Below are 128599 nucleotides of genomic sequence, written 5' to 3'. Positions count from 1 at the left end.
CAATCATTGACGGCCTTTCAAGCAAAATCCACCAATCATAGACAAGAAAATAGAGCGTAAGTACTTACATTCACTTAGCGAGTTTTGAAAGTATGACCCCAGTACATAACGTAGATACGTACGTTACTTACACCAATGATGGCCGCCTTCTGTACGTTCCTGGCTACATGGAGAAGCTTTAATGATTGTCGTTCAAAAATTTCGGAAATGTTAGCATTTGTAAATTGACGAATGCAAATGGTTTGGTTTATCTTGGACCCTAAAGTAAATTGGTTTATTTGAGGCTGTAAAAGGCAGAGCCTGTAATAAATAGCAGCACATCAGATAATTTGCTTCACTTTTTCCAAGTAAATAGGTCTTCATGTTTTTGAAGAATCAAGAAATGTAATCAAAACCATGAGATATGTGTAGATAAGTCGGAAATGGAGCTAGCAAAGTTTAATTTCATTCTAGTTAGCATTAATGAACGCCTTCGAATCTTTTGAGGTTAGTTTTTTCATAGATTTATACATAATGCTATTGTTTTACATAAAATCGAACCAAAACACAGCTCGATCTGTTTAGAAGAATGAAGACTTTGGAGTGCATAAGGTTTTCAAGAGTTGTATGTTCTATGCATATGTGCTATACTTGATGGAGATGTGTAATTGTTCTGAACACGCATTAGCATTCGGGGAAAAGTATATCTAAAAATAGTTTTAAAAAGAATGAATATTTCACACAAGCTCACAGTGCATGATGAAAACAGAACTCATCTCTTTGTGAATTTAAATAAAAGTACAATGTAAAGTCAAAGTTCGTACAACAAATTATTTTTTCTCTCGATAATCACAAAAATTCACCCAGAAGGAAGTTTTATTTCGAAGAAAAGTGGATCAGATCTTGTACCGTCTGTTGTTTTTTTACTATGAATTTTACTATACCATGTCGTCAATTAAAATTATTCAATGTCGTCATTTATCTATTGTCGTCAATTATCCAATGTCGTCATTTATCTATTGTCGTCAATTATCCAATGTCGTCAATTGTACAATGTCGTCAATTATCCAATGTCGTCCAACTATCCAACGTCGTCATTTATCCAATGTCGTCAATTATCCAATGTCGTCAATTGTACAATGTCGTCAATTGTACAATGTCGTCAATTGTACAATGTCGTCAATTGTACAATGTCGTCAATTGTACAATGTCATCAATTATCCAATGTCGTCAATTGTACAATGTCATCAATTGTGCAATGTCGTCAATTGTACAATGTCGTTAATAGAACAATGTCGTCAATTGTACAATGTCGTCAATTGTACAATGTCGTAAATTGTACAATGTCGTCAATTGTACAATGTCGTCAATTGTACAATGTCGTCAATTGTACAATGTCGTCATTTATCCAATGTCGTCAATTGTACAATGTCGTCCAACTATCCAATGTCGTCAATTGTACAATGTCGTCAATTATCCAATGTCGTCAATTGTACAATGTCGTCAATTGTACAATTTCTTCAATTATCCAATATCGTCAATTATCCAATGTCGTCAATTATCCAATGTCGTCAACTATCCAAAGTCGTCAATTGTACAATGTCGTCAATTATCCAATGTCGCCAATCATTCAATGTCGTCAACTATCCAATGTCGTCAATTGTACAATGTCGTCAATTAAACGTTTCTTGATAACAAACGCCAATGTTCATCTTCAAGAAAGTTCGGAGCCCCTACAGAATGTTGAGACGATTTGAAGAAATTGCCTGACTGCCCATGCATTATTTCCAAGAGATATTACGCAATATCGAGCTCAACATGTTATTTCCAAACTTTATTTACAATTGAGTGAAGGCAAGGCCTTCCACGTGTACAAGGTGTTATCGCATAAGGTTTGTATGACTACTAATTAGTTTACTAATTACTAATTAGTTTACGTGTAAGATGATAATGGGCTTGTGTCAAACTACAATTGCGCGTGCGGCCCCGGATTTCATCAAAAGTTAAATAAATTTTGTCTAAAAAATCTGTACTCAATGTTGTATAATGAACTTCGAGATGAAATTTAAATGGTTTTTAGGAGAATCTTCATACAAAGAAACTGTAAAAATAAATTTTTGTATAATAAATGCAATCGAATCGTGTTCTTTTTCCTGTGCCAACATCTTGATGAACGTTTTAAAATTCAAGCTCTGATGCAGTTCATATAATAAAATAACATACTCAACCCAGTTTCAGATTCAATAACTAAGCTTGATTCCATTAACAAAACGACAGTGTAAATGTTTTATACAACAGTAATGTAACAAAGAATATGTCAGTTTAAATGCTTTATACAACAGTATTGTGACATCGTTCTCTCCACCAGAAAATTTGAACACGACAGAAATAAGTAATATATAATGCTGCAGATTCTTGTATGACACACAAGGGTGTTGAAAAATATTTGTCAGTTTTTCTTGCAAGTTTATTTTTTTTCATTTACTTTGAAAAAAAAATTTTTTCGAGCCGCGGTGAGCATTGCTACACGAATAATGATAGGAAAATTCAGCCTCTGAAGAAAACCTATGCCTCCTATTCTACTTTGAAGAAAACCTATACCTCCTATTCTACTCTGAAGAAAACCTATACCTTCTATTCTACTCTGAAGAAAACCTATACCTCCTATTCTACTCTGAAGAAAACCTATACCTCCTATTCTACTCTGAAGAAAACCTATACCNATCAGGGAGGCTATGCAAATCAACGCAAATTCCATTGTAAATTGAACTGGCTCGGCCTTAATCAAACCAAAGGTTAGATTAAAAATGTCAGCGTTTGATTTTTCTGAATTGGTAGCGTTCCTTTGTATAATTTTCAGCCGCTTTTATGAGGGACTAGCGCGTCGTTTCCCGTTAATAATAATTAGATGGATACATATATAAATCCGCTGTATTTCACATTCTTATTAACCCCGTAGTTTCACAACTTCTTCTGACCGTCCTGGAACTTAAATTTCTACATACATATATGTGATTAAACATCACCGTTAGACATTAGGTCATTTTCTTCCTATCTACTTGTTCTAAAAAAAATAATACTTTAGAATTTCAACAAGTCATATGCGACGTGATTTTCTGAGATTTATTGTATCTTAAAATTATTCCGCACTACACAATGCTCCCTAGCCCAATAAAAATTTATGGTATTGTAATAACGTAGTCACCGAGTTCACCAATTCTGATTTAAAATTAAGTATAGCATGGGAGCAAAAGTTAGAATAGATAAGTGGGTGCTTCCGTAAAATTTTGTTCTCCACAAATTGCGGTACTCAAGATTTTCTTGAGTATCGCAAATACTTCATTCACTTCTTTTCTTTTCTTCGCCTTAAAAAAGTCTTAGGGAGGGAAGAAAATTAAATTCCAAGTTCGATGAGTAATTCATGTGTTTAGAAAATTAAATTCCAAGTTCGATGAGTAATTCATGTGTTTAAGGCTGAAAATTTGCACTGAATCCGCTCCAAGTTCGATGTTTTTAAATTAATTAAATTCATTATTTGGAATTAAATTGCAAATTCATGTGTTTAAAGGTGAAAATTTGCACTGAATCCGCTGAAACTAGTAACCTTATAGGCTGAAAAGCATCTTGTATCGATCGTTCTTTCTGACGTCTGACTTTTGAGTGGAATGTTGGGCAGGGCCTATACTTTCAAAACTCGCTAAGTGAACGTAAGTACTTACGCTATATTTTCTTGTCTTTGATTGGTTGATTTTGCTTGAAAGGTCGTCAATGATTGGCTGATGAACTTACGATCTCTTAACTTTGTTTGAAAGTACCGACACAGATATCTTCGGTATCACGGCATCTCCAGCCGTGCATTTTCTCCTTCAACCACCGCACGTTTACTGATCCTGCAATCGCTGATGTGGTTGTTATTAAGGAATTAAACGCTAGAAATTCACATTCTTTACCGCTTAATCATTCGTGCAGTACTTATAGCCTTTGTTGCCAGGCATTTATAAATATAAATATATATTATAAGGTTAATCATTCGTGCAGTACTTATAGCCTTTGTTGCCAGGCATTTATAATAAAATTGAAAATTATACTGACGATTGATGTATCAATATATAAACACCTAATGTAGAATTAATTATCAAAATACTTGACATTAAATTTTCTGATCCATCATTCTAAGTGTTATTTTAAAAGTTGTACTCCATCAATGGTTTCTGACGATGCTAATTCCGAGAATTTATTATCTTATCTGTCATATTACGATCGATTCTCTTCAATATATAAATCTGCGTACGGTAATTCCATTTTCTTTATAAGAATGGAATTACTTATAGACGAGACAATTTAGAGGCACCAGATTATGGCGATATCGATAGGAAAAGTTATGAGGGAAACCCGTAGAGTAACCGGGTTTCTTTGAGGTTTTTTGTCAGACCCACAGCGGGTGCACTCATATTGAATTCTTCATCCATTGACTGAGGTTCAAAGTATAGTAATAATATTAGTTTTATTTGAGTTCTTCCACGATTGAAATACATGTTGGGTGCTGCTAAAAGTGTGTTTATTTTGTCTTGAATTGTAGAAGCGGTTAGACTTGAGCTCTTCGGTTATTAATTCCCATTTCATTATCATCTTGCAGTTTTTGCATATATTAAGGAAGGAATTGATCTTCGAATGAAAAATGTTCCTATGGTAATAGTATTTATTCCTTTGTGGCCTACATTCTTGTGGCCTACATTACATTACTTTGTGGCCTACATTATCTGTGGCCTACATTCTTGAAATAAGTTATTAACAAATTGAAAATATTTAAACATAATTTGTAGTTACCGATACGTATACGATGATATCCACGCATTTTAGCAAAATTTGAGCACCGAATAAACCCATAGCCATTAAATTATTGTGAAACTTTCTGACGATGAATAATTATATACAAAAGAATTTCGGGCTCCCAAGTACGTAAAAAATATGGTCTTCCTAGTATATACCTAATCATATCAGAGGTAATTCAGAATTTTATTACTAGCGGACCTCTCCTCGACGTTAGCTTGAGAACGCATACACCTAACATTTTGAATTAGTGAAAGCCCACAACTATTATCTAAACCAATCAAAAATTACTTATATTACATAATACTAGCTTACCTAACCCGAACAGGTTTCTGCAAGATTATTGGGTTACCTTGAGGCTAATTGGGGTAGATGGACTCAATTTGGCCTATCTGCATGAGGACTAACGGCAGAGAAGGAGTTATACGTATGATGTTGTCGAGTAGTAAGTAGTAAAAGATGATCGTGTCTATCTATAAGTGTTTATTTATTTTTTTTTATTTTCACAAATTCTATTGCGTATGCCGGATAATCAATCAGTTGCCGAAATCTATCAATTGGTTGTTTATAAGATTTAGATATTAATCATTATAACTGTTCCTTCCAGAAGAACACATATTAGTAATAATTTTTCAGTAAAGATTACAGTTGAATGATCAGGCAGCATCATCACGCTAGCAATTAGTTAATGGTTGTCGGACAGAGAAAATAAATCGACCGCAAGCCGCAGAGTGAAGCGATAACTAACGCTGACCAAAATAGAAGGCGCAGCAAAAAAAAAAAGAAAAAAAACATTTTTTCTACGTGTGGACGAAAACCGTACGCGAGTGAAGTCCATGATGTGGTGAACCATGGTTGCACAAAGTTTTTGCCGTTCTGCGCATGTCTCGAGTGACGTCACTTTGGGCACAAATGTAAACAGTGCAGATCAACACGATGGTTTTGTGTCATCTTCGAAAGTATTTTTTAAAAATTGACCTCCTGTAAACGGCTCAAACTTAAACTCAACTTTATTTACTGCAACTAGTCTTATTTTAAGCTAAACCGGTGTTACAAAAATTGACCTCCTTAAAAATTGACCTCCTGTAAACGGCTCAAACTTAAACTCAACTTTATTTACTGCAACTAGTCTTATTTTAAGCTAAAGCTTTAGCTTAAGCTTATTTTAAGCTAAACAGTTTTGTCGAGTGGAAAAGAAATAAACGGGAAACATGATGGGCCGGAGGACACTGTCTGGTAATGGCTGCCACTCAGCTAATGGTCGATGTAATTAAGGGCAATTACAACGAATTGATCTTTTGTAAGCTTACCCAGCATATCCTTGCGTCTTTGTTATACAATTGTTTAAAGTTGTAATTTGGTTGATGGCTTACTTGTCATGTTTTCCTGAAAATGGTATTACGGACTTTCAATCTTGCTGTATTCAGCGGGAAAAAGTGAGTTCTATCGTGAAATAATGTATGTCAAATGAGCTTTTAAGCTGCAAAGATGGAATATTTACCGTATTTTGGGTTTTAACCCTCTATCGCCTTATGTCACTCTCCGGAAACATAACTTCGATAGGTAGGTGCTAGGCCACTATATATAACAACGCGTGGAAGGAAAACATTTTTACTCACAGTTATGACCGGACCCTACGTCACAAATAACTTGGGCACTAAGTCACAAGGCCGCGATGACATGAGTGAATGTTCGATTTATTGCGGTTGGACAGTGGCATAGGTTGCTATTTTGGATCAGATTTTGACTATTCGGCCAGTCGAAGTATTTGAAGAGCCTTATATTACAATTTATGCCTCGCCTGGTCTTTCCAATATATCTTTCTGAGTGTTATGACGCTAGAAATAGTTTCAGCAGGACGCCTGTTGTAAAATTTCTCTATATTTTTTAAAATTTTTTGAAATCTAGTAGAGCGAATTCAATAACGTCGAACCACTATGCATGCACATAACACACCCTTCCTGTACGATAAACATGCCAGCAAATTTTACCTCTCTGAACAGTTGACAGCAATTAGATTCATAGTGATGATATTACTATACTCAAAATTTCATATAAATTAATTGTGTTATTTAACATCTTGCGATAAAGTTGCATCTTGCTGGCCTAGACCCTAGAGGTACGATTCTTCTCAAATTGCACACGTACACAATGGGAGAGGAAGCTTATTTGAGGCCGTCATGCAAGTTGAATCTCCCAAACCATAAATTGGCTGACAGCTGTACAATTCTTCTGAAATTTAAATTGTTATCTTCTCTCTAACTGCATTCTTTATATTAATAAAATTAGCAAACAAAGATAGTTTTGATTAAAGACATGAAATAATAATATGAGAAATAAAATGCTGCTTGCACTAGATCTTCGAGATACTATTACTTAATTTTCATTTTCTCACATGCTATCCGCGTTGATGAATACAATCTTCGAGGATTCTCATTACCACACTAAAAATATAAAAATTTGAGATCAGAAATTAATGTCTCAATATCATGTCTGTACGTCAGTTCACTGGGACTACCTTACAGTAAAATATATTCACTCGCGCATGTGCTGGGCGTGATTTTTAGCGCATTTTCTCATTTATGAAAAAATGCACTATTGTGCTCGCCATGTCCGTCTGTCCGTCTGTCTGTCCGTCCGTGACTTCATGTTTCCGTCGACGAGAAACTGCGCTTTCTGTCACTCACTGCAGTGAGTACTGAGTTATATTTTTACTCTATTGGTCCGGCTTCGAATATAGATGACCGAATGCTTCGGAAGCGAGTTGTTCGAACAGCATCCTTGATATCGTGACGAATTCTTTGCGTGCGAAAAACACGAATAGCACAAATGCGTGCGTACAACATTTTCGTGATGAGGTCGTGATAAACGGACGCCGCGAGTTTCCGTTGTCTCGTCTGCACGTGAATCGTTCGACAGGACGTGACCTGATCAATCGAAGCCATAGATGTCGACGTGACGCGGTAGACAGAATGCATAACAAAAGTAGTTGTTTAATGGGGCGCAAATTAGAAGAAAAAACTACTTCTGCAAGTTTATTTTTATTCGCATGAATCTATGTTCATAAATATACATTCATGAATACATGCAGCATTCACACATGAATTAACATGAACGTTCACAAATATCATGCAACAATACAAAATTTATGAGCCCGTGAATTAATTATTGAATGGCCCGTGTGTGAGTTGCAAAGCAAAGAGAAAACGGTCATAAATTCTGGGATATTTTCCCTACATTATCATTAACAATTACATTTGTTACTATATTAACAAAATTTAATAAAAATTTACTAATAAACAGGATTTAATAATACTAATAAATTAACTACATTAACAATTTGTTGTATTATCAACAGGACCTATATGAGCAATCTTATAGCACCAGCCAGACAAAAAGGGGCAACTGCTGGCGCATAGTCTGCGTCCAGCTATTAATTCACTCCCGTAAAGACGCGTAATCTCCGAATTTCAGCAGAAATATGACTCAAGCTTTACCTACGTTCTAATATTAATATTCACGTCACGTAATTAGGAAGTGAACATTTAGCTGGGCGCATTCGTACGTGGCGCCGGAAATAGCCTACGTATACGCAACGGCTCCGACTCACGAGAAGACGTTTTTCTCAAACTGTTCCTAAAACTGCTAAGTGAAAAGCCATCTGTCAACACAAAAATTGTTTAGAGTGCTAAATTGTTACATTGGTTTCCATAATAATCAAGAATAAAGCAGAAAACAATCTATGATATCAATTCTATATCATATTTATGATACCAGAACTTTTTTGTTCAGCTTGTCTGCATAGGCGTAGGTACCCTTCTAACCTGTTCATCAATGCGACACATGTATCAAGTTGAGCTAATTTATTGTTAATAGTCTCAATAACTCGTCTCGTAATAGTCTCGCTCTGATGTCACAATAGCGAGGTAAAAACTGAAAAATTTAATTCCATCCTAAAAGATTGCAAAAATATAAATCAAGTAATTGTTATACTATAGAGTAGGAATGCTTTGCGTAGGTTGGTTCACCGGGTGTTCAAGAAAAGCTCGCTCATCGATCCTAAGTTTAAAAGTAAACACTTTGGGTAGCGCTGCGATTTTGTGCATTAGAACCATTAGTTTGTCTGCGCGTTGATTAATTTTTTTGTTAACTTAATTAAAATTTTGCTCCATACTTTAAATTGTTAATCTGTACATTAAATTGCTATATATAAAGCTTAATACTGTGCTTGTGTTGCTTCAACTTCATTGCGTTTTCGGTCCGTGATACTTATTGTACAACTCGAGTTACCTGTGTTCCTATATAGATACAGTATACGTATAAGCATGCATAGTAGTATACAGTATACGTATAGGCATGACGCTAATAGACTACTAGTGGACCAAACTTCGGTGTCGAGCTTATAGGGTCGTCTCATAAATAACTAATAAAATCTCTATAAACGAATAGCAAAAGTAAAACCTTTAGTATAAGTAAACATTATTAAATTATCTTATCATTATTACTTGCGTTAAAGCGGTGTTATACATTCCATGTCTAAGATGCCATTCATGATTCAGCCAAACGGGTTGGTAACATGCATGCTTTACCAATTTGCCGTTATTTTTTCCACTAATGCTCATCATTGTTTCAGGATTAATTAACATGGGTTTAATATCATTAACTGGTCAGAGTGTTCTATGGCCTTGAGCGCGTCATTCCATCGGTTCTCTTTTATTCCAAGGCCACTTTGACAGTTATCAGCCCATACGTAAAGACGTAATTGGACGTAATTAAAGTAAAAGTAAATAATAAAGAGACGTAATTTGAGCTTTAATATTAAATAATTAATCCGCTCATTCTCCGTGTCACGAATTATCTTGCCAGTTATCAATAGTTTTCTATCACCCATGTCATTTTCATTTTACTTTGACTCCGTTTGATTGCTAATTTTTTAAGTGAAATCTAAACCTACCGTCAATGACACATAAGTCGCCACTTAGCAGACACTGCACATATCTCGCCGCTAGTCACTAAAAATCATAATAGTGGTAAGAATGTTATGAGCGCGATGTGGTTTAGTTGAGTTAATAAAATATAGATCGTTTTTATAAATTGAGTTTATAGTTGAAGGCCGTCGACTTAATAATTCTAGGGTACTGAGGTAACCTCTCGGTCCTAGGCCTTTATGTACGAGTAGCATTGACACCGATTATTGTACACGTAGACAAAGAGTGAAGTACTGTTGCGACGTTATCTGCATTGATGGTCATTTGACCTTGCCTGAATTCCCTGGCGCGGCAGCAGCGAAAAGCAGCACGCGATTGCAATAGGATTACTAAGAGTCATTGGCCGAGAACGGTTTTCTTGATTACAAATTGAGAACGTGAACAATTGCTCTCAAACTCTCACGATATAGTACCTTATATTGTTTAAATGTCTTGTTTTAAATTGTATTTCAAACGATTGCTTTTTTGGAAAAGGTTTAAATGTAAATTCATTTTGAAATTGAAAAGTTAATATCACTAACATTTTTTTCGTGGTTAAATGAGCCCGCGCTTTCCAGTATTTGAAATTTTCCTTGAAGCATCTAGAGCTACATTAATCACTAGTGAGAAAGAGATGCATATAAGGGTCAGGGTAAAGCAACATCTGATGCCTACAGAAATCAATAAGTTCGTCCGACCAGGTCAACTGCCGGCAGTCAGTCGCGGGAGGTTGTCGTGAAGCGACGCGCCGACTCCGTGCTGCTGGCGACTAGTAACGAGCCGCATGATTTGGGTCTTCATTTCTTGTTTAAATTTCGCGGGCGAAATAAATTTTTTTTATTGGACTAAATACACTTTTATGATATTATTTATTGTGGAAACTTTATTTTATCGCGTGAGTTTTCCCGACCGTGAATAATCACCGATTATTTCTTGAATAAAAAAAATTTATTTATTTCTTTTGGAACATTTTCATACAGAATTATTGGACTTGAGAATTCGGTCAGATGTTTGGGAATGAAAAGCAACGGCGAAAGCTGCTGTTCGCTGCTCCAATCTGTCTCTTGGTAGTTTTCACATTGAAGCAAAGCCAGTTACTTGACTCCAATTCAGCCACTTTCAATTATTATTGGAACAATGAAAGAGCGTCTCGCCGAATGCTATTTAGAGCAAAAAAAGATGGTCTCATTGCTCCTCCAATATATGACGACGTTGAGCTGCCGTGGTGGGAGCGAACAAACATTACCAGCTGCAGTGAGCTCACAGACAACGTAAAGCACCCCAGTCATGCAGTAGAACATCGTGTCGCCCCTTACAATGGCAGCAATTTTGTTCCTCTGAGCGGAAGCTGTGGACGACGAGCGTCGCTGCTCGGGAACAAGCAGAAAGTTGTATCTTTCTCCGTGTATGGAAAAAATCAAAAGTATTACAAAGGATTAGTGTTTATAATTAGAGATATTCAGAAATTGTATCCGGGTTGGAATATCCGCATTCACACACTCCCTAAAGAACACTACTCCTTTTTCTGTCCTCTGTTGATGAAGTATCCCAACTTGGCCTTGTGTGATGCCGAGAACCTGCCTGAGCCTCTGGGTGACGTGTCGATGTTGAACCCAATGCTGTGGCGCTCGTCACCCATGGGGGACCCGCAGGTCGAGCGTTTCATCGTCAGGGACTCAGATGCCCAGGTGAGTGTGGGTTGTAGAATTATAAAGATTGTAGTTTAATAGATAATGAATTCCGGAGTTTGTGATTAGGATAATTCAAGTCAAGTTACTCTATAGTCTATTCGATACCCCACTCAACTAGTCGTCACCCATGGGGGACCCGCAGGTCGAGCGGTTCATCGTCAGGGATTCAGACGCCCAGGTGACGACGCTAGTTAAGGAATTATTAATGTGTTAACTTGTATTCCTTGCTGTTATTAGGTATAAACCGTGCATTTATAAGCATAGTGAGAGGTATGTATGCTTGCACTACTTCCCATTCCTGTGCTACTTAAATTTGAATGTAACTTGAAAAATTTTTTTAATTTACCGAGTGTAATTATCCACTATATATTTATTTATATCGCTTTGTAAGTGGAAATTTTGGGTACGGGTCATTGTTCAAGTACTAATAAATTTATCGGCCAGATGCTGATGATAGGACCCGTGAGCGTGACCCTGGACTATATATGCATGCTGCCTCGCAGGTATAATTACACGTTGACCTTCCAACATGCATGCAATATGAATATTGAGGTATGAACCTCATATTATCGTTCATTAATAAAATGAGATGATAATCAAGAACTGATGTACGCAACCAATTTATTGTTGCCTGTCCAAGAGACTATAGTTGCTCTGATATTCAAAAACCGCTCATAACATCGCCTAAGTTTCATTTATTAAACACAAAGCCACATACTGTATTTTCACGTGCCTATACGGTTAAAGTAAAACACTATAAACATTTGCCCTGTGTTGAAATATCCCCAGTTTTACTTGCATGCAAAAAATCTCAATAGACACGTGCTCCAGCTGTGCATTGCATATATATGATCGTGTCTCGCGTACCCCAGCTCTCGTAATTCAATCCATCGTTATTGAATTGCCTAACATAATTTCTAGCTCATATTGTATTACAAATAATTACTCATGCAACATATAATGACCTTTGTCGGGTGATCACTTCCACATCAGCATTACTTCCACATCACCATCACTTCCACATCAGCATTACTTCCACATCAGCATCACTTCCACATCAGCATCACTTCCACATCAGCATCACTTCTACATCACCATCACTTCTACATCACCATCCAAGTCACCACTGCACCATCACTTCCACATCACCATCACTTCCACATCAGCATCACTTCCACATCACCATCACTTCCACATCACCATCACTTCCACATCACCATCCAAATCACCACTGCACCATAACTCTGTTGTTGTTGCAAGAGAACAACGCAACATGTTTGTCCACAAGCACGTATTGTTAATAACATTAACAAGTTGTCGGGCTTCCGGAGTTCTCCCTACGAACCCTAACACATCACTAAAATGGTGGCGTATTGACAACACTTGTTCGGCAAATAAATACATAAAATATTGCCAACAACCCAGACAGAGACATAACAATAATTATATGAGTTAACAATTAGTTCGAGGTGTAGAGTTTTGTCTGAAAGGGTATTCATTTCCTGTGAACAATCCCTTTGCAACCGGTACAAAACATCCAATATATATTTATACGTGTATGTATTAGTTTGATGCTAAGGAGATATCAAACATCGGATTATTTATAGTAAATTTACAAGTGATATCGGAACTAGAGTAATTTGTCGCTCTAGCTCGTCCATCGTCTGGTCCGTGAGATTTTAATGTGTTTTATTTCTTCTTCTTTGTTATGGGTTAGTTTTAAAGCAGTGCGCCGAAATTGAAACTTAATATCATTAATTCGCGTCAACGACATGGTGATTGGTTGGTATTTCGCAGCGGTACAAATATAGCTTGAGTTGAATGGCTAACTATCTTCTAATGTCTAGATAATTCTGAATAAAGTGCTTTGACAACGGATAAATTTTTTGCTGTATCCTCTAGAACAATTTATTCAATTGATAAATCGTGATTTCGTCATCACATAATGCGTAGACTTTTCAATTTGCAATTACATCTAAATCATTTTCCACATTATAGCGCATATATTTCAGGTAACATGAATTTAGGTCTAAATTATTATAATTATATATCAAAGAACAGTATTCTTCGTGGATCGTTTCCACTTCTACGATAAAAATTCCAACACACATATTTATTTCCACATGAATATGAAAAGAAAGACTAATTAACGACGTATTTATTATCCATTTCTATGTCTGTATTTAACATTATATGGCCGTTATTTTTTCGTAAAACAATCACGCCGATTTTTTGCAAATAAAATGTACTCGATAGTACTTTAAAATCGTGCACTTTTTTTAACGTATACGGAACATTTTGTGAATCGAGTCACCTCGCGGTCTCGGCTTAGTGTTAATAACTTGTTCTCATCTTATATAGCCTATATATTCCAAGAAAAATGTAGCATAATTTTTAGAATAGGTATATGTAGGATATATGTAACCAACTATACATTGCTGAATCAGTTTATAAAGTCACTAGATAAACTGCAAATAATTCTATTTGCAAATCACTCAGTGGTGTGGACCCCTGTACCAATAAACTTAATCGGTAAGTATATAGGAGGTATACATGGGAATCGGCAACAATGCCCGAAGATAATTTCCGTTTCTCTTTTTATTTCTAGAAAAATCATTAAAAATATTCATGATGTATATTAAATTTTGTTCAATTGTTTCGTCACTTTAATAATTGTTTACCTAGGTTTTTAACTAACTTTGAATAATTGATGCAAATTTATTAATTTTACTTTAATTACAAATAATTGAACTTAAATTTTTTGGAAGAAAATTGTTTGGTCTCTTGTTTACCTAGGTTTTAACTAAATTTGAATTGTTGATGCAAAGTTATTAATTTTACTTTAATTACAAATAATTGAACTTAATTTTTTTTGGAAGAAACTTGTTTGGCCTCTTTCGGGCTGCTCTATTGTTTCCTTCTAGTTCCGCCACAAAATGCTTTCGATATCTCGCATATTGCACGGGCGATATCCTGAGCGCAACACATTGCTTTCATTTAAATCCCGATCTCATCTCTTTACAATAAAAACACCTATTTTGAATCTCTGTGATGCGAAACTTCCTAACATATTTTCTATTATTACATATTTTAACATATAACATATTACATGTAGCATCTTATTCGTTACGAAGGATTTGAAAAACGCGACTTTTCGTACTTTCTTATTAAAATCGGTTTCTGCGAAACAAACAAAACAATGGGGAACATTAGTAAAAATTAGTATTGCACATGTGGTAACTAAGCTAAGTAAAACACTTTATATCGACTATGAACACATTGATCTTAAAATCGCAGGTAAGTATTCAGTGCACGATTCCTAATTAAAATACGTACCAAATATTTCCCCCAACCTGGTAAGTCGAGAGCCAGCATCGAACTGAACCATAACCGTTAATTAAAATCGACTAAAGCTATGCTGCGCATGACACACACGCGCCAGGCGGACAATATATTTGACGAAGTACCGTAAGAACTTAAAACTTAACATTACATACTAACATATTTCATACTAACATATTACAAACTAACACATCTTAACATATAACATTACATACTAACATATTTTCTCTCGTAGACTTTATTTATGCCCGATGACCTGCATCGGCTGGAGTCAGGCGAAATGATACCCTCGCTACGCAGCCATTCGATGTATGAGCTCTTATCATGTTCCCTAGTGGTCTATAATCCAACAAGATTACCAAGGAATTTAAAAGGAAAGAAAACGCCAAGCAAATTCGCCATATTGACATTGAAAACGTTTCGGAGTCCAGCTCCATCATCAGTTCGACAATCTAAAAATGATCATTTTTAGATTGTCGAACTGATTCTTATGTCTAATATGATGGAGCTAGACTCTGAAATGTTTTCAATATCGATATGGTGAATTTGCTTGTCGTTTTCTTTGCTTTTAAATTCCTTGTGAACTTGCGATATAAGCAGACTGATAATATAGAAACAAGATTAACATCTCACTAACTATATTACTAATGGTCCCCTTAATCGGGCTCGCCAAGCTCCCGCGTTTCCAAGTAATCCGCGTTGCTCCGCCGCCATCTTTGTAGACCATTCTTTCGTTCTTGCTCGTTTCAGTCGGTTGGATGTTTTGGTGAATGGTGACAATGGAGAAAGAAAGAGCAAAGCAGAAAGGATTAAGCTATTGTGAAAAACTACTTCCTTCAGCTAGAGACCGTTATTTAAGAAAATTGCTAGACATTAACGATGTTGATCCATATGAAGTGCCGGCAAAGCAGTGGTGTAAAGATTTTGCAAGCCTGCCCCCCATTTCACACGGTGATTTACTGAATTGTTTCCTTCTAGTTCCGCCACAAAATGCTTTCGATATCTCGCATATTGCATGGGCGATATCCTGAGGGCAAGACATTGCTTTCATTTAAATCCCGATCTCATCTCTTTACAATAAAAACACATATTTTGAATCCCTGTGATACGAAACTTCCTAACTTATTTTCTATTATTACATATTTTAACATACAACATTTTACATCTAACATATTTTAACGTATAATATTACATACTAACATATTTGTCAGTACATATTTTCTCTCGTATACTTTATTTATGCCCGATGACCTGCCAGGGCCTATACTTTCAAAAAAAGTTAAGAGATCGTAAGTTCATCAGCCAATCATTGACAGCCTTTCAAGCCAAATACACCAATCATAGACAAGAAAATAGAGCGTAAGTACTTACGTTCACTTAGCGAGTTTTGAAAGTATAGGCCCGGGGTCAGGCGAAATGATACCCTCGCTACGCAGCCATTCGATGTATTAGCTCCTATCATGTTCCCGCAGAAGCTTCTTTTGAAGACGTACAAAGGCTGCTGCATCGGCGGCCTCGGCAAGCAATATTATGAGCACAATGATTGCCATATTCGGGCGTTGGCGTGTGGTCTATAATCCAACAAGATTACCAAGGACTTTAAAAGCAAAGAAAACGCCAAGCAAATTCGCCATATTGACATTGAAAACGTTTCGGAATCCAGCTCCATCATCAGTTCGACAATCTAAAAATGATCATTTTTAGATTGTCGAACTGATTCTTATGTCTGATATGATGGAGCCAGACTCTGAAATGTTTTCAATATCGTAATGGTGAATTTGCTTGGCGTTTTCTTTGCTTTTAAATTCCTTGTGAACTTGCGATATAAGCAGACTGATAATATAAAAACAAGATTAACATCTCACTAACTATATTACTAATGGTCCCCTTAATTGCTGACTCCTTACGTTAATAGCTATACTGACCATAGGCAGTGAGTAGTGGTGTGACACTGAACTGCTGGAAGGATCAACTGCACCATATGAATCATTGTCGAATTAGACTCTGATTATCATTATAGGCCATAATATTTTTTTGCATTTCGAAACAATATACTTAGGAGAAGATGTCAACACGTAAAATGATATAATTTTATTTTAAAATGTTTATCCTTCTTACGTAATATTGTGATAAATAGGAACATTATTTTTTATAATTTTGTATAATTATCGGACAAATTATTGGAAGACCCGAGCGATGTACATCAACGCTGGTATGCTGAAAATTAATGCTACGTTGATCGACAGGTGCAGCTGGTCACAGCATGGTTCAACCATGGGTCACAGGTTCACATGGCAGCATGTCGTTGCCATGTGAACCTGTGACGAACAATACACAGGTGTTTGAGCTATGAATGCTATAGCACCTACCAAGGAATGTTCAGGCGTCGCAAAAAGTATTCATAAGATATCAGCGAGTATATTGAAGATATGGCGATGCATTTCAAGGAATGTTCAATCGTAGCAAAAGGTATCAAGATATTAGCGAGTATATTGAAGATATCGCGATGTATTTCAAGGAATGTTCAGGCGTCGCAAAAGGTATTCACAAGATATTAGCGAGTATAGTGAAGATATCGCGATGCATTTCAAGGAATGTTCAGGCGTCGCAAAAGGTATCAAGATATTAGCGAATGAATTGAAGATATCGCGATGTATTTCAAGGAATGTTCAATCGTCGCAAAAGGTATACACAAGATATTAGCGAATATATTGAAGATATCGCAATGCATTTCAAGGAATGTTCAATCGTAGCAAAAAGGTATTCATAAGATATCAGCGAATCTATTGAATATATCGCGATGCATTTCAAGGAATGTTCAAATGATACATGATTGATTGTTATTGATTTTGAAATCAATGATACATGATTGATTGTTATTGATTTTGAAATTAATGATACATGTTTGATTGATATGTATTTTGAAATCATTGATAAATGTTTTCATTAGAATAAGTCATTGAAGCATTACTTTTCGTGTATCGAGATTTCCGGTTTAAGGTTGCACTATTGTATAAATTATTCATGTACTGTTCAAACATAGTTGTTGTCTGATTAATTAGCTTTCAATTTAAATTTTGTCTATATACCTTACCTGAAACTTCATTTCACAATAATTATTGGAAAATAATGAAGAAGTAGAAACAACAATGGTCTAAGGAAACTAATCTATGCTGATTGATTAAATAATTTGTCCGATGAAACATTTTAAGTTTCTAAAATACACCAAAAATGAAGAAAACCAATTAAACTTATAGCGCGTGGCCTTTCGTCAGCGGATTGTGGGAATTTTTTCAGGGTATAAATAAACGCGTGTGTGTGAATTTTTTCAGGGTATAAATAAACGTGGTTGTGGGAATTTTTTCATGGTATAAATAAACGTGTGTGTGGGAATTTTTCATGGTATAAATAAACGTGTGTGTGGGAATTTTTTCATGGTATAAATAAACGTGTGTGTGGGAATTTTTTCAGGGTATAAATAAACGTGGGAGTGGGGGGTTTATTTATACAGCCTGACTTGATGACGTGCCACCAACGGCAGCCGTGTATGAAGGAATAATACAGCCCCTGAATACCTTAAACTTTTTGAAATATATAAATAATTATAAATATTTGAGTGCGTTACTTCTAAGGTAGAAATGGATGATTTTAAAGTAGCTGAATAATTATCAAGATTTGAGTTCCTTCTAATGCAGGAATAGGTGATGTGAAAATAATTGCCGTTATATACACTGAATTGAGATTACTGTGTAAAACCATCTACAAATCGTGGCATCGCTAAAACATTTCGACTATTTTACATTTCACAGAAAAAAAAATTCAAAGCACACGGCCGAGTACTTACAACATTGGTTCAGACATAAAAACTTCGTTGTCGTGAAAATGTAAAGTCAATCTTAAAATCTTAATCAATATCAAATTTGACCATTTTCGAATTTCCCGGTGCACGAATGACGTTATAATAATATCACGAAAGTAAAAAAAGAAGTTCTGCACAGGGATGGGTAAAAATAGTGGACAATTGAAGGTATATGGTTGAACAACTTAGTCCCTCAATGCTGCCGGTGCAATATTATATTGAGGATTTGTATACTGATATTAAAGGAGTGTACCGAAAATTAGTACCGTATTCAAGTGATTATGATCTTACAATTATCAGCTCTTTATTAACTATTTCAAGGTTTGCAATGGTCTATAAAAACTTATCATTATCTCTCACGCAGCATGTCAGTTCATCAGTTGGACACTATCATCCATGTTAGAAGTAAGTGGACGCTACTTCAGCGAAATAAAACTCAGAGGTGTTACACAGTCAGTGAACAGACACTATATATATATGTATATATTATTATATATTAGTATAGGTTGGCAGAATTTCTTCTTTCAAGCAGGTTTCATTGAAGACCAGAGAATTTGTTTTATTCGCAAGTTCAAACTAAAAATATTGTTCGATATATTGAAAAAAACTATTAAGAAATAAACTAATAAAACAAATTCTCTGGTCTTCAATGAAACCTGCTTGAAATTATTATATATATGTATATATTATTATTACACATCGCTGCCCATATACTCGTTATTTCGGCTTTCTAAAGCTTACCACCCGCCACCTGGCCACTCGAGCGCTTTGTGTTCTACGTTAGCCTATAAATGACGACGTGATGAGAGGATTGATTGCGGTGTCGGTTTCCAGTTTGGTTATGTTATGCCTACTATAAACGTCCTTATATGTTAATTCGGATACTTATTTACAATATTATGCAACTTTAACTGAAGACCAGAGCATGCTTTTTATTAAACTTATTTGTTTTTTTCGATGAGTCTAACTAAATTTCTTACTGGCGTCCAGAGATCAAAAACAAATTACCATATGACATTTTTATGGAATGCGACGTTTCGAATACACAATATTCATTATCAAGCAGGTGAAGGGCTTTGCAACACTTGAGATCGAACTTTTGAAAATGATAGTGCAAATCGATGGTATTGTGGATACAGTTTATACCGAAACTTGAAATTACTTTGAAAATAATTTCAGCGTGCATTAGTGAACAAACTGGTGCGAAGCTAGTAGTCCAGCGAAGATAGTAGACCAGAAGAGTGCGAGGTACCGAGAATTTCTAAGAAGTCATTTCTATATTTCAGAGAGCATTTCTTTGGGATATATGGTTTAATTACAGCGTCCAGTTCTTTAAAGTTTTGTATACTAGAGAAGTAACGTGCGAAATTATATGCCTTATAGGCCTATACTATATTATAGGTCTTTAGGTGTCTTATAGGTCTTCTTTGTGAGTTTTAACGTTTTCATAGAGGTAGCCTGGAGGGGTCGCCTGCCGAAGACCACCACTGCCCTGGATGTAATGGACTATCATGATACCTGCCTTCCGGAACGTAGCCTTCAACACTTCAAGCCGTCCGTATCTAGGCCGTGGGTCGAACCAGCCCTCGGTCGAACGGCCACTTGTCGAAGGACGATAAATTTTTGAACAGAACTATGCTATCTGAAACCTAACCTCAGGTGCGGTGAACGTAAAATTACGTAATTTAACGATGCCCGGAAGTCAGATTCGATCCGCGGCCTGGTGGTGCACGGCAGGTTCTATGCGAGGCCGGAGGAAGGCAAAGCCGAGTGGTTCACGGCTGATTGGTGGATGTCCGGAGAGATCCAAGGCGTTCGATTCAGGGCTTATTGGTGCACAAAATTGGTGGTGCACGGCTGCGCTCCCAGCCTGGAGAATAGATTCCAAAAATTGGGGTGAGTTTTTTAGATCCTATTGCAGAGTTTGCTGTGTTGATTAATTTATTTCCTTCCCTCTGAAGTTGTTCTGTTGAATTTCTTGCAACATGACTGAATTTGGACTCGTCCGATATAAATGCATTAATTTTTTAGAGATAATAAGTTTTATCCATAATTACAAAAATATTGCTTTGTCTGCTGGCCGTATAACAATTTGGTCGTTGTCTCTGAGTTGAGCTGCTTGACGTAGAACCGGAGTTAAAACTGCTGATGTCGATGAACTTCGTTTTTTGGTAGCTTCAGCTCGTCTTAAATAATTACAAAAATATTGCTTTCGTCTGCTTGCCGTGGAACAATTTGATCGTTATCTCCGAGTTGCTTGGTTGCTTGACGTAGAACAGGAGTTAAGACTGCTGATGACTCGTTTTTTGGTAGCTTCAGCTCGCCTTAACGAGTCGGGCGAATTCCTTGTTATCGGACGAGTCCAAATTCTGTCATGTCGCAAGAAATCCAATAAAACAACTTCAGAGGTGAGCAAATAAATTAATAAACACAGCGAACTCTGCGATAGGATCTTAAAAAACTTATCACGATTCTTGGAAGCTATTTTCTGCATGGGCTATGTATTTCTGCATACATGGAAACATTAAAACTCACAAAGAAGACAACAAACTAAGGCCTATCTATAACTGACGACCAGAGCATGCTTTTATGAATAATTTTCTTATATGTTTTTTTTTTCAATGAAACGAACAAAATTCCTTGCAGGCGCTGGGAGATCAAAAAGCAGGTTACCAAAATAGCATTTTAATGGAATGCGACGCTTCGAATATAGAATTTTCATTATCAAGCAGGTGAAGGATTTTGCAACATTTGAGATTGAACTTTTGGAAATGACAGTAGTTCAAATCAAAGGTATTGTGGATACGGTTTGCAATCTAAGCTTAAAATTACTCTGAAAATATTTTCAGCGTCCGGACGAATCCTGTAGTTTGTAAGTTAATAGCTGGTGGAGTTTTTTTTAGTAGTTTTAGTTTATTAACGACGTTTCGAATGCAGCACACATTCATTTTTAAGTTACAAGAAATATTAAAATTGAAATTTTGTTGTAAATAAATAATATACGTAAATAGGATACAACAGCAAAATTTACTTGATTCACAAGGGATCCGGCCTTTGGAACCCGATCTTTCCATAGCTGACGATTGATTGAGATAGCTGCTGGACTTATTGCCTGGTCCGTAATTAAGTTGAACATTTCGATCTTTTGTTGCAGGTTGGCCTGTTTTACTGAAAAGAACTTCAAAACTGATTACTATTTTCATGTTGCCGATGAGTAGACTGAAATTTATTAGATGAAACATGGGACTGACGGAATTGTTTTATTGTAGATGAGCGAGCGGGAGGTGGCGGCCGTGAACGAGTGGATGGCGTCAGGTAAAGCGGTGCATCTCATGAGGGATCACCCAGCTCACGACGCCCCTGTCATGGGGGGTATGTTCGGGGTGTACCAGCCCCCCGACATGCTTCATGTCTTCGAGGACATCCTGGACAAGCTTTTCGTCTTGCATCCAGCGAATGATCAGGATAATTTAGCGGTAAATTAACAATCAACGCTTGAAACCTTGAAGTTTAAATGATTAAAATTGTAGGAGATATATATTCTTTAAGTAGGAAACAATGGTTTAAAATGCTTATTTGCAAGTGCATGACCAAATTTGCATGCAGAATATTTTGAAACCCATCTTGTTATCTCGACAGTGATAAGAAGTATTTCGCTTAATTTGTTAGCGCATTTTCTCATTTATGGAAAAAATGCACTATTGTGCTCGCCATGTCCGTCTGTCTGTCTGTCAGTCTGTCCGTCCGTCCGTGACCTCAAGTTTTCATCGACGAGAAAATGCGCTCTCTGTCACTCACTGCAGTGAGTACTGAGTTATATTTTTTCAATTTTCGTTTGCATATTCGCATACCTATTTTATCAATTAGCATCAACTATTTAATGATATTTCTTATTAGATAAGAAAATACCAAATACACTGCGTCTTGCATCACAGAGAGTGATGCCGAGAAGCTAATCGCATACATATTTTATCAATAAGCATCAACTATTTAATGATATTTCTTATTAGATAAATAAATACCAAATACACTGCGTCTTGCATTGCAGAGAGTGATGCCGAGAAGCTTTTCGCATACATATTTTATCAATAAGCATCAACTATTTAATGATATTTCTTATTAGATAAATAAATATCATATACACTGCGTCTTGCATCGCAGAGAGTGATGCCGAGAAGCTTTTCGCATACATATTTTATCAATAAGCATCAACTATTTAACGATATTTCTTATTAGATAAGAAAATGTCAGATAAACTGCGTCTTGCATCGCAGAGAGTGATGACGAGAAGCTTCCTAGACGAGCACGCTCTGCAGCACAGCAGCTTCCACTGCACGAGTAGGCGTCTGGGACCCAGTCTGCCCTTCCCGACTCAGAGAGAAGGCGGCTTTTTTGTCGGCAACCCTTGGTGAGTAAATAAGCGAGGCGAGGTTATTGTTATTGAAATGAATTTATTAGTGTTAAGTCAGATTTTAAATGTCTAGCACCATATCGAACCCGGTGGAAGTCGAGTAGCTATTTCAAACTATCGTCAGTCATGAAAAGACCCGGTCAAATGACACGATTTTAGATCTTATGTGAACAGGGCACGAAAAGGAAAAGAATCGGCGACAGGCCACATCAGGCCCACTCTTCAGCGCCGAGATCACTATGATATGTTATGTTATATTGAAAGCTAAAATTTAATTGAATATCTTACAAAATAGCATAATGCTTGAGCTCTTTTAGCAAGAAATTAATGGCACTTTTAATTTAAAGGATCGCGGTTGAAAATGTTCTGCTCGGTTAAAAAATAATAACGTGAAATCAAACCCAAATCCGAGACCCCGGCTTATTTTCCTCAAAGTATTTTAAAACTTAAAGTTTAATTTCCGAATTTTAAATATACCATGTTTATTATTTTCGCGTCTATTTAATTATTTATTGCGCTCGTGTCTCGACAGGTATCGACCAGAGTACTGCTGCGAGCCTCTGGACAAGAAGTGCCCTAAACCATGCCGGCCCCCACAGCATCCAGATTGGCTGTACTGCTAGATACAATCGCACATTACGAGAGTGCCTTCATACTTTTTCGCCGTAAATCTCCACTGGGCGGAAAAATCACGATAAGGGGCAACTTACTGCATGGACACGTCTGAAGGACATTTTTTACCGGACTCTCGAAACAGACGCACTAATACTTAACATCGGAGCTTCTACGAGTAATTGAATGCGACATATAATTCTACTCAACTTTTTTATGACTACCCAAGTTATTGCACATAATAGCTATAAATGTTAAATAACGTTCTTATTACATTGCAAGTGAATTTAGATTGTTACGTATTATTCAAATTTTCTTTCCTACATGCAATTATGAAATGAAAAATCGAGAACAATAGCCTAAGAAGGGTACATAGCGGCGGCTATTAGCTACAACTTAACTTTATTCATTTTTATCGAACATTAAATTATTTAGTACGTTTCTTTGTTATCAATCTGACCAATCACGCTTTTAACCAATGTATAGGGAATGTAGATATGTTGCAAATGAATTCTTAACATTTTCAAAACGCATCAGATCGGTTGGTACATTTTCATATTTCATCAGCAATTTTCACATGTTTTTGTCGCAGCAGAAATCTGTACATTCACATATCGTATTTTCCGTTCTTTTTATTTTCATGTCATGCCAGCTATCTCAACATTCATATTTCACGTCCGCAGTCGTTGCCTTTTAACTAATTCAATTCCAAATATATTTTGTATTATTCCGGCTAATATACAGTATTTACTCACCACAGTAGCTAAAACAATCACTCCAATCCAATTGTCCACCGAACGAAATACCTAAATTTATCAAAAAATAATCAGAAACCTATTGATATCATCCAACGAGACCCTAACTACTTATAATACCAGAAAAAAAAATAAATTCAATGACCGATTTGAACATAGCTGTGTAAAACTCCACTCAAATAAGCTTTAAACATATGACGACTTTTTTCCCATCTACTGAATCGCGATAAAAACATTTGAACTGCCGCTGTACAATTATATCAATACTTAAGTAAAATTGGCAAACTCGAAACTATATATGGCCAGCAATTTTTATCTGGGTAAGAAACTTTTCAAACGCAAACAACATTAAGAGAAACAGTATTAGATGTCATTTTAAAATAGTTCGAAGACACAGAACGAAGTGACGTCGTGCAATTATGTAAATTTAATTATGTGTTGATAAATATTTTCTTATAAACATGATAGTGTGTTTTATCTTTTAATGAACCCTTTTCTGGTAAAGATATTAATTTAACTATATAGAAATAATCAATATTACTGACGATAAAATTGGCAGAGACAGTTAAAATTTTGTTCTTGACATATTAATGATCTACGTACTAGATTACTTTAGTATACGGTGTATTAAATTTCAAATTATATTCACGAGTGAAATTGTGTTTTCAGTGTTAAGCTCTCCCGAGTTCGTTAATAGGAAAGCTTTGCTTCAAAATAAGTTACTTCATAATAAAATTCTGCAACCTAGCACACTGTAAATTCTGCAACCTAGCACTTATCATTCCTCAGTAAACTACTGCCTTCGGGCACTACGACCGGTAGATGAAATTGCTGGTCTGAAAAACTCGTTCTTCATCACGATTTTTACATTCTACTGCAGCATCTACAGCGGTTCGTGCGTGTGTTCGAAACTAGCCACCGCCAGCGCTTGAGGGTTCTGAAGCCAGAATATTTTGACGTATTGAGTTATAAACAAGCGGGATATCAAAATGATTAAGAATTTTGAACATTACTGCGGAATAAAGAGACCTTGATTTAGCTTTTATCGAAAAAATTCAATTATAACACAATTTTCAATTATATTAAATTGAATTTTAATCCCAAAAATTATTTTTTTTTTCAAAATCGGAACGGAAAATAAATGAATGTTCTTTGTTCAATGGAGTTGGAACGTATCTGTTGTCAATTAATTGTAAGTTAGCGCATTAAGGACGTTTATATTGTTTATGGAAATTGTTAAAAAACTAAGGATTAATATTGATAAACAAACTGATGGTTGAACGAATGTCAGACTGAACAATAGTTAACCGTTCATGTTAAACGGTTTAAATTAGATCCTACAGTTCTACTTTTATATCAACTACTCTTTCGAAAAATCATCGTACATAAATAATGGTCAGATCAATGTTTTTGTAGCTGGCCGGAAAACAAAGAACTATAATATCGTCTCCCGCCATTTTAGTGATGGGTAGAAAATAGTAAATTAGTAAAATCTGCGTTGTGATTTTAATGCTTTAACTTAGAATAAATTACGCTTTCATTTTGTCCACGGAATTGCAAGCTACTACAATATACACAACGTAAAAACTTCGCAGTTTTTCTCGACAAAACTTTTCGTCAGGCCTCAGTCGTTCACAACGCAAGTCAACGACCTCTCTCGTACCAACGGCAGATAAAAGCATTTATTAAATCAAATAATTGAGCTATAAGTTAATAAATAATCCATCAATCATAAAATGATCTTTTAACGCAAATGGCGACCTCGTTGACCTAATTGAATGAAGCAAATACAGTCATGGTATATATAAGATAAGTAGATAACAGAATAACTACAAAAATAAACACCAAGGAAAACAGTTATAGACTGAAAACAAACTGTAGTTCAATTTTAAACGAGGTGATATTTCCTATAGTTCACCTATGTTACCTACATGTTGAGTAGACTACCTGATAAACTTGTTGACACCCACCTCGACTATGAACGCATAGAATAGAATAGAATAGAAGTGTCGGCACTGAAGAAATAGGCTCATGGCCTGTTGCCGATTCTTGAACTTTTCGTGACTTGATTCACAAGGGATCCGGCCTTTGGAACCCGATCTTTCGGTAACCCGGCCTTTCGCATGCGTGAACCGACTTGTCTGTTGTCTCGTTAGGCATCGACACACGTACTCATAGTACGCTGCCTTACCCATGGTTGAATTAATTCATTAATTCAACCATGGCCTTACCCATCTATCGGCTCGCCGTAAAATTCCAGTTGTGTTTCAACTACCAAAGCAGTTTCACCGAAAATTTAAAAACATAGAAAACGCCAAATCGGTCGTTGATAGATCTGGTCAAAAGACCAAGTTTTGAAGTTTTGAAAGTTAAAGAGGGGAAAGTGAGCTGAGAGAGCCAGACATTGGCTTCATGAAAGCTTTGAGTCAAGGCAGCGTGAATAGGTTTGGCCAAAAGATGCTAGGCAGGAGTATAGGTGAGGCCGAATGCTGAAATGCTTGCATTTGAGCGAGCAAGCTATAAAAAAAACTATCTTCAGGCAGTGTGTTACTGGTCTAGATTACGGTGTTTCAGCGTAGTATGCGGCTTCTAGCTCTATGACAAAGTAAAGTTATTGCATGCTGAGGCAGGGCGTTTGCTCCGGGGCTTACATATTACCAGAGGTGTGCAGTAGCGCGCTACATGTAGCGGCCGCTACTAGCGGCCGCTACATTTTCAGTAGCGGTAGCGCCCGCTACATTTGGAGCATGTAGCGGTAGCGGTAGCGACCGCTACATTTCAAAGTAGCGCTGCCCAGCTATGCATATTACGAGTTAAATTTGTGGACTGCGGCTGCTCTCCCCTATAAGTTCTTGCCTTCGTACAGCAACGTTGTGCTCAAGCAACAATGCAAGTGGTACCCTTGTGAATCAAGTCACGAAAAGTTCAAGAATCGGCAACAGGCCATGGGCCTATTTCTTCAGCGCCGACACTTCTATTCTATTCTATTCTAGGAGTATAGGTGAGGCCGAATGCTGAAATGCTTGCATATGAGCGAGCAAGCTATAAAAAGACCTATAGGCAGTGTGTTACTGGTCTAGATTACGGTGTTTCAGCGTAGTCTGCGGCTTTTAGCTCTATGACAAAGTAAAGTTATTGCATGCTGAGGCAGGGCGTTGGCTCCGGGACTTATATATTACGAGTTAAATTTGTGGACTGCGGCTGCTCTCCCCTATAAGTTCTTGCCTTCGTACAGCAAAGTTGTGCTCACGCAACAACGCAAGTGGTCAATTGAGATGGTATTCATGCTGTGACTTTTTATAGCATAGTTTGGTTTTATTTTCGACTAAGTAATTTATTGAATTTTTTCTGTGTACATTATATTCTATTTTTTTACATTTCATAAAATGTCAAGTGGACCTGACACGAGAAACGTAGCTCCGAATGAGAAACGTCGATTACCAATATAGCCGAATTCCGAATCCAAGAGCAAAGAAAAAAACGAATAATGTGCAAAAAGAGCACTGAGCCTGAATACGTTCCCAAGTATTCAGGCTCACTGGTAGTACTAACACACACACTGGTAGTACTAACACTGGTAGTACACACACTGCCACTGGTAGTACTAATGGTACTACCAGTGGCAGTGGATGAGCTGCGTGTTAATGAGAGTCGCTTGGGTCGACCTCTGATTACTCGTACATCGAGATGTGGTACCGTTGACTCCTTCAGTTTCAATAAATTTTTTAATTAACGCCACGCCACTTCAGATGTATTCGGCGCCCTCCGTTGATGAAAAGACTTGCATGGCCCAATCGAGTCGTGGTACCGTTGACTCCTTCGGTTTCAATAATTTTTTTAATTAACGCCACGCCAATTCAGATGTATTCTTAGTTCTCCGGAGAAAAGATTCACATAGCCCCATATACCTCAGAATAACGCTCACTGTGGTCATTCATACGCTGTAACATCTCCCTTTCCATCAGCAATGAATTTCTGCACTTGAGGTAAAAAATTTCTAAGTAATTTATTACGCCATCATTTCTGAGGCCATCATCTATAAAGAGTATTTATTGAGCTGAAAATTTGAATTCCGTACTATCTTACATTCAGTTCAAGTTTAAATTTAGTCTCCGGATAAAGACATGCGTAAATGGGTCAAAAAATAGTGCATATTAAAACTAAATTGCAGGCATTGAAAATGTTCAAAAGAGTAAAAAATCAGGAAGGTTAAAAAATTAGTGCAATACCCCTTCTAATATAAATATTACCTATATATTACCTATCAATAGGAAGAGAGATTAAACTCCATAGATGAATTCTATGGATGAATTCTCTTTAAATCGCAAGACTCAACGACATCGGTTAATTAATGTTTTCGGATTTACCAATCTTTAATCTTCTAACAGGTTTAACCGGCATCGCTTGGAAGGTTATGTCTGGCGATAATCAAGCTAGTAACATAGGATCCCTGAGTTATGAATCAGTTGAAAATGCTATGAAAATGTGCAGCAGAATTAAGGGAATAGAGAACATGTGCGTCATTGTAATGAAGTCCTATGAGGAAAGATTAAAGATTATGAAGCTTCCAAGCCTCCGTTATCGACGTCTGCGTGGGGACCTCATTGAAGTATACATGAAAGTATACTCATGGCTTATACAAGGTCCCAGAAGGATTACTAGAATTTGAAACAAGAACTAACACCAGGGGCCACAGCTATAAACTAAAGAAAAGATTCACATAGCCCCATATACCTCAGAATAACGCTCACTGTGGTCATTCATACGCTGTAACATCTCCCTTTCCATCAGCAATGAATTTCAGCACATTCAGTTATTTATAAATATTATTATTATTTTATTATTATTTGTTTTTTCTTTTTTCCGTGTGTGTGTTTTCTCTCTGTTTCAGGTTTTTGTTTTCAGAGCTGTTAAAGCAGTTAGGTACAAATTAAACCCAGTTTAGGCAAGGGGCTTCATGGACTAGTTTCCAGTGCTCCTATAAGAATAAATAAGAAAGAAAGAATTTCAGCACTTGAGGTAAAAAATTTCTAAATAATTGATTACGCCATCATTTCTGAGGCCATCATCTATTTACGTAAAGTGTATATACTTATTGAGCTGAAAATTTGAATGCCGTACTATCTTGCATTCAGTTCAAGTTTAAATTTAGTCTCAGAATACAGACATGCGTAAATGGGTCAAAAAATAGTGCATATTAAAACTAAATTGCAGGCATTGAAGATGTTCAAAAAATTAAAAAATCAGGAAGGTTAAAAAATTAGTGCAATACCCCTTCTAATATAAATATTACCTATATATTACCTATCAATAGGAAGAGAGATTAAAATCCATAGATAAATTCTCCAACGCTCTTTAAATCGCAAGACTCAACGATATCGGTTAATTAATGTTTTCGGATTTACCAATCTTTAATCTTCTAACAGGTTAAACCGGCATCGCTTGGAAGGTTCTCTCTGGCGATAAGCAAGCTAGTAACTTAGGATCCCTGAGTTTTGAATCAGTTGAAAATGCTATGAAAATGTGCAGCAGAATTAAGGGAATAGAGAACATGTGCGCCATTTTAATGTGTAAGGCGTACGCAAATTGCAACAATGGAATTCATTGTACAAGGGAGGTTTCTACGACACAAAGTCATATAGTAAATGTCCTCAATATTGTTTGCGGGCAAGTTACAATATACTTAAAATTTGTTACCTAAACGAGTCACCACCTCTCTTGCTTTGTGTTAGCAACTACGTTATCGTGCCTTCATCAATCATCTGTCCATCGTAACGTATATCATCACTCCTTGTCATTAGCAAAACTTGCTTAAAGCATTCAAAAGAAGACTGTGACTCGGCACAAAAATTAACGCTCCACTCGCAATTTCTTCGCTAAATTCCCTCAATTTCTTCAATAAATTCAGTAACACAATGATATGTGAATTTATTACCGTTTGATAGTTCTCTTCTAGAATTAGGTGTGAAACTTCACACATTGCATAACAATTTGATCGTCAGGACTGTGTTTTATGAAATCCTCCATTACGGTTGACTCAAATATTAAAAATTTTGAATACTCAGGACCCGACCTATTTCCTATATGCTATCACATTTACTTGTAATTGCCTCAGGAATGCGAATTTTTGCTTTTTTTTCGCCCGTTACAGGTTCACGAATGCTGAAGGTTTGTTTGAGGCTGGGCCGTATAGTAACAAGTAGCAAAGAGTTGGGATACCTTTACCTGTACCGTACCAAGCTATCAGTAAAATTTCAATTCAACAAAATTTCAAAATTGAGATTTAGATATCATTGTAAGAATAAATGTGTTAAATACTCGTAAGCAAGAAAATCTGAAAATCAATTTTCTTACTGACACGTACCGTATCGAGCTATTAGCAAAATTTAAAATATGAGATTTAGATATCACTCGAAAGAATAAATGTGTTGAATACGCATCAAAAACCTCAAATAAATTTGTATATTATGATCGCTTCTCCAGTTTATTTGTGAGCAAATTTTATAGAAGAGAATCTCAGACACAGGATAACTTGAAAGTAATCTTTCCCGAGAACCAAAGGACTCGTCTACTATCAAAGGCTGGAAGAAACACACACTCGTTGACTAGTCAATATAATAGGCTATCTATGTGACGCATACAAATACATGAGAACAGATGCGGGTAAATATTTAAGAAAACCATTTATTGCGCATATGCCTAAGATGAAACAACAGTTAACAGCCACGAGATTCATGGCAGTTAAACGATTGCTTCAAGTGGCCGTTTTGAAATATCGACATAAAAATATGAGCTCGTTAGCTAGAATAATGGTCCATACATATAGCTGCTTCACAATGGATTAAGTTAGTGAGATGCAAACATGGATTAAGTTAGTGGGATAGTGATCTCTCTTCTCTACACAAAATAAGCGAAAAACACTACGATCGCTCGTAGCGAATTCCTCTGTACAACGTAATTATCGTCACTTATCGGTCAACACATTAAAATGCCCGTAATATTACAAAGAAAATGCAAGTTTACAGCGCCTTCTCGCAGTTGAATTATTCCCCACCAACCACCAGGATTTCGACGCCCCGTCATACAAGAAGTATTAACTCCCTTCTTTCCATTGAATGACCACAGTTGGTCCACGTGCAGAGGCATTAAGATTAAGTCGATTAAACTGGAGTCTCTTTAGCCTCGATTCGTGCTAACATTAAAGCAAGATTTTGTATGGTTATTGATTTCAATAAATGTCTCAACAAACTGAAATTTAATTAGCAGAAAGTGAAAGACAATTTATTCAAAATCATCAGCTAATGTTATTCAATTATAATAGTTGAACCGCCTTCTCTATTTCGTTATCAGTAACAACTGACACGATAGAAATAAATCAGTCTTCAAACACGGTCGAAATTGAATTGACCTTCGTCGAGGCAATGGTTGCGTAAAAGCAAACAAGTTTCGTGAATTTTAGAAAACAAAAAAAAAAATCAATCTAGCAGAGAAGACGATGTTTGAAAGAAATTGCGTGTAGAAACGTGATACAAATCCTTAAAAAATAATAATACCACGAGAAATAACTATACTACAGGGTTGTTTAAATAAGTTGAGTGCCCTATTTCAATCAGAATAAAATTACAAATGCCCATAAATAAATCAATCAATAAAATGTAATTTCAATGCTGAACAAAAGTAGTTCAAGGATGAGCATCTCAGATTCTTATGCAAGTATCCGGGGGAAACCTCACTAGAACCTCGTAACGCCTTCTCTTCATATGAATTCAACGGCGTTGTCTGTAGACTATCAATAAGAACAGAACAAATGAAAATGGAAACCAGTAGGCGCAGAATTAGCGCTTGAAAAATTATCAAAAGTGTTCAAAGAGAACGTGACGAAAGGCAAAATCACTTAGATAGAAAGGAAAATTGTTGAACACGCCAATTACGAGAATCATCAGTTGACAATTATCATTTCTAAGATTATCTCAGTTGGAGTAAATCCTTTGAAATTTACACTCCAACAAATCATTGAGGTGATGGCAAAAGAGACTGAAAGTATTGGATCAAACTTAGCTATAGTACTCAACCAATGATGAATGCTTTCTCAACTCAGTCGAGATATTAATATTTAGTTCGTATTCGAGTGATAAGATTAATCTATGTACACTTTTAGGCGTTATAACCAAAATATTAGAAACTAAAATATTTAAAATATAAGAACAACGATAGAACATCAAGACAAGCAATTGCAGAAAAAAATGACATTCGCTACTTCTGAACGACAAGATGTTCATGTGAATACCGCGTTATGTGACGTTACAACATGGACCTGTCAGGCCAGCGCTCCAGTAAATCTGACTCTAGTAAAAAATTAAGATGCATTTAAATCACAGTCAATGTCAGATCCATCGCAGTGGGATGAGAGCTTCGCTTATTAAATGTTATTGTTCACAAGTCATACAGTGAGAGAAAACCAACATTTGTTGCAAACGTCACAGCTCACACAACATAAAAACGTTTGATTGCTTGATATGCGTTGATTAACGGTGAAAACATTCGACCTTCGCTGTGTGATTATCTATCATTGTTACAATTGATGCTTTTCAGGGAAGGTTTTGCCCAATAACTATTTTCCTATTCGTACTGGGAAGTGAGACAGAAATCAGGGATCAAAAATAAAGACATTATTCAAAAATTTCTATCTTCGCATTAAACTCGGTTCACTATAAGTAAATGATTTGTATGTTATTAGATGATGTTTCACTCAGAGAATTCTTCGTCAGAAATATAGACGAAGTCTCCAGTAGGGGTCCCTTGTTCAGAGAGGGCGGCCTCTTTGGCTTGATGAGCGGCATGAGCATGACGATTCGGCCGGCGCCTTACCCGACGTTCAGAAGCTCTTTCAGGGGCGTCGGGTCCAGAGTATTCGTCACTGAGTTCTTCATAGCCTCGCTGGTTATCGGATGTTTGTGCTGCCTGTGCGACCTGATTCATATTGTTCACGACCGACATGAGCATAGATTGTCCCAGAGACGAGAACAAAGCACCCGCGCTCTCGCTCCCCACCTGGGAAAACTGCATTAATGAACTCTTGAAACCTTGTATCGCGGACTCAGACGCGCTGTTCACATCAGTGACGTACGGCGCTGGATTATGAAGGGAAGAGTCGGTGTAGTCTGGTGCCCTACGATGAGACGGAGGAGGATACGAGGCGTGTAGTGGAGGAGCGGCTTGTCTTCCATCAAATACGAGTCCTTCCATGAACTCCTGCTCGTCCTCGTCGCTCGAGTCTGACACGCCGGGGATTTGAGAATGGGTGGGGATGTGTGGGGCCAGAGAGCCGTACGGAGAGTCTTGGCTCAGCATAGGAGCTTCAGATGGTGCGCGCAAATGAGGATCGTTGGAATCTGGAAGAGCACAAGTCAAAGTATCAACAAAATTTTCAGATGATGTAACCAATCTCTACAATTATAATGATATAATTTTATTATGAATTACGAAGTCTTCATCAACACGATACCAGCAGTAAAAAAACAGATGAAAAGCGCAGTAAAAAACGTACAAATCGATTTTATCATGAAAAATCTTAGACTGCAATCCTAAATGTCACAGATTATGACTAATGCCCTCACCATCGTCATAATGAGCACGAGTAACAGCAACATGTCTGTGTGTGCTCACAGCCGCTGCCTCAGGAGGATCATCTTTAGTGAGCGGCACCGCGAGCGCCGCCTCGGCCTCTGCGCTGCCAAGCTCCGGCAGAAACTCTGACAGCTCGTCTGGGCTGCTCTCGCGACTCCCTGCCACACAGCAACTTTTTGGTCTCGCACACAGATACTATTTAATTATTTTGGCTGAAATTATGCACGCCTTGCACACAGATAATATTTAATTATCCTTAACTAAAATTATTCACGCGGTTTCCGTAGTTTTAGTTCATCATAAAGTTTTAAGGTAGTCATTATTTCCTTGTAAATTATGCTAAAATTCTTCACAGGACATAAACTTGCTGATTGATCAATTATCTTGCACTGATTACGTAATAAAAATATCCATGCAACATTTACAACTCTATACTAAAACATTAAGCAATGGATAAAACTTCAATAATATTATAATTTTATTATTTATAATGTATTATTTTTACAAATCATACTACCATGGCTGCTAGTTCCAATTGCAAGCTTGTCCCAATATTTGTGACGGAACCATTCCAATAAATTCCTGGAACGGCATTTAATAACTGGAAAAACGTAAATCTTGGTCCCTGGGAGAAGAATGAGCGCAGTAAGGCAGGAGTAGAGCAGCGCAGTGCCTGAGAGGAGCTGTCCCGTGAACAGTAGTGCAGTGAACACACCGCATGAGCAAACACAGAACTGCGAACAATAGGTAAATAAAATCATTGCAAAGTTTTTTGTCAGTATATAGACAGTTAAATTAAAATTGGGATGGGCGGGAGGTTAGTGTGATTTTTTTAAAGCCGAATTAGCATTACTTTCTATTATGTACCTTAAATTTAGAATAGGCTCCACCATACAATGCATCCTCATTTGGCATTACAGACCATGCAATACACATCTATTTTCAAACCAATGTCTCTGCTATCACAAGGCCTATATACAATTTCCTAAAGAATGTTGTCCTAAAGGATGTCGAGACAAACTTTAAGCCGTTGTTCCCATTCTCTTCTCTGCCTCTCGTAGGGCCTGGCATCATCAGCACTTGTTACATAGGCAACGTGTTGGGCATAGTATCATCAGCAGTATGGCGTTATTATCTGTTTTGGGTCTCATTGTGCATGAGACTACAAAACTCAGTTATTACCGTTTCATTTTGGGCCTTATTGTTGGTAAAATATATAGCATGAGCATGTGAAAAAAACTTCCTTGGCACTATTTTCATTCCTCCTCAAAGCAAAGAGGTTTCAAATTTTAGTTGAACATCTATTCTCAAACTTTGTATTAAAACCTTTGCACATAACCAGAAGTTTCCAAGTTCCCAAAAACTTTTACCACATTGTTTAGCATTTACCAGTTTAACCATAATACATGGTCTTGATAGGAACAGAGTTCAGCTTACACATAAGACTGAATAGTGAGTCATGATATCTATCCAATTACCTTATAGCAGAATTCTTCACCTTAATGTAAGATATGAGAAAATTCTATTTAAAATATTAACTGTATTCTTAATGATCTCAGCAGATTTACCATGCAAATTTAAAAGAAATTTTTAAATAAATGATATAAATAACTGCAAAAAATATGAACCAATACTATTTTATTATTTTTCAATGTTACTTTAGTTGGTAAATGAACAGACCAGAGTGGGCTTGTGACGTCGAGTTTGAATACAGGTATGGAAGGCACTGCGAGCTGAGCTGCACCACTGGTCGAGGAGGAGACCAACCTCTGGTGCCGACAAAACACTGCACAATAACGACAGATTAGTCTAATGATCATGATCTATTTGAGTAATAAATTTTATTACTGCAAAAGTCATTAATTAAAAAAAAGCCAGTAATCTCTGTAAAAGCCATTCCATATGAGATGCAATTAGCAAAATGTAATTCCATTATGACATTCAAGTAGCGAAATGTACCCATATTTTACTTAGAGTGATCAAATGGTCAGTAGTTAAGACCTAGGGTTTAAATAGAGCCATTCATCCGTGTAATGAGCAGGTCGTTCTCCAGGTTTGAGAGGCACACGTATCTCAGGCCAGATGGTGTGCACCCACTGCTGGTGCAGGAACACTGCGAGACCCACAGAGCTGAGCACAAAGTATGGCTTTGGCTCACTCCATATGCAAAACCTGGAACAATAAAGTTATCCAGAATTATAACCTATAACACTTCTACAGTGAATACTTCAATATTGACTCAGATGCAAAATCCTAACAGACAATGGAGCTCTGAAGCAACACATACACAACAAATAAATCTATAAAATAAATCTAAAGAAAAATATAAAATAAATCTAAAGAAAAGGCAATGAACATTAGAATGAATGGCATGTCCAATCATATTGCCTTGTAATGATACTAACTCTCAGGCATAGAAATGGTTATATAGGTAAATGAAAATCAATATTCATTGTAATCAAATCATTTTGAAAGAATACACACAGCTTTGAATAGAAATTATCCTGGTGCAATCTTAGCTTAGTTTACAAGTTTGAATTCTCTAATCTTGATTGTGGAATACTAAGCATTTTCAAAAATTTAATTTCTTCAAAATCAAGCCAGCCAGATCCTCAACTTGGACCAAAAATGACAGCAGAGAGACATAGAAACACATATAGATAAAGACACAGAGTCAACACTTATACCTACCTACCTCAGGCTCAACCCAATAGATGAGAAATAAGTAACATCATTCATAAACTTTTAACCTAGATGCCTCCATACAAAATACTAAAAGGTCAGCCTGACATTGCTTCAGCTTGATACTTCCTGAAGTGTCAGAAACCTGTAATATGAAATCCTGTCATTATCACAATACCTAATCCCATAAATAATAAGAAAGCTTACCGGGCATGTACCGTATTCTAATTAAATAAAGACTATTTTAAATCCAGATTTTACACAAATGATAGAACTCCTATTTTACCCTTTTTTGAAAATATGGAATAAAATATTCATGATATTCTACAGTATATTAATATTTGTTATATATACCGTACCTACTAAATGGAAAATTATACTTAGATTTTTTATCCAAACCTTCTTCCAATCCTTTCCCACTCTCTCTCAAGGAATGCAATTTAAGGTTTCAATAAAATTCCTAAATAATAGCAATGGTTCATATGCACCCATGCAGCATTTATATACTATAGTACATTTGTGGTGCCATATTCCAATTCACAAACCCACATGTACAATGACTTGGATGGCTTTTGTGTCTCGTGACTGAATTTTGTAGATTAAAAAGCAGGTTTAAAAAAACATATAAATATGTTAATGGCCTGTCAAATGTAAAAAATTTATTTTTCAGGCTATTTTACAATATGAGAGTTTGATCAAGACTAGTAAAAAAATACCGTCAAATGGGGTGGGTGATAAGGGATGGTTTTGAGCATTTTTTGTTAATAACTTCTTACCATGAAACATTCCATAATTGATTTTGGGGAAACATGCTTACTACCTCACCCGCACATGAGACTCATACCCGGCAAGGACGTAGCATCAGCCACTGTCTCTCAGGGCCAGTCCTAGTAGTGGTGCTTGTAGTGACCAATTTGACTGTGGTAATGCTACACTCTATGGGCTTCCAACCACAGCAGTAAATAAACTGCAATTTATAATGAATGGTGCTGCATGACTTGTGTGCAATAAGCAAAAATTTGCCCATGTGATGCCAATATTGTGCAATCTATACTAGTTGCGCAGGCAACTAGTATACAGTACGTAACATCTTGCCAACACACTGGGATTAAAATTATTGCATTTCAGACATTCACCAGTCTTGGGCCAACTATTTAGAAAATACTATTTATTTAGAGAATACTATTTTATACACTATTTAGAAAATAGTTGGGGCAACTATTTAGAAAATAGTTGAAAATCTGAAAGGCCATAAACAGCAGATGCAGTGAATAACAAGAATTATAATAATTCTAGTACTAAGCAACCGTTACTAGGTAATAGGGTTCATGATAGCTTTGTTGATATGAGCACAGAGCCATCTCTTGGCGGTCTGGGCGGCAGAATTGTGTCAAGCCTCACTCTACTTTGCCGCTCTCTCAGTAGATGGCACCACATATCTGGCTGCCAGATAGCTGCTGAGTTATACATGTTGAGTTATATGTGTTGCAGTGCATGGAGAATAAGGAAATATTATCACAGTTGTTAGCAGCTCTTTCTTATTAAAAATTATCCAGCAACATCTTGAAAATGGCTGGCAATGCTTAGGGGTAAAACTTCACATATTGGTGATGCTGCTTGCACTAGGATTAGAATTTTTCTACTTGTTTCTGGAATCTTGCTGCTTCAATGAGATAAATTTTTGATACATTTGGAATCTTGCTGCCCCATCAGGCATTTTTGTTAACAATTATATAAGAGGTTTTTCATCTGGCAGAAACTCGTGGTTCCAAAAATGGCTGGAAAAGATATAGTCGCAGCTCTATGGTTAGAAGTTTTCCATGCTTGGCTTGCACCCTGGCTTATAGATGATAATGCTGGTATCCAATGCAATATTTGATAGGATAATTGGAAGCCAGCATAGAAAAGATCTAGCTATCTTTAGGGCTGCAACTATAACTTTCCCACCATTTGTGGAACTGCAAGATTTCTGTCAGATGAATTACCTCCTAGCTTCTACCTTACTACCTAATTGTTAACAAAAGTGCACAATTGGGATGCGAGATTCCAATTGTATTAAAATTTTGTTATGTTGGAGATGGAGCCACAAGATTTTTAGAAACAAATAGAAAAATTCCAGTCCTGAATTTGGAAGTGCAGCAGTTTCTCAGTTTCTGATTAGCTCAGTATAACAATTGTCATTTGTCACTAACTCACTATCAATGGTCAATTGGACTGAAAGGTGTAACATAGTATGCTTCTTGATCTATCTTCTTGTAAAGATGTGAGAAAATATCACCAATCCAGGATTTCTCACTCACACTGCAGTAGGCATAGTAGCTTAAGCTAGTTTCCACACTCAGGATGATGTATGTTTTCGGTGAATTTTCCCGCGCATTTTCACTTTTTTTAAGCTATTGCTATGCACAGTTGGCGCAATGTAATGAAAATTGATTATCTTCGCGCACGTGTTTGCGCAATCCCGGCCATCAATTCTACGTCGTGCTGCCGCGCACGAGCAGTTTGTGGAGGAACAGACGTAATACTCACATTACTCAGTACCATAGTGGCAAAGCAGAGAGTTTTTTAGACTCTCCCTGAAGATCATTTTTGAGTCCTATAAGTAGACAAGTAAAGTATCATGGATACCAGCATTATCATACATACAAATTGGTTCAAATCTTGATTAAATGAGGAAATTAAGAATGAACTGATTCTGAAAAAATCTCTGGTTTGTCACTATGCTCAGTACAGTATGCCTTTAATTATCTTTCAATAATATATGATTTTTCTTGATATGGAAATTTGGTGAATGAGAAATCTAGAACTTTATTTTAGAAGAAATTTTCTCCAAAGTCATATGGCAACACTGAACACCGTCTGTTTACATTTCGTATGTAATATGTATAACAGCCGCAGTTTACGATTACCGTACGTTCTGTATCCGACAAGGCGGACAAGCGGAAGAGTCAGAAGTAACCCGGACATGTTTTACATTTTATTATTGTCAGTTCGACTCACGTAGTCAATATACTCGCGTATATTGTCGACTAAAATAGTAGAACTATTTTAGCTTATAAAGTACGGCGCACGGCGCATTTTTTTACCAGCATAGTACGGCGCACTGCGCAAAATGATAAAATAAATTCCCGCGCACCTGGCACATCTTCCTGACCATGGGAGCCCATAGTGACAAACCAGAGATTTTTTAGAATCAGTTCATTTTTAATTTCCTCATTTACTCAAGATTTAAATCACTTTCTTATGTATGATAATACTGGTATCCAGGATACTTTGCTGGTCTACTTATAGGACTCAAAAATGAACTTGAGGGAGAGTCTAAAAAACTCTCTGCTTTGCCACTATGCTTTACTTGTCTACTTATAGGACTCAAAAATGAACTTGAGGGAGAGTCTAAAAAACTCTCTGCTTTGCCACTATGTGGGAGCCTAGTTTTAAATATCATATCACAATCATGATATCATCCAGATTCCAGAAAATATCACCTTCCATTAAATTTTACATTAGACAGGAAAATTATTTGCAATCGGTAAAAATCCAAAAAATATTTAAACATATGTAAAATCTTACCAAAAAAGAATATTGAAGAATGCGAGGGCAAAAAGGCTTCTGAGCGGCTTCTCCCAAATCAGAAGTGATTGCAAGGTAACCATGTAAGATTCCCACGGCGCCAAAACAGCGGTAAATTGATATCCAGGCTTCTTTTCGCCCGCTATTTCAGCTGATTCTTCCACGGCAAGACCTAGCTGTCTTAGCGGCCATGAATTTTTAAAACTTTCGTACCAATTACTCATTTTGATTTAACGATTAAAATTGACAATAAACGTGCGACGCCACTCAGCTGTTATGCTGCGAATGTTTACATTTGATATTTAGTGCAACTTCACTGAAATTACCCTGACGAAATATTTACCTTAAAGTTGGGGTAATTGAGAAACTACAATAAACTCAATTCAGACATAGATTCGTCAAGATAGACATTATTAGGAGATATCCACACTGCTTCCGAAGCACATGTAGAGAACATGCGTATGAAAGTTTAATAACTAGTGATTGTTGTGAATCCACATTTAATTAAAGCACTCTTTTTAAATAAAAAACGGCGCAAATAACAAAAAGTGTAATGTTTTGCCTTTTTCTGCGACCATCGTTATATAACGCATCAGAGCATGGAAGCTTCGATTGCAATTACCGTAGTTATTCCACTCCAATTGCGTCAGACAGCCGTCAGTCCACTGCAGTGGCCAGGCATAGTAGTAGTAGTCGAGTTATTTCGCATCAGAGGTCAAAAGATAACATCGCCAGCGAGGCTGAAGGTTTCAATTATTTAAAATATCAAATTAATCATCACCCACAACTTCACAAGGAGAGGGACGTCTCAATTGTCCGGCCCGCTGCAGCTGGTTCGGAAGAAGCAGCGTTAGCATCTCAAAGAGACGAAGTGACGAGGGACAGGTGAATCGCAAAAGAAACTAAGACACTCGAACATGAGGTTGCTCCAAGAGGACGTCGGCCGCCCGCACTAGAGAGACAGAAAAGAGAAATAAAAGGAATCCTGCCAACATAATAACTTGACCCCATAACTGAGACCCGCATTCAGACACCGCGAGCTCAGCGGTGCGGCGCTCAGGAACAATGCTCCTAGGAGCGCAAAGTCCCATATGTATTCTGACGAGCACAGACACGCGTCAGGAGTCACCCTTGAGGGGCTACAGTGGCCATGCAAAGCCGCAGCTTTCAATAGAAAAATGTTTGGAAATCTTTACCAGACAAAAGAAATTGGTTCATTGATCAGAAACCAAGAAGGGGTCGCCCGCCGAAGACCACCACTGCCCTGGATGTAATGGACCATCATGATTCCTGCCTTCCGGAACGTAGCCTTCAACATTTCAAGCCGTCCGTATCTAGGCCGTGGGTCGAACCAGCCCTCGGTCGAACGGCCACTTGTCGAAGGACGATAAATTTTGGAACAGAACTATGCTATCTGAAACCTAACCTCAGATGCGGTGAACGTAAAATTACTAATTTAACGATGCCCGGAAGTCAGATTAGATCGGCGGCCTGGTGGTGCACGGCTGGTGGTGGTCAAAGCCGGAAGAGGACAAAGCCGAGTGGTCCACGGCTGATTGGTGTAGGTCCGGAGAGATCCAAGGCGTTCGACTCAGGGCTTATTGGTGTACAAAATTGGTGGTGCACGGCTGCGCTCCCACCAAGAAGAGACCTCAATGAAACGAGGTATCTCGACTGACAACCGGAAATTTACATAAGTAGTGGCCATTTACGGCCAAGGTCACAAATTCAAGGTTACTTGGCTTCGAGAATATGCGATAATACACGAAGAAAAAGAAAATTGACATGTATCCAACACTTTATTACGAATCAAATACATGTTAATAATTTATTATAAGCTGTACATCCTAGATCCAATGAGCGGAAAATATGATAACATAACTACTACCACTGCAGCCACCACAAAAATCCCGCAACTAAGTAATAAGAACATAAGATGTACATAGTTGTACATGAATTACATTAATTTCTCACACTCGGCTGAATGTGTCAAACGGCGATCTTGAAGAGTTACCGTAGCTGTTCTATGGTTATTCCCAACTAGTCGACAAAATAAATCATTTGTCCAAAATTTGTTGGCTTATATACCACTTTACAAGCTGACGTATCAATATAATCTAAAAAAATAAACCAAGACCGGAAAATACACACGGAAACAATCGTCATGCGATAAATGACAGAATATATCCTGTATTAACCTGCTTAATGCCGGAGCAATTTTGTCCGAGCTCACGCCCGCCATCCATACCTTCAAAATTTTAGAAAAGTAAGTCTAAATTATTAAACTCATTCATGTCTGACCACATTTTTATGCCCCGAAATCGAGAATTCAATCATCAGTCATTTAGCACGATTTACTTTGCTTAAGAATAATATAAACTTTGGTATAACAAACATTTTCACTTCATTACGCTCCAACTTAGCATTCCTAGTTATCTAGGACAAAGTTTTATAAATTGACATTAACACTAAACATAACCAAACTAGATGACCATGCAACAAAGTGTACACACTGGTTAATGTGAATTTTTACAAGTTCAGGCCTATATTCTTTAGTTACTTAATCTGTATCACAAAAAGTTATTTCCAACAACTAAAACTAGAAAGAAAACTTAAAACTCATCCTCAAAGAAATCACCTACATGAGAAATATTGTTTTCGATCTCACCATCTGAAGAATAATCATCAAGATCAACACTGGAAATGAGAACTTCGGTATCTTCACTCTCATTACCTTCACATTTTATTGCTGCGGAACTCAGAGAATATCTAGGCGTAATGTCCGAGCTCAACCGAGGTCGTCCTCTTTTCTTCCCAGGGACAGGCAAGCCGCACCTCTTGACATGTTTTTGCAAATACTGATTAGTCTTGAAGCTTTTAGAACAAGTTCTGCAGGGAAAGGGCTTAACTCGTGTGTGGAGACGCTCATGACTTACTAAATCTCTCTTGGAACGAAAAGCACCCGAACATGATGTACATTTGAATGGCCGCTCACCGGTGTGGATGAGCAAATGTGTTTGCAAAGTGCTATTGTGAAGAAAGCTGGAGGAGCATAAATGGCAAGTGAATGGCTTTTCGCCAGTATGCTTACGCATGTGGTTGCGCAAGTGTGTGCTAGTTGAGAAGCTTGTGTTACACAAGCCACACATGTATGGTTTTTCTCCAGTATGAGTTCTCTTGTGCCCTGTTAAATGAGAAGACCTAGAAAATGCCTGCCCACACTCTGTGCACACAAACGGTCGCTCCCCAGTGTGAATTCGGCGATGTGATTTCAAATTAGAGCTCTGCACAAAGGCAGCATTGCACACCTCACACACATAGGGACGTTCTCCGGTGTGAGTCCTCATATGCGATTTCAAATTGGAAGAGTTGTTGAAAATGGCAGTGCATTTCACACACTGGTATTCTTTAGTGTTGGTTGATTTTTTGTCAGCAGATGTGGTAGTGTACACGACTGTTGATAGGTCATCTGAGGTTGTGAAGGTGGCAGAGTCAGTAATGGAAGTTTCATCATGGGACAAGATGCTACTAAGTGGCATCAATGAGGAACCTTGAGCAGCAGTGAACTTTATCCAGGTGTTGCCCTCGCTGTCAATCTCTCTCTCGTTCTGATCTTGTTCATCAACTGCAGCTGCTTGCAGCTCCTGCACGTACATGGTCTCCATTACAGCTCCTGGAAAAAATAAATTCTTATTAACTTGGTCGAAAAAGTTCACATGACAGAACCAAAATAACATTGAAAAAATAACATTCAAGAAAAAATTCAACACCTAGTCTAATTTGCAAATCTTCAACAATGATTTTTTATTTTGATTGTTCAAAATGCTTCAGAATAACACTAATTATCTAAAAAAAATGACATTATAATTGATAACCTAGGCTATCAAGATGATGCTATACAATGCAGTAATGTGACGATTTCATGTTTGGTTAAAAAGCTTGCAGCAAGTTGCAACATTTTATGTCCAGCTAGGATTATGAATCAAGCCAGTTAAGCATGTATATTCATCCAAAATCAAGTAAATGTATTCATTTTAATTACTTCCTTTGGTTAGTTTCATTTGCCAGTCAAAATAATAGAAGTACACCAATAGAGGTGATATTTAGTCACATATTTTTATACAACTTTTATCTATTGAAATATTTTGACATCTGATTCTACTGTGATAAATGCTAACTTTCTTTTTCTTTCCATTTCTTGATCAAAATCTAAGTTAGTGATCTGTAATGCATTGCATTTCATTTCATTGACATATTTCCTTTGCCTCAAGTTAACAGAACAAAAACAAATTTCATAAATGAAATAACTTGACCAAGACATTCTAATAAAAATAAAGTGCAATGTTTTCACAAGCCAGGTAAGTTTTGAAAGACTACCAAATCATCTTTTTCTACAGATATCTTCTCACTTGAGAAGTAAAACCCCAATTGCATAGTATAACCGACCTTTACCGCCAAGATACAGGCAAATTTTCAAGATTTTCATTGGTCAGCACATCAATTGGTATACATGTAGAATAGCCAGTCAATTTCACTTTTGATTTGTAAGCTAAATGAGATTTCATGTCTATTTTAACCCTAAACTGAAATCAGTGTCAATCCCAAACTGTTAGTTTTTTTTATTGTTAGCAATGGTGCATGATTGGGTGGCAAGAATTTAAATGTACTGAAAATCTGTCACATTGGAGTTGCAAGATCTTGTTGATGAGAAGGAAATGTCAATCCTGTGTACTGTGTATGTATGAGTAGTCCAGTAAGTATAGTGCAGGATTAAAATTTTCCTATTTAATACGTAAATCTCACAACACCAGTTTCAAATTTTCAATAGATTTAAAATTTTGTGGCTGAATTGTACATGTCTGTCAACTTAAAAGAAGTAATTTATCTACCAGGAATCTCTTGGCTCCCAAAAATGATGGGAGAGTTATATTCACAGCTCATAAGGTAGATAAATTCCACACCGGTTGTCATGGAGACCAGCATCAACATGCATAAGATATTAATGAAATCTTTAGGATATTAGAAATTAAATGGTTTCTATAGAATCTCATCTTTGCCACTATGGTCACACTTATAATTGGTACTCTCCTACTTATAAATAAAATCTAGTGGCACCATGAGACAAATTTTGTGTACCACTGGAATCTGATAGCTTGATTGGGCACTTCTCTTAACAATTAGATAGGAGATAATTCATCCAGTGGGACCTCAAGACTCCAAAAATTGCAAGGAAGCTCTGTTAGTAGCTCAAAAGGTAGAGATATATTCCTGCTTATTCCAAGCCTGGTCACATTGGCACATGGTACAAATTTAGGGATGGAGAACTTTTAGAACTGAAATCTACCTTTCAGTTCAAAAAAATGGCATGCAAATCATCAGGGTAGTACGGGGCCAGTTATGAACAAAGGCAGAAATTTCCTAAAATTGTGGGTGAAAACGATTGTTTCATGGTATAATTTTTAAAATTGCAGGAGAAAATAGGTAACTTTTCATACTTTTTACTAAAAAATAGTATAGAAAGTCCATTGGAATGGGAGAAATTGGCCTGATTCCCAGGCACCTTTGTCCAATTTAAGAGTGACATCTGCCCAATTTTCCACTTGGGCTATGGCTGAGAGAAGTAGTTCCGAGAGACAGGACTTCCAGAGATACCATCATACTGCAAGTAACAATACTACTAACATATTCATTCCTGTAAAAACATATACATAATCATGTAAAAACATATACATAATCATGTTAAAACTTGACTACAAAAAAATGTTGCTCTCTTCCATATCTTTTGAAGAATTGCACTTAGGACTGTGAAATTTATAACAATCCTATTGTTGTTTTTGTTATTTTTCTATGAAGCAGTTATTGTGGCACTGTGTTTAAACAAACTTCAAGGGCATGTTGCACAAAAGTTTAATAGCAAGACATAAGAAAGGATGAGAATTGATGACAAAACACTGGATTCATCGGCTCAACAAAATAGTTATGTGACAACATCATCACTAGTAAAGTTATATTTCATCCTAAATCTTAAATTAAAAAATAATCAAATTTTATCTTATTTCTCAGAAGTTAACTATACATTGAATGAGAATTTTAGGTGACTGTTTGTCTATGATCTAAAATTAAATCTTGTTGAATTCCTAAATAGGGTTGGTCAGAAGTCCAGTCTCTGGGTGCCAGAATCACTACCCCCCTCCCCTGGTGGGGAGGGGGTAGTGAAGGGGGATGCTTGGTGGGGTGCCAAGAATTTCACCACATACTTTGCTATTCCTTGTGCAAAAAAATAATGCGCAGATCATAATAAGGCTTCCAAAAAATGGTGGACAGGCAGTTATAGCTTCAGCAAGTGGGAGGCATCTAGTATTAAATGTACTGTCCAACTGGCAGCTTAATTTGATTGCCTTCTCCTAGGTAACTAATAAAAAAATGAATTATAACAACACCCATCTTGTTTTTTCATAAATTTCTGTTGTCTACTTGCTTGGCTAGGATTTGCAAAGGGTGCCACATAGTGCTCTGAATAAACTTTGATATTGTATTGGGCCATTAACGAAAGATAATTGAAAATCAATCCAACAGTTTTTAGACCTAGAGCATGCTCTCTAAATTTCAGAGATCTACAGCTAATCGCACAGTAATGGTAGAAGTTGCAAAAAAGAATATTTATGAGTACAATGTCCATGATACGTGTTGATTTTTACTAGCTGTAGCTAAATTAAAGTTGAATTGAAACATGCAAAATACAGGTCTATACTCTAAGTTCCCTCACCATAAATTGCTGGCTCCTGCCTCTCATAGTTTTTATGTTATTTCAAAAAAAGTAATGGTCTTTGTTACCCCAGCTCTTGGGTATCTTAGACTGGGTGGTTAAATCTATTATATTTTTTGGTAAAATAACTCCAGGTTTTGGTGCATTCTAGTAGAACTTTTCTAGTTACATATGCAAATGACAGACTTGAGGAAAGTGTCATAGTTTGCAGACGGGGGGTGCCGCCCCATAATGGGGGAAATGTGACTACCTAATGGCAGCCCTGATGGGGTAATATTGACTGGCTTGGAAATCAAGTTAAAATTACCATATATAAGACTCTGTAGTCTGAAACATAAAGAAAAAACATTAATAGGCTGTCAAACATAAAATATGTTATATATGGTAATTTTATATTAATTTCCAAGCTGGTCTATGTTACCCCATCAGGGCTGACATTAGGTGGTCTAAGTTCCCCCATTTGGGGGCAGTGCCCTCATTTGCAAACTATGACACTTTCCTAAAATTTGTCCTTTGCATATGTAACAAGAAGAGTTCTACTACAATGCATCAAAACCTGGAGTTATTTTATCAAAACTTAAAAAAATTGGAGGGGGTACTCTGACAGGCTTTATACAGTAGCTTTTTTCCATGGGTCACATCTTTAATTTTTTAACCTATTAGATATGCAAACTTTTTATATCTTTCTATTGTGTTATGTAGCCTCAGTATTAGGCCTTTAATGCCCATTGACAAAATTTTTCTATGTCAATAGTTTTTGAGTTTTGGGGGTTTTTGTTAAAAAAACAAAAAGTGGTCTAAGTTACCCCGGGAGTCTAAGTTAACCCATTTTACGGTACAGTAGATAACATTGCCATGTGGTAGAAAGGTAGTAATTCAGTGATGCAAGTGTCAGTGTCTTCCTGTTTCAGTTCATATTTTAACGCTTGGGAGTTTATTGCATTGACCAGTACTGACCAGGACAATTTTACTGTTACAAAGACTTCATTACATGAAATTGTTTACCTGCACCTAAGTCCTGATCTACTTACTAGCAAAACTCATCAAGTGGTAATCAGCCTAGGAAGTAGGCTACTACTAGCTTGTGCTAAAAATAAACTTACACATTGTAATGGGCCATTAATTAAAGATAGTGGGAAATTGAGCTAACAGTTCTAAGAGCATGCTCTCTTTATTTCAGAGCTCTGCAAATAGTCACATAACAATGTTGGAAGTTGCAAAAAGACTAATCCAACGACCGTATGAATGGCAGCTGCAATGGTGTTTGATGATGGGATACTACTAGAGTACTAGTACATGTATTATTAACTTGTCATTATTATTATCATTCATTTTTATGATTCATCATTCATTATATCATTATTTATCATTTATTATTATTCTCATTAACTTATCATAATCAGTTACCAGTCAGCTCCCTCTGAGCTACCTGACAGCTACCTGGGAATGGGGGTAATCTGGGACACTTAAAATAAAACTTGATTTTAAAACATTTGAAGCATGAGAAGTGTACTCGTCCATTACTAATAGAACTCTGAAGTCCTCCTCCTCCTTTGCAGATGATGTAGATGTAGAATAAATCAAAATTTCTGTGATTTATACTTCTTTTTACTTTATTGATATATTACCATATCCATACATTATCAAATTGATGTGATATTACCATATCCATGGACATGCTATTGTGCATTTACAACAACTTTGTCCACTGCAAGCTTCATATCAGCAGCCATGTAGCATTTCTTCTGTATCTGTAAGCTTACCGGGTGGCTTGTAATTTCACATTTTAATTGGGTCACGTGAATTCACCATAACAAAAAAAGATCGTAAAACATCCCTGAAACAGAAAGGAATATTTTTGTGACAACCATCATATTTTTAGGAGAAATAAATCATAGTTTAGGTTAATTAAATTTCATTTGTTGTTGCCCGGTGCACAATTCTATCTATGCATAATTTTGTGATGACCAATGATGCATTAACATGTTAAGTGCAGGGGCCAAAACTGCCAACTGCTTGCTGGTGTGGCTATGTTTGGGTTGCTATAGCATTAGCGTCTGTCCAGACATTGAAGTGGGAGGTTGTGTGTGTATGTTTATCAATGTGCTCTACATGTTACTGCAATAAAATTTACGACCCACATGTGGGTAGTTTGCAGCTCAGTGTGACATTTATCATGTCACTGCAATACAACCCACAAATGGGTCATGCAACAATTAGCTGAAAAATTCATTTTTCAATATTTTTTATATCAAAATTCACTACCTTGTATTTTCAGACCTTTCATGATGGAAATGTGCCAATTTTGTGGTGGGTATAAGAGAAAGAAATGTGATGAACCTTTATTCTGACAGTGATGATTTTATTTCATCAGATGACATGTTCTCACCAGAGGGGGCCAATGGTTGAGAGTGTGATGAATTGATTGATGAAAGAAATGAATGATATTGATGAATTGAATGAGTGACAGTCCTGCAAGTAAATCTAGAAAATTGTACAGAAAATTATGTTTTGAACTATTGTGTGGATGTACTGTGGTCAATGCCCACCTTATCTTCAACAAATCCAGCGGTGTGCAGCACAAATGGACAATTGTAAAATTCAGAGAATCTATTGTTCTTTCCCTCCTGTATGGATATCTAATGAAAGAATTGCAGCCTGAGGAGAGACCATCTCAAATAAGAGGAAGCAAGCCAGGTGCTCATTGCTTGAACAAGTCTCCTGGCTTCAAAGGCAAGACAAGAAAGCGCTGAGTATGATGGTATAAAGTGATTTGCCAGTCAGAAGGATCAAAAGTTGTTGATATGAAGGCAAGAAAAGTATGAACATTTTGTGGAGGATGCTCCGGAAAACCATTTATGGGCTGGTCATGTTTTGGTTCAATCTATAATTACTAAATTGTGGGTATTTTCCTCATATTACTATTTCAAGTAAAACTTATTTTCTATTATTTCAAACCTTTACTTCATGGGCCCAGGGCTCCTCTAAATATTCAGTATTATTTTTATAAATGACCCACTGCCATCAGTGGGTTGTTTTGCAGCAGATGAAAGTCAACAACAACCCACCTGTGGGTTGTGCCACACTCAACATGTTAATTTTTCTTCGAGTGGAAAAATTTTTTTATGAACAAGGTAAATGTAATCAAAATTTCTTCTTCAATTGATTTTTGGTTAAGTAGTGCCTTTGCTAACCAAGGTTCTACTAGTACTGTAAATGCATTTTTAGGGATGTCCCTTATCCAGTTATTACCCTGTCCTACGGAAATGGCCACCATTTTTTTAATGAGATAGGCAAATTCCATTAATCTAGTTTTTAAGCTAACACCTGTGCAAAACTTTTATGCAAGTAAAATTATATTTTATATTATATTTATTTTTATTATATTCAAAATCATATTTTTTGCTACAGGCCTTGCCGCCTTAGCTAGCAGAGGCACTTTTCCAAAATCTCACTTTTTTCAACAACTTTTTACAGATAGTAAATGAATGATTTCTTAACTTTCTTTAGCTACCTACTCCTACAGTACCTAACCTAGGTACAAGGCCTAGGCCTAGGCATAGGAGTGATGATATAGGATAGGAGTCCAAGATACTGGACTAGTAAAATTGCTTAAGTTTACACTTTACACCACTATTTTTAGTTTTGTCATATTTTGTTTAGTTTAGCTGCTACAACATTTCTACGAAATGTGGGACGACTGTCCCGATTTACCCCGCCCGTCCCGGTCCCTTATTACCCCGTTTGACGATATTTTATTCTCCCAGTACGGGCAGTAAGGCGTAAGCTAGCCTACCATCATACCATGTTTGTTGATCTATTCTACGCGAACATGGTAGCCTACGAGACATGAATTCTTTTGAGAAAATGTACTCTAATTTCTGACATCAAGTCCAGTAAAAATTGAAAAAATCCATTTAAATTCTTACCAATTTGGATTTAGACTGGCGTTCGTTTTAGACACTATTTCGCCATTGATCTTCGCTCGTAGACTCGTTACAGACCCACGGTCATGCAATATTGGCTTTATTGCTTGAATGAAACTCGAACAGAAGTTGTTTTGGTAGTGTTGCCACATCAGTGATACCAACTTGCAGGTGAAAAACATCTAAATAATTGCTGATGTTGAGGGGCGGGAATTTTTCGCCATAGAGTTTGTAATTAAGAAAATATGCGATAAAAACATCTAATCCTCATTTTACGTAATGAAAACATACGTGTGCAATGTAAACTATATTTTATATTCACATTTATTGAAAGTGACTTATCCACGAGTCTTTTTAGACTCGTTTGACTGGAGAAAATGTTATTGATGAAGTAGATTTTAAAATCCAAACACCCAAAAAATTTCGATTGAACTCTGCACCCTAGCAAAGTTTGTCAGACATTTCAGTCACCGGTCCTGCAAGCCAGTTCAACATGAGTGGGTGATAATCGTTCCGCAATGGTTAGCTTGCCTAGGCTCAACAAAAGGCTGGTATTGTTTCTTGTTCTTGCTATATACTGCTATATATAGTGACTGTAGGCACATGAGTTTGCATGGGTGCCTGTGCAATAGCAGTTGGTGGTACGTGACCGACGGTCACTTACCACCTTCGAAAACTCCATAACGTAACTTGTCCCGCACCCAAGCTACGTTACGTTATGCTGAATCGAACATTTCTATAATATTTAGTCATTGCAAATTATTATTCATGCGTTAAATGCATTGCATTTCATAAATCATATAAATTTTATACATCATGCAATCATTTCATGATTTATAATTAGCCAAAATGTTAAAGAAAAATCATTCTAAGATTTCTTAGAATGATTTGCACCAGGTAACTTTTACGAAAGAATGTTACGTAATAATATATTTAACTTTATCAATGTTTAAAAACAGACAATTTATTATTCAGTAATAGGATTGTTATTAAGCGCCATTAGTGGTCACGCAATGGAGTGTGCGGTTGTTCAGTTTATTACGCAGTTGTAAAAAATACATTTTGCATTAGGTAAATATAATTCAAAAAGAGTTTGGACGGTTAAATATGGTCGATAATTTTTACTCTCAGTCACTGATACTCTCTCATGTTGACGCTCCCAGCATCGTTGACGCTCCGAGTATGAACATCTTCGATAACAGACTAGACGAAGCTATGCAGGAGCATATATGTTCAGTCTTGAAATGCCTAGCAAATTACGGACCAGGCAATAAGTCCAGCAGCTNATTGTGCCCGCAGCAAATTGTACCCGCAACAAATTGTACCCGCAGCAAATTGTACCCGCAACAAATTGTACCCGCAGCAAATTGTACCCGCAACAAATTGTACCCGCAGCAAATTGTACCCGCAGCAAATTGTACATACAAAAATTAACAAACAGTCGACCGTGCTTCGTTGGTTGCATTAATTACGCATTCGAATATTTATCTGGGCGGGATTCAATAATTTAAGACACCTATCAGCAGACGCGCTTATTACTTATTAGTGCTATATTTTCAGGTTTAAAATCTTCTAGTCATGTGAGTATCCAGCTTGATTTCTGCTGGACGAAATCAATACATTGTTTAACTGCTGTCACCGGTTATCAAATTGACTTGAATGAACGTTGAGCGAAACTGTCATTCAACATTTTTTTTGTATGTATCTGTTCTATCATAATTTACTTAGCATAGCATTACTTCAGAAAGAAGTTACGAAGAGGAAATTTTTCAGACTCGAACAACATTTTCCACGTGATGGCGCAACTGTAAGAAGGAAAGCAAATAAATATCAAGAAGGGGAATTGAGAAACTCGTATATTTCTTCAAATTTTCTCCTATTAAAAACAACTTCAATTATTTAACACGAACTTTGTGGTGATCTGGATATCAAGTTACTCTCCCTAATAAATACTCATATCCGTCTACATCCTTCAGAGCGTCCTTCGCGACACCACCCGCGTATATAATTCACTTGAAGTTTGGGGAAACACTTTAGGTCCGCGCTGGAGATGTACCGGCAGCTCTTTAGCACATAGCAAAAATAAAAAGAATCAAATTATTTTGGAATTTTGGTTTTTGTTTTCGATAGTTTGAAACCGCTGGAGCTTTCGATACACTGTAAAGGGTTTATGCGAGCGATAATCCTCAATAATCCTCAAAGACAGGGTGGCCCAGTGGTTAGAGTTCAGAGTACCAAGATTGGCGCAGAGAGGCGTGGGTTCGATCCCAGCTCTGGGAGCCAGTTTCTGGTCAGAATCGGCAAGGAGGCCGGGCGGTTAAGCAAAGCAGAATTGTAGCAGTGAGTTGCGAGTTTGAGACTCGTAACAAGCTATGGATGTTCTGTGATGTTAAGAATCGGTGACAGGCCTACGGCCTAATATACGCTGAAACCGCTATTATTATTATTAATACCTATTGTCGGAAGAGATCACATGCATCAGAAATGTCATTTGTATTAGTAGGATAATGAGGGATCGTAAATAGAGGTAGAGCTAAATTAATGAAATTTAATCGGTAAATCTAATTTGTTCATCATAAATAAAATTTCTTCCCAACTTAACGCGAGATAAATTCGAGTTGAATTGAAGTTCTGCGTTAATTGTGTTCATGCAGGAGTCATTCCTTGATTAGCATGTGGGTAAATTTTTTACTTGAAAATCATTAATGTATTTCTCAAACCTCAAGGATTATCTCACTCCAGCAATGAAGCCTAACCTGCATAAAAAAATTAATTAATTGGATAACATTAGGAAACACTTTTTTGTATGGTTATTTTTTAATGATACTGTTAAGAATGACACTTATATACACGAACATATTGAGTACGAGCAATTAGGACAATTTTGATTCAACACAGCATTTATGCCAGCAATGCAGGCCTATGGAATTTTCGGCCATTTCAGGTCCATCCTATAATATACATATATGGAGGAATTTAACACCAGACATAATAATAATGATAATACTAATAACGGTTTGAGCGTTATTAGGCCATGAGCATGTCGCTGATTCATAAGATCGCAGAACATTCACAACATGTTGCGGTCTCGAACTCGCAACTCAATGCCTTACTAGCTCAACCATGGCTTAATTAACCGACCGGGATCGTCACTGATTCAGACCAGAAACAGGCACACAGAGCTGGGATCGAACCCGCGCCTCTCTGCTCTAATCATGGGTGCTCTGAACTAAGTGAACTTTAATTAACAACTGGGCCACCCACATATTCACGGCCTATAATGTACACAGTGCGTTTATATGTGAGCGTTCTTCGTCTTAATTAAAAAATGAATTTTTTTTATTTTAGCAATGGCTGCTACGGCGTAATGCTAATAATTGGTTATATTCTTAATTTAAAGCAGATCCGTTCATAATTGAGTGAGTTAATTCGGGGTCTGTTGCGCAAAAGTTGCCTTTTTTCATCATAATCGAATACGAAATGAAATAAGAATCTATAATAATTCTTCTACTACGTAGGGTCGTTTTGGCGCTACTGCCGCTAAACAGTCCACACAAATTTTCATTTAACTATGGCGGGAAGATATGAAAATGTAGTAATGTACGGCGTTTAGGGTCATGTGACCTAGAAGAGCGTTTACTTCAAAAAAGAGATTCATTCCTTGATGAAGGTTTGTTTGCTATTTATGAGGCATTGCATTGCAAACTGCTCTCAGTTGACATTTTTTATTGGATCGCCAGGCTTTGATCTTCACAATCTCAATTGTACTTATTTCCTTGATATTTGACAATTGACACTCGGCCGACGCCGACGCCTTTCAGTTGATCATGCTGAATGCTGATGTTAGTCTGTGCCAAGATCGAACAATGATGGTTCGATAAGTGATTCTCTGTTCATTCTTCAGGCAACAATTTTTTTAGACTCTTATTTTTGAGTCCTATGGTCGGATACTGTGATTACTGTCCACTGTGTGCTGTGTCCAGCATTTTTATTTTACAGATTGTCAGATATTATCTTTCGCTTTAACAATATGATATTGAAGCTTAAAGGTCCTTTACGGTCCTGTTCATTGGTCAACAACTTTTACCACTACCAGCACTGTGCTTCTGTGCAGTGTGCAGTTAGCTACTTAGACAGTTAAACTGCTGTCCAGTCAGTCCAGTGTCCAATACTTCAAAAGTCCAAGGCTTCATAACATAACACATGGTAATGGTATGGTATCGGAAGAAAAGTAGGTACCTTACCTAGCTATTGAGCATTTGAGCGTGCTGCGTGAGTCTGGATCCAGGCCTAATAAACCGGCAGAACAGTGTGCTCACTGTGCTGTGTCACTGTGACTGTGTGAGACAGACTGACAGTGAGTGTGTTGTTGTTAAAGGAGAGAGATTAATTCTGGCAGACTGGCATCAGTCACCACTCACCAGTAAAGTTCCTCAGGAGTCAGGGATCAGTTTTTGCTTTTGAGCCACTCCTTTTTGTCATCTAGGAACCTAGGGTAAGTTACTGTAACTGTAAGTAGGTAGATCGTAGAATTCATAGTGGCAAACCAGAGATTTTTAGAATCAGTTCATTTTTAATTTCCTCATTTGCTCAAGATTTCAAGAACCAATTTCTTAAGTATGATAATGCTGGTATCCATGATACTTTACTGGTCTACTTATAGGACTCAAAAATGAACTTGAGGGAGAGTCTAAAAAACTCCCTGCTTTGTCACTATGTCGTAGATTAATGACTTACTGACCTACCAAGTTGCTGCACTAATGCGGTCATCCCGCCAGGTGCCAGTCAAGATCTATGCTGAATGCTGATGAGTGATGACACCAGACAAAGCCTCACAAAGGTGTACCGACTACCGTGTATGCGCAACCTTGAACCTTAAGTGATAGAGGGGATGATCATGTCATTCAAAGTTTCAAACACTGCAGAATGATCTTTAAAAACATGCAGGAGTGGCCAGATCCAGATGAATGATTACCATCAAACAGAAATTCTGAATAATAAGGGACAGGACAGGCAGGGTAAATTGGAGCAGTCGTCCCACATTTTGTAGAAATGTGCTTGTGGCAGACTGGCAGCTAAACTAATCAAAATATTGCAAAACGAAAAAGTAAAAATAGTGGCATTATTACTGGCTTTACTGCCCTGGCATTATTATTAGTGGCATAAAGTTAAACATTTTTACTATCTACCTATTAACCTATATAGCATAAAGCAAGTCAAAAGATGATATATTTACGCTATAAAATCCCTAAAAAATGTGTGCAAAGTGAGATTTTGGAAAAGTATCGCTGCTAAGTAAGGTCTGTAGGCTGTAGTGAAAGAAAATATTCACTGTTATAAAAAATGTAACTTAGGGATAGGGTAAACACACCTTAAGGATGTAGCATGAAATAAATGGCTATAAATAGATCAGAATTTACAGAAACAGGCGTTGAAAATGAATTGTGTATAACTTTGATTGCCCCTCCATTTCTCTCACTGCGGAGGAAGAGGGGCCATTTTTCATTTATATTGGTAGGCTTGGAGAGCTGAATTGGAGACTTGGTCCAACCTCATACAAACTGCTCAGTGATTGCTGAAGTTGAGACTAGACTTTTGTAGCTGTCTGACTTGGGATCAGAAAGTTGACCAAAATGCAGACGTAGAGAAGCTGATTTATGTTCTCCCCAAATCCTTGGCATTCCCTATTTCAGAATTGGGCCCAGCTCTAATTTTTAGGGAATTCTTATGCATTCTAGTACTTGAGTGCAATCTAATGAAATCTCATACGTTCTAATGTGTTTTACTGCATTATATAGCATTCTGTTTGCAATCTAGTACATTCTAGTGTTGTGATGGGTTGTTTTTATTGAATAAATGAGGGAAGGTATTCAAGGTTCTTGAAAATACTAGGGGTTAAATAAAAGATGGCCTCCCAACTCCCCTTATTGCCATCCCTGTCCACCAGGTGTTTTTTCTCTTTGTTCAACTTTATTTTATTCTGATACGTGACTTTATTATTAAGTGACTTAAAATTCAAGCCTAAAAGAGAGCTCTAAATCAAGAACCTAACCAAATACACTGAATAACCAAAACCCAACTAGCAGGCAACTCCTAACCACAAACTAGATAACCATATAACTGGGAAACCATATAACTGTGAAACCATATAACTGTGTAACCAAACAACCAGGCAACTGGGGCATGGGTCACTTAAAGAAGCACCTGATGTCGCATCTGTAAAATATTTACACTAACAACACATAACACAACTATTATTAAACACAAACATTAATACAAACTTCAAAACATATATACACAATCAACCATCAAGCAGGATAACAGATAAATATATTTCTCATCTATAACAGTGGTATTATCAAAGACACTGTATTAAAATTTTCATTAATGAATATATTAGCAGTGATTTAAAAAGGTATATTTTTGCAGCTACTAACCAACTACAGGCAGTACCTAGTGTGAATATAGGGTATCGACTAATAGGAGATTTGGAATTTGAATCACCACTGAAAAATAAAATAATGATCTGCAAAAAGGGTAAAGAGAATGAGATGGACAACACTGATAAACACAAATATAGATAACATTTAACATGGATGTCAAGATTCAAATAACTTCACATTAACTTGGAACTAGGGGAGTGCTACGTCCCCAAGTGGGATTAAGGTAACCACCACTCTCCAGCAATAATAGTGACAGCCCATAACAGTGTGTCAGTGTCAATAATTGCTTGCATCCATGTCAGTCATCAAGCATCAGCAACATTGGTGGTTAAGCACATTTGTCTATGTTGGTTATCAGGCATTGGCCACATCAATGGTTAAGCATATGCACAGTGTTGATCATCAGGCACTGGTAGCATTGATCATGAAGTTCTTGTGTCAGTGTCTAACATTGGGCATGGGCCACATTGGTTGTAAAGTGCGCAAGTATGTATCGATCATCAGACATCGGATGCATTGATGGTGAAGCGCAATCATAAGTGTCGATCATCAGACATCAGTCAAATCAATTGTTAAGCACGTGCATCCAAGTTGATCATCTGGCATCAACCACATCAATTGTGCAGCCCATGCATCAGTGTCAATCATCAAGCATTGGCAACATCGACCGTGAAATGTCTGCATCAGTGTTTTTTTTTTAAATCAAATGGATGACTTTCTTCCCTGGCATAATGATGTAATCCCAAAATTAACCTCTGGCATACCTTATGAGTTTGGGACTTGCCAATCCCCAGTCACACTGATTTGGCGCCTGTGTCATCTTCCATCTCCAAGTCATTGCTTGGCAGGTTGCTCTACCCTCAGGTCCTGTATGTAATAGCGGTTATAAATAATAATAGCGGTTTCAGCGTTATTAGGCCGTAGGCCTGTCGCCTAATCTTAACTTCGCAGAACATTCACAGCATTTTGCGGCCTCGAACTCACAACTCACTGCTACAATTCTGCTGTGCTTAACCACCTGGCCTCCTTGCCGATTCTGACCAGAAACTGGCGCACAGAGCTGTGATCGAACCCGCGCCTCTCTGCGCCAATCTTGGTACTCTGCACTTTAACCACTGGGCCACCCAGTATGTGTAATGTTGAACACGTTCTGTCTATTGGGCCTCCTTTGGGCCAGCTGATGCAAGATGCTGTTGCTTGTCACTTGCTGAGGGTAGTTTCCCATAACTGGACAATCCAGGATCTTTCTTAGCCAATAGCTTAGCACAGGTGTTAGGAGCATTGACCACACATGCAGATCTTCACATAAAGTACAGTCACTCATCTGCATTCCATTGAAAGCATTTGATTCTATATTAATGGCCCATATGAATAATGCTCTTCAAACCTTAAATGTGTTTAAAAGTTTTTTTTTTGTTACTTTTTAACTTAGGAAGATGGAACTGTGTGAACGTAGGTATAAAATATGTCATTTATAAGGATTATGTCTGGCTTACTGATGCGGTGATGCCTGATGCGGGCTCAGCGGCTATGGACATAGTGATCATTTATAACACTGTGCAACAAAAAAATTTTTTTTTTCATAACTCAAACCAAAATACCTTCTCTTAAGGAATCGAGGTCGCTGATTTTAAACAAAAGGTACTCTAGCACGTATAGTTTTCAAGATATTCTAAAAATAATTTTGATGAAATTCCTGAAAATGCAGCATTTGATTTGGTAAACAGAACATGATTAAATAATATTGGATTATACATTTCAAAAGTCATATTTATGTATTCAAAATATAAGAAAATGGTAATCAAGAAAGAAATCTTAGCTAATTGCTATGATATTTTATTTTAGAAATGCTTTTTCCCTCTTGATTTGCGACGGTGAGTAGATTCTTCCTCCCTTTGTTTGTTTGATGCTTATTGGAGCTTCGGAGACGTGTCCATGTAGCTCCACGTCTGCACGTCGATTCGGTCAGTACAGCAGTCCCAGCAGCTGTGTGCACATGAAAATTGCGCCAATTTCACGTTGACTGGATATTTTTTGGGGGGTGAAACAAACCATTTTAACCCATGGTTGACCTAGTTATAGATCAACCTTGATTTTAACCGTTTAACGACCACATTTATTAAGTAGTGTACGTATAGATGATGACTATGGAAAATAAAAATTTGTATATTGAAAAAAAAAATTGTAGACATTTCAGTCTGCTTGGTCTTACGGGATCCCCTACATTAAATGCGACCAGATGATCCATTTAGATTTTAGACTTATGAGGGCAAAACATGGATGATATTATATAGTTGGCATAGATAATTATCATTTTATACATTACTTTCGCCAGCAACACTAAGGAGTCCGAGAAATTTGCCAGATACTCTAGTATTTAGGCAAAAATGCCTTATTCGAAATTAAAATTTTCAAAGAAATTGCGTATTTTTCCAACATCCTTGATGTTGGGCCAAAGTTGTGAGGCCGATGTCTAGGCGGGGAGGCCAGGGTCCATGTTGAGAGGCCAGGGTCGAGATTGAGCGGCAAGGGTCCAGGTTGAGAGGCCAGGGTCTACGCTGACAGGCCGGGGTCCATTTTGAGAGGCTAACGTGGATGTTGAGAGACCGAAGTTGAGGGACCAGGGTCGAAATTGACAAAACAGGGTCCTGGTTGAGAGGCCGCGGTCCAAGTCGAGAGGCCAGGGTCCACACTGAGAGGCCAGCGTCCATACTGAGAGGCCAGCGTCCACACTGAGAGGCCAGCCAGGGTCGTTAAGAGGCCAGGTTTCCACCTTCCATTCTGTTAATTTCAATCAAGATAGATTCATTTTCTTCTTCAAATTTGTTTTCAGAACTGGTTTCAGGCATATTGGTGAAACCAATATCGTATCCAATATGTCCTCTTGATCCAGAGTCTTCCTTAGATTCACTAGAGAATGAAGTAGCAAGATGCAGTTCCCATAGACTGGGACGTTTTTTTAGAGAAGAAAAGGTTTTTTATGCTAAAACCCTTGAAGGATTCTGAAGGGCAAAAAAATATCACAAGTACACTTCAATAATTCGATCATTTGGCCAGTGTATGGAGACATAAAACAGGTAAACTGAGTTAGTGTTTCTCACTAGTAGTGAGAAAAATATTGTAGAAGGGCACTAAATTATAGAATAGTAATGAAAACACAATTATTTTACATCGTAATTCCCTGCTTGCATGGTCGTAGGACCAACATGACTCAAGGGTCGTGTTTCAAACGATGCAGTTTCAAGTCCAATTGTACTGAACGGTCGTCTTTAGAAACAAAATGTAATATAGGCATGTAACTTTTATTTTATGTTCAAATTTTGCATGTGCACTCAATATAGTACTAGAAATAATGTAGAATTTTTTCGATGCTGTAACTTACCTGATTTCCCCACCATAGTCCAATAAAAAGACTGGGAAAGTTCAACAAGTGAATGTCACCACTTATTCTCAACAAGTTCTGTGCTGTACTGTGTAGTTGACAGCAAAGAGTAGAGTTGCACCACCGAAACGATGCAGGGACGCTTACCGAACAAGTTCGAAACAACTGGCGCCAAATCTCTATCAGTCTATCATGACAATACAATAATATTACAGAGTATGTTTTAAAGGCGACCGTATGGTACACCTGGTCGTAAAAGGGTTAAATTACTTTTTAGACAATCAAATCTGCATTTCTCGATAAATTATCATCTATTAATTATTGATCAGTTTTTGCTTCACATTCCATGACGAAGCTGGAAATCATAACAAGCGAGTTTATGTCTGAGAATACGAGACGTGTCCGTAAAATAAGTGCCTCGGGCTGAGACTGGCGCTAGAGGGCAGGCTAGGCCACAGAGGCAGGTTAGTTGATTCCCCAACTCAAATCCCTCACTAAGACAGCGTCCCTGCGGCCGCTATGAATAAATCGGGGAAGGAAATTCACGAAGACATTTGTCAAGTGTATGAGCTCCGAAATGATGCGTAGATGAGTCATGGACTTTAAAATTGGCCAAACTGACGACACACGTGCAAGGCGGCCATCGGTTTCTGATGAAACATATGCCAAGTCGAAGCGGCAATGCTTGAAGATCGACGGATTACAATTCGAAAGCTGTGTGAAAAAAATTCCTCAGTAAAACCAAAATTCGCAAGATTTTGACTGAACATTTAGACTATGTAAAGATCTGCGCAAGATGGGTACCAAAAATGCTCACAGACCACCAGCAGCAGCGGGATGAAGCGATCCAAGAAGCTCTCGCTGGCCCGATGGCCGCCCTGCAAGGGCGTCATCGTGGAGGTCAGTTCGGCCATTTTTAAAGTCCCTGACGCAATTGCGCACCTTGCATGAGCTCATACACTCTTCTCCATACACTTGACTTAGTTCTTCGTGAATTCCCTTCGCTGATTTCTTCTTAGCGGCCGGGAAACGAATAACAGACCGCAACTCGCAGCTGGCGGGAGAAACAGAAGAAAATCCGTCGCTGACGCCTGCTGAGGCCAGAATAAACGTCGCAGGGACGCTGGCTTGGTAGGGGATTGGAGTTGGGGAATCAAACAACCTGCCTCTACTTGTGTCAGTGTCTAACATTGGGCATGGGCCACATTGGTTGTAAAGTGCGCAAGTATGTATCGATCATCAGACATCGGATGCATTGATGGTGAAGCGCAATCATAAGTGTCGATCATCAGACATCAGTCAAATCAATTGTTAAGCACGTGCATCCAAGTTGATCATCTGGCATCAACCACATCAATTGTGCAGCCCATGCATCAGTGTCAATCATCAAGCATTGGCAACATCGACCGTGAAATGTCTGCATCAGTGTTTTTTTTTTAAATCAAATGGATGACTTTCTTCCCTGGCATAATGATGTAATCCCAAAATTAACCTCTGGCATACCTTATGAGTTTGGGACTTGCCAATCCCCAGTCACACTGATTTGGCGCCTGTGTCATCTTCCATCTCCAAGTCATTGCTTGGCAGGTTGCTCTACCCTCAGGTCCTGTATGTAATAGCGGTTATAAATAATAATAGCGGTTTCAGCGTTATTAGGCCGTAGGCCTGTCGCCTAATCTTAACTTCGCAGAACATTCACAGCATTTTGCGGCCTCGAACTCACAACTCACTGCTACAATTCTGCTGTGCTTAACCACCTGGCCTCCTTGCCGATTCTGACCAGAAACTGGCGCACAGAGCTGTGATCGAACCCGCGCCTCTCTGCGCCAATCTTGGTACTCTGCACTTTAACCACTGGGCCACCCAGTATGTGTAATGTTGAACACGTTCTGTCTATTGGGCCTCCTTTGGGCCAGCTGATGCAAGATGCTGTTGCTTGTCACTTGCTGAGGGTAGTTTCCCATAACTGGACAATCCAGGATCTTTCTTAGCCAATAGCTTAGCACAGGTGTTAGGAGCATTGACCACACATGCAGATCTTCACATAAAGTACAGTCACTCATCTGCATTCCATTGAAAGCATTTGATTCTATATTAAGTAAATGTATACTACGTATATCAAGCCTCTATATTCATATGGTTTACACATGTATGATGGCTGCAAACAGCATTCTTAAAAGTTGGTCTGACATATTTGGCAATATGTGGCAATATATGGCTCATGTTTAATCTGCAAACTAAACTAAACTGGAAATTAATGCAAACTAATTAAAACTGGATATAGCAATCTGATGGTTTTTTTGTGATTCAGTATGATTTATTTTTTAGCTTATTTCATACCTTAAAATGTATTCCATAATTCACTTTATGCCTTATTTATTCACGCTTCTTAGCTACTATATTTGTAAATATGCTTAACAGCCATCCACATCAGTGTGCTAAATTGAACTGATTGAATTAATGTGTTGATTTTATATATTGTTTTAAATACCAGAAATTCTTGGGAATTGATCACAAAACCTGTGAAACTTTCATCAATTTAAAAAGGGATTTAAATTATTACATGAAAAAAATGATTACTGCTAATTATTTGGCAGACTAAATAATTATTTTGTTTTTCTATGAAGATTGCACTCATAGCCTGATGTGAATGTGCAATGCAAACTAAATCAGAAGATTTATTGAAACTGCTAAATTTATTTCTTCTTTGTGAGGTGTATTATCAGGAACTTTTTCTATTGGGCTATAGTGGAATGTCTGAACAAACATATCAAATGTTTACTATAATTAATGACGCAATATCTTGTGAGCCTGATAGAATTTTTGTTCATTTGGAATCTTGAACCCAATTTAGAGTTTGCTGTGTGATTTTGCATACTAATGCATTGCAACGGCATTTTTAAATGGCATAATTTTACATCAAATCATTGGTATTAATATTATTTTTTACTTTGATTTCAGAGCAAAGTGATGGTTGTGACACAGAACGTTTTGAGTATGGATGCAAATGAGCTCTTGGAGCCCTGTAGCAGCTCTATAGACTGTACTCTTTCTCAGTGTGAACGTCTTAGTGCTCCGTACGAAAATCTGTCCAGCCGCTTCCTGCTGTGGGGACGCCAGGATGTCAGTAGGCAACAATTCTGTAGTTTATATTCTTCAAGATTGGAAAAAATACGCTCAAAATTAGAAGTCAAAGCTAATCATCTATTTGGTAAGGTGCTAAATAGACTCTATTCACTAACTGATCATAACCTATTATAAATAAAAATCTTAATTTTTGTGTTTTAAATATCCAAATCGCAATTTAATCAACTTGATATTACATTATTTCATTATAATAGTCGAGTCAATTCCTGGTTACATGAATTTTTTTCCAGATGGTGTTCCTGTGAAGAGGCTCTTTGAAATTGCTGATAGTGAAGAGGAGTGCGTAATTGTTGGCACCTTGTTCAAGAAACAAGAGTTGAAGCCATCCATACTGAAAGAAATATCAGAAGAGGTTAGTAATAGAATAACAGCTCCTTATGCTGTCCTATGGCCTATCAATAAAATCTTTCTTATAATATATTCGGGTATTGTTTGAGTGAAGGTAAAATTTTTGAAACTACGGTATATTCATCCTTTCATATAACTTTGTTCAAGAATTTCTAGAATTTTTATTGTTTGAGCATGTGAGTATTGTTTGAGCATGTGTATAGTATTGTATAGTATTGTTTGAGCATGTGAGGAAATTATTTTGAATTAAAGCTTCAATTATCAATAATGAGTTGAAATAAATTTTTACACAGCAACAACTACTGCCTCAGCCTGTGCTAGCTAAGTATGTGGGTGAAGATGACTTGCTTATTCTTGAGGATGAGTTGCAGCGAATTGAACTCGCTGGCCCAAATCTTCAGGTTGGCAATCTTGTTACAGGTTTGTAGGATTTGTCTGTTTTGAATGAAATATAGGTATATTCATTTGCAATTTCTGAGCATATTTTTCAATTTCAAATGTGTTCTTAATTGTACAATTTTATTATCTATGCATATAATATGAATTGATGATCCTAATGAAATTGTGAATTTATCCTATGTTTGAACAGATGAAATAACTCAGATTAATATAATATTCTATTGCATATATATGCTAAAATTAGTTTTATTTTCTGCATTAGGATGTGTGAAAATTAAGAATATTGTCCTCAATAAATTTTTAGCATTCTGTTTTCTAATTTAATTAGGAGATGCATAACTAACATGGTTGAATTATATAAGGTTGGCCCATGACGGCCATTAGGATTTCCGTTTTTCAGTTCAGCTTTGTTACGTAGATCGAGAAAGGTAAACAATCCCATCATTCTCATGACGGAATGGTAGATTGGTTTGATTGCTTTTTGGTGATTGGTTAATGCCCATGACGTCACTGAGATCAGTGATGTCACAGGCAAACAACAAACTATATCTGCAAAAGTGAGCTTCGCATGAGCCAACATTATACTAGTTCAACCATGTATGACTACTACCTATTATTAAGCATTGTTTGACTGTCAATCATGTTGATCATCAGGCGTGGTGTGTGCCATAAAAGGACGAGTGGCCACGGCTGGCAAGTTTGAAGTATCCGAGTTCTGCTTTGTGGGCCTCCCTGATCCTTCACCAAAAGTGGACATTGTTGAGGTATGTGCAGCTCCATTTGAGTGTTATTGTTATTGAGTAATCTTCTATAATGATTTGAATAAAGGCAGATGTCAAACTCAAAGTTTTTCTGGGTTTCAAACAAATATATGAGGAGTAATAATTTATTTTGGCTGTTATACAATGGATAATAAATATTTGTACTTTTTGTCTTTTTGTTTTAATAAGGCTATTAATCTATAGAATAAAATAGAGGCTATAATAAAGGCTATAAATAACTGCTATAAATCTCATCACTTGGGTTCAAATGAAAAATTGATATTATCCCAGGCTCCAATCTAGCAACTAATTCTTAATAAAATATGGTTCCCCTGGAAATAACTGTTAGAAATAAGGTTCCTCATAGAATATTTTCCCTGGGAACCTAATTTCTAACAGTTATTTCCAAGGAAACCTATGGGAACCATATTAGAACGTGTGCTGAATGCTGGTAAATAGGCATGATATTTGTGTGCAGGAGGACTGCTGTATTTTGCTGGTGTCTGGCCTATATAGAATAAAATAGAGGCTATAATAAAGGCTATAAATAACTGCCTTAAATCTTATTACTTGATATTAGCTCAGGCTCCAAGCTAGCAACTAATTATCAATAAAATATGGTTCCCCTGGAAATAACTGTTAGAAATATGGTTCCTCTTAGAATATTTTCCCTGGGAACCTTATTTCTAACAGTTATTTCCGAGGAAACCTAGGGGAACCATATTAGAACCTGTGCTGAATTCTGGTAAATAGGCATGATATTTGTGTGCAGGAGGACTGCTGTATTTTGCTGGTGTCTGGCCTAGAGTTGGGCGGGTGTGCTAAGGAGCTTCTTAGTGTGCAGCTTCTCACTGACTACATAACAGGCAACCTGGGGCATCTTCAAGTCCAAAAAACAGCCGCCTCCATTGTTAGGGTTGTCATTGCAGGCAAGTGCTGTTGTGAAAATGTGTTGTGAAAATTTGTATTTTTTTCTTTTCCTGTCTTTTTAGCGCATTTTCTCATTTATGGAAAAAATGCACTATTGTGCTCGCCATGTCCGTCCGTCTGTCTGTCTATCTGTCCGTCTGTCCATGACCTCAAGTTTTTGTCAACAAGAAAATGCGCTCTCTGTCACTCACTGCAGTGAGTACTGAGTTATATTTTTTATAGTAATCTTTAATTCCTGTCTCGTTTTTTTGGTATTTTGTGTATAGGTACTATTTATTAATTTACTTGCATTTATGGAGTTCTCTGGTGTAATTTTTAGAAATTGTTTTGTACGCATGTTTGATGAAAGACAAATTCTAGAACTTAATTCTAGAACCTATGGAGATTTTTACCTCTAACTAACCTCATCCTGCAATTTCAGATTGTCCCAATTCAGTTGATCCCGTTAAAAATGACAAAGATGCTGTATTATAATTGAATAAGAACATAGAAGTTAGAACTCCGAACTTACTATCATTTCAAAAATGAGAAAATTTTTTGTGTTCTTTAAATTAAGTGTAGTATGGATATATCAATCTGATAGTTTTTTTGTGATTCAGTATGATTTATTTTTTTAGCTTACCGTATCTCATACCTTATAATGTATTCCATAATTCACTTTATGCCTTATTTATTTACGCTTCTTTATATATTTCAATATTTTATATATTAAATATTCATATATCAAGAAATTTCAAAATCAAATTTAAACTTTTGGTTGGATTCTTTCCTACCTTTCCTCCAATCCTTTCCTATTCACCCCCTAGCTTACGTACTATGTAGCTACGTTTAAATTAAGTAGTTTAAATTAAGTAGAGTTTACGAGCCCGCCCCCCGGCCCCCCCTAATAATGAAATTCCAGCTCCAGGTATAATCCCTACGAGATAAGTATCCTGGATACGCGCTGGAACGACCTCTATCTATATATTTGCCAGGCTTTAAACACACCCGCACACAAACGTACTCACGCAGTCTCTCGCCAATATATATATTTTATAGGTATATAAGAATAGCTTTTTCCTCCTCAATGAGTTGAAGAATGTTATCTGCTGGCGTTGGTAAACCGGAAAAGCAGGCTTAAAAATCGGAAAAAGGTGATTTAATATACGTATATACAGTGCAACATTTTAAATAAACATTCATTTTCGAATATAAGGAAAGTTTTTAAGCACCTGAAATTGTGAAATTTAATAGCAAGCATTAGGTATGAAATAAATTTTTCAGTGAAGACTCGAGAGTATTTCTCATTAACAATTTTTTTCTGACTTACTGAACAATTTTTTTACAATATTAAGTAAAGTGATGCGTTTTTATACATTCAAAATGCAAGATTTTGGATTAACATACGTCTTATCTGGGGTGTTATGGATGTATATCGAAAATTAAAACTCAAATTACTCCGAAAATAATTTTGATGTCTCATTACATTACGAAAATAATTTTGATGTACATTAAAGTGTCTTTTCGAAACTTGCTGTTCAATCTACAAAGGCCAGCAAAGGATATTGTTTGCCTCATCGGAAAAAATAAGCTAAATTATTAATAGGAAGCATTCTTTTACTTTCATCATAATTTCTTTACTGACTAGCCTATCTTTTGCAGGCAACTCGATAGCTAACGAGAAAACTGAGAGGCAAAAAGTGGACAAGCTCGCACTGATGCAGGATCTGGATGCCATCCTCTACCAAATTGCTGTGAGTTGTTTCTATTTCTCTCTTTGTTAAAATGTTTTTATTTCTCTCACTCGTTTTCTCTTTATTTTTAATTTCTCATAGACCTATGATATTTATTTATAATTTGATAAGGCTTTTGAGGAAACGATGTTGATGAAATATATTCATCGAATTGCAATATAGTAGGGTTTTTAACTAATTAGCGCATTTTCTTATTTATGGAAAAAATGCACTATTGTGCTCGTCATGTCCGTCCGTCCGTGATTTCACGTTTTCGTTGTCGAAAAAATGCGCTCTCTGTCACTCACTGCAGTGTGTACTGAGTTATATTTTTTTATATGTGCTCACGTTATCATTAAAATTTATTCATTTAACTTAATTGGCCCTCCATTGGTGTTTGTAATACAGTTGGTTGTATGTCTCCACAGAGTTGCTGTCCCGTTGATATCATGCCTGGTGAGTATGACCCCGCCAATCACATGCTCCCACAGCAGCCTCTCCATCGCTGCCTCTTCCCTAAGGTAAAGTACGGTCTCACTTTCTGCTAAATTCTATCAGATTTTTCTGCATCAAAGTCTTGTTAGTCTCAAAATTACATACGAGTATTTGGCTAAATCTAACTAACATATCAGATTATTCCCGCGAACTTTAATTTCAATAGTACTATTAATTTACAACCATTTTTTCCTCTGTTTGCAGGCTGGCTGTCAGAGTTGCTTACAAAGCGTGAGCAACCCTTACGAGTTCGCTGCAGGAGGACGTGTTGTTTTGTGTTCCTCAGGACAGACAATAAACGACGTTCGTTCCTGCAGTGATGTCGACGACCCTCTTGATATCCTGCAGAGTCTATGCAGCTGGGGGCACTGGGCTCCAACTGCACCTGATACCTTAGGTCTGTCAATTCCTTTTTACAGGAATTTCAACCCTATATCTGCTATTACTTCCGTTATGTTTTATGTATATATTTCTTCAAAAAGGGTGGACTGAATTAGGCATGCCTTTTTTGGTGAAAGTATTTCCATTCTCATCGAGCTCTAAATAGTTATCAACGAATTGTCAAATATTTCACGGTTGAATTTTATGCTTCTACTTTCCGATGTTACTTGCCTTTAGTTTCATTTCGCTATTATGTGACGTCTTGGTTTCAAATTTATATACTTCGATCCTTCTGAAGATTTTATGACGTCTTTGTAACATGAGTCAAATTAGAGTACGTATAACGTAATGTATTTTTACTCGCGATCTTTTGGTGCACAGCGTGCTACCCCTTCAGCGCCAGCGACCCTCTAGCTCTTGAGCATCGCCCTGATGTTATCATTGCAGCCAACCAAGCTTCTTTCGGCTGCAGGACAGTTACAGGTTTGTCAACTAAAGCGAGTGAATGTAGACTTCTTTGCAATTCAAGAAGCCCCGTGAGTTTACTTGGTATGACTTGAATATAAATATGTGCGAAAAGAATCCTCTTTAAATTTACGCTTCTACGACGCTTAAAGCATAAAATTTTGAGGTTATCAGAAAAATTTCTTTTATATCTTCCTGTCATTGAGATATGTATGTGTTCCTACTTTGACCGTTAAATTCGTAATAATATCAATGAAGAATCTATTATCGTGCGTGTATAATTGATTTAATGATTGTATTGTGCAGTTGACGAGGCTCCTGTCGTGCTCGTGTCGGTTCCCCGTTTCAGCAAGAGTGCCACCGCCGTTGTTCTGAACCTGCGTACTCTGCGCTGTTCGCCCATTTCTTTCCCTGTTGATTTTTCGGACGATCTTGAACAGTCACCCTCTCGCTGATGCTTCTTATTATACCCTGCGATTGTTACTTGGCTTTTAGGAGAAATTAAAGAACATTTGAGACCGCGTTGTCTTACTGACTCGATTAACTTCAACACATTAACATTTGCTTTTTTTTCCTGAATTTATAAACAGATCTCTATATATTTAGACCGTCAGACTATCTTGTGTTTTCTAGAATTTTTTCATCAAAAGCAATTTTGAAACGTGACAGAGTTCAATGGAATAAGTGACGGTGTTTAGTTAGGAACACAAGACAAATTTTATTCATCTTCACCTTCACACGTTCCCACCAAACGTTCGCCTCGTATTGATACAAATGATTTTGTTAAGAAATAAGCTGTTTGTGTTTTTTAAGTGTGAAACAGTTTTCACTTTTTACATTTCCATGAGATTCTTCTTCAATTGATTAAGTATGGTTATAAGGTAATGGGACCAATAAGTTCGTCTATAATAACCATAATATCATTCAACGCCGTCATCTTTCTCAAGGATTTGTGAATATATCAAGGTCATCTATTGTAATGGTTAGAATTAATAAGTTAAGTGGGCTAATTCTGTAATAATAATTTCATTACAATGTCCAAAATCTGTTAGTTTCTCATAGTTACATAGTTTTCTCATTTACTTTGAATATGAATGTGATCGTTGTAAAATAATTCCATTGTTTAGGTGCTGTGCAGCCTGTGCTAAGTGTGCTTGTCAACATTGCGTCCGACATTGCGTCACGTCAAAGGTTAAACTAGGCGTATGAGATGACATGTGAACTGAGCCAAGTAACTGAAAATGGGCCCATATGAATAATGCTCTTCAAACCTTAAATGTATTCAAAAAAAGTTTTTTTTGTTACTTTCTTAACTTAGGAAGATGGAACTGTGTGAACGTATAAAATAGGTCATTTATAAGGATTTTGGCTTACTGATGCCTGATGCGGGCTCATGCGGCTATGGATATAGTGATCTTTCATTACACTGCAACAAAATTTTTTTTCATAACTCAAACCAAAATACCTTTCTCTAAAGGAATCGAGGTCGCTGATTTTAAACAAAAGGTACTCTAGCACGTATAGTTTTCAAGATATTCTAAAAATAATTTTGATGAAATTCCTGAAAATGCAGCATTTGATTTGGTAAACAGAACATGATTAAATAATGATTATACATTTCAAAAGTCATATTTATGTATTCAGAAATTTAAAAAAATGGTAATCAAGAAAGAAATCTTAGCTAATTGCTATGATATTTATTTAAGAAATGCTTTTTCCCTCTTGATTTGCGACAGTGAGTAGATTCTTCCTCCCTTTGTTTGTTTGATGCTTATTGGAGCTTCGGAGACGTGTCCATGTAGCTCAACGTCTGCACGGGGATTCGGTCAGTACAGCTGTCCCAGCAGCTGTGTGCACATGGAAAATGTCATTAGTATAAAGCATCATAAACATTGTATCAATTAATTAACTAGAGCTCACAAAATTGGGGACATAGGTATATTTCAATATCATGTTCAGGGAAATAAGTTGCTGAAGGCAGATCAGGGAATAGAAGTGTTTTGAAGTAAAATGACATTTATTTATGTTAAGAAATTCTAATGATTAGCTCATTCTAAACAAAGGACAACATTAATAGAGCTAAACTAAATTCCCTAAGTTAGTAGCTAGTGGCGGCAATCACAACTTTTACCAACAACGGCTTTATGTAAACAGCAAATCCGTGAGGTCGCGGTCCGCCAGTACGCAAATTTCACGTTGACTGGATATTTTTTTTTTGGGGGGGGATGAAACAAACCATTTTAACCCATGGTTGAACTAGTTATAGTTCAACCTTGATTTTAACCGTTTAACGACCACATTTATTAAGTAGTGTATAGATGACTATGGAAAATTAAAATTTGTATATTGAAAAAAAAAATTGTAGTTGACATTTCAGTCTGCTTGGACTTATTGGATCCCCTATATTAAACGCGACCATATTATCCATTTAGACTTTTGAGGGCAAAACATGGATGATATTATATAGTTGGCATAGATAATTATCATTTTATACATTACTTTCGCCAGCAACACTAAGGAGTCCGAGAAATTTGCAAGAAACTCTGGTATTTTAGCAAAAAATGCCTTATTCGAAATTTAATTTTTCTAAGAAATTTCGTATTTTTCCAGCATCCTTGATGTTGGAAAAACATCAAGGATGTTGGGCCAAAGACGCCAACGTTCGCCTCCTCGACTCAAATGTCGTGTTTCAAACGATGCAGTTTCAGGTCAAATTGTACTGAACGGTCGCCTTTAGAAAAAAAAGTGGTACAGGCATGTAACTTTTATTTTATGTTCAAATTTTGCATGCGCACTCAATATTGTACTAGAAATAATGTAGAATTTTTTCAATGCTGTAACTTACCTGATTTTCCCACCATAGTCCAATAAAAAGACTGGGAAAGTTCAACAAGTGAATGTCACCACGGATTCTCAACAGAGTATGTTTATTAAAGTATGTTTTAAAGGCGACCGTTATGGTACACCTGGTCGTTAAAGGGTTAAATTACTTTTTAGACAATCATATCTGCATTTCTTGATAAATTATCATCTATTAAATTATTGATCAGTTTTGCTTCACATTCCATGACGAAGCTGGAAATCATAACAAGCGAGTTTTGTCTGAGAATAAGAGACGTGTCCGTAAAATAAGTGCCTCGGGCTGAGACTGGCGCTAGAGGGCAGGCTAGGCCACAGAGGCAGGTTAGTTCATTCCCCAACTGAAATCCCTCACTAAGCCAGCGTCCGTGCGGTTGCTAGGAATAAATCGGAGAAGAAATTCACGAAGACATTTGTCAAGTGTATGAGCTCCGAAATGATGCGTAGATGGGTCATGGACTTTAAAATTGGCCAAACTGACGACACACGTGCAAGGCGGCCATCGGTTTCTGATGAAACAAATGCCAAGTCGAAGCGGCAATGCTTGAAGATCGACGGATTACGATTCGAAAGCTGTGTGAAAAAAATTCCTCAGTAAAACCAAAATTCGCAAGATTTTGACTGAACATTTAGACTATTCAAAGGTCTGCGCAAGATGGGTACCAAAAATGCTCACAGCAGACCATCAGCGGCAGCGGGTTGAAGCGGTCCAAAAAGTTCTCGCTGGCCCGATGGCCGCCCTGCACGGGCGTCATCGTGGACGTCAGTTCGGCCATTTTTAAAGTCCCTGACCCAACTGTGCACCTTCCCGGAGCTCATACACTCTTCTCCATACCATTGACAAAGTTCTTCGTGAATTCCCTTCGCCGATTTCTTCCTAGCGGCCAGGAAACGAATAACAGACGGCAACTCACAGCTGGCGGGAGACGCAGAAGAAACTCCATCGCTGACGCTTGCTGAGGCAAGAATAAACGTTGCAGGGACGCTGGCTTGGTAAGGGATTGGAGTTGGGGAATCAAGCAACCTGCCTCTGTGGCCTAGCCGCGCGTAGAAACGATTCTTGCGGCAGCGGCAGCCTGTGGAACTTATTTTACGGACACGCTTTGTAAAATATCTGCAAATTCATAAGTTCATGTATGATGTTAGCTGTCAATTGATAATTTTTCCCAGGGTCAACTCCTAAAATCGAACTAATTCATACCAAGTTTAGCCACTTCTCAATGTTGAAACCATACAACACTCAGAACCTCTAGTTTTATCGAAACAGCTTTCCCTTTCATATTTGTCGGCAATGATTTTATTCTTGCGGCTAATCATGTCATATTTATCATGCTTAGAGTCTTCTGACATTTTGAAAACACCTCGGGGTTAAAGTGACAAGAGGCTGAAGCTGGCAAGAAGCGACGTTAGCATCTCAAAGAGACGAAGTGACTAGGAAGTGACAGGTGAAAGAAGCGGGAGGTCTCAAGTGTCCAGCCCGACGGCTAATATTTCGTTGGCTTACAGCTCATTGGCTCGCTGGTACACTTCCATGAAGGAAATTTGTACCTTAGGCTTTCAGCACATAATACCGTAGGTTACTTTACCTTGTAGCAGGCTTGCGCGTGGGAAGGAGTATGCAAGTGATGCTGGTATTGGGTAATGCTGCCTCCAACATGCATCCCGTCCAGAAGTGTATAGCTATCGAAAATTGCAAGTATGACGACATTGGTTGTCTATTAAGAGAAAAGTTATACTAGACAACTTGTATCCAAACGTTGTCTTCAATTCGTGATGAGCAATCAATAATTTTTTTAGGCGTGTTAAACAATCAATAGACGAGAGGCGAAGCAACTTGTAATAGATTGTCTGCATACAAGTTCCGAATAATTTGCTTGTTATGCGTTCATGAAATTTCTACCGAATGATGACATTAATGCGTCACGAGTCAGTAATTACAACATTGGTTCCTTATTCCGTTATTCGGCTATAAGCATCTTATTCCTGCCCGGGTTCTGTCATCTACGATTTCTCAATGCAGTTTAGTTTATCACCGTAAGTCGGAATGCCGTCGTGTAACTTCTACATCCGAGTTGCTGAACTCTGCGGCAAATATTTTTCATTCTGGAATCATGCTATGACTATTTAAAAGACAGAAAAACTAAAAGTGGTGGAGCAAAACTATTTATTAGCGTGGATTCAGCACAATCAACTAAGCAAAAAACACCTATAACCATTCTTGTCTCGGACAAAAAGTCTTTCGCTACAACCAATATAAAGGGTTGCATAATGAATGCATCACATATATTTGAAAATGAACACAAAATGAGTGTAGAAGCAAATCTAGCAATTTGGGGCAGAAGGAACACAAGCGCGCTGGACTCCAGGTCCATTATCTTGACCCCGACTACAGAAGAAGAAGGGCCTTATCAGCGTCGACAGCTTGACGGACATGAAACTTTTCCGCAATAAGAGAAAAAAAGGAAGAACAGAATGTAAATACAATCCACACACGAATATAACGTTAACCAAGGTAAAATATAACGTTACCCGAGGTAAAAAATAACCTTAACCAAGATTAAATATAACGTATAATAAAATCTAATATATAAATCTATAATTATATGTAATACAATTGCTATAAAATCTTATAGCAAGCAAGTAAAAGCAAGATTTTCAAGCAATAATCAAAGTGGGAAGATTACTAATTTTCAATGTTTGGTGGAGACATTCACATGATGGGATTTCCGAGCGGCGCGGTATTGACAAACTTCGCACTTGTGATTATGGCCAACGTGATATGGTGCATGGCCAACGTTGCGAGACAGAAGATGGCGTGCTAGGCTACCATGCTTTACAAGATCCACAACAACCTATAGCCACCTCCTCCTCCCCTGTCAGCTGCTCCATGCAGAATACCAGCAAGTCCCACCCTTTACAGTGTCGTTCCTTTCAGCTGGACTCAATACCCCCAGATGACATTTTTCCCCAGAACCATATCCGAATAAAACCATTTGACAGCAGACGCCATCCAGCTCAGGTTTATTCACCTCTAAATGTAATATTATAACTACATACATAATACAATAATAACGACTACAACAAGTATAGCAAATTCATCAGTATCGATGTTGGCTACCTTCAGTAGAGAAGAAATAAAGGAAATTACTTTCGTGCACACGGTGTATAAAAGCAAAAAAAATTATACGCCAGTAAAAATTATACTCGGTGTGGAAGCCAATTGATTTTCAGTGTTTACGAGCAACATGGCTTATAAGCCCAGACTTCTTCGCGGCGCTGTACTCACAAACTCCGCACTCATATTTCTTTATTTTCAGATGCACCACATCTACATGTCTTGTGAGATCCCCGCGAGAACCTGCAGCGTAATCGCACTGCGAACACTTGTGTTCCCTCAAATTCATGTGCACCAATTTCATGTGCTGTTCTAGGTGAGCTTTCTGGTAGAACCCGCGCTTGCACGTCTGGCACTTATGAGGTCGTAATTTTAAATGAACAGCATTAACATGATAATCAAGATTCCCTTTACTGCTGCCAGTGAAGTCACATTGAGGACACTTGTGAGGCTTCAGCTCCAAGTGAACGATAGCGATATGCGTAGCTAGTCCTGCTTTTGAACACGAGGAATAGGAACAGTGCGGGCACGAGTGCGTCCTGTCTTTGAGGTGTACACTGGAAATGTGAGCTGTTAGATTACTTTTGATAGAAAAGGAGCTGTCGCACTCATCACACTTGAATGGCTTTATTTTCAAGTGAACGGCTTTTATATGGAGCGTAAGCCTACTCTTCACGGCGGTAGCGTAGGCACATTCATGACATTTATAGAGCCTGAGTTTCTGATGGACAACTGCAATGTGACCACGAATAACATTTTCAGTTGTGACAGCATAAGCACGGACAGCGCATTTTTGTGGTTTTATCTTCAGATGTACGTGTTTTATGTGGCTGTTGAGATTGTTCTTAGAAGTAGCAGCATAGGTACAGTCAGAACACTTGTAATATTTCACCATTAAATCGGCGCCGGCAAAATAGCTATCCAATTGAAACTTAGTAGCAGCAGAATGGGCATTAATGACGTGAAGTTGTAGAAACGCAGGAGAGGAAAAATTAATGCAACAAACTGTGCACTTGAATTGCTTCAGCTCAGCATGCGCTGAGTTTAAATGAGTTTGTAAATAAGTAACTTCACTGGATGCATAATCGCACTTAGAGCACTTGTGAGGCCTTAATTTAAGATGAACTGCGTTGATATGTCGGACTAGCTGCCATTTAAAGCGGAAAGCTGCGGCACAGACATGACACTTGAGAGTCTTCTCTTTGTTACGACGTACGTGGGAGGTTGTGGAAGAAATTACCTCCCTCATAGAAGCATTTAGACGCTTAGAACGATTGAGGGATGTCCTTCGCACACTATCAGTATTTTTACAAAAGTTTAACTCATTTTCTTCACTTGAATTTGGTTCTCCACTTTTGCCCAAGTTTTCACTGCGCATTTTAGGTCGCTCTAAATCTTTGCTCCCATGCTTAGGATGAGGCTCTAGAAATGCTATTTCTTCTGAGCAAATATTATTTTCATTTCCTTCACTGCAAACGAATTTGTAATTTTCAGAAACATGAATGCGAGTCAGTAGTACACTGCATTTTTTAAATTTGATGCAAAGATGCTTAGAACGTTTGAAATTCAGAGAATTGTGCGCCTCTTTCCCCTTGAAAGAAGCCTCCTGCGTTGCCTGGTTGGTTCTCGTTCCATTGTAGCTGAGAACGTTACAATTTACTGATGGTGCTGAAGTAGGAGAAAGGCGGCCGTTATTAGGCGAGCAAGCTTCACCAGATTCTTGTTCAGTGGATGAGATTTCCATTTCATTTGTTTGACTCTTGCCCTTGGAAGTTGAAGTTTCTGAAGGCGGAAGAGCCATTGAAGCACCACAATTGTGCACCTCCAGAGTAGTGGATGCTAAGCAGGCAGTCTCAGAGGCTTTTGGAACATCAGTAAAGATTCCTGCCCTTGTTGGGAGTTCTTGGTTTGCAGGAGAAGCCTGGATAATCGATGGAGATGCCCCAACCTCGACAGGCTCGGCCTTGAGAGAAGCCTGGAGAATCGATGGAGATGCCCCAGCCTCGACAGGCTCGGCCTTGAGAGAAGCCTGGAGAATCGATGGAGATGCCCCAGCCTCGACAGGCTCGGCCTTGAGAGAATCCAAGCCCACGAATGGAATTTGGAACGGTTTGAAGTCAGTAACTGTAGTACTGTCCTGCTCAGATGGAAGAAATGTTACTGAATTTAGTCTGTATGTTGACGTACTAAAAAATAAGTATAATTTTTGTGAGATTTTGGTTCAGCAACTTGGAGGCTAATCAGATAAATTTACTAAATTTCACAACTGACATGCAAATTTAAGACACTTTCATGGCAGTAAATTGGAATTCTACAATTTTTCTACTAATTAATCTATTCTGAAGGCCTTGAGTCTATAGAGTTCAATAAACTGAAGCATTTTGGAAGCTAGACTGAGACTGTGAAAAATTTACACTGATTCAAGATTAAATGGTAAAATACAATCATACCTAATAAAATTTGATAAACATATATTTTGCAAGCAATTGATTACTGTGAAATTAAAAATTTTTCTGAAGTCAAATAATGATATATAGATACCTACTACCATAAAAGTTTATTTTTATAAATAGAAAATCTGTAATACTAAAATGTTATAAATTCTACACTGGAAATAAAAAACTATAGGTACTCAGCTTAATAATAAAAAGAAGGCTCTGACATCTTGGATGGAAGAAACTATAGTGCATCTTAAATATAAAGCCAACACAACAAGGGGCCGTATATATGTATTCCTTCATGCGTAACTCAGAACTTTGCTTAACTTTATTTGGCTATTATTGGGATTTGGATTATATTATTAATTAATTTCATAGAATTATAACAAAAGAACAGTCTTCAAAGGAAAATCACTAACTTCTTCCATGAAGAAAGGTTCCTCTTTCTCCACTTCAAGGAAGCCAGCTGGGAGCCCCAAGTCACAGTTTGATTGCTGCTCATCACGAGGCTCAATCTTCACAGCTTCTGCAAGTGCCACAACTTTAGTACTGATTCAATTATTGAGGAACATACTTCAAAATTGTCATTAGTTACTGACCTTAGCTCATCATATATGGTCAAAATACTCAGCACTCTCTACATGAATATTAACATCAAATTTGAAAATGCCAGCCATCAATTCTAAATCTTATAAACGGTAATTTACATAAATCTTATCCAAACCATACAACTAAACTTAAAAAAGCCTTTATTTTCCATGATTTGTGTGCTAAAATCAAAAAAAATGATGACAAATCCTTTATTTTCTTTATACTTGCTTATGGCAAAATATGTACAATGCAACAAATAAATTTTTCAACTTAATGTCAAAAGTTGGAGAGCAAACAATTCTCTGCCAGAGACACTTCTTGTACATATATTCTTGCTTAGAAAATTAAGTCATAAAACCAAACCAGATTCTTGATAAAGTTGCAAGTGTATAAACACATTTAAAAATTGATTTTTTATTATATGGCAACCAGAGCAAACTTGAATTTAGTTATAACTGCAATGTACATAAATATTATGACAAAACATTACATAAATCAAAATATAACAATGAGCTTATTACCCATGACACAACTTGGGAAGGAATGCTCCATCTGCCTGCAGTCTTCAGCTGTATGATGACACAGCTCAACACCTGCACCTAACTTGACTGCATCAGAAGACTCCTGCAATGCGGGTAACTCCTTCATCTCTGTTGGAGTCTTAGAGCTCTAGAATGTTTCTGTAAGGTATAATGCAAATTTAGGATAAGAGGATATATTAGGATAAGTTTAGTTTAGGATAAGTGTAAGATATTCAAAGTAAACAAAATTGGGCTCAGAGATCTGCTAAGATTGAAACTGAGGAAATTGGTTGCAGGATGGTAGTAATGGTGAGGTCTAGAGTAGAAAAAAGTTTTACTAGACGTTAAAATATGTAAGTAGTGCAGGTGGGGTCAGTAGGGCAAAATAAGAGTTAAGAGTACTATAATAAAAAGTTATGTAAGTTTCTACCAGACACATTGGTTGCATGCCCTGGTTCCCAGTGTGGGTAATGGGCGCTAAACTCCCCCACAATCAAAGATGAGGGTTCTACTTGATTTTGGTAATGTTTAATACTCAGGAAGCGATATTGCTTTGTAAGGGTTATATAAGTTGATAATTGAGATAGGAGGTTTCTTTGTCCAAGAGTATTTTTACTCCCTGCACCTCTAACAAGCAAGGCAGGAAGGGCTCCAGTGTAAGTGGTAAATATCACACATCACTTCTAATAAGGATTGCCAGACCACCACCCATGGTACCTTACTCTCTTTGTAAGGGAGTAAGGTACCTCAAGGGAGAAAGGTACCTCCCTTTGCAAGGTACCCTTTTTAAGGGAGCAAACAAAAATACTTCCCATTAAAGCACACCTAAACACAAGAGGAACACAGTTCATAGACGCAGCCATAAACAACACAGAACACCCATGCCACTACCTATGCAACAACCCACCTACACACAGACAAATAGCGCAAACCCCATACAGATACTACACCAACATACTAAACACAGTACAAACACCCCAAGGCAACACCAGCACAAAAAAAACACTTCCACACAATTATGACACTTAGAACGCTGGAGCTGGCCAGTAACAACAAAGTCCTTGGACACCCACCACCTGACATAAGCAGCACAGAAACAAAGCTCTCTAGACTGCTAGACTGGAGAGAGTACACCTAGCCAGGCTGCGCTGCGGCCTCCACCCTTCACTACAGGGTATGCAGCCATGCACCACTAAATTTGTGAACCAATCAGCCTTGAAAGGAATGCCTAGCATATTTCTTGATGCCCACCAATCAGCCGCGGATTAAGTCATCCGTTGGTAACCAGCCCATGACATCATCTTGCTTTAAATATTAGGAGCTTTATGCCACCACATTCTGAAGCGAATAGCCCAGAGAGTAATGGTTATGCACCACTAAACATTGCATTGAATCATCACTTCATACCCTGACTTTAGCTCAAACTGTAACTTGCAGACAACGGACTGTGACCAACCAGCCCAGGTAGCCAGTGGAACTGCATGCATCCTGCTGTGCACCACCAGATTGTCACTTTTAGCTCAACATCCGTGGTTAGGTTTCAGAAAGCATAGTTCTGTTCCAAACTCTATCATCCGCCGGCGAGTGACTTCCGCAGCTTTGCAAAATAACGTAACTTTTAGCTCACAGCATCTGGGGTTAGGTTCCAGATAGCATAGTTCTGTTCCAAAATTTATCGTCGTAGGTACAATGCATGGCCGTTCGACCGTGGGCTGATTCGACACATGGGACAGATACGTTCGGCTCCGGCGTGCTCCGTCTGGGTGGTGTAAAAAATTTTCGCATGTTGGCAGATGACGCTGGGCCATACGACGCCAGGCTTATTTTCCTGTGGGCTAATTGATAAAATTCAATGGATGTCATCTGTCTGGTGGCATGCGGCTGATAATGTTACAGTCAAGATGTGTTGAAGGGTACATTCTTCAGAGAAGGGATCATGATAGTCCATTCAAAGCACGGCAGTGGTGGTCTCCGACAGGCGTCCCTTCACTACAAACATACGCAAACAGAATTGGCCGAGTCCTTAGTTCCTTAACTCCTATGCTTGTTAGTCCTATGCTCCGAAACTCTTTAGGTATATACTGACATTCTTCATTCACTTATGCACCACACTTGTGTTCACTTCATAACCAAGAGCCATTTAATTTAACTGTAATCTAAATTCTGTTTCATTTGTCAGTAATAAAAGATCAAGTTTAGTCTTGTCATTATCCACACCCCAAGTACGTTGTTGCCAACCTATCAAGTAGAAGTAGGCAATGTGTTAGCCTCACCTGTGGGAGACATGCAGCAACAATGGAATAAAAGGTAGATGTTTTCCACAGTCCACATTAGATTTTTATGTATGGTACCTTCAGGCTGCCACTATCTGATAGCTCAACTAGAAAGTCAAAAGTCACCTGTGAAGTTTATGAAAACTCCCATGAGTAACTAGAAAGTCAAAAGTCACCTGTAAAGTTTATGAAAACTCCCATGAGTCTGTGCAATTCCACTCATTCCTATGGAATGAGTGCAATTCCACTCATTTTCCTAATTTCTTTGGTAAGAAATGAGAAAAATGGCCTATTTTTACCTGGAATATTTGGAAATCACCAGTAAAACAATTATTTATGCCTGTGATTCTTAGAGAATTGTGCCTGTTGTCTGATATTCCAAATAGGTCTGGTGGCTGAGGGAGTTATTGACCATTACACCAAAATTGCTAAATTTTTGCAATTCATAGAGTTAATATGAACCAGGGAATTGAATAAAATTTAACATGATCAAAAAAGTGTCCTCCTTTCATTGTACTTATTTAACTTTGAGTCTAAATTCAAGATGATTGGATTTTCCTATTTATGAGTGAAATCTTAAATCTTGTTTCATTAATCTTGTAATTTGATAGGAAATAAGTCATCTAGCAACTAGCAAAGAACCTTGCGGTTTAAAAAATGGCATTAAAGCTCATGTTGGGACTGAAAAGTAGATATATTTCTTGCTAGCTTCAGTCTTGATCTTTAAGCCCAGAAACATTAATAATTCATTTTTGCTTACTATTCTGTTTATCTTTATCTATTGTAGGTTTTGTAGCTATACCCACTTTGACCCACAGACTGAGCTGCAGTGGTGCAGTGGTGACTGGTGAGAGACTCTCACCCAGCTCCTGGGTTTGAGTCCCACTGATGACAAGTTCTTCCAGGAAGCTCAGCTCATGGTCAACTCAGCCATTTATCCAACTCTGGCTGATAAATGAGTACCGTAAACTGGGGTAACTTAGGCTCCCGGGGTAACTTAGACCACTTTTGGTTTTTTTAACAAACACCCCCAAAACTCAAAAACTATTTGACATAGAAAAATTCTGTCAATGGGCATTAAAGGCCTAATACTGAGGCTACGTAACACAATAGAAAGATTAAAAAAGTTTGCATATCTAATAGGTTAAAAAATTAAAAATGTTAAAAATCAAAAAAATCATGATTTTTTTATAAAAAAATCAAGTGATTTAATCACATGATTTAATCATTTTGATTTAATCATTGCCAACCCTGTTTAGTGAACATCAGTTAAGAAGGGGAAATATATGGATTTCTATTTATTTATCCTAGTTCTGATGTAATGGCTATATCAATAGCTATGATAGCTACAATATTAAGGCATTTCTGTGATTTTTGTAGGCCTAAAATTCATAATTCTCCTCCAAAATTAGAAGGGACAAAAGTGAGATCAGTGATCAGCATTGAATGGATGGCTTCCAATATTAAAGCTCAGTGTACTGCATTTTGCAGGATAAGCATTATGGCGCACACGAATACTTTGCAATGATAATACTAATAACAACAATTCTTATATCTACAAAAATAAAAGTTTTCAAGTTTTAGATACTACATTTCCTTCACAGAGAAAGAACTAATGTGAGATAAATAAGTTACTGCTTACTTCAACACAATCCATTGCACAACCCACCATAACTGCTGTAGAAATATACAAAAAATTTATTGTCCTAAGTTCATTTAGTGAAGTGTGAAATAATTGTCCATGATATGGAAAAATGTTTGAGCTGCAAATCATCATCCAAACCATGGTTTTCACATTAAATTTCCAATTTAAACTATACAATTGCAACAAAAAAATTTTGCTTTACTTTAGAGGAAATTAGGCACAACCGTGTTCTTTACCTTGTCATAGAATGTACCGTGCATTCAGTAACATAATAGAATGCTTGCTATAAGTAGGTAAATGTCACAACCATGACTATAAGCACATCTGAATGAGCTGTGGTGGTGCAGTGGTGAGAGACTCAGAGACTCTCACCCAGCTCCTGGGTTTGAGTCCCACTGATGACAAGTTCTTCCAGGAAGCTCAGCTCATGGTCAACTCAGCCATTCATCCAACTCTGGCTGATAAATGAGTACCTGGCTTGTCCAGGGTGTTGTGTGATGCAGTAAAATGGTTCTGGCGGGTCAGCAAGCCAGTGATGGTTGTAAAACTACCAGTGGCATTTAGTGCCCGGAAAAACTGACCCCTATCACCCCCCTCCCTTGTCACTACCAGGATGGCAATTACAATAACAACAAGAACAACACCCACAGACAATATGCATGTAGCAATTGCCTTCCCTCCTCCTCCTCCACTAATACAGACATGCAGGCATCTGACTTGCTTTTTCATAAGCCTGTCTCCAAAAGATAAGTTTCGGAAAGTTTTTCCATGCAAAATAAGCTTCCTGAGAGCAATGGTCCATGCAGTTTGCTTTGGAACATCTCAATCTGATAAATTTGTGCAAATGGCTGCACAGTGTAGGTTGTTGTAATTGTTGTAATAGCCCATCCTGGTAGTGGCAACTAGGGAGGGGGGTGATAGGTCAGTTTTTCCGGGCACTTGGTGCCACTGGTAGTTCTACGACCATCACTGGCTGGCTGACCTGCCAGAACCATTTTTGCATTACACAACACCCTGGACAAGCCAGGTACTGATTTATCAACCAGAGTTGGATGAATGGCGGAGTTGACCATGAGCTGAGCTTCCAGGAAGAACTTGTCCTCATTGGGACTTGAACCTGGCAGCTGGGTGCAAGAGAGAGTCTCACACACAGTAATAAGACTCAGAGTCTCACAAAGAGAGAGTCTCACACACAGTAAGACTCAGAGTCTCACACACAGTAAGACTCAGAGTCTCACAGTGTAGGTCAAGGCAGTGTGGCAGCCAGCCTTGCTGCATTGGCATCATCATGGCAGCCAGCTATACTGCATTGGCATTATCATGGCAGCCAGCTTTGCTGCATTAGTGCATAACTGCAGCCAGCTTTGCTGCATTAGTGGCATTGTGGCAGCCAGCCTTGCTGCATTGGCATCATCATGGCAGCCAGCTATACTGCATTGGCATTATCATGGCAGCCAGCTTTGCTGCATTAGTGCCATTACAGCAGCCAGCTTTGCTGCATTGGTGGCGTCATGGTAGTCAGCATTGGCAGCATGCACCTGCTAGCATTAAAAGCAGCAATTTCCACAATATGTTTGTGAGACACAAGGATTCAATTGCGTCATTGCATAGCTTTCGCTGCTGCAGCAGCAGGCATTAAACTATGAAGGTAACTAATTTTCTGTGTGTGTTGCCGCATGATGGCTATGGACAGAGATACAATTCCAGCCGGCAGCATTTCACAGCTGCAGCTGCTGGCAGCAGCAGGCATGTGTGCCAGTCATGATATGCATACATGCATAGCCACATGATGAGAGGATCAAGGTTGGCAAGGATTAAATCAAACTGATTAAATCATGTGATTAAATCATTTGATTCTTTTATAAGAAATCATGATTTTTTTTATTTTTTCACATTTTTTTATATATTTAATTATATTGAGTGGCAGTCATCAATTTATTTTGAGGTACTGTTATTCATGGTTTAGTAAATATGTACTATGACAAATTGGAATATAAACCTGTTGCCTTTAGTCTTGGTGTGTATTACGTTCCAATGAATTGTATGTTTTTGGTACAGAGAAAACAAGTGTTGCAATACATTGTACATATAACATAGCTAGCAGCTTAGCTAATTCTTATTAGGCTATAAGTAGTATTGTACGACATGTGTAGTGTGCAAAGTGATGGAAAAACTTGTGCGTGAGCACGTGGTGCTCTATCTTCAGGCCAACTCTCTTATTAGCAAAAAGCAACATGGATTTGTGGATGGGCGTTCATGCACAACGTAGCTTCTTGACGTATTAGACAGGTGGACTAAAGTACTCAACCTTGGTGGTTCAGTGGACGCAATTTACTTGGATTTCCAAAAAGGCCTTCGACAGTGTGCCGTATAAACGTCTGCTGAGTAAGGTAAAAGCCTACGGAATTGGTGGCAAGGTGCATGGGTGGATCGGCAATTTTTTGACAAATCGTACTCAGCGTGTGGTAGTGAATGACTCACATTCAGACCAGGCATCTGTCATCAGAGGTATTCCTCATGGATCGGTCTTAGGACCAGTGCTCTTTGTGTTGTACATTAAGGATTTGCCTGAATGCATTCAGAGTGACATGCGTTTGTTCGCGGACGATGCAAAAGTATTCACATGAAGTGATAGTGAATCCGCCACAGTGGTGCTCCAAGAAGACATCAATAGACTGCTGATGTGGTCTGAGCGGAGGCTGCTACGTTTCCTTCCAGAAAAGTGTAGGATATTGAAAGGTTGGAACAAAGAAGAGTGAGGCATCCTATCGCATGAACAGCACTGTACTTGCAAACTCGGAGGTTGCACGTGATCTTGGAGTTCTAGTAGACAACAACCTGTGCTTCAGAAACCATGTTGCCCAAATGTCCGCCAAAGCCAACAGAGTTGTCGCCTTGTCGGTATCATCCGTCATAGCTTCAACTGCCTCACAGAACCAGTGTTTCAGTTATATAAGGCGCTTGTACACCCACTGTTGGAATATGGTCACTCTGTGTGGCAGCCATACAACAAAACACTCTGCGCGGAGGTCGAGGATGTTCAAAGAAGGGCAACCAAGCTACTGGCATCACTTAGCAACCTAGGCTACCTGGCTCAGCTAGCCACTCTGCACCTACCAAGTCTCGAACACAGAAGAAAAAGAGGCGATCTCATAGATTGTTACAAATACGTCCACGGAGTGTACAACACCGCATCACTCTTCAAGCTGTCCACCAGTGACAGAACACGAGGGCAGAGGCCATAGTTTGAAACTTGTTAAAGAGCAGTGCAGTCGCCAGGTACGCTTGAAATTCTTCTCCGTCAGAGTGGTGAACGTGTGGAATAGCCTTCCTGAACTGGTAGTTTCCGCCCCCAGTGTCAACTCATTCAAGTCTCGCCTGGACGCTCACTGGTCTAACCTAGCCACCAAGTATGACCCGGACCGCTATCACAAAACTCGTACTTGGAACCCATCACGCACGTTTCTTAATACAACGTATCACCATGATTGGTGAACAGGCCTCTAATCTAGTATGGAATATATCTACTTGGCGAGCCGCGATTGAATTTTTCGAGCCGTGGTTTTATGGATTTGCCAGCCGTGATTCCATTTCTAAGTGAATTCCATATCTCGGCCATGAAAAGCCATTTACGAGGTGCGAATGCGAATTTATTTACAAAGTTTATGCACGTGTTACCCCAAATCTCTAATGTTACCCTTAAACAGTCAAACGGCAACAATAAAATTTGTCTCTACTGTAAGTTCAGCACATGTTAATATACAGTCTGACCGCTTTGACATGACCGCAACTATGCGTGATCTTCAACAAACGTTTTGTTGATTTGTTTACATTACGATGTTTATGTTTTTTCTGTAAGATATTTTTGGTGGAAATGGTAAAGCAATGCGGATTGCGGAAGTTGAAAATTTTATGAAATGACATGTTTGCGAAGTGCAAACCGCGATTTTTTAATCAAACAAAAATTTATGACATTCGAGCCGCAAGATTTCATACCTACTGAAATTATATGATATTAGAGCCGCGATATTTCAGACAAAAATAGGACTTTTCCAGACTAGCCTCTAATAAGGCCTTCTGCCTTCAACACCTCAACCCTTCAAAGTCAAAGTTAACATGTCACCTGCCAGAGCTACTACAAGTCAATCTGAACGTTAGGCTTGTAATTCACCATCAGGATCGAATCATTCGAATGCTCAGTGCTCATAGGCCAGGACAATATATAAATAATTTCCAGGCAAGTGAGGCAACTGTGCTCATTCATCTAAATTCTAACCTACAATGCCATTCAACTCTCCCAGTCATAGTTAAAGCCTGTTCAGTGGCCATGGAATATAATCACAACAAATCATACTTAAAAGTTTATTGATTCACTTTGCTTAAAATCAGTAAAACATGGTAAAGGGAAAGCACAAATTCCAACTAAAATAACTATTATAAGAGACATTCAATTCTATTCACTATTGCACAGCATTAATGCACATAGTTTAGGTTACATTAATTCGTGTAGGCAAACGATAGCAGGTTATAGTAAGCTCACTAAATCCTCATGCCCGGGCTCATAGCACAGCCACAGCGTTAAGCAAAGAATGCTAAGAGTTAACAGAGCTGAGCGGGTTCATGTATGAACCTCACTGTAGGGCTGGGCCGGCCCGGCTGGCAGGACACGACTGACTAACCTGACTCACAGCCGCTCAGACCTGACCTACACAGTTCCAACTGCTGTAGGTCTGACTCACATGTCACTGGCGCAGCTTTGCCAGACATAATAGAATAATTTCGCCAGAATGAACAAAATGCATATGAGAACAAATTATCGCATCAATCGAATAATGAATATTAGTGAACGATGTTCATCATGCATAAACTATTTGTTATACATTAATCATATTATATATATGTACAATTTACTAAAAACTTATAAGCAAAGAAAACTCCACAAAAATTTTTAGTGTCTTTAAAGAAAATGTTTCCGAGTCCAGCTCCATCGTCAGTTCGAAAATTCTAGAACACAGATAAATCAGTGATTAGTACAGTCAAGAATACAACGAAAAACCTAAGCTGCAAAACCTACCTATTTACAATTTCAAGTGGGTAGGAGCTAAAGCTAAATTCAAACTAGGCCTCTGTTTAAAAATATACAATGATTCTAAAATGCGCAAATCAGAAACACCGGAACTGGAAGCCAAAACTTTGAAGTCACTGTCAGAAACTGGAACATTGTGCACTGCTCAGCGTGAACCCGCACAGCCATATGAGGGGGGCGCGAGTCCGCACGACAGTAAGTTACCAGTTCAACAACTCCTGCCCCTATGTTCTGCGACTCTAGAATAAAGATTGCGAGACTGAAGACGTCATCCCGATGTACGCAGATGCACATCGTGCACAACTATATTTATAAACTAGGGACGCTTGCATGTGCATAGGCCATAGGGAGAGTATCTTTCATTCTTTGTAGTTTGTACCTAAAAAAAGAACCGATTATAAAATGGTTGACCAATATGACATGAAGATTGAAGATTAACATTTGCAAAATACTTATAATTACTATGAATTTTTGTGGAGTTTTCTTTGCTTTCAAGTTTTTAGTGAATTTGCGATTCAAGGAAACTAGTGATATTATGACTCATGTACAATTTACATGCATTAGATTACATAGGCCATAGGTAAACGCAGTGTATTCCGTCACATTAAGGACGCATTGAGAAATGATAAACTATAAAAAAATAAGTAAATAACCGTATGCATTACTCAAGTTCCGTTTGCTTTAGGTGACTCTCAAAACACTGTACTATGCGTCAGCAACGATGAAATGTCACAAAATGTTGCCATATTTATGTAAAAGCCTTTAGAATGCAAACCTACCAAATCCCTATATTCCGTCACTGTGTGTGGCAATATTCGGCATGTGGTGAGGCGTATTCCGTCCGCGCTTCAAATTCTACTGATACGTAATGCCGTCATCCACGTGTTCGAATTCCGTTTGCTGTGTGAGCTGTATTGGTCCATTGGATAATTGGAATACAACATGGCTTTGAATTAGAACACTAATGAATATTGAACACTACTTACTTATGCTTTTAATTAACAACTATTAAGCTTTTAATTAGGCAAATTTTAATTTTTGTACAAAGCTTGGAACGATCTGTGTGTGTCCAATTCAAGTTGTGACGGAATTAGTTTTCATGTGTCTAAATCCATTTCTTGGCATAACATCATGCATTATTGATGCCGCATCTGCCTGTATTCCGCAGACAAAGGGCAAGCACGTAAATCGACGAACTTCTCCCTGGTGGAATGAAGCATGTGGGGAAGCAATTAAGGGCAGACATCGTGCCCGCCGAGCGCTGGAGAGACACCCTACTCGCCACTCGGGATAATCTCGTAGAATATAAGCGCTGTCAGGCCTTAGCCAGGAATTGTATATTTCAAAGCAAGCGCACATATAATAATATAATAATATTATAATAATAGCGGTTTCAGCGTTTATTAGGCCGTAGGCCTGTCGCCGATTCTTAACATCGCAGAATATTCACAGCATTTTGAGGTCTCGAACTCGCAACTCACTGCTACAATTCTGCTGTGCTTAACCGCCCGGCCTCCTTGCCGATTCTGACCAGAAACTGGCGCACAGAGCTGGGATCGAACCCGCGCCTCTCTAGTGCGTCAATCTTGGTACTCTGAACTTTAACCACTGGGCCACCCTGCCATCAATATAAAAGAGCATTTTTGTCATCAATAACCTATACAACACCTATTGGTGTTGCATGGCGCAAAATTTGACTGCTGCGATCACAGCTTACTCTGCCCCAATATCCCCTTGTTGACAATGGGAAATTGTTGAATAATACCCTTGAAATTTAGTTGAAAAGGCAAACTTATTCTGTCGTACCTTCCAGGTGGTTGGAGAGAGTGGAGACCTGAGAGTTCCTGCTGACTTGCACAGAGTAATTGTTGGAAGCTGGGCTGAAACTGGTGACTATAACAACCCTTTCAGTAGAGATGAACTGTGCCAGGCTGTGAAGCACATGCGAATGACTGCACCAGGCAAAGATAAAATACACAACAGCTTCTTGAGGGCCCTTTCCAATGAACAGTACAATACAATCCTAACTTTATATGATCAAAGCTTCCAACTAGGCATCATTCCAACCTCATGGAAGGAAGGCATTATACTACCAATCTTGAAACCTGGGAAAGATCCGACATCACCATCTTCATATCGCCCCATCACCCTTCTGTCTTGTCGTGGTAAACTGTTGGAACGTCTGGTGGCTGCTCGACTAGAGTACATAGTAGAGCGAATGTCCCTTCTCACCCCAAGCCAATGTGGATTTCGACGTGGACATGGCACTATGGATGTTTTGCTTCGGTTGGAAAAATATATTCGCACAGCCCAGACTGCCTCTGGGGTATGTTTGGTTGTGTACATAGACTTGCAATCAGCATTTGACAAGGTCTGGGTTGATGGTCTGCTTTATAAGTTGGCAAAGGCTGGTATTGGTGGTGCCATGGCACGTTGGTTGCATGCATATCTAACATCTCGCACCACCTGTGTGCGAGTTAATGGAGTTCTGTCTGATCCACTTCCACTGTTGGCTGGAGTGCCACAGGGTNGCCGACAGTTTAGTCGGGAGCGTCAGTCACTGATCTCCAGTGTTCAGGCCTTGGGTATTTTGCACCCATCTGTTCGAGTACTTCTTGGTGGAGGCAACTTTCAAAGAAACGTTCAACGCGCCATAATAAAAGCTACAGTCGCCTATTTAACACAGACAAATCGCCTGGCTTCCTTGTAGTGCATGAGCATCGTCACGGCTTGGGCAGCAAACAAGACTGCAGGACCAATTGATGAAGCCTCCAGATGTCATTGAAACAAAATTAAACCTGCTGAGTCCAGGTGTAACAAGAGGTCACTGCGCGACTACTTCCACACCTACAAACTGGAAACAACAACAACAACACGAAAAATTCAAGAGTCGGCAACAGGCCATGGGCCTATTTCTTCAGTGCTGACATTTCTATTCTATTCTAAATACCGTACCCATCAGCTGACTTTATTCTAGCTATAAGCTATGACCTAAAGCTAATTTATTTATGCAAACAATGAGTCGACATTTCAAAAACCCCTTTGAAGAATTTTCTGAGAAAGTTGCTGAGAAGTTATTAGCAAAGTGCCCCCAGCCCCAGAATGGATCTGGATACAAGGTACAGTAGTCCGTACGACTCCGTAGGCCTATTGATGCCTCCAGTTCATTGTTATATTTGATCTATAATATGCAATAATCATAATGGTACATTTAAAATTCAAATTAGATATTTACCAAAGGTTTTCATACATAAATTTTTATTTAAATTTAAATTTTTGTTTTTACTAACCCAATTTTAGTTGATTTCATGCTGAATTTTTATTACCTATTTAATTTGTTATGTATAACTGTATAAGGTGTGTACTAGCTTTCTTTGTGTTGACACTGTAAGGTATGTGGTTCTCTAAAACTTGCAAAAATTTTAATTTGACTAGCCATTTTTAGAATTATAGAATCTAGATCAGTGGTTCCCAAACTTTTACAGGCTGGCTCCTCCTTTGGCTCCCCAGTACATTTCTAGCACCCCCACAGACACATCTAAAAACATACACTTCTTTCTTGATATTTAGTGCAGTAAGTGCACTGCAATTTTAAAAAAGAAAGGTTAAACACAAATGTGTATTTCACAAATAGAAGCCCATATAGTAAACCAATATATTTTTTAGCAGTTTCAACTGTTTCAGCACTAGAAAGTGACCATAGTGGCAAAGCAGAGAGTTTTTTAGACTCTCCCTCGCCTCAAGTTCATTTTTGAGTCCTATAAGTAGACCAGTAAAGTATCCTGGATACCAGCATCATCATACATAAGAAATTGGTTTAAATCTTGGTAAATGAGGAAATTAAAAATGAACTAATTCTATAAAAAAATCTCTGGTTTGTCACTATGCAGTAGAAACCCAGGACATCTCTGGCAAATTTATGGCCAGAAATCCCAGAATCATGGCCGGTCTCACGGCAAATCTCTGAATTAAATTATCAAAGAATACTTATCTCCCAAATTAATGAATAAAGCTCAATGAAACTTGGAAGTTGGAACACATATTCATTAGGACCTAACAGTGATGTTTAGCTTGCGAAAATTTTTCAAATTTCACCTTCATTTGCAACTTATATAATATATGGCAATCCTGGCTGAAATTTGCAGTGCTCATAGAATTTCTTCCAAATACTGAACAGATTCAAACGGAATTTTGAATATACATTCCTAACTATCAATTGGTGATGTTTAGCTTGTGACATTTTCCTTATTTTGCCTTTGTTTGTGCATTTTTTTCAATTCACCATCAGTTAGGAAGAAATTCCTTGATCACTGCAAATTTGGGCCCATATTGCCATGTAACTCATGAATGAAGGCAAAATTTAAACAAATTTTATGAGCTAAACATCATTGTTAGGTCCTAATGAAAACATGTACCAAGTTTCATCAAGTTGACTTTATTACTTTGGGAGATATTCCTTGATCTGCCAAGTTGATCATTGAATTTTTTAATTTGGCCATGAAACTGGCTTCAAGTCTGGCCATAAATTTGTCCAAGATGTAAACTCAGGAAAGGTTCAAAAACACCCAGATCTTGGTGGAAAAACCCATCCCTGGTAATCGTGTGCTGCACGTGTTGTTTACAAATCATGAAACAAATGTTCAAACTTTCAACTTTGATTTCTGACTGCCGCCCCCCTACTGCCCCTTCCTTCCTCATTGCCCCCCCAGATCTTTCCACCAACCCTAGGGGGGTGGTACTGCCTACTTTGGGAACCACTGATCTACTTAGAAGATCTACGGGAGACCTCCAACAAATCATTCAGTACAAGAATTTTAGTGGCAACATTTTGCTGGATTTTTTCAATAGTTGAGTCTGTTTTTCTGATCTTATGTTAGTCAGGTGAAAGGGTATCAATTCAATTATTTTGTTACCTATACTATTTGCAAAGGTCTATCCTTGTCTAAGGTGGCTGAAGAGTAAAATAAAATGTCAACAAGCAAGTGGTATGAGAAAAGCATCAAATGGAGTCACATAGCATAAAGTCATGGAGTTAATACATAGGTACCAAAATTCAACGACTATCCTCTCGTGAAACGCTGCAACTTATTTAATAGTGTAATGAATGATGGAGACACATGCTTTATACAGTGTATGTTGAAAAATTTGTATGGTATTTTGTAATTTTACCCATTTATAATTTTATATCAATTCCATTGAAATATATTTTCTAGTCTGAAATTCAATTTTACTTGCTAGCTAATTAAATTTGATTGTTCCACCATATGAATTTGAGATTGGTACTGAGTACTTATATTTTTTGGTGTTTTTCCAGGTTGATGCTGAACGAAAAAACTAATTGTTACCATAGGGGAGCTGAAATCTCTTGTAGTGAAGAAATGCCAAGAGGTAAGGTTTAAACAGTATATGGTCTCTTAAACTATTTAGTCTTGTGTGATAAAAGCCTTCAATCCAAATTAAATCTTTCATTTAATTCTATATTCCAGTACCATACCCCTGAGTTGAGCACCATTTTTTTATATAGCGTTACAGCTGAGATTGTTGTGATAAGAGAGCATATCAATAAAATCATTACAGGTGTAAAATGTTCTTATTTTCTAAATGATAAGATGGAACTTTTTACCTTTTACTAAAAAACATTATTCTGTTTGATTTAACTGTGCGTGTTGTTATTGTTTAGTTTTAGTACTTTTAAATTTACATTCAATGTTGCCTGTTTGAGAAATGCTCTTTGATTAAAGATAAGAGAAATATTTTTGTAACTGTATCAGTGATATATTCCTATTCCTCAGTGGAAGAGCAATAATGACTGCAGCGTGTACACCGGCTCAGCTGGTCTTGCTGTAATGTATCTCCACTGCTATGCTAGACTTGGAGATTCTAATGATCTGAAGGTAAGCCATGTTGGCATTCATATTGTATTGTGACTGCCATGAAGTCATATGAATTTAATTGAATGACCAAATTGTATTTGTAGGATTTCAAATACTTCCATTCAAAACAAATGCTGAATGATAAATTATTTAATGGCAATTTCCTTTAACAAATGTAATTTAATATCATTTACATGGTTCGTCATAAAAATTATGACCTTCATTATGGCAACCTTGGATTGAGGATGAAGCTAAAGGCTTCACTCCAAAAAGTATCACATGACAAAATTCCTCTTTATTATTACTTAAAAGAAAGGTATTTTAATGAAGCTTGAGTTAAATTTGACAGACTAGAGAGCAAAAATAAATTTTTTCTTGTCCTAACAAGAGTAAATGTGTGCTAATTTTACTTGAAAGTGTGGGTTTTGTGTAATTATAAATTTAATGTGAAAAAAATCAACCTTCATATTACTTCTATGCAATGCTTGTAAAAGATGATAAGAGAATTGTTTTCCAGAGCTATCTCACCAACTCATGATGAAAGTATGCTTACTTAGAAGGTAGTTGAAGCTCTGAATTATTTAGCTTTTTGTGTAGTAATTAAACTGCCTTCTGGACCACAAAACGGATTTGGCTGGCAAGTGTTAACAATAATTTTTTTTTCAGTGTGCAGCAGAGATTGCAGGCCACTGCGTACATTCAGTTGGCAGGAGGTCGCGTGTCACATATCTGTGTGGTGATGGCGGGCTGTTGACCACAGCTGCCATCGCATCTTATCTTGCCAATGACAGTCATCTCGCTCTAGACTCTGGCATCAGGCTTGAGAGTCATCAGCACTATGTTGACAAGTATGGCATTTATCCGCTCAGCCTCAGGATAGACATATTATGAGAATTTTATCTGAGTTAGCAGTCAAGTTAATTGTTTTTAACATATTATTCCTCCATCATTTTATTATTTACTGATTTTTTTTTTTGCATTCGCTTGATTTGATTTTGGATATTAATATTTTCCTCCATCATTTTATTCATTATTGACTTTTTTTTGCGTTAGTTTGATTCCATTGTGTATATTAATATTTTGATTTTTGGCAGACTATTGGCTCTGTCATCACATGTGATCTTGGACAAAGAGCTGCCAGATGAGCTCCTCTATGGGAGGGCTGGTTACCTCTACTGCTTGTTGCTGCTTGAAAAATACAAGGTTTGGATCAAGGGATCTGTCTCAACCTTTGCTGCCATGTATGCAGTGTTGCTACCATGATTTATTACATTGTTCATGATTTGTTTGTCTGTAGTTATCAAATAATTATTTTTTAATTGCTTGCATACATTATAAGATCCAGTATGCTTAGTATATATAATCTGTTTATTAATGGGCTTCTTGAATCTGGACTCAAAAGATCAATGCTCTAATATGGAGTTTTCCCCATAGTTGTGTTTTCACTTATTCTGTGGTTCAATTAGCCATGAAACAATTTTCGACCTTGGTATCTGCCTGACTTTTCATCAGCTCACAATGAAATTACTGGTTATTCTTATTTCTTTGAATATGATTTTCATTAAACTCTTCAACAACTTGGCTATTTACAGTAGGTGCTCATTTTTAGCTGAACTTGAAATTTCAACATAATAAAAAAAGCTTTCAGTATATAAAATATTAAAATTATATGTTAATTTATACTACCTATTTTTTAAAATGCATTGATATAGGTATTATTCATTTAATATACATATATTTATTAATTTTTCCAAGCATAGAAGTATTAATACAATAAGCTTTACTGTTGACAAAAATTCTGATTCTGATGATGATTGTTTCCACCAAGACTACCAAAGTTAAATATTCCCTAATATAGAAATGAGGTGAAGATTTGAAACAATAATACAATGAAATTTTAATAGAATTCACCACGGTCATTGGTCTATTTGTTGGTTGATATTTTGTCTATTTACAATGGACTCATCTGAATAATGGAAAGTTTATGATTTGTAGGACCGTCATTTTCTGTGTAATGAGAGTCATAGTGTGTCCTTGCTCCTATGACTTCTTAGCTAGGTATATATTATTTTGTGTCAAGATCAGCACTTAAATAAAACGCAGATACGAAGAAATTTTTGCAGTAGATAAGAAGAAATTTGGGAGTGTTCATTATGTTTCCTTTATTCATTGTATTATTGTATCAGATCAATTAGAATATCGTGATCAAAAATTACGTAAAATAACGTTCCTGTGCTGTCATGTGTAGTATGCATGTCTGCACTGCCGTAAACTTTAACACCGGTACTTCTTTAACATGTACCTACATCTATTGCTACCTCTATCGGATTTAGAGCCTTGAGTTGGAGACAAAACTCCTCTTTGTTTATGTCATGCGTGTGTTCATTCTTTGCATCTGCTACAGACGCCCTTTGTTCAGGTGTGTGTTCATTCTTTGCATCTGCTACAGACGCGCTTTGTTCAGGTGTGTGTTCATTCCTGTCTCTTATACACATCTAGATGTGTNCAGACGCGCTTTGTTTAGGTGTGTGTTCATTCTTTGCATCTGCTACAGATGGGGAGCGAGAAGCTGACTAAGCTGACGCGTGAGGTGGTTATGGTCACGCTGACATCAGGTACACGCATGGTGCAGCGTGAGGGCGTGAGAGGCACGCCTCTCATGTACGCGTGGCATGACAAGCGCTACTACGGTGCTGCTCACGGCCTCGTTGGCATACTCGTCATGCTCATGCAAGTATGAAGAACATCTTGGAGTGTTAGCTGAGTGGCTGTTGATGTCTTCTTGGGGCCGTCAATATCGCTTTATTATTTTTATCCCTCCCTCTCTTGTTGCATTGAAGCTTTGAAACGAGTACATTAGTTATTGATGAGTTGTTACCATGTTGCCACCTTTGCAACATTTATTTGTTCATTTGTTCTATTCATTTTTATTTCTAAGGTTATTTTCTAGTTTCCTTTATTTTGAATATTTCTCGTTATAGCTGTGATTTTATATTTTGCCTACTTAACCTCATTTTTGCCAATACTCATATCACGCTTGTATCAACTATTTTCACTGCAATTTTCCACAAAAGTTTCGTGATTTTTAGTGATTTAAAAAATTGATACTGATATAAATAGTAGTTAAATGTAATAATATTAGCTAAGCAATTTGTGAGAATTAGCGTACCCATTATTGGGTGCACAATCACATCGTCTAAACAAATAATTTGCTTGGTTACTACAGCTCTAGATATTCAAACCTTTAATCGTAAGCTCAATTTAAATATAATGTGTTGTGCAGGCCAAGGATCACCTGCCGACGGGGGCGCTGGAGGAGTTGGTGAAGCCGTCAGTGGCGTTCCTGCAGTCTCGTCTCTTCCCCTCCGGCAACCTGCCGTCGTCTGAGGGCAGCTCCACTGGAGACAAACTCGTGCACTGGTGCCACGGCGCCCCGGGGGCAGCCATCATGTTCGCCATGGCTTATAAGGTAATCAATCCTCTCTGGCTTGTCTTGTATTTTTAGCGCATTTTCTCATTTATGAAAAAATGCACTATTGTACTCTCCATGTCCGTCTGTCTGTCCGTCCGTGATTTCACGTTTCCGTCGACGAGAAAATGCGCTCTCTGTCACTCACTGCAGTGAGTACTGAGTTATATTTTTTTAGTTTTATTCGTTTGCTTTTGAATATCAACAAATGACATTACATCGGCATATCTTAAATTGAATGGAAACTTGTACCATTGTGCTCTGGGAGCAGCCATGGTGTCCGCAAAGGCTTGTTTGCTCCGTGTTCGGTGTATTATTTTTTACTGGCCTCTAATTACGTTGTGCAGTGTTAGCCTTGTATTTTGGTCTCTGGTGCTGATAGAAGTTTTAATCCTAAATTGATTTTTTTCTGATTTTAAATTTTCTGATTAGCATAAATCACAAGATTATCATAAAATTTCGGAATTTACTTGAGATTTCATTTGAAAAGTTTCATAGTGGCTTTAGTTTCCGGTCCCAAGTCTACTGATGATTTTGCTTTCTTCAAGCAGACTGACTTTTTTCTGTGATTTTCAGAAGTTTACTGATGTATTCTTTTGCAGTCCTTCCAAGTTAACTCTTTATCTATTTTTCATGAATTTTATAAATAATATATGGTACTTGTATTACTTGAGTTTCTGCATTTGTTTTGCCATCCGCAAGTAGACTGACTGCTATTGTCGTCGAACCCCCAAGCACGTTGTGGACTCGTCTCACTTGCACAGATGTTCGGTGATGCAGATTTCCTAGCCAGCGGCCGGCGTTGCGCAGCGGTGGTGTGGGAGCGCGGGCTGCTTAAGAAAGGTTACGGTCTGTGCCACGGGGCGGCTGGTAATGGCTACTGCTTCCTCTACATGTATCGGGTCAGGGGCTGGTTGTCTTCATCAACAATGATCGGTTAACACTTAGACTCCGATCGCTTCATCTTGTACTATTATTTCATTTATTGTGCTGTTTTTAAACAGGGTTGCCAGACGGTCATTTTTTTCGGACAAATTCCGTGATTTAGTTTTTCTCAATTGCGTTGGCCGGCTAAAATTTATGATAGGGGTACTTCCTAATTAAATTTTAAATACTGCAAAAAGAAAATAAATTTGATTTTTATAGCGGAACCTTTAAATAAACTAGTATATATTGAGTTATCGGCCTTTTTTGGCCTTTTTTGTTCTCGGATTTGGCCGATTTTAGACAACCTGAATTATATTCCACTACATCCTGGAGAAATGCATTTCATGGTACGCATATTTACCACTTCGGAGTCAACGTGTTAATGAGTCAGATTGTTCCTTACTTTGCTGCTTCCTCTGAGCTATGGGTCCATTAGCTTTTATTGAACATTTATACCACGATGCTGGTCAAAACTAGTATAATTTTTCACTTAGAAGTGGTATGAGAATTTGAGAGAGACTACGTAAGCAGTTAAATATCCATGCTCTTACGAATACAATGAATTAGGATTTTAGAATTGATAATTAAAGTGTAATATGTCACTAGGTAACTGGTGAGGCGGAATTTCTGTACAAGGCTCTGCAGTTCGGTGTGTGGTGCCAGGAATACGGTCAGCACGGCTGCTCCATCCCTGACCGTCCATACTCCCTCTTCGAGGGGCTGGCTGGCAACCTGCACTTCTTGCTTGATCTCCTCGATGTTGACAGAGCTGCATTTCCAGCATTTGTGCTACCGATCCTGCAGTAAACTCATTGCATTTGCTTCTTGCATTGTATACTCGATGTTGAGATTAGTTGCTATTCGAACGTTACTTCTGTGATCAAATTAGCATTAAACATATATTCCTTTATCGAATGTAATTTTTTTGATCGTGCTCGATATTATCGTTGTTGATTGCACGGCTGCTCCATCCCTGACCGTCCATACTCCCTCTTCGAGGGGCTGGCTGGCAACCTGCACTTCCTGCTTGATCTCCTCGATGTTGACAAAGCGGCATTTCCAGCATTTGTGCTCCCGATCCTGCAGTAAACTCACTGCATTTGCTTCGTGCATTATGTATACTCGATGTTGAGATTAGTTGCTATTCGAACGTTACTTCTGTGATCAAATTAGCATTATACATATATTCCTTGATCGACTGTCATTTTTTTGATCGTGCTCGATATTATCGTTGTTGATAAGATACCATACTTACTCTGTACCTGCTAGCGTTTTGTAATGATGTATGTATCGTCTTTATACTTTTTTTACATATTGTCCATACGCTAATCTGAACTGTACGACTAGATCTTTGATAGTATATTTGTATCATGTGTTGTCAATGTTGATCTTGACTCTTTTTGCTGGGTTAATAGACCGCAAAAATGATTTGAAATCACTCAGAATTCTGTGAGATGTTTCTAATGTGCTTAGAATAACTTCAACACTTGACCTCAGCTCGTTCTACCTATCTTATAATTCTTCTCTTTTTGAATCTTTCTCTTTAACATATAGTATTAAAATTGTGATGATATGCTAATTATTTTCAGCGTTACTCGACAGTAAAAATTCAAATTTATTTCTCGTCCATGACTGAGATCGACTGGGCAAGTGTTGCTAACAAGTTGATGTAATCTGTTGCGAAGGATAAGGTGATCCATCACTTGACTGTTATACGCTTCCTCTCCAGAGCTGGGCAGCGCTACTTGGAAATGTAGCGGCCGCTAGTAGTGGCCGCTAGTAGTGGCCGCTACATGTAGCGCGCTACTGCCCACCTCTACTCCTCTCAGACTTTCAACCTTATTACATATCCGGTATGTCTTATACTACCAACCTATGGTTTACTTTGGATGATTAGACAAAAGTAAGCTTATGAATGCAGTGTATCTCGATCTTGCCACGACATGTTTCAGTGTTACGTAAGAATGTTTTTTACGTATAGTGAAGCTGTGTTAAGTTACCAGAAGCAGTGTTAAGCCTGCCTCATATACGCTGAAGATACAAAAATTGATGTAAAGGATACGTTAGAAAAGTTCAGCAGCAAGATGATCTAGTTAGTTTAGTTGACTTGCCAGACTGGAGTCTTTTGGCCCTCTGAAAAAGGTCAGACTGGAAAAACCATAATGCGCTAGAAATATTTATTAGATGTAAATCAGACCCTTTGGAAAAAGTCGAGTAACTACATATAAGTTTTGAAATAAAATTTATAAATATCTAGTCAAATAACCAATTTTTATATCTCCCCGAAACAAGCCCAAAATAATGTAAGAATCTTTGGACTACTTGAGCTTAAGGTTTTTTCCTACTCATATACAGTGACACTACTAAACTATACCTACTTCTGCTTTGCGACAGAGATGTGGTATAGCAGTACTTGTACCTAGTAGCCATAGTTGCTGGTAGAAACAACGCATAACATCTCATTTAATATTCATTTATTTTAAATTTTATGTGTTCTGATATTGTGAATCGCTTTATTGAGATTCAACTACAGGCATTGAAAGCAATTAAAACCACTTGAGAACAAGAATGATGTATTAGATGAACTTTTTCGTTAAGATTTAAGAACTTTGCTTTTAGTTAATTATTTCAGTTAGATTGAATCAGAAGTTTAAAAGTTCACTCTGTTCTAATTGATGTTTACTCCGTGTTGGTTGCTTCACAATGATTCACATTGCCTAGGGAGCTCATGCACTGGCGCATGATTTCTTGCACGTCTGTGTAATGCTTGGCAGGGTACACTGCGAAACCATCGAGCATTGCCTGATGCTGCACGAGCGTCTGCAGCGCTGTCTCGAATCTCCCGGACTGCATCTGCTGAATAGCTTTTGAATAATCTGGCAATTTGTCACTGATCTCTGAGACTAACTTGCCGTAGTCCTTCTCATCCCCACACGTTCTACATTTTTTCTTGAGACCATCGCCGAGAGATGAAGGAGCTTGACAGGTGCTGACAGGGCACCTGAACACCACTGGTTCTCCGCCCTGGTGGGGATACAGCGGCCACTGATACGTGCACGCATCGCAGCTGCAGTCGAACTTATATTGGTTCCTGAGAGCATCTCTTCGCTCTATCAAGGGTGTCGCATGGAAGAAGTAACCGTAGTTGTCCAGTATCTCCGCATCCCGCGGTATGAACCGCGTAGCCCTCAGTACGCATGCGGTCCCTACGTTGTAACGAGTCACATTAGGGAAGCAGCTGTGATTAGTCAAGGAAATTGTGGGGTATATTGCTCCTCCAATCTCCAGTGACTTGTTCCCTGCGATATCTCCTGTGATCTGCATCTCGCTTATCTCATAGGCATTGCATGAACTGCTCTGCAAATGCCGCAGCGCGAGCGTCGCTGTGAACTGCAGTTCTTCTTCAGTAGGTTTTGTGGGTGCGAAAAATCCTGCCGTGAGCAAGCAATGCGTGAGATACGCAGCAGAGAGAGCCCGCTTGAATAAGTCACCGAAGGTTCGTTTTGAAGAGTTGGTGACGAGGTTGAAAGTTGCGAGGTAGTCGTGAGGGGAATACTGGCCCTCCCAGCCCCAGGGCTGGTGGCCGCTGACGAGGATGTCATCGGGGCCGCTTCGTTCCTTCTGCTCTGCCAACTCCTGCTCCTGGCACAGCTTCTCCTGACTCTTCTTCAGTTTTGTCCAGCCTATCGTGCTCAATATCCTGCATTAATCAAATAAGTTATTATTCACACCACGAAAAAAAATTTGTTATGAGTCTGATATGATCTACTTCGACACATTTATCGATTGCCAACATTTTTCTTTGTTTCCTTTGATCTAAAAGAGGACTTAGCAGACATAGGTATAACATACGTTTTTTCTCTAAAAAATATTCACATTAGAAACTATTATCACAAATGAGGTATTATAGTGTCAGACATTGTATATTTTCTATGTGACCATAAAAAGGAGCTCCCGCACCTATTCTCGTGTAATGTACCCGCATTGACTGCAGTGTAACGTACGTGGGAGAGAAACTGCATGTATTTTAAATGGCAGAATCACCTGAATACGAGGGGTGCCATGTTGCCGAGAGCGGCGTCGTAGAGCAGCGTGAGGACACAGCACTGCAGCCTGTGCTGCTGCGCCGCCTGCCGAGCACATGACTCGCCGCAGTACTGAACCTATTAGAATAATAATAAAAATATAACTCAGTACTCACTGCAGTGAGTGACAGAGAGCGCATTTTCTCGTCGACGAAAACTTGAGGTCACGGATAGACGGACGGACATGGCGAGCACTAGTGCATTTTTTCCATACATGAGAAAATGCGCTAATAATAATAATAATAATAGCTGTATCATGTTACTCTCTCTTTTATGTTACTGATCCTTCACTTACATCTATGCCGTTTTGTAGCTGATCATATATTAATCTATTCGAGTATTCATTTCAGCGATCCAAATCGATCAACCTTCATTCATATACATCAGGACTGAGAAGTCGATCTTGTTGCAACTTGATATAGGTAACCGAAATTCGGAGCGGCGCAAGTCGTGAATCAGAAATAATTAAGGCGGAATTTACTTCATTATTTTGCCGCTTTGTTTTATTATCAGCTGCTCTTTGGCGTCATTCAGTTATTATATTTTTTTCACGATTTTTGCTCATTTGAGCCTTTAAATGGTAATGTGCGTGTTAATATAAGTGGATTCGGAAGTTGACCGTTTCAAAAATTGAAGCCCCATTAGAATTGACGTCCTTAGTTCTTACTGTTGTTATCTATTCCCGTACATTGTACACAAGAATTCTGAAGTGGCTTTCAGTTGTTAACCATCGGTCTGTAGCTCTTCTGCCTCCTATTCACTCGTGACCATCGATCATCGATTTTTGAATTTCCAGATTGCTATTTTCTTGCTTTGTTACCGAATATTATGTAAAAGAACTGCGAATTTTACGTCGTCACTGCAAAACACATTTTACGCTAATTTCTTTCATTGCAATTTCAGTGCCTGTTTGTTCTAGTTAGAAGGTTGGTCCCTAGGCACAATGAGTTAGGAGATTATTGGTTGCTATTTCGATTAATACATAAATGGTTTTAATTATCCCGACGCACATGATTCTTGATGTAATGATGGGTTTAATCAAGACAGTATACGTGATTGGGAATAATTATTGACTAACCCAATGATTATATTGTGTTTTTTCATGACGGGGCAAATAAGGGTTAATAATTGAACTGTTTCAATCACTGCGGTACAAAGGGTGGTGAATAGTTGAATGTTTTGCTCATGAAGGTGCAAAAGATAGTGAATAATTGAACGGTTTCAATCACCGCGGTGCAAAAGGTGGTGAATATTCGAATGTTTTCAATCACGATGGTGCAAATGGTGGTTAATAGTTAACTGTTCGGCTCATGATGATACAAATGATGGTGAATAGTTGAATGTTTTGCTCATGAAGGTGCAAAAGATAGTGAATAATTGAACGGTTTCAATCACTACGGTGCAAAAGGTTGTGAATATTCAGATGTATTCAGTCAGGATGGTGCAAATGGTGGTCAATAGTTTACTGTTCCACTCAAGATGGTGCAAATGATGGTGAATAGTTAAATGTTTTGCTCATGATGGTGCCAAAGGTAGTGAATAATTAAACGGTTTCAATCACTACGGTGCAAAAGGTTGTGAATATTCGAATGTATTCAATCAGGATGGTGCAAAGGGTGGTCTATAGTTTACTGTTCGGCTCATGGTAGTGCAAACGATGGTGAATAGTTGAATGTTTTGCTCATAATGGTGCCAAAGGTAGTGAATAATTGTTTCAATCACTGCGGTGCAAAAGGTGGTGAATATTCGAATGTATTCAATCTCGATGGTGCAAATGGTGGTCAATAGTTTACTGTTCCACTCAAGATGGTGCAAATGATGGTGAATAGTTGAATAGTTACACTTACTACAGCGCAGTTGTCACAAGGAACGTTGGTGAGCGACCGGCGGCAGCAGCGCAGGCATCGCTCGTGCAGTTGGCTTGCGTTCACCGTGTACGCATACGGCTGCTCTACCATCACCACGCTGCCTGCGTACAGAGAGGATATGCTGAAACTCTTTATTTTCCGATCACGTTTTCTTAGTTGACGTGGCATAGGTGAAAAATGAGATGCGTATGAACATTCTTTGCAACATGCTGATCGTTGCTGTACGGTCTACGTACGGTTTACGTTGCTTAAGTCTATTAGCATGTACTTATTTCATGTTAATTGTGCTTGTACAACAACATAACAAATTTCCATTTTCAGATGTTTCAGTTGAATAGTGAATTAGTTGATATTTTGAAATTCCTTAAATAGTTTTATCAAAGAACCGTAATCACACTCTGACTACTAAGAGTGTTTACTGTTATTTATCTTGAAATATTTAAAGCGACATTATTTTATGTGAGATCTCTGTAATGATTGCGATAAACGTCACTCACCAGGCTTGATGTCTCGGCTTGCGACGACAGCTCGGCCTCTTTCCTCCGTGACGACCACCCTAACAGCCACGCTGGCGCTCACTAGCTTGGGATGCGTGCCATAGGATAACTTGGGCAGCTTTCTGGATCTACTGACATCGCTTGCTGTTGTCGGTGCCGACACTTCGTCCAGTGTATCTGTGTTCCTAGTCGTGTTTTTCTTGGTACGATTCTCTTCTAGCTTTTTAGCTGACTCTTTTGATCGATTTTTAGGTTTGTTTTCATCTTTAACCATACGAAGTACCGTTGAAACTCTACCCGCTACCGCGGCTCGTTCGACGTTACTTGCTTTGCTCTTTTTCAGACTTTCTAAAGCCTTCGCAAAATTGGCTTCAGCTTCTTTGAATTTTCTTGCTTTGGCATTGCAGTGTCCAAGTATTTCATGAGCGTTCCAAAGTACCCCTGGAGTTTGCGTCGAGATGATGGCTCGTTTGGCGTCCACGAAAGCTTCTGTAAACTTCTCCATAAGCAGCAGCGCCCACGCACGTTTCATGAACCTGCGCATGACATACGACTTTAGTCCAAATATTTTTAATGTGTAATTTATGTAAAAAAGCGATCAGAACTGCATTTGCCTTTATTGAAAGCATCGTAAACCAAAGAAGAATGCTATGTTCATCCACATACCTTACGGCCAGAAGATGCTTGTCAGCTGTAGGAGTTTTCAGGATGGCTCTCTGTATCGCTTCCAGGGCTTTGTCTGCATTTCTCTCATCAACGACGAGCCTGTCGTACAAATCTTCACAAAATGCTGCCTCCTCGCGACTCTTGAAGGATGTTTTGTGTTTTAATGAGAGTTGTCTGGTCTCTGGTAAATTCCAAACGTAGGAGATTCGTTGTTGGTCCGATGAGCATTGCTGGGAAATGCAGTGAGAAGCGGGAGGGAAATTACATTTACTGAAATGTTTTGTAGTGTTTATGTTTATATTATAACCGAATATTCATCAGTACTTCATATTTTTTGTGTTATTATGCCCGGCTAAGCGACACCGGTTCTCACAGTAAATTTACTTGTTTAGTTAGCCAAATACTATTTCACGAATATGTATAACTAATGCGATACAGTGACTTTTTAAAATTACTACAACTTACTTGAAATTCCTTCATGACCGTGTCGAGAATGTTTTCACTTCTTATGCGATCGCACACTCTCGAATAAAACTCGCTAAAAGACACGTCTCCATCTGCTCTTTGCTCCATGGCAGTTTTTTCCTCCATTGAGAATTTTTTTTTTTTTTCAACAGCTAACAATCTCCGTCGGAAAAAAAATCCGTAAAACTGCAGTTGCAAATTTTATGATTTTGATACGTCGGATGAAAGTCGAGTCTATTTAATTACTCGACTAACGAGGTTTATTTTCTACGTCAACACTGGCACGAGGTGAAGAAACACAACAGAAATTCACACAAAAATCACGTTCATCGTGAGGAATTCGGTAGACATATAAAAAAATTGCGCTAAAATTTATCTTCCTCATTTTGCGCTCTGTCGAGTTGTACAACTAATGTGTAAATCAATGCACTAGTTATAATAATAAAATACATTGAGCTGCTTGGCATAACGGAGCTGTGAGCTGTGCACGAGCTCTCCAATTGTGGTTATTTTGGGAGGTTGCCAAGTTCTTCAGTCTGATAAAGCGACAAGCGAAAAAATCCCTGCCTGCACTCGATTTAAATCTAAAAAATTCTCTATAATCCCATGTCATATGCAAAATATCAGTTTTTTGTAAAAAAATATCGATTGCAGCACGCTCATACATTAACTGTTATTATAATATGCTGATTTGGTTTTCTCCGAACCAATGACGATATTAGTTATTCAATTGTGACAAATAAATTACATTTTAACTTTTTACTAATGACATATTACCGAATTTTCCTTTGGTATCTGCTTCTTTGTTCATATTTTTCAACCGAAATGCAATTATTAAATTGAGACATAAATTACATTGGAACTTGTCACTAATGTAATACTACCAAATATTCTTTTGACATATACGCTTCCTTGTTGATGGTTTTCAACAATCTAAAAGTAATATTTCGAAAATACATGTCTGATTAATCATGAATGAACGTGTTTCAAAATTCAGCGTGCTCATTTCTGACCCATGCTCTTGGTTGGAGTTGGACTTAGATGCACCGTGCACGCGGACCGGCGAACGCGATCTCTTCCTACTATCAAATGAAATTGTGATGCGTGGCTGATGACTGTTGCAAAGGCCTGACACTGAAATGTATTTTTTTCTCAGACTCACCACGCCACAAGGGCCAAATCGAGGACGAAGAATCCACCGCAGTGCTACTGGAGACTGGAGTACTGGCCATGTTTTCAAGTGCTTAGGTAGTCCGTGATCTGGGAAGCTTACGAAGCTAAAACCAGCCGCAGTTAGTAATGGGCTGTGGGTAACTGACTCTAAGTAATGACCTAGGTACATGAGTCGCCCGTCGCCGCACATATGACATACTCGTGTCGTACTGGCGTCTGGCGGTACTGCTGACTGCACTCCACTCACCTGACCGGCTGACAGTCTTAACGACCAAAGTGTTGTCGCTGTGTTGACTGTTCACTGTTGACTGTTGTGGGGTGTGGGGACTGTGGGCCGCAACTGGCACTGGCCACTGGGTGCCCAATGCTGGATTGCTGGGTGGCTGGGCCATCATCATTCATGGTCCACTGAGTGCACTGACCCCTCAGTGACTCCAGTCGTGATGTTAGTGCCCACTGTCCAGTGCCCACTGCACTTAGTGCACTAACTATGAAATTCTAAAAATTAAGGTCCATTTATTACTTTTGATCCACCTCTGCCAATTTTTTGATCCAAAAAGTTAGGCAAGATAGAAAGGATAAAAATAAGAGATATTAAAGTTGCACTTGGAAGCATAGTGGCAAAGCAGAGAGTTTTTTAGACTCTCCCTCAAGTTCAGTTTTGAGTCCTATAAGTAGACCAGTAAACTGAGTAAAGTATCCTGGATACCAGCATCATCATAATAAGAAATTGGTTTAAATCTTGGGTAAATGAGGAATTAAAAATGAACCAATTCATAAAAATATCTGGTTTGTCACTATGCTTGGAAGAATCAAGAATGAAGGTCGCAATTTTTAAATTTGAAGGTCAATTTGCCTTCAAGTCAAGCAAAACCAGGCATGGAATATATCTAGGCCTACTTGGCAAGCTGCACTGCAACTAAATTTTTGAAGCCATGGTTTTATTTTCATGGATTTGCCAGTTGTGATTCAATTTCTTTGAGCCTTGATTTAATTTATTTGAGCCATCAATTTCATAGCTCAGCTATTAAAAGCTATAACTGTTTTTATAGGAAGAATATTATGGTTTGAGACTTTTAAATACCGGTACGTCTGTGAATATATTAGGAATACTTTAAGTATACTTGTATTCGCTGATTTCAAGTCGTAAATAAATTAATAGATAATTAGTTGAGATGTTGGATTTAGACACATGAAAACTAATTCCGACACAACTTGAATTGGACACACACAGATCGTTCAAAGCTTTGTACAAAAATTGAAATTTGCTTAATTAAAAGCCTAATAGCTGTTAATTAAAACGTAATTTTGCCAGTTAGTAATGGGCTGTGGGTAACTGACTCTAAGTAATAACATAGGTACAACCGTACATGAGTCGCCGACTCGCCGCACATAGCCTACTCGTGTCGTACTGCTGACTGCACTCCACTCACTGCTCACCTGACCGGCTGACAAGTCTTGACGACCAAAGTGTTGTCGCTGTGTACTGTGTTGACTGTTCACTGTTGTGGGGTGTGGACTGTGGGCCGCAGGCCCGCAACTGGCACTGGGTGCCCAATGCTGGGTGGCTGGGGCTGCTGTGCCATCATCATTCATGGTCCACTGACCCTTCAGTGACTCCAGTCGTGGTGTTAGTGCCCACTGCAGACTGCACTAACTATGGTAATGGAATTCTAAAAATTAAGGTTCATATATTACTTTTGATCCACCTCTGCCACTTTTTTGATCCAAAAAGTTAGGCAAGATAGAAAGGATAAAAATAAGAGGGATTAAAGTTGCACTTGGAAGAATCAAGAATGAAGGTTGCAATTTTTAAATTTGAAGGTCAATTTGCCTTCAAGTCAAGCAAAACCAGGCATGGAAATGATGGAATATATCTAGGCCTAGGCTACTTGGCAAGCTGCACTGCAACTAAATTTTTGAAGCCATAGTTTTATTTTTATGGATTTGCCAGTTGTGATTCAATTTTTTTGAGCCATGATTTAATTTATTTGAGCCATCAATTTCATAGCTCAGCTATTAAAAGCTATTTACTAGCTGGCAGCTGCAAACTTTTAACTAAATTCCATGCACATGTTAGGCTACTCCTAATCTCTAATTCTACCCTAAAAACAGTTAAAACTAACATTTGTCTTCACTTGAGAAGTTGAGTGGAAACGTATCATGTGATATTGCAGTGATATCAGTCTGACTGCTCTGACATGATTTCAACTATGCAATCTATAAGGAAATGTTTTAGGTTGACTTGTTGTTTTGTTGTGTAAAATATTTTGGCAGGATTGTTGAAATAGTGCAGATTGCGGAAGTTGGAAATTTTATTAAATGACCTGTTAGTGTAGCTCAAACTGCTATTTTTTCAATCAAACAAAAATACATGACATTAGATGGTTAGAGCCACAAGATTTCATACCTACTGAAATTATATGATTTTAGAGAAGCACAACTAATTAAAATTTATGCAAGTCAAGCACAACAAATTAACATTTATAAAAAAAAATTCTACCACCAGTAAGAGTTGAACTTGAACTTGAACATGATGCCCCATCAGCCCCCATGAAGCTATTTCACAGGAGCATATTACACGCTCACTCAGTGAAAGAATTAAATTAACTGTATTTTTTATCAAATTATATGGTTAGCAATGCTCTGGCACATAGTGGCAAACCAGTGATTTTTGTAGAATCAGTTCATTTTTAATTTTCTTATTTACCCAAGATTTAAGCCAATATCTTATGTATGATGATGCTGGTCGGGTATCCATGATACATGTCTGGTGTACTTATAGGGCTTGAAATTGAAGGAGAGTCTAAAAAAACTCTCTGCTTTGCCACTATGCTCTGGCATGAAATATATGCCTACTTGGTATTGTTGGTAAGCCGCAACTGGATTTTTTCAGCCCTGCTTTTATGGGTTTGCCAGCCTTGATTCCATTTCTTCAAGCAGTGAATTCCATTTCTTCAGCCCGTGAATTCCATTTCTCGAACATGAAAAGCCATTTCCAAGCTGCAAACTTATTTACAAAGTTGCATGCCAGCGTGCTTTGCACTGCAGGGTGCAGAGTTTGCTAGCTGTGTTGCCAATGCCAATATATGGATTTATAGCCCAAACGTTGCCAGCCATCTTCAAGATGCATTGCAGATTAAATTCAGTGCAATTAGAATGCATGATATGGGCTGGTCCTTTCTTACCCCATGAAGGCTGCGATCCTGTCTTACCCCATTTGACTATATACTGAAATTATATGATATTAAAGAAGCACAACTAATTAAAATTTATGCAAGTCAAGCACAACAAATTAACATTTATAAAAAAAATCCTACCACCGGTAAGAGTTGAACTTGAACTTGAACATGATGCCCCATGAAGCTATTTCACTGGAGCATATTACACGTTCAATCAGTGAAAGCTAGCAAGCAAGTAAGCAACTGCATTTTTTCAAATTATATGGTTAGCAATGATCTGGCTGTTGGCATGAAATATATACCTACCTACTTGGTGAGCCGCAACTGGATTTTTTCAGCCCTGCTTTTATGGGTTTGCCAGCCTTGATTCCATTTCTTCAAGCAGTGAATTCCATTTCTTTAGCCCGTGAATTCCATATCTCGAACATGAAAGCCATTTACAAGCTGCAAACTTATTTACAAAGTTGCATGCCAGCGTGCTTTGCACTGCAGGGTGCAGAGTTTGCTAGCTGTGTTGCCAATGCCAATATATGGATAATGGGCCTGAAGAATTAAGTTCAAAAGCTCCACGGAGCCAAACCCTAAGGGTTCAAAGAAGGCTTATAGCCAATAAGCAAATTGTGACGAGCGAACACAGGGGCGCAAACATGCAATTTAGTAACTTAATAAAAGGAAAACACATTCGCACAAACACAAAATCAGAAAAAGACAAAAAGATTTCGCGAATAAAGCAAATGGTTTCAGGATCTGATCCGCACAGTCGTAAGTCTAGTTCATCACTCTTAAGATAAAGCAGTAGGCAGACGACTTCGCCTACTAATAAGTGACTGTCGACAAGCGTAATTACAATAAAGGTTTAAACAATTAAATGAATTTTAACAATCTTCAAGGAAACGTTTTGGGTTGACTTGTTGCTATTATGTTCTGCAGGATATTTTGGCAGGAGCATTGAAGTAATGCAGATTGTGGAAGTTGAAAATTTTATGAAACGACATGTTCGCAAAGTGCAAGCCTCAATTTTTTTAATTGAACAAAAATACATGGCATTAGAGCCAAGAGATTTCATATCTACTTAAATTATATGATATTAGAGCCACATTATTTCAGACAAAAATAGGACTTTTCCCGACCTTGTAATGCTGCCATAAGTACAACATTGCAACCATAAAATTATGATATGGAAGTACTGTAACTGTAGTATTACAGTTTCTGTATTTACTGACATTACTATAAGTATTAGGGTAGTTTCACAAAATTATTTAAGAACAGATTCTGAAATAGAAGAAACATTTCCATTCTTATATATAAATGGGATTAATAAAATATATCTGCCAAATCCTTTCATTGTCATTCAATTTGGGATGTAATAATGACAATTTTACCTTTGTTCCTAGGATGCCATTTTTACTGGCTGCAGCTATAAAATTAAATTTAAAGAAATAAATTAAAATTCAGTGCTATTAAATTCAATTTAACTTTTTAATATACCATATGGTACATGCTATAGAATTAAATTATATTATTAAAATGTTTAGTTGAAAATTTTAATTTAAAAATTAAATTAATTAAATTGCATTGAATTATTTAATACACCTTATTGAACTACATGTCAAAGCCCTCAATGAGTTATATAATACAATAATTGCCTCTTATAAACAACAAACATTTTCTAAAAGACACGAGATGTTCAAAAACTCACAATGGAAGACAAAAAAGTTCAGAATTTGAAGTGAATTATGACAAATGACAATATCAATGTAATAGGGCAAAAACATGAAAAAAAGTTATATCAGGATTCAGGATGCGTATCAAGAGGCGTTTGAATTTTGAAACAACTGTCCATCAATAAATCTCGATATGGAATGTGAATCAAATCTATTTATTGTGAAATCAAACATTCAAATTTGACATGACCAAAACAATATGTGTTACACTGCCTTGTCCAATGTCTACATGGCAGCACAATGTGCTTGTATGCCGTGAAAGATTTGCAGTTTATCACATCATTTTCTGTGGTTTTGAAATCTTTGTAAGTATTGGTGAAATTGATGTAATTTTTTTTTAGAACATATTCATTGCAAAAATTTATCAGATGCCTCTGGTAAATGACTAGTGAATGTATTCGAGTGAGGTGTCACCAACACAGTATCAGATTTCAAACCACGCAAGATATTGGAAGCACGGCAGTTTCTGATGAGCTCAGTGTACGGTTTCAATTGTCACTGGGGTGTAAGATGTAACATGGTAGGCTTTCTGATCTATTTTCTTATATAAACGTGAGATTCTCACTGTGAGAATATATTACCTATCCAGAATTCCACACTGGTTAGCAGCTTTAACGTAATGGCAGATTAAATATGAGTTTTTTTGGTGAATTATATAAGTTTTGATTTACTACCGTAAAATGGGGTAACTTAGACCACTTTTTTTTTAAATGATGCCATTTTCTTACTTGCTAAATTAAACTTGAATTGAAAGATGCAAAATACAGGTCTATATTCTAGGTTCCCTCACCATAAATTGCTTACTCCTGCCTCTCATAGTTTTTATGTAATTTCAAAAAAAGTGACGGTCTTTGTAACCCCAGCTCTTGGGGTATCTTAGACCAGGTGGTAAAATCAATTATATTTTTTGGTAAAATAACTTTCAATGAACTTGAATAACTTGAACTTCAGGTTTTGGTGCATTGTAGTAGAACTCTATTAGTTACATATGCAAATGACAGATTTGAGGGAAGTGTCATAGTTTGCAAATGGGGGGCACCGCCCCTGAATGGGGGAACTTAGACCACCTAATGTCAGGTGTGAAGGGGTAATATTGACCGACATGGAAATTAAGCAAAAATTACCATATATAAGACTCTGTTGAGTCTGAAACATAAAGAAAAAACATAATAGGTGTATCAAACATGAAATATGTAATATATGGTAATTTTAAATTAATTTCCAAGCCAGTCTATGTTACCCCGTCAGGGCTGACATTAGGTGGTCTAAGTTCCCCCAATCAGGGGCGGCGCCCCCCATTTGCAAACTATGACACTCTCCTAAAATTTGTCATTTGCATATGTAACTAGAAGAGTTCTACTACAATGCATCAAAACCTGAAGTTATTTTACCAAAAAATAAAAAAATTGGTAGGGGTACTCTGACAGGCTTTAAATAATAATTTTTTTTGTGGGTCACATTTTTTAACCTATTGGATATGCAAACTTTTTAAATCTTTCTATTGTGTTGCATAGCCTCAGTATTAGGCCTTTAATGCCCCTTGACAAAATTTTTCTATGTCAAATAGTTTTTGAGTTTTGGGGTTTTTGTTAGAAAAATGAAAAGTGGTCTAAGTTACCCCATTTTACGGTGCATAACATAATGTGTTTCTGTATTCTAATTTATAGTTTTTCAAAACATTTTCAAAAGAAGAAACCACCTTATAGAACTTTTAACTTGGAAACCTTCAAGTTAAAGTTAATCAAATTTGATTGAGAATTTGAGATTTGTCTTGACTCTTTGTTATAACTCATTACATGCAATATTAATAACTGAATATGTACATGATGGAAGACCTCATCAATGCTGTAATTGTGACAGCTCCAAACCTGGCTCCCAGTTCTGCATATGTGAGTATCTGTATTCATACTTTATTTTGCTATTAGTTATGAAATTCCTCATGTAATTAATGTTCTACATTCTTTTACATAAAAATGACATTGCCTAATAAAAAATAGATTGCAGAGAGTAAACAGACATATATCTGAACTTCTGATGACATAGTGCCAAAGAAGAACATTTTTTGTCGCTCTTTCTCAAGTTTATTTCGAGTCCTATCAGAACCGTTGAAATGGGTGAGAGGGGATGGGTGGGGTAAATCAGGACAGTCCTCTACCACTGCATAAAAATATTATAGCAGCAAAACTAACTGAAATACCTAATGCCAAACTAAAAATAGTTGCATCAACTTCAACATTTTTCTTATATACGTAGCATGAAGAAAGGTAAGAAATCATACATATACTAGCTCTAAAAAAACCCTGAAAAAATGTTGAAAAGTGATATTTTGAAAAAGTAGGTACTTCTGCTGTCTGTAGTAGAAAAATTTGCCATATTAAAAAAATTTTTTCGAAAAAATGTTGATGATGGGTGTTGGCTGTAAAGTTATACTTCATTCCAAGTAAGAAATTAAAAAAAAATATATTTTTTTTATTAATCATTAGAAGTTAACTACATATTGAATGTAGGAATTTTAAGTCACTATTCATCTTAGATCTAAAATTAAATTATTTAAAGTCTTAACTTCTTAACTTGGGTCAGTCTCAAGCCTGGTCTATGGGTTTCAGAATCACAACCCCCCTCCATGACCAGGCACCCTTTGCCAGGACTGATGACTACCTACCGCTGATTGTAGAATTGCACCATGTCCCCCATTATTTTTGCTAGGGCACCTGTAAGGCAATGCATTGGAATTTTACAGGCACTAAATGTGAATAAGGAACATAGAGATGCTCAATCTATCCTGTGCTTAACAGTAAATATGACAATCTATCTTATTATAGGTTTCCAATCAAGATAGGAAAATTTATGTATACTTTTTAATAACTAACAGTGTGAATTCAAAGTTTCTTCTGCAGTTTATTCAGCAATTAGGCATTCATATTATGTGCATTCATTTAGTAGTACATAGCAGAAATTTCACTGGTCAAAGAAAGGCAGGAAAGCTCTTGACATGGCTCAAAAATTAGATATTTTCCTCATGTAATGCAAATCATTCCTGGGGTATATATATTTCTTTTCTGAACCTTGGCTGAGCTTTCCTGTAATTTTTGTGGCCACAAGATTTTTACTACATGAATTGTCTGATTTATCTCCTCTCTGTTTATTATGGTACAGGATTGAACCAAGAGATTACAAATTTACCCAAATTACCAATAGAACTTTGAAGCTTTATTGTTTTAAGGAAAAGTTTAAATTTCCATTCTTGATTCAAATCTTTTACTTGTGAAACAAAGTAGAATCCAGGAGGCTAAATAAATGAACCTATCAAATTGGATCAAAAACCTTGAAACTAGACTTTTCTGTAATATACCTAACCAATTTAGGTTATATTTTGGTTTTTTGAAGTAAGCAAGTGACCAGGCTTGATTGATCTTAAATATATGGACTATCACTCCTCTAATTCAAGCCTGCTGTTAACTAAAATAATGATTTTCGTTTGAGGAACGAAAACAATCTAATTAGAGCTCGGAGTTTTAGGCTGTTTGCTTTATACATTTTAAAGCTCTATTTGATCTTTGGATTGTTTCTTCCTCGAATTTAATCGTAGCGAGAAAGAAAAAGGAAGAAAGCAGCCTTTGGCAGCTTTTCTACCGTTGACCTTGAGTGGTGCAGCAGCAGATGATAAGCAATTTTTGCTATCATGCTATGATATTTATGTATTTTGTAAAATATTGTAATTGATGTCCTTGACTAAAATTAATTCAAATTTGAATCATTTTGGAATATGAGCTACCTACACTTTATTAGCTACAAGATAAAAAGCAATATATTTTGGCCTTCCTTTTGTTTCCCTTGAATAATGCACTATTAAATTAGAGTACATAAATGTTTCATTGTGGTTATTCAAAAATCCATATTTTTTCCTGGATTAGGTTTATGATGTGCTGACTGGTACCACCTTGCACAGCTACAAAGGACAGCAAACTGTCCCAGGGACACTATGCACTTCTGGTTTGTGTTAAAATTTTTTATTGTAATTACTAGGGATTTTTATAAGGATCATTGCAGATGCCTGCTTCTGACTTGAAGTGTCTGTGTTATAATATCTGATGCACATGAATGTAAATATGCTGGCATGCTACTCCATCTATTTATATATTTTAATTTATTTTAAATCATTTGCTGCCATTAGGTTGTTTTCTCTTTTTTCATATGAATATTTACATTTGCAGGCCCAGAAGAGTTTGTGTTTGCAGCTTGCAAAGAGCGCTCATCAGTGCTGACCTGGCAACTCAATAGGCATGAGTTGCTGGATATTCGACTCTTTTTGCCTGGTCGAGTGACGGCCATGGACGTCTCTCCTACACCTCCTACCATGCTTGTGGCTGGTAGGTTGCTCAACTCATTTTAAATTCATTAAGATACTCATTTAATTTTCTTGAAACTTTTAACTAGGACATTTTCCTCTTATAAAAAATAATCAACAGATAGTCCTTTCTTGCATGTAAAATATCATCTGATGAATATACCTATTTGCACTTGAAAAAAATACGATGAACAATTTGTAATTTGTAAAAATTCAATTAATTTTTATTTGCAGCCATTGGGGAAGTGATGCACGTTTTCAACCTGGAGTCTGGAAGTCGAGTGCTGCTCATCAAACGACATTTTCAACCTGTAACAAGCATAGCCTTCTTCCCTTGTGGTGCATACTTTGCATCTGCAGGTGCTGATGGCTTCATGTACGTGTGGAGTGTTGCTTCAATAGTAGCTACTTCTGCTCAGGGTGATACCAGACAGAACGTTCAACCTCACAAGCAGTTAGGACAGCATTCTGATAAGGTAAAGGTCTCATTTTATTTTCAAATTAAAGTGATATTCAAACAAATTTTGAATTCTGCAGCTATTTTTATTGCTTAAAATTGAATGGCTCATTTGTATCTTTATTAATTTGGTATGGAAATTGTGTGGTTTTATTGTATTAAAATTGACACATTGTCTTGTGTTTTCTGAGTTCATGATAGCAGTGAATGATATAAACTTCCATTGTTCCCCAAGCTGTGGGATGTATCACCTCAAATTTTGACATGTTGGTTTTGTTACGAATGTTTGTATACCTGTTATGTATGTACATGTTTTATACCATTTATTATTTCTCAAAGTTTATTAAAATTATTTTATGATAGGGGCATTTTTTTCAATACATTATAACTGTACACTCACTATAAATCGTACCATGTCATACATTAGACCCATATTATATTGTACATGGATTATCTGTCACCTTGGCTGCAGGTAACATGCATGCACGTGAGTGGTGGCACTGAAGGCCGCCTAATCAGTGGGTCTGCAGACCACACGTGCCGTGTATACGACTTGTACACTCTGTGCCTGCTGTACACCATCGTGCTCAGCTGCGAGGTCACCGCCGTGCACATGACTCTCATGGCCACCAGGATCATCGTTGGCACGCAGGCTGGCCAACTCGTGCTGCTCGACATCAGTCCTTACCAGACCGCCTCCACCATCAGGGTAGATGTCATATCTGTCCTTAACAGACCGCCTCCACCATCAGGGTAGATGTCATATCAGTCCTTACCAGACTGCCTCCATCATCAGGGTAGATATCATATCAGTCCTTACCAGACCGGGAGGTGGTAGTCCCATCTATAGTATAGAGTCCTTACCAGACCACCTCCACCATCAGGGTAGATATCATATCAGTCCTTACCAGACCGCCTCCACCATCAGGGTAGATATATCAGTCCTTACCAGACCGCCTCTACCATCAGGGTAGATGTGATAAAACTTTGTCAGCCTCTCTCGATTTGGCTTGGCTCAGTGTGACTTTTTTATGGGCTTATCTTAAATAAATTGTTTACAATGACAATTACAATTACCAGAGGCTCCGTAGATATCATAAAACTTTCTCATCCTCTCTCTCTCTGTCTATATATATATTTATGTATTCATTTAGTTTGTGAGAAATTTGTGTGTCATCAGTTGTTCAAATGGCTCCAGCAATTTATAGTCAACCTAATTTCTTTATTTGTCGTTACTCCTGAAAATGAACAGGAACATATAGGATGAGTGGAAACGCCCATTTGTTCAATGTTCAACTTGGATGAAAATATATTTAAAGTTCATTCTTAAATCGGTAATTTAATGATAGAGATAGAGTATTTTTATTCTTTTCTATGTACATTTTTATACATAAAATGATGTGTGCTAGGGGAGCCAAAAAACGGACTGTTTTTACTTGTTTATCCAAAATCTTCTTACGAAATTAGCTAAAGGGAACTCCTAGTCACTTGGGACAGTTCCTTAATATTTCTACGTTGATCATCAGGGAGTATATCCGTAATTTTTGCAACTGTTTCTTCAGTGTCGTAAGTGGAAGGGCGACCTAAGAGAGAGGTCGTCAATTTGACACTTCCCTTTTTTTGACGTGGGAAACCACTCGAAAACTTGCTTTCTTCTCAAAGCATCGTCATTTTAGGCTGTCCCAAAAATATTTGTAAAATAAAAAAAGTGTCAAAAATATTTGTAAAAACGAAATACGGCCTTCTAGGGCAGCAATGCTTGGCACGCATACTGGGGAAATACGGTACCACCAAAACTTCGACCATCACACACGCAGCTCATTTTTTTGGTCACCTCTTGTATTTATTTGAGCAAAATTTTTTTTATGGCGAGCAAGCATTTTATTTTGAACTTAGATAATTAGCATGTAAACAAATGAATGTTCGTAGGTGCACTTTTGCTTGATTCTAGTTAACAATATCTTGTTTGGTTTATTAGTTGAGAGACGAGCTGTGCAATGCGTGCCACGAGGGCCCCGTGAGCGCCGTTCAGTTTCTGCTCTCTGGCACCACAGTTGTGTCAGCTGGCGATGACGGCGAAGTTAAGGTTAGAACTAACTACTATAATTTATGTTTTTGTCTATTTGATCAGTGCAAACTTCAATTAAGTTACTTCTTATCTATTCCAAATTTAAGTATTCCTTAAAAAAAAAATTTACTTATTTATCCAAAATCTTCTTACGAAATTTGCTAAAGGGAAGTCCTAGTCACTTGGGACAGTTCCTTAATAATTAATAATTAATTAATTAATTAATTAATAATTAATTAAAATAATTAATTCTACGTTGATCATCAGGGAGTATATCCGTAATATTTGCAACTGTTTCTTCAGTGTGGTAAGTTGAAGGGCGACCTAAGAGAGGGAGGTCGTCAATTGACGCTTCCCGTTTTTTGACGCGGGAAACCACTCAAAAACTTGTTTTCTTCCCAAAGCATCGTCATTGTAGGCTGTCTGTAGCATTTTATTCCCATTTTTTTCACAGAAGGAAGCAAAATTTCATAGTAGCAAATTGCTAGCGCAAATCAGACATCATCAAAGAACGACGAGCACGGAAAAAGTGTCACAAAATATTTCTAATAACGAAATACGGTCTTCTAGGGCAGCAATGCTTGGCACGCATACTGGGGAAATGCGGTACCACCAAAACTTCGACCATCACACACGCAGCTCGTTTGTTTTGGTCACCCCTTGTATTTATTTGAGCAAAAATTTTTTTATGGCGAGCAAGCATTTAGAAGTTAGATAGTTAGCATGTAAACAAATATGTGTTCATAAGTGCACTTTTGCTTGATTCTAGTTACCAATATCTGGTTTGGTTTATTAGTTGAGGGATGAGCTGTGCAATACGTGTCACGAGGGCCCCGTGAGCGCCGTTCAGTTTCTCCTCTCTGGCACCACAGTCGTGTCAGCTGGCGAAGACGGTGAAGTTAAGGTTAGAACTAACTACTAACTACTATAATTCTCTTCTTGTCTATTTGATCAGTGCAAACTTCAATTAAGTTACTTCTTATCCATTCAAAATTTAAGTATTCCTTCCAAAAAAATGATTTACACCTTTATTTGATGTTCGCCAGATTAAAACATGCTGTATGCAAGTACTACAATGTAATTTTTTTTTACATTTTCTAATATCCTTCATATTTAATGGTCTCTAACTCAATATAAATTTATTTACCTAAGATTACACTTGTTACTTCTTTGTAATTGTATGGTTCCCAGAAATTAATCTCGCTTAAGGAGACTACAAATGCACTGCAAAGAAAACCTTTTTCAATTAATTTTTTTCAATGAACTACTTTGAAATATTTGAATTTTTATGGTAAATTTTCTTAGTATGTTTTCTTATGGTCATGTTATTCCGTATATGTATTTTTTCAGGGTAAAATTTTTAAAGTAAGTTTTCTTATGGTCAAGTTATCCCATATATATATATTTTTTTAGGGTAAAGTTTTTAAAGTAAGTTTTCTTATGCTCAAGTTATCCCTTATATGTATTTTTTCATGGTAAAGTTTTTTAGTAAGTTTTCTTATGGTAAAGTTATTCCTGGCCCCTAGTTATATTACATAGAATTACGAGTGTTAGCACTTGCTGGTATTCGCTGGTAATTGTTTTCTTCAGCAAAGCCAAGTTGCAAATAATGTTAACTTAGTGTATGGTGGATCTGTAAATTTAGGTAACATAGAAAAAAATATTAAGTGTACAGAATATTAATGGGGTTTATGATTGGCAAATCTTCATGTATGTGGCACAGGTTTGGGCAGTCGAGGAACGCACGGACGGCGTGGCAGCTTCGTTCGAGCAACGGTCCGCGGGTGCGGAGGAGGAAGGCTCCACCAGACTGAGACTGACGCTCCAACGAACCCTGCACCGTAACAAGGGGCCGGTCTCCAACATGCGTGTCTTGCTCATAGACCGCAAGGTATGGCTTATAATTACTGCTGTGTGTGTATCTTTTGTTTTACGGAAAACTCCCGCCTCGTGAAAATTGTACTGTCAGAGCTAGTTTCTACCTATATCTCGAAAATTATTTCGTGTGTGTTCAGTTTTTGTGAATGGACATGAAAGCAAAGACAATGTTTTTTTAACTCGACGTGAGTTCTACCTACCATTTTACGCCATAGTAGTTCAAAAGCCTGAATTTATCGCAATAATGAACGACAATCATCGCCTGAAGTAATTAACGATTCATTTAAAAAATCGCTAATCGCCTGAAACGATTTCTAAAATATCTTAGTATGAAAAAGAATTTATTATTCACCACTTCTTCTGTGGGCAGCAACTGAGTGGAGACTACGAGGACCGGCCCGGCGTGCAGGAGTTGGCGTCTTTCCAGCCCCTGGCGTGGATGGACACGGCCGTGACCGTGCCTCCTCCACCCCCCGCCATGCGCACCACCGACAACAGTGTCGCCGCGCATCTCATGCGCCAGTTTACGTAAGCAGATGAATTCTNTATTCGTGGATATATTCTTAGATATTAGCTAACCCTGTGAAGTATATTCGTGGATATATTCTTAGATATTAGCTAACCCTGTGAAGTATGCAGTCATCTTGTGGAATAAAACAGGTGTAATGGGCCATGTCAACTTAAGTACCACTGAACTAATGTAATTTAGTTGTAATTCTTAAATATTGGCTTGCTCTGTGAAGTATGCAGTCATCTTGTGGAAAGAACCGTTGTAATGGGCCATGTCAACTTTAGTACCACTAAACTAATGTATTTAGTGTTAATTCTTAAATATTGGCTTGCTCTGTGAAGTATGCAGTCATCTTGTGGAAAAGAGCAGGTGTAATGAGCCATGTCAGTAATCTTATTCGAGACGCATGCTTCACTTTGCCCGAGTCACATTCCGCTCCGCAAATTTTTTCTCATAACTTTCTTGTTTATTACGCGAGGTTTTTTCATTAAATAAACAAATTACGTCAGCTCACGTCTACATCCTGTCGACAAGTATCTGCAGTTTTGTATAATTTATTCACCTTTTTTCAATTATCAAATTACAACAAAATATATTGAATGAAAGTCATTATAATTTCCTGCCTCAACACGAGCTCCTGCCTCATGTGGCGGGAAGCTCGTTTCGCTGCCTAATTAAGGCTTCCTCCTACAAAACTTCACCAATCATATCAATGATGACGTTGCTCGCGATGCATAATACATAAATAGTTTTTATTATAACATCCTTTTTTTCCAGAAATTTTTGAGAAACATTTATTTTTCCTGGAAGCTCCAGCAGAAATGAAGTTGATAGCAATGTAGCAATACAAAAGCCAGAAGAACTGGATGAATATTCTGTTTAGGAGAAACTTTGTATTGTCTTTATGTGTGATTGCTTCATTTTGTGCAGGTTGGAGCATTGCCATGATGAATGGAGGTCCATTGAGTTCCTTCTGAATAGATGAGACTGCATGTGAGCTGGAGTGTTTTTAACCTTATATTCTGATTTTAATATTACCAGTTGTAGGAATTTTTTTCTGCGTAGTATAAGTCGAATTAAACAATAATAGAAATTACTGTTCGACTTCTCGTCAGTTTACGTCCTGCTGTGTTGTGAATGAACAGGTCGCACATGTGCTACAAATAATTGAATGCTACAGTCCAAGCGCAGTTTCAACGCTTCACTTGCTTCTTGCGGTTTGAGCGAATGCATTCTGCTGCTGTCTGCCAGGGCCTGTTGAGCTGTGCTGTGGTTCGGGTGGTGCGCTGTGGTTTGGGTGTTGTGTTGTGGTTTGGGTGGTGCGCTGTGGTTCGGGTGGTGCGCTGTGGTTCGGGTGTTGTGTTGTGGTTTGGGTGGTGCGCTGTGGTTCGGGTGTTGTGCTGTGGTTCGGGTCTTGTGCTGTGGTTCGGGTGGTGTGCTGTGGTTCGGGTGTGTGTTGTGCTGTGGATGTTGCTCTTAGATGAGTGTGTTGTACTTTGGTGCGGCGACTGCTTTATTCAAGTAGGTTGAACTATTTTTTCGCATTTATTTCGTTCGAAACATAATCCTTAATTACAAGAATGGGCGTAAAATTTCGCTCTGCCTTTTCTGTTTCATATACTTTTCATATATTAATATATTTTAAATAATGCTGAAATGCGGTCAAAATAATTGTGTAAATAGTCTCTGGTAATGGTTAGGAACAGCATGAACTAATATTAACAACATAAACGCTCTCATGTGGACTGTATTATGTTACGCTGCTACAGGAACTTTGGACTCGGTATCAGTTTTCTAGCAAACTCTGCGATGGTAACGGATGAGTCCGTTGCTTGAATTAGCCTTGATATTACGTGAGGTGAAAGAGCACGGTGAATCCAGCGACAAAGGGAATATCATGTCGGAAAGTATTGTTAATACACCAATCGTTGAAAACTGTAAATTAATTTATTATTTAAAAAATTGTATTGCTACTTAAGGTCATGATTACAGAATACAGGGTGATTCACGGAAATTTTATGATTTGAAAGTTCAATAAAAAAACTAGTAAAGACATCATTACAATATAAATTTTATTGAAAAATACATTACTTCAATTTTTGTATCACTTAGTTTTAGAGACCTTGGGGCATGTTGGCGATGGCTTGGCATATATTGTTCTTCAAATGAGTTAAGGTCCATGGGCAGTCATAGTAAACAATTGCTTTAAGATAAGCCCATAAAAACTGAGCCACTGTCACACTGAGCCAAGCCAAATCGGGGAATCGAGCCAGCCAGAGAAAGTCACCTCTCAATGAAATGAGGCGCTCTACAAAATGTCTCAAACGGAGACGACTCTGCAAAACGGCCATTAAAAAGGGTACGCGTCGACACCAAACGAACGCTGCTTACTTGTCCAATGCATAGTGGCGAGTGACTAGGCGGGACACAAAACTTTATTCCTTTGCCTTTCATATGAACTACTCCCCGCCCTTTTCTACTACGACATCTGGCTGGGGAAGTTTCAGTGAGTCACCCTGTAGATCGATCGTGGTATCATTAATGTGGGCAATAATTGAAGAATTCTTAGAAGTCACGAAATAGTGACCGAAATAATCATGAAAACCTCAACGCTTGAAATGACTTTTACCAGACCTAACCTATGTTCGTGCAGTTCAATTATGATTATTTTAAAGTAGTAACTATGACTAGAATAAAATCTTGTGATATTAAAAAAATGACTGGTACGACGCTACTCTTCGTCGGTGGCAATTGAAGACTTTGTACATACCGCTTTGAGGTATATTAAATTTGAATATGAATATATTACGCTCGGAATGATGGGTTAGACAGGCATTTTCTTATATAGCAATGAAAGACTTGACATAAACCGCTAAGATGCATCTTGGTTTATAATATGAAAATATTACCATCAACATAAAACGATATACTTTAGGGGCAATTGAAGACTTGATACATTGCGATAAGGACTATCTTAGATTAGAATACTAACATATTACTCTAAAGCGCCTGTTCTTCAGTGGCGATTGTACACGTTATAAACGCCGAAGAGAAGAAAGATGACGACGCCCCACACGGCTTGGTGGCCTGGGGAGCCGTTGACTCCCTGATTGGTGGCGCTTTGTGTCAAAAGCCGTGAAGATGCCCGGCTGCGTTACGCTAGGGAAGGTATATGAATCGCACTGTGGACTTGGGCTATGCTGACCTCTAGCTATCCACCCAGAGCATCTTCTGGTGACAATTGCGTTGTTGAAAAATGTACCATACAACAAATTTTGCTAGGGTTTCGAATTGAATTTTTTTTACTCATTAAGGCATATAAATTATTTCTATTTCATTCACTGATTTCTATTTCATTCACTGATGACAATTACCTCATCTCGATAAGAACGTATCTGATTTTTTGTCTGATTCAGACTCAGACTCTGCGAAACCTTACGTTGAGTATCATTACAGATTATCACCAGTCACACATGATTCGTAATCTTTGTTGAGGATCAAGTGCATGTCAAAACATAAAGGGATTCGACTCGAATATTAAGAATCGATTGTACATTGTACGGCACTGACCGGCAACATTTGCAATACAAAGCAGCAGCGCCATAAGCACGACACTGTTGACAGCCATGGTCATGTTGCCCATCCACTGCTTGCGATTCCTCGGTCCTGAAATAATTATCATTATCAAAAAAATTGTATTACAGTCGCCTTGAGCTCGCTCAGTAATCTTTAATCGGGTGCATAGCATAGTGTTTTTGGACGCTATAAGAGTAGGCCAGGTGTGGCTATAGTCGCCGAATGGTGCAATGTGTTTGTGCTCATATATTACATTTTAAAGCATTATCTAATCAATTTCTAATCGTTAGCTCAGAAATGACTCGCTACGTCGACAAGAAACAAGGTTGAATGAGAAAACATACTTGATCAATGCCTTGTCAAAAATTTTAGGATTCGACTTGGGCTCCTGGCATTCTGATTAATTATAACGATCGATTTTCGTAATTACTTGACACCATTTTTACGCTTGTGAATTGTATGGTTCATAACTTTGTACACCGCGGTGTGAACCCTGACCGTCTAACCGTTCGAAATTAAGTTCTATTGACACGAATCAAAATTCTTTGCCGTCGTGCTCACACCAACCACCGCGGCCTACTTCCTTCATTGAACACTTGGTAAGAACTTGGCCTTTGAATCTGTTAATTCTCAACAAATGTGTCCAGTATTCAGAATGTTTTCAGGACAAATCAGCAGCTATTTAGTAATCTTGTGTGAGAATATTTTGCCTCTATTTCATTTGTTAACTTTACTTACTTGAAGAAATGAGCTCCTTGCTGTTGCACTTACTTCAACATAACTGCATTCACTGCCGTAGTGACGCAAAGCCTTCGAGTATGAGCATATAAAATAAAGAACTAATTAGACACGTCCTTATCTGGTTGACATGTTATGACTTATCATCTGATAAGCTGATAAATGTGCCTCAGCGATAGACCAAAGCATTTCTGGGCACATTATGCTATGAGAATATCACTTATTTACATGCTGATAAAACTGTCATCATATTAGATGAAAAATCATCTGGGCAAATCATTTCGTCGAACGTTTATTTATTATACATTTTGAATGAAATATGTGGCACATCAACGTTCCTTTATATGACTACAAAAAACATATATTTAGTAATCTCATCGTTCCTGTTCCTACCTTGGCTTGGTACATTTTCTTGTCCTAACCTGAATTAGTATGAGCATATAAAAATAAAGAACTAATTAGACACGTCCTTATCTGGTTGACATGTTATGACTTATCATCTGATAAGCTGATAAATGTGCCTCCGCAATAGACCAAAGCCTTTCTTGGCCCATTATGCTATGAGAATATCACTTATTTACATGCTGATAAAACTGTCATCATATTAGATGAAAAATCATCTGGGCCAATCATTTCGTCGAACATTTATTTATCATACATTTTAAATGAAATATGTGATGCATCAACGTCCCTTTATATGACTACAAAAGAACATATATTTAGTAATCTCATCGTTCCTACCTTGGCTTGTTACATTTAGTAATCTCATCGTTCCTGTTCCTACCTTGGCTTGGTACATTTTCTTGTCCTAACCTGAATACCTTCATTTATCATTTCGAGTCTGTGTTGATGTTGTTGTTATCTCCCGTGAATTTCATACGTTTGTTTTTTTCGAGTCTTTTAATTTTTGTTGTACTCCTTTGTTATCTCGTTCTACAGCATTCGATAACTTCTACATTGAGATACGATGCTTGCTAGGCGAAGAAAGCAACTCAACTGGCGCACAGAGCTCGGATCGAACCCGCGCCTCTCTGGGCCAATCCCGGTACTCTGAACCCACTGGGCCTAACCAAGACATTGGTTAGGATAATGAAATAAATATATAGACTATATATAGACTATAGGATAACGAAATAAAGCGTTGTGGCTGTGCCGACTTGTCAAAGTTGCAATTAAAATTTCAAATATTAACGTCAAAAAAATTAACTGATTTGTAAAAAATTGAATCACTTATTACTACATCCTGTTAAAAAGTGATCAGACTGATTATTATAGTACCAAATGAATTCGTTGATCTGAGATATAAAAACGTACAGGACCGCCGCACAACGTTCTTAACTCTACCTAGCATTCTGACTAACGATTCGTGACCGGAGAATCGGCAAGGAGGCCGGGCGGTTAAGCACAGCAGAATTGTAGCCGTGAGTTGCGAGTTCGAGACCCGCAAAATACTGTGAATGTTCTGCGATGTTAAGAATCGGCGACAGGCCTACGGCCTACTAAACGCTGAAACCGCTATTATTATATTTGTATAGTGTGATGCGCTGATGATTCATTCCATGCCAAATGATCTATAAAAAAATATAGTAAATAGTGTTAGTAAGAAAAGGATGAATTTGTTATCATGGGCATTAAAGTATAAACACGTGCTGTATTAAAGCCATTGATGTAGGGATTTCTATATGCATTGTTTGATGAGATTTTGAACGTTGGTATAAATGGGTTCACCCATTAAATCATAGTCATCGGTCTTGATACAAAAGAGCATGCGCAATTTGACTATGAAAGGGTTACTTAACGAATTGTGCATAAACCATATCACGAATAAGATAATTTAGTGGTTTTTGAAAATGAAATGATTTTCGTCGAATTGTGTGAATAACAGCATGAATTATTGGACAAGTATTTCTCATGATCCGATAGTTTGCGGATAAGTTCGGCCGTGTGCAGCTCCCTGATATTAGAGTAATTTGTGATGATGCTAGCGATTACATTAGATCGCCGACCGTCTCATATTGTAACTGGCAATATATATATTGTCACTGGTTCCTATATTATTTGCTATATAGGTGAACGGTTAAGCCGCTATCGTTGCATCAAAATTCCGTCAAATATTTTCCTTAACCGCAAAATTCTAACCAATTTTGGTTTACTTTACTCCCGCATTAAATTTGCTAGGTCGCTCGTACGGTTCATGCGCTTAATAGCCACAAAATTCAAACGAACATTTGTGCCTATTATATTCTACCTATTGTACTTCTTCTATTTTGCTTATTAGATCATTAAATTTGAATAGGAACATATTACGCTTAGAACGACAGGTTAGGCTGGCCTTTTCTTTTGTGGCGATTGAAGACCTATTACATTCCGATTTAGGAATATCTTAGATTAAAATACAACATATTACTACATCTACCAGGTACCTGTTGTTCAGTGTAAATTGAAGACTTGATATATTCTGCTAAGGAGAATCTTAGAATACAAAAATATTACTCTAAGCCCTAAAGCGCCTATACTCCACTGGCAATGGAAGACTTAATACATTCCGCTAAGGAGTATTTTAGAATATAAACTTATATTACTCTAAGGCGCCTATTCTTCAGTGGCATTTGAAGACTTAATACTTTCCGCTACGGAGTATCTTAGTATCTTAGAATATGAACATATAGTACTCTAAGGTGCCTATACTTCAGTGGCATTTGAAGACTTGATACATTCCGCTAAGGAGTATCTTAGACTATAAACTTATATTACTCTAAGGTGCCTATACTTCAGTGGCAATTGCATGCCAGATAAATACCGAAGAGCAGCAGGACGGCGACGCTCCCAACCCCGCTCGTGCCTGAGATCCAGGGCCTATACTTTCAAAAAAAGTTAAGAGATCGTAAGTTCATCAGCCAATCATTGACGGCCTTTCAAGCAAAACCCACCAATCATAGACAAGAAAATAGAGCGTAAGTACTTACGTTCACTTAGCGAGTTTTGAAAGTATGGCCCCAGAACCGTGGACGACCAAAGTCGTCTATATTAACGTATTCGTACTGCGTAAAACCACAACTATGTATTCGCAAGGAATATAAATCTTT

General features: G+C 37.7%; 8 protein-coding genes across 14 annotated transcripts; 4 read left to right on the top strand and 4 right to left on the bottom strand.

Annotated features, from left to right (window-relative positions):
* The first annotated feature begins 10511 nt into the window (after positions 1-10511).
* On the top strand, positions 10512-24872 carry LOC125178792. Of its 2 annotated transcripts, none has more exons than XM_047883404.1 (4): positions 10512-11464; positions 21938-22144; positions 22943-23076; positions 23612-24872. In XM_047883404.1, the coding sequence occupies exons 1-4, from the start codon at positions 10784-10786 to the stop codon at positions 23700-23702; spliced, it is 1113 nt and encodes a 370-aa protein (XP_047739360.1). In that variant the 5' UTR covers positions 10512-10783; the 3' UTR covers positions 23703-24872. The 2 variants fall into 2 exon arrangements, with proteins under 2 accessions (XP_047739360.1, XP_047739361.1); XM_047883405.1 differs by lacking the exon at positions 10512-11464 and adding an exon at positions 11592-11645.
* Positions 24873-32881: 8009 nt separating this feature from the next.
* LOC108667181 (reticulophagy regulator 1) lies at positions 32882-40648 on the bottom strand. Its single transcript, XM_018154174.2, has 6 exons — positions 40326-40648; positions 36075-36245; positions 35754-35859; positions 34591-34807; positions 34064-34231; positions 32882-33838 (listed from the first exon to the last, which is right to left on the bottom strand). The coding sequence occupies exons 1-6, from the start codon at positions 40547-40549 to the stop codon at positions 33192-33194; spliced, it is 1533 nt and encodes a 510-aa protein (XP_018009663.1). The 5' UTR covers positions 40550-40648; the 3' UTR covers positions 32882-33191.
* A 1457-nt stretch (positions 40649-42105) lies between these two features.
* LOC108667185 (zinc finger protein 436) lies at positions 42106-51156 on the bottom strand. Of its 2 annotated transcripts, none has more exons than XM_018154176.2 (2): positions 51021-51156; positions 42106-43998 (listed from the first exon to the last, which is right to left on the bottom strand). In XM_018154176.2, the coding sequence occupies exon 2, from the start codon at positions 43988-43990 to the stop codon at positions 42938-42940; it is 1053 nt and encodes a 350-aa protein (XP_018009665.1). In that variant the 5' UTR covers positions 43991-43998; positions 51021-51156; the 3' UTR covers positions 42106-42937. The 2 variants fall into 2 exon arrangements, with proteins under 2 accessions (XP_018009665.1, XP_047739364.1); XM_047883408.1 differs by lacking the exon at positions 51021-51156 and adding an exon at positions 48620-48648.
* Positions 51157-54585: 3429 nt separating this feature from the next.
* Positions 54586-71064, top strand: LOC108667182 (DNA polymerase delta subunit 2-like). Its single transcript, XM_018154175.2, has 11 exons — positions 54586-54687; positions 63804-64053; positions 64220-64341; positions 64631-64757; positions 65391-65500; positions 66270-66426; positions 68069-68160; positions 68568-68660; positions 68839-69031; positions 69397-69498; positions 69787-71064. The coding sequence occupies exons 1-11, from the start codon at positions 54682-54684 to the stop codon at positions 69933-69935; spliced, it is 1401 nt and encodes a 466-aa protein (XP_018009664.1). The 5' UTR covers positions 54586-54681; the 3' UTR covers positions 69936-71064.
* A 3422-nt stretch (positions 71065-74486) lies between these two features.
* Positions 74487-87333, bottom strand: LOC108667180 (zinc finger protein 85-like). Of its 4 annotated transcripts, none has more exons than XM_018154172.2 (5): positions 87309-87333; positions 79005-79163; positions 78312-78418; positions 77430-77591; positions 74487-77375 (listed from the first exon to the last, which is right to left on the bottom strand). In XM_018154172.2, exons 2-5 carry the CDS (start codon positions 79129-79131, stop codon positions 75567-75569), a joined length of 2205 nt encoding a protein of 734 aa, XP_018009661.1. In that variant the 5' UTR covers positions 79132-79163; positions 87309-87333; the 3' UTR covers positions 74487-75566. The 4 variants fall into 4 exon arrangements, with proteins under 4 accessions (XP_018009661.1, XP_047739363.1, XP_018009662.1 ...); XM_047883407.1 differs by having other exon boundaries at positions 77484-77591; XM_018154173.2 differs by having other exon boundaries at positions 74487-77471; positions 77526-77591.
* Positions 87334-90912: 3579 nt separating this feature from the next.
* On the top strand, positions 90913-99226 carry LOC108667176 (glutathione S-transferase LANCL1-like). Its single transcript, XM_047883413.1, has 11 exons — positions 90913-91127; positions 93323-93396; positions 93801-93902; positions 94548-94729; positions 94976-95122; positions 95348-95370; positions 96230-96345; positions 96406-96615; positions 97165-97350; positions 98115-98252; positions 98884-99226. The coding sequence occupies exons 3-11, from the start codon at positions 93855-93857 to the stop codon at positions 99082-99084; spliced, it is 1251 nt and encodes a 416-aa protein (XP_047739369.1). The 5' UTR covers positions 90913-91127; positions 93323-93396; positions 93801-93854; the 3' UTR covers positions 99085-99226.
* Positions 99227-100648: 1422 nt separating this feature from the next.
* On the bottom strand, positions 100649-106346 carry LOC108667187 (SET and MYND domain-containing protein DDB_G0284059). Its single transcript, XM_018154180.2, has 6 exons — positions 105859-106346; positions 105394-105623; positions 104728-105263; positions 104210-104331; positions 102322-102440; positions 100649-101977 (listed from the first exon to the last, which is right to left on the bottom strand). Exons 1-6 carry the CDS (start codon positions 105982-105984, stop codon positions 100957-100959), a joined length of 2154 nt encoding a protein of 717 aa, XP_018009669.1. The 5' UTR covers positions 105985-106346; the 3' UTR covers positions 100649-100956.
* Positions 106347-113603: 7257 nt separating this feature from the next.
* On the top strand, positions 113604-122196 carry LOC108667178 (WD repeat-containing protein 18). 2 transcript variants are annotated; one of them, XM_018154169.2, is made up of 9 exons: positions 113604-113826; positions 115852-115930; positions 116152-116307; positions 116520-116761; positions 117215-117451; positions 119607-119714; positions 120534-120701; positions 121059-121216; positions 122130-122196. In XM_018154169.2, the coding sequence occupies exons 1-9, from the start codon at positions 113755-113757 to the stop codon at positions 122182-122184; spliced, it is 1275 nt and encodes a 424-aa protein (XP_018009658.1). In that variant the 5' UTR covers positions 113604-113754; the 3' UTR covers positions 122185-122196. The 2 variants fall into 2 exon arrangements, with proteins under 2 accessions (XP_018009658.1, XP_018009656.1); XM_018154167.2 differs by lacking the exon at positions 119607-119714 and adding an exon at positions 118721-118828.
* The last annotated feature ends 6403 nt before the right edge of the window (positions 122197-128599 follow it).

Source organism: Hyalella azteca, unplaced genomic scaffold, assembly GCF_000764305.2.
Source record: "Hyalella azteca isolate HAZT.00-mixed unplaced genomic scaffold, Hazt_2.0.2 contig12821, whole genome shotgun sequence".
Classification (NCBI taxonomy): Eukaryota; Metazoa; Arthropoda; class Malacostraca; order Amphipoda; family Hyalellidae; genus Hyalella; species Hyalella azteca.
The sequence above is the reverse complement of the archived record's forward strand: the minus strand, read 5'-3'. Positions and strand labels throughout refer to the sequence as shown.

Coding starts and splice junctions, on each gene's coding strand:
- LOC108667187 (XM_018154180.2), bottom strand. CDS start 105,984: ATGGAGGAAAAAACTGCCATGGAGCAAAGAGCAGATGGAGACGTGTCT. Junction 105,264..105,393: donor AAGCATCTTCTGGCCGTAAG/GTATGTGGATGA, acceptor TGTCATGCGCAG/GTTCATGAAACGTGCGTGGG. Junction 102,441..104,209: donor CTTGTGACAACTGCGCTGTA/GTAAGTGTAACT, acceptor TTATTCTAATAG/GTTCAGTACTGCGGCGAGTC.
- LOC108667181 (XM_018154174.2), bottom strand. CDS start 40,549: ATGAGTAATTGGTACGAAAGTTTTAAAAATTCATGGCCGCTAAGACAG. Junction 35,860..36,074: donor TGGCTCTATTTAAACCCTAG/GTCTTAACTACT, acceptor GTTATTGTGCAG/TGTTTTGTCGGCACCAGAGG. Junction 34,232..34,590: donor AATTGGAACTAGCAGCCATG/GTAGTATGATTT, acceptor GCTGTGTGGCAG/GGAGTCGCGAGAGCAGCCCA.
- LOC108667180 (XM_018154171.2), bottom strand. CDS start 79,131: ATGAAGGAGTTACCCGCATTGCAGGAGTCTTCTGATGCAGTCAAGTTA. Junction 78,419..79,004: donor CTTCCCAAGTTGTGTCATGG/GTAATAAGCTCA, acceptor TGGCACTTGCAG/AAGCTGTGAAGATTGAGCCT. Junction 77,592..78,311: donor AACCTTTCTTCATGGAAGAA/GTTAGTGATTTT, acceptor CCATCTGAGCAG/GACAGTACTACAGTTACTGA.
- LOC108667182 (XM_018154175.2), top strand. Junction 64,054..64,219: donor CAAAGCTAATCATCTATTTG/GTAAGGTGCTAA, acceptor ATTTTTTTCCAG/ATGGTGTTCCTGTGAAGAGG. Junction 69,499..69,786: donor CGGCTGCAGGACAGTTACAG/GTTTGTCAACTA, acceptor TGTATTGTGCAG/TTGACGAGGCTCCTGTCGTG.
- LOC125178792 (XM_047883404.1), top strand. CDS start 10,784: ATGTTTGGGAATGAAAAGCAACGGCGAAAGCTGCTGTTCGCTGCTCCA. Junction 22,145..22,942: donor ATGATCAGGATAATTTAGCG/GTAAATTAACAA, acceptor CTTGCATCGCAG/AGAGTGATGACGAGAAGCTT. Junction 23,077..23,611: donor TTTTTTGTCGGCAACCCTTG/GTGAGTAAATAA, acceptor GTGTCTCGACAG/GTATCGACCAGAGTACTGCT.
- LOC108667176 (XM_047883413.1), top strand. CDS start 93,855: ATGTATCTCCACTGCTATGCTAGACTTGGAGATTCTAATGATCTGAAG. Junction 95,371..96,229: donor TGAAACAATTTTCGACCTTG/GTATCTGCCTGA, acceptor CTTGAGTTGGAG/ACAAAACTCCTCTTTGTTTA. Junction 97,351..98,114: donor TGTTCGCCATGGCTTATAAG/GTAATCAATCCT, acceptor TCACTTGCACAG/ATGTTCGGTGATGCAGATTT.
- LOC108667185 (XM_018154176.2), bottom strand. CDS start 43,990: ATGGAGACCATGTACGTGCAGGAGCTGCAAGCAGCTGCAGTTGATGAA.
- LOC108667178 (XM_018154169.2), top strand. CDS start 113,755: ATGTACATGATGGAAGACCTCATCAATGCTGTAATTGTGACAGCTCCA. Junction 116,762..117,214: donor TAGGACAGCATTCTGATAAG/GTAAAGGTCTCA, acceptor CCTTGGCTGCAG/GTAACATGCATGCACGTGAG. Junction 117,452..119,606: donor AGACCGCCTCCACCATCAGG/GTAGATGTCATA, acceptor TTGGTTTATTAG/TTGAGGGATGAGCTGTGCAA.